The sequence below is a fragment of the Hippichthys cyanospilos genome, chromosome 4 (assembly GCF_059441005.1).
Source record: "Hippichthys cyanospilos isolate Australia breed blue-spotted pipefish chromosome 4, RoL_Hcya_1.0, whole genome shotgun sequence".
NCBI classification, from domain to species: Eukaryota; Metazoa; Chordata; class Actinopteri; order Syngnathiformes; family Syngnathidae; genus Hippichthys; species Hippichthys cyanospilos.
In genome coordinates this window covers 27383662-27520051 of record NC_142372.1, presented here as the reverse complement: position 1 = coordinate 27520051, position 136390 = coordinate 27383662, and the positions used below count along the sequence as shown (strand labels likewise).

The following is a 136390-nucleotide window of genomic DNA, read 5'->3' as shown; positions in this document are numbered from 1 at the left end:
TCATAAGCTGGTGTCTCAGTGTTTCTCGTTCAAACTACAAGCTCCACTTAGTGTGTGTGTGTGTGTGTGAGTAAGTGTGTATGTACGTACACCTAGTACTTCTCATTGAAAGCTGTGTGTGCGTGTATGAGCGAGCGCACCGCGAACTCGACTCTTGTCGAGTATGTATGAGCTGATCCAAGGGCAGCTCGCGTTCTAAAATTGTGTGATTACGCCAGCCATGACGATATGGGAGACATGGAAACTTTGTGCAAATGTGTGTGTATGTGTGTGTGGGAGGGGGGGGTGCGGGCGCAAAGAAAGAAGGAAACCTTGTTTCAAGGACGAAGGCTGCATGTTTTCTACGCGACAAAGTGCACAGGGTTGGCAGCCGGCTAGCAAAGGACTACACTTCCTACAATGCATCAGACACCAACAACATCAACAAATCCACAGCACACACACAATACAATACACACACACCGCCAGCACTATCTCGGAGTGGGGGTTCTTTCGTTTTTCCTCACATAAACACACACATTAAATGCACGTATGCAAATTCCCTGTGCTCTTTAAACACATACACACATATCTCACAAACACACAATAAAACAATGCACATGAAAATACTTAGATGGTACACACACACACACACACACATACACTGTCAAAAACCTCACTAACATTCTCAAACCTTTTGTACAAGAGTGTGTCATTGGTGCGCTTTTGTGGACTCATTCTTCTCGCAAGCTCGTGACAAGCTCAGATTTGATTTGGCATTGTAACGTGGAAAAAAAAAATCATTTAAATGACTAAGCAAAGCGGGGGGCCCCGACATGCAGGACGATACAGCACTTACGCCACTTCCTGGTAGAAGCTCTCCAGCTCGTCGTGCTGCTCTGCCAGAGACGAGTCCAAGTCCAAGTAATTCCCCTGGGGGCACGCCTGCAACGTGCATTCCTCCAGCTGATACACACACACACACACACACACACACACACACACACACACACACACACACACACACACACACACACACACGGCCATTAAAGACTGTAAAGATTGCAGCGTGATCACCATAGCAACCAGCAACTGCATCCCAAATACAAAATTTGCCCAAAAAACACACGCGTGTGACTAGGACATGAAAATGGTGATGGGGATGATGTTCAAAAAGCTTTATCTGAGGAGCAGTTTTGCTGAACATTGTTGTCTTTTGAGTAGCAACTTTTTGTTCAAAGCAAAAAAAAAACTTTTTTTTAATAACTTCAAGAGGAAGTTCTTACCAAGAAAGAACATGTTGTATGCGGTCTGCCAGCCTGAACACACATTTCTGATAAATACAGTTGCGTCTTTGCATAAGGGAAAGAAGGCAACAAAAGTCATGGGATGGGGGTGGCCATTTAGCCTCTTTCTGTCCACTCAAATTCCTTTTTTCCTGGGACGTTTCATAGTAAAGTAGTAGTAGTAGACGATTCATAGAAGTCTTTTTGATTGTTGGGGGGGGTACCAATACTGGCACAAGTACATAACCTCGCCTTGAAATAAGGACCTGTACCAAAACTTGCCCATGCCTACGTTCTTGTGCATCGGTCCTTCCAAAGCGAGGCAGCCATCTTACAAGGCACCCATTGTTGGCACGTGTACCGCAGTGGCGGCCCACACACTAAATTTGGCCTTCTTCATCGCAGAACAGGCTTCAATAGATGGATATAGATCGGGCACCGGGCCGGGTCATGTTCTGGTAGCGCCTCACATTGACTGACTTGAGAGGGCTGAGTGTGCATCCCCAGCAAATCCACTTTTGGTTGTCTTCTTTCCCATCCAATGTCAAATTTCTGTTGCGTCCCCTCCCACATACATCTGCGCACACAAACAAACACACACACACACACGTACAGGTTTTGCCGTGCTTCAGTGGGTGTAGGCCTGGTTGTGAACAGGAAGCACCACTTTTCTGGTCGGCCCACATTTTTGGAGGAGCTGGGGCAGCCTTTCAGAATAAAAGGGCCATCTTGAAGAAGAAGCTCTTTCCGCGCCCATAGCCGAGGGAAAACCTCGCTCTTATCAACAGGTGTGCATGCTCTTTGCAAGCTCCAGCCCTTCCTGCCTGGAAGCTCGAAAGCTGGCAATCGCATCGACTTAAGGTCAGGAAGGAAGGTTTCTGTGTCCTTGGAGTTTGAGCCTTAACTAAGGCGAAAATTCCACAAGGACGGGAGCATAAACCCATGCACGGTGGAAGGGGAGGAGGCGGGATGGCCAATCGGAAGCCGGCAAGGGTCCCTCAGGCCGCCCTGATGCACGATAACCTTAACGTTAACGTCCGGGCCACCACTACTAATATGACCACAGCTGCGTGAGACTTCAAAAGAAAGGGCTTCACTATTTCATTCTTCCGTCGGCAATCCAGATAGCTAAAGCAGCTTCCATACGGACAATCGTTTTATTACGAGCTGTAACAACTGGCTTTGCTGACTTGCCAAATGTGATGGCAGCTAATGTTCGTCTCGTCCTTAATGTAGCGAACAGTGGATTTGTTCACTCCCAAATGGATACAGATTAGTCGTACATGATCAAAGATTATTACAATGGAGAGTTTACATTTGAAATTATAAAAAATTTAGAGAAGAGGTTTCCAACGGTCTGGTGAACGTCGTCTTTGCTCCTCTTGTCTCTGCCTGCTGCCTGTGTGTTGACAAAAACAGCGCCAGGGTGCGCTTTATGAGGTATACATACATCCACGTGCTTGTGGAGTTTTAATCTACTCCCGCCCTACAAGCACATTTGTGTCAATCATGAAGCGACCCACAGCAAAAAGCGCACACACACGTGTCCCGGCAGAGAGAGTAAGGAGCAGACCTTCGCCAGACCGTTGGAAATGTCTTACCTGGACTGGATTTCTTTTATAATAAAATTGTATTTCAAGTATAAACTCTCCATTGTAATCATCTTTAATCATGTACAGATTAGACTTTAATTCAACGTCCGGGCCGCTGCTAATATGACCGCAGCTGCGCAAGACTTCGAAGGAAAAAGTGGAACAGTTCTGTTGTAAATTCCTTGCTGCCGTTGGTTTGATGTGCATGAGGGTGGATCGCAGCCGTGCATAAGCAGGGAGAGGTCCTTTGTGTGCTCTGGTTGGAGCAGGCATGTCAAAGGACAGCTACGACGTTTAGCGGGGGGCTTGTTTACATTGTATTGGCGGGGACGACGGCGCGAGCATTAATAGAAATACGGTTTGGTTTTTTGTTTTGGAGTTGCCACGTTCAGTTGTGAAGTTGTAAGGAAAATAAAAGCCACGTTGTTGAGCCATATGAGTCCAACTGTTCTTTGATCTGAGCTGCTTTGTGGATGAGGTGCTCCAGCGCAGCCTACGCAGTCACTCTCTTAGATTTGAGCTGCTTTGTGGATGAGGTGCTCCAGCGCAGCCTACGCAGCCTCTCTCTCTCTCTCACTCGCTCTCTCGCCCCAACAAGTTCACTACTGAATGCACAAGGTTGAATAATTTAAGATTTAAGTAAACATGAATACTGCAGTAATATTTGTTTTAAATAATATGTACAGTATAGCATGAAGACTTTTCACGTTTATTTTTTAATTTTTTAAATTGTTTCTATTTTGTTAAATTTTGCGCTACTTCGCAGATTTTAGGATATCGAGGCCGGTTCCGGAACGTATCTACCGCGAGAAACGAGGGTTCACTGTACTAGATTAGATCAGCATTGTCTTGTTTTTGTTTCGTCAAAGTCTTGCTGGATGAACCTGCTTACATTTTGCCAATCAATCCTCTCATGATATCGATTAGCCACATTGCTTCGCACACGCAAAGATATTTGGAGAGAGGGTGTGAGGACGAGTAGATAAAAAAATAGATTCAAAAAAAGTTGCGTTTGCTTCCCTTGGTTTACTTGATATTTCATTCTCACGAATACAAAAACACGACTAAACAAGCGAGCAGACTCCGGGGAGAAAAAGCGCAAGTTGAACGAGTGACAGGGCGCGTTGATTTCGTCGGCTGGAGCGCCTAGATTCGTTCCGTGACCCAAAAGCGAATTTCATAAGGGAGCGGAACCGGTCTGCGTCGAACTCTTGGGCGGAATCGGGCTGACGTGACGTTGCCACCTGCCTCGCTCACCTTGAGGGGCGCGTTCAGCAGCTTGTGTACCACTAGTAGGACTTGACTAAGCGGCGCGTTCTCGTCCACGTCCAGCGAGGGAGGCCGCCGAGGTTCCGGAAAGTTGGTACAGATAAATGGGTCCTGGTCCAGCAGGAACTGGACCCGGCAGGTGATAGCAGACATGCTCGACGAGTACGCCAGCGATTGCGGCAAAGTGCGAAAATGACGCCGGCCGACACAGACGCTTTTTTAACCAGCTCACAAGCGCATTATGTTAGAGCAACGAGTTCCGCATTGGCTTTTCAAAATAAAAAAAATAGCAACGTAAACCAAACCAAACCAAACGTATTTGTTGGGCTCGCAGTGACAGCTAGAGGGTTTCGAAGAACGTACTCATAAATGTATTTGCACCGTTCCAACACGTCACTTTCTGTCAAGAGAGCGGGGAAAATAAATCCACGCTAACACCTGTTGGACAGAGCTTTTGTTCTGAAGGCAAAAACATTGACCAGTCACGGAGTTCGCGCTTCACAAACTCTCCCCTCCCCCCCCCCCCCTTCCCCCAACCAATTCAAAAGACAACTGAGGTGAGACGCTCACATAGGCGCTCCAATATGGCGCCATCAAGGTGATGCCGGAAATACAGACATAATATTCGAGATTTTACATGTAATAGTAATTCCTAATCTCGTTTTCATTTGCAAATATGTTTGTCGAATTTAGTCCGTACAAAAAGATCCTGAAACCAACAAATAACTGGATAGCTATTTCTGACTTATCACGAACGGGTTTCGAGTGAACGAAAAGTATTGTGCTCACGGACGTGTGCGCAAACTTGGACTTCTAATGTACCAAAAGAAAGCCACCGGCGGCCGTCTGACAATGCCTCTGACTAAGCTTGCCTGACTCGAATACGCGTTTATTTCACCCTATATTGTTTCTCTGGCGTGTTCTGTACAAAGCAAAGCTGTTTTTACCCTTCATTTCACGGATCATAAACAGGACCATGCCCTGAAGTGTTCTCAGCGGAAAGAAACAAATTCAAAAAGTTGGAAGTAACGTTGGCAACGCAAGACGGATTCCGCGAGGGTCGATTCCCGGTTCCAGTTAGTGACCTGTTGCCTACGCTAGTGACTGTGCGTCGAATCGTTTCTGCTCTCTTTTATTTATTCATGTTACGTCGTTTTGTTAGGTTGCTTATTTGTTTAACTTATTATAAACGCGCGTGTAATGTTCAACTCAAAGTTTAACAAAAACTAAAGATGTCAAGTCCAAAAGCTAAAGTTTAACGAGAGCGCACTCTAGCGCCCCGTTGAGTACACTGCCGCTTCGGCGCGCGAGGGAAGTACACGCCCCCATCCTACATCCTGCAGTAGGCTAGTAAGCCTCGTTTTTTGTGAACAAAAACATTTGATCGCTTAGGCTATCAGCAACAGAGAGCTGTCCCTCATCAGTGGTCAGTGACAAAAGTGAAACAAGAGAAAGAATCACTCGTCAAGTTAGGTGGCCGATCCATTGGATGGATTTACTGATGGCGAGATGGATATTTGATTGATCTGCCGTTTTGGAAAGTTACTTTACTAACCCGCTAACTTTGTATGGAATTATATTGGTGCCACAATCGCAAGTGAGCAATGAAAGATTTTCAGCAAGCAAAAATAGATTTTGAGCACAGAAAAAAAATTGAACGAGCAAAAATAGATTTGAAGCACAGAAAAAAGTATTGAGTGCGCAATGATAAGAGTTTGAGCGTGCAACGATGGAGTTGCTTGCTCAAAATCTCTGATTGCTCGCTCGCGATAGCCCTCCCTCCCTCGCTCAAAACCTAGCTCTCACTCAACATCTCGCTCTCGCTCGCTTGAATTGTGTCCCCTCTGTGCGCTCTCTTCGGCACATGTTACGAATATGCCACAAAACGTCAGTCACAGCTAGTAAAAGTACATTGACTGCTTGGTCTCCAATTAGATTGCTCGTTGTGTTCACCGGGAAAGAGCAAACGAGCAGAGGTGGGCTACTTACAGTTTTTTGTTGGTCCAGCATTCGTCATTCATCAGAGGTCCGCTCCCTTTTCTGTCCATCATTTTTCAAGTCAGAAAGAAAATCTTCAGTCTGTCAGTTTCGTCTGTGTATTTGTGCCCACTCTTGTCATCACCAAAATTGACTTTTTATTCTGTCCCATCATAGTATTCATCAGTCCGTCCGTCAGTGTAAATTGCCCACCCAATTGCTTCAACCATTACTAGAAAGCTTTTTTTTGGGGGGGGGCAGATGAGCATTGAGCTGTTGTCTATTTCAATATGTACTCTTTCAATTAATCAGTACTGATTTAGTATTTCCAAAAATCACTGGTTTGCATAATGAACTGCAATCGTGTAATTAAAGATTGACATGCTTTTCTTGCCATGCAACTTGCATTACATGAGAAACAGCCAAAAATGAGATGGCTATTACCATTCAAGTTCACTGGGTGTCATTATCAAGCGTGTCATGCAATCAAGCAAATGCATGTTGCAGTTCTCTTTGTATGTTTCCGCTGTACAGTTTTTTGGAAACTGTTTCATTAACTTTTGCCTAAATTTGTCAAAATTTCATCTGTAACATACACTACAACTTTACAAAAACATTGCTGAGATTGAATTAACTAAACAAATGTCTTTGACTGGAAAATGTGCAATTCTTGAAACTCCGCCTGAAGGCAAAAATGCTGAAGGGAGAGGAATTGGAATTTTTGAATGGCTTGAATCTTAAGTATTTTGAATATTACACAGTTGGAACAGTTTTAATAGGCCAAATAATGTAGAAGATACAAGGGAAAAACTGAAAAAAAGTGGAATTGTGGAAAAATTTTGAATAGCAGGAAGAGGAAAACGGATACACCCACGGAATGCCAGGAATCGGGGGAATCGATTTAAGTTGGAATGGAGTAAATCGGATGAGTAATGGTGAAGAAGTAAGGTTAAAATGTTTTGGTGAGGACAGGGGGATTGAATGAAGAATTATGGGTAATAATATTACAATAGTTATGAATTCGTGGAACGTGTGAATATTAGTAATGTTGAAAATGTAAAAGGAATGAATTGAATGATGTATATGTGAAATGGGGAAGCTTCAAATGTGAAATGTTTAATGTGCGATAGGGAATTAATTATTCAATCGTTGAAAAATTTGGAATTATGGGAAAATAATAATATTTATGAATTATTGGAACAATGGAAATGGTCCCAAGGCGAAATGAATGAGTGTGAATGTTGTGAATGTGTAATGGGAAAGCTCAAAATGTGAAATGTTGATTCTCCCATTGGATATGAATATTGGAATATTGAAATGAAAATATTGAATTATTGGAAATATTAAAATGTATGAATTATTGGAATAATAGGAATGATCCATGAGGTGAAATGAAAGAGTTAAATACAGTATTATGAATGTGAAATGGGAAAGCTAAAAATATAAAATGTTAAATCTACCATTGGAAAAGAATGGGGAATCCTCCCATTGCAAAGGAATTGTGAAATATTAAAGCGTGAAAATTATAGAATTATGGGAAAATATTGGAATGTATGAATTACTGTAATGATGTGAATGAGCTAAATAGTGAAAATATGAAATGTGAAAGCTGTAAATCTGAAATGTAAAATCACGCAATGTTAAGTCAATGGGATTTTTGGCGTGGAAAACAGGGAATTGTGGGAAATCTGTAAATATTTGTAATGAGAAAGATGGAAGCAATTGTCACACGATTAATTGGAATAATATGAAACTGGAACGTGTGAAGTTCCCAGTTAGACTGGGAATGAGTTGAAACGCATCAAAAAATGGGCGGGATAAAAAAAGAGGAATAACATGAATGTTGCGAAATCCTTCACAAAATGAGGGAATTTAAAAAGCTTTTATCCTGGCCATCAGCGAAAACTGCAACTGTAATCGCAGGCCATTGACTGACACACCATGCTCGACACATGCGCCATACCTCAGAAAGCAGTTGCCTCTAATCAATGCGCCTGGCGTGGTTTGTTCACGTGACATTTGTCGATGAATGCACTTTAGTGACAAGAAGTGCTTTGACTCAACGGATGTCCACAGGGATTGGCGTCCATATTATGTAGCGTTCATTTTAAATGTTTTTCTTTGAGCGTAAGTGTGTTGTGTTTTCTAGAAAACATAAATTATAGGAATGGTACTGCTTAGCGGAGCGTCCCTTTCAATGAGACGCCAGCACGTAGGCAAATGACCATGACTTGACTGTGCCGCGGATCTCGTCAACAATGTCTTGACCCTGTGTGTGTCAATTAGTAAAGCGTTTGTCTTTTTCTTTATAACTTTGGGTTTATTTTGCCTGTTGTGGATGTATTATTTGGATGGGTTTGCCCTCCGTGAAAATACTTTTCGTTGGCGTTGACACTTGAAGGTGTTAAATAAAGTTATATATATATAAAAAAAAAAAAGTTCTTGCTTGCAGTCCATAGACGTTGCTACGTTCTTTTGCAAAGCACAAAAGCGCCAGAATGACGTGCGGGTATACTTTCAATGTGGTTTGCTGTATGCTACTCACTTCGAACGTTTCATTGGTTTAGTTCATCGCATTTTTTATCATCATATAATCCAACTAGTTAGTGTGATTATTGAATGATTTTAGTTGTTCAATCGAAAGCATCATCTGACATGTCTGTACAAGACAGCTTAATTGTGTGAAGGTGAAACCTTCACACTTATGTTTTTCTCCACCTTTATTATTATTGTGTGAAGGCGAAACCTTCATAATTATGTTTTTCTCCACCTTTATTGTGTGAAGGTGAAACCTTCACACTTATGTTTTTCTCCACCTTTATTGTGTGAAGGTGAAACCTTCACACTTATGTTTTTCTCCACCTTTATTGTGTGAAGGTGAAACCTTCACACTTATGTTTTTCTCCACCTTTATTGTGTGAAGGTGAAACCTTCACACTTATGTTTTTCTCCACCTTTATTGTGTGAAGGTGAAACCTTCACACTTATGTTTTTCTCCACCTTTATTATTATTTTTTTTATTCCGACCGTTTTTTAAGCTCGTTTCAACTCCTTCCCAGTTCATCCAATTCATGCCGTTCAAACTTCATATCATTCCACATATTCATGTTTAGTGCAGGTCTATTTTTCAAGTTTCAACTTTTCATCGTTTTCCTACAATTTAAGTTTTTGTACCGTAAAAATGGCCTAATGTTAAGTGAATGGGGTGGTCTTCGTACTTTATTTTTAAACTTTAACGGTTTCCGCATTTCCTATGTCCCAGTGGCTCATGGGATTTGTGTACTGCATTCGCACTTCATGTTCGTGGGTTCAATCCCAGGCTGCGTCATTTTTTAGTTGTGTGAGTCTTTTTTAGTTAGTGCGGGTCTATTTTTCAAGTTTCAACTTTTCATCGTTTTCCTACAATTTAAGTTTTTGTACCGTAAAAAACGGCCTAATGTTAAGTGATTGGAGCGTTCTTCCTACTTCCTTTTAAAGCGTTCACGGTTTCGTCATTTCCCGTGGCTCAGACGTTCTGTTGACGTATATCTACTACATGTTCGTGCGTTCGATCCCCGCTGTGTCTTTTCACACATTCAGTGTTTTTTTTCAGTTAATTCAGTATTTTCTTTTGGTTTCAACTCCTTCCCAGTTCATCCAATTCATGCCGTTCGAACTTCATATCATTCCATATACTCACGTGAAGTGCTTTTTTATTTTTCAAGGTTCAACTATTCATCGTTTTCCTACAATTTACGTTTTTTATACTATTCATATATAAAGCATTTAGCCTTTTCAAACTGTTCTTACTTTCATTTCATCTTACTTTTCATTCGACAGTTGAACTTTTCTCAGTTTTTTAACTTTGTATTATTCGTAGTTCTTCACAGATTCACGTTCAAACATACTTCATTCTCTTTATTTAAAGCTTTCACAGTGTGGGTTAACATCGCCCCCCCCCCCCCCCCCCCCCCCCCAATGGCCCAGTGGTAGAGTTGTCATCTTCAACATATCCGTGTCCCGGTTCGGGCAAATCGCGTTTCACGTTTACAGTTCAACTTTCAGCTACAATTCAAGTTTTTGTACCGTAAAAATTGTCTAATGTTAAGTGAATGGCGTTGTTAAGAAGTTTCTGATTATACTTAACGATTTCGTGTTTGAATCGTTCTGTTATTACTATTTACGTCTGGACATGTTTCTCCTGTGGTCATGTGATCTTCCTAGCAACCGCCTAGCAACTAATCACAAGTTGTGTTTCATTCCTCCACTACCAATCAGGACTCTGTTTACACTATCATAGGTTGTTTTGCTCTTTCACAGGTCAGTCGGCAGGTATCGTTGTAACGGACAGTCATTTTTTCTGCTTTCAATCATTCTGTGGATTATCTAATTCCTTTCATTATTATTCCGTGCGTCCATGAGAATGTAAGTACAGTTTGAATATGTTGTCCGTTCGTGGTTTTGGATACATGTTTACGTTTGAACTGCTTCACTTTGTCCATTAATGTCTAAGTTGTTATTGCACCTAAGTTTGGTATAATTGCTAAAGGCAGATATACCGTACTTTTCATACTTCACTTTTAGTATTCACGTTAAAGTTTCATCCACAAAATGTGCATGTTTGTCGCATGTTTGCCGTGTGTGCCAATGTAATCCTTACTCCGTAAGGGAGTGACGTCACCGCCCACTCAAATCTATTCGGCTCCATTAACCCTTTCCTACCTAACGCACATTTTGGAACGATTGGGTTGAATTCATTCTTCCTATCATTGTACGGTATGTTTGCCTGTGTTGTTTATGTTATTCTAAGCTAATATAGAGTCATGTGAGTTGTATGTTATGGTATGTTATGTATGTTAGTTATCAATGTTTAGTGAATGTTCTCTGCTCTCCTTTGCAGAGACCACACACCCACAATCAAACATAGAACACACACAGAACACACAAACACAGAAACACACACACACCAACCCAGATAAATAAATAGAACATTATATACAAATAAAGAGTGGCATGAGAGTGTGCATCGTCTTTATGTTCTGGCCGGACAACCTGATAAGATTGAGGATCCTCTGAATCAGTCAAGTACAGTCCTTTCAAGGAGGTCACAAGTTTGGACGCTACTCCGACACCTCCATTACAGGTGTGATTCAAAAACATGCAGGATACAAGCCCTCGAGGACTGGAGTTTGACACCTATAGTTTAGTTACACAAAGTAATCCATTTCCCTTGTTGCCATCGGGCGGCCATCTTAGACCACTGAAGACTCCAACTCCAATCTGCCCTCATGGGCGGCCATCTTGGATATTTTATTAGACGTCTCATTACCTCTCACTACTGCTTCCACCTAGTACGGCATCTGGCTTGGTTAACTCAGCTTGATTCATACGTTTTAGTTTTTTTCAGTTTTTCAACTCTGTATTATTCACATTTCTTCACTGTTTCACATCAATCCACAATCCACCTCATTCAATCCACCTCATTCAAATGATAAGCTCATTAGCAGGAGTTTAAAACTCCAGTCCTCGAGGGCTGATATCCTGCATGTTTTTGAATCACATCATTCACTTAACATTAGGCCTAATGTCACAGATTCACATTATTCCAGTTCAACTTTTCTCAGTTTGTTAACTATGTAGGATTCATAATTTTTCACAGATTCAAATCATTCTACAGTTCAACTTTTTTTTCAGTTTTTCATTCATCTTCAAATTCCACAGTTCAACTTTTTTTCAGTTTTTCAACTTTGTATTCATATTTCTTCACAGAATCACACCATTCAATCGTTCCACATCATTCCACTTTTCAACTCCCAAACCTTCAACGGTTTCACCTTCACACGCAATTTCTTCAGAAATTGCACTTTTTCTAGTTGCAATTAAATATACAAACAAGGGCGTGGTGGATCACCGGAACGGACTGACGGACGTAAAGACTTGTGCTTTTGTCATTTATAACTCGCCATTGTTTTTGGCTATTCTCATCATTCGTCAGTCTGTCGGCAAAACAGCCGTTGGTGACTCAGTCACTGACGGAGTACTCACCTCTGCAAACAGGATTACGTCACATTGACGGGCTGTGGAAGATGGAATTCTTCAGTAACAATGTATGGGCATTTTTTTAAATATTATTTATGCCGGCTTCGTATGCAAAAAAGGAGAGACCCTTCTTCGCACTGATGTTTACTGTGGTTGCACTTTTTTTCAACATTTCACTTGGTAGGACACTTTGGGCTGCTGCAGACAAAGCTGGAAAACTGTTTCTTTATACGTCTTAGGTAAATTGCGTGCTGTCGCGTCCGACTTGATGACAGCGAGAGCATGAACAACCTTACTCCGGAAGCACTTTTTGCAACCTTAAAAAAACTAAAATAAGCCAACGGGTCAAAAATTGTCCAAAAATAAATATTACTCTGGAGGACTTATAATAGTTCGCTGATTCAAACTGAAATGAAAAATGAGAATCCAACCGAACAAAGTTGATTTAACTATCATTACAACTTTGCCATCTTTAGGCAAACAAGCAGCACTTACATTGAGGACTAACACATTCTTATTGTTACTGTATTGTCTGATTTGAGAGAACTACCTTGTTAGTTTTTGTACTTTCATGATATAAATCCACCTTCTTTCACTGTTGAGCCCAGGAGGGAGGGATTTCGCGAGCGAGCAGAGATTTTGAGCGAGGAACTTTTTTTCTGTGCTCAAAATTCATCATTGCTCGCTCAAACTCTTATCATTGCGCGCTCAATACTTTTTGTGTGCTCGAGATCTATTTTTGCTGACTCAAATTTTTTTCTGTGTTCTAAATCTACTTTTGCTTGCTCAAAATCTTTCATTGCTCCTTCGCGATTGTGGCACAAATAAAATTCCATAACTTTGTGCCTTTCTTTTCTCACTTGCAATTACAAAACCGATGATTATCATTCATTTTTCCCCAATTTTTTCTTGAGCCAGTAGAGGGCACTACATACTTAAAAGACTTTTTTCTTTGTAATTTTGCACACTCAAAGTATAATTGTGACGTGATTTACCACGGGACCAGAAGCTCCCACGAGACACGCTGAGAACGTGGCCTTTGACCTTGGCGCCCAGCCAGTACTTTAGCCAAGAGGACTGCGCTCGCCCCCTGCGGAGAGTACATCCAGACACCCCGCTCGACCGGGACACAGGTCACGCAAGCACAGGCTATCAGTGAGCTGACATTTACCTCCATTCTTCTGGCAAGCAGTGTGACAGACAAGATGAATGACGAGTGTTTCACAAAAGGCCATGAAACACACACTCAGTACAATACACATGCTCACACTCAAGATGAATGAAACAGATACAATAGTTAAACAAATTCAGCCTTCACACACACACACACACACACACACATATATATACAATAGATTAAACACATCATCATAGAATAAACACACACACCGAATGACCTTGTGCCCATGTGAACTCGAACAAGCGGGTGCACATGTATGTTTGTCCTGTGTGAAGTGATTGTGTTATCAGGATGCCGAAATTTGGTGATAGAGCACAGCAGAAGCACAAAGAAGAGCCACACCCTCTGGCCCAGTGAGTTTATCAGGTGCATTAAGGACTGCGCTGCTTTAATAGTTACACTCGAATGCACGGTGGGTGTTTTGTTTGCTCGCATCAATTATTGGCAGACTTTTATTGTGAAGGACCACGGCCGTCCGCAAAAAGAAGCACATGCTCTTGAGACAGGACCCTAACTCTGACGCAAACGAGAAATATAAGTTACAATTCTATAGTCATCAAGTCAAGGGCAAAAAATGGATGCTAAACCTCTGGGTGCTAAAGTCAAGAGCATAGGTGTGGAACTCCAATCACAGAAGGCCGGTATTGTGCACGTTTTTCGATTTTCTCTCCTACACAACACCTGATTCAAAGGATTAGCTTATTAGCAAGATTTGCAGGAGTTTGAAAATGATGCTAATCATTTCAATCAGGTGTGCTTGAGAAGGAGGGTTCAAAAACATGCACGACAGCGACCCTCCAGGACTGGAGTTCCACACCTGTAGTCAAGCATGCAAAATCTGGGCGCTGGAGTCAAGAACCCTGAGTCCAAAGCTAAAAGTCCATAGTCTAAAGTTAAGAGGCCCATGTGCTCAAGATTGGGATTCCGCAGTCAAAACTAGGAAAACCAGAGTCAAAAAATTGGGAGTGGAGAATCCTTGCACAATGACCTCGAGTCAAGAATCAAAATTTAGAGCCTGCAGGAGAATTGAAAGTCCCAAGAGCCCCGAGTGAATAGTAAAGCCTTCATTTAGTCCAGATTGAAGAATATAAAGAAGAGTCTAGAACAAGGGTGGGCAACCCAAAATGTTGAAAGAGCCATATTGGACCGAAAAAACAAAAAACAAATATGTCTGGAGCCGCAAAAAAATTAAAAGCCTTATAATGAAGGCAACACATGCTGTATGTATCTATATAAGCTATATTAGCCTACTATCAAGATGATTAAGTTAACTACGAATACATAATTAGACTTCATGATTAAATGTTTATTTTTCCTGCAATGCATCCTGTCAAAAATGACGCACCACATGACTACTCTGTTGTGCGAGACCGCCTCAAGTTGAACTTCATGACAATATTAATGAATTATGTTTCATTGCTTTGATGAAATTAAATTAAGCAGATTTTGGACGTTTTTATTTATGGGCATACGAAAAAACAACAAAATGGAACGTGCATAACGTGCCCCTTATCTGGGCAATAGAGTGCAATAAAATGCAGCCTGCATTTATAAAAACAAAACATCAGCCACATACCTGCCTAAAAAAGCAGTCTGTTCAATATCGATCACATCACAGGCAATTGAGTATGCTGACGCTGAATTAATGTCCTTGATTTGTTGATCGGTGATGTTGCCTGCCATTTTAATCATTCTTTCCTTCGCTGTCTTGGCGGAGAGAGGCAAGTCTTTTTTTGTATTATCCTGGTTTTGTTTATGAAGTCTGTAAATAGGTGTTCTGATGTTGATGAATGACTCCATGTAGTCACCATCTGTGTAAGGTTTACCACATTTTATTATCTCCCAGGTTGCAATGAAACTTGCAGCAGTCGTGGAGTTTGGAGATGCAATCCACTTCTTAAATATATTTTTGCGCTCCTCTAATTTCTGCAGAAGTAATGCAATCGCACTTGTCCTCTCATTGCCAACTGCTTACTCGGCTGCAAATGTAGGACGCCTTCCCTGAAAATGTCTTTCCACATTGCTCTTTTCATTATGTGACAACTTCTCGCTACAGAGCAAACATTCGGGTAGTACTACCGCATTGACAATGAATGCAAATGATTCGGTCAAGAAATGTTGAATCCTCTGTTTTCCTCACCTATTTTACTCTTTTTCCCTTTGGGATGCATGGCCCATCACTGCCGCTGGTTTGTTTACAACGGCCACTTGCCTAGGATCCCGCCCTGCTGATAGAAACGCGTGTCGAGAGGCTATGACGCAATTCTTTGTTGACAGAAATGTTGAAATGTAATATTTATTCTACATATTTTACAGCTTTGGAAAACGTTAAGAATGTTTGTGTCATGTTTGTTCCCCTATAGAAACCATATTAAAACAAAAAAAAAGTTCTCTCCCAATCTTTTTACATTTTCAAACATTTTTGAAAAAGCTCCAGGGAGCCACTAGGACGGCGCTAAAGAGCCGCATCCGGCTCGAGAGCCGCGGGTTGCCGACCCCTGGTCTAGAATCAAAATGCTAGTCCAAAATCAAGAGCCTTCAGTCCAGAATTATAAATCTAATTCTTAAAGGGACAGTTTTTCATTACAGACAGCAGGGGGTGCTGCATTGACCATTGTCCGTAGCTATAACAGGCATTGCAGCCACCGGAATAGTGCCACCCACAAGAATAGTGCAGCCACCGTAATATGATTCTATGATAACTGGACCTTTGATTATATTTAAAATATACTGTTGGTTTTTACACAGAATAACACATTTATTTGCAGGTTTCTGAAATTTGTAATCATTTATTCTTTACGTGAAAAACGGTCTAAATCCAACATATTGTCCCTTTAAGAGTCTGCAGCTCAATAGGGCCCAACGTCAAGAGTGACAATTCCACAATCTAAGCTACCAAAGCGAGACTCAAGAGTCTAGAATTTAGGATCAAGTTTTCAGGGTAAAAACAATTGGCTTTGGACTCCACAATTTAGAGTCTAGGAATCAGATTACACAGCAGAGAATCTAACATAAATATGTCTCATTTGCACAAATGGGTTTAATGAATTATTCAAATGCCCACTCACAAATATTTTTTTACCATTCCACTCAAACACAAAAAGATCAATGAAGGGAAAAAATCCCCAACAGCGTAAATAAATAAGATTTGATGATGTTGATCCAATTTCATGTTTTTGTTTCGTGAATGACTGACGAGGACCGCTACTGCAAGGGGTGCAGCGTCAAAGTCAACCGCAAGCCATCAAAAGCTACCACAGAAAAAAAAAGACACCGCGTGACATTTAGTGGTAGCCAAGCCAGAGGGAAAAGAACATGCTGATGAACATATAAGGGGAGTCCTTGCAAGCGCTAGGAACACGCTAATTAACATTTAGCATTAGTCATGCTCGGAAAGGAAACATGCAAATAAACTCAAATTCAGAAAACAGAAATGCGAATGAACTGATGACATTAAGCATGCTAATTAACATAAACTGTTAACACGGGCGATGAACACTCGCACAGTCCGAAGTCTAGGATCTTGGTCCCGGTGCAAAGTCCAGAAAATGAACACTCTCGAGGGTCTCGAGTTAACCCTAGGTTTCAGAAAATCAGTAGTGCAGAGTCCAGAATCAACAGTTGAAAACATAGAACATTGATTCTGGAAATCAACCACGAGCCAAGACTCCGGAATCATAATGCGAAATTCCTTAACGTACACAGAACTATGCAAGGTCCGCCCAGAGTCCCGACATAGCAGTCTCATCTGCAGTCTGAGGTCAACAACCTCCAGTCAGAGGTGAAATGCCCACATCAAGTTCCCAGTCGATATTGTGGAGTCGACAGTGCCACGTCTGCACTTCCAGCATCGGGAGTGGCGAGTGAACGCCGCCATAGTTTGACGTACCAAAACAAGGGAGACAAACTCAGAGCCTAGACTCTAAAGTCCAGAATCAAGAGTTAAGATTCAAGAATCCAGCTTCAAGACTCTGGAGTTCACTGCCCCTTCAATTGAGAGTCAAATCAAGCGCGTCGGCAAAGGTCGGAAGGTCAACACTGGAGGATTGAGTGTCTGCAAAGAAAATTCCACAGTCTCAAGTCTAGATTCAAGGAGCCAGGAATCAGGAACTGGAGTCAAGAACCGGAATCGGGTGTTCCTGCCCCTCCGCGACGAAGAAACGAGAGCAACACGTCAGCAAAGCTCTGGCCAATGGGATCTGAGAGCAAAGGAAGCGCCGGTGCTCAGCTCGGATTGGGGAGCGGCGGCGGCAAAGGTGTTCACTGGTTGTTAGAGGCGGGGCCAGCGTCTGGGTTCCCGCTCGGGGGCTGCACGTTGTCGGCCAGGTTGTGGGCGTGTTCCAGGAAGAGGTCCTTGAGCACGCTGAGCTCCTTGCTGAGCAGCTTGATTTTGGCCTCCAGCCGCTCGTTCTCCTCCTTGAGCTGGTTGACGCGCTGCTGCGTGTCCATGGCCTTCTGCTTGCTGCGCTGCCGGCTCTTCTTCACTGCCAGGTTGTTGCGCTCACGCCGCTGACGGTACTCGTCGCTGTCTTTGTCCGCCGGTGCCTTCTTCATCTTGCCGGGGGCCTTGCCACCGGGCGAGGACGGCCGGGCGGGCACCAGCTGGGGGACCTGCTGTAGCGGGGCGCCGGCGTGGCTCTGGCTCTGGATAACGCTCACGCCGTTGTGCTCCGATGACGTGACTTTAGGCTGTGGCGGCCGGCTCATCTGGCTCAGCGCTCGGCAGCTGGCTCCACGCGGGCACCTGAGGGAAGGAGCACAATGCCCAAAAGTCTTTAACCTTGCGTCTGTGTTCCAGCGCTTCCTAACAACATTGCCCGACCAGCATAATGGCAGAACCGTCAAAACGACTGGAACGGCTGGCAATGTTTACCTCCTTTTAGAGCTCGCTGGAGTAACACTAAAAGGAATGGGAAAAATGTCATGTTTTAAGCATTTAATTGATAAATAAATTCCACCAAATTTGCCAGTCAAAAATATTTCGCCCACGTTGGCAGCTCCATGCTGTCCTAACATTCCTAAAACACAAAAAGTATTTGGCTGGTGATGTCAAGTGGAAAAAAATGGCTTGGTCTTGTTTAGCTCAATGCCAAAGTAAAGGTTCGTTGCAACGAGCGTCAGTAACGCTAAAAAAAAAAGTTTGTGATAGAAAAATGCATAAAACGAGCATGTGCGCTGCGATTGGCAGACGCGTTGCTATGTCGTCTGGCAATGGGCGCGCATGCGCGATCGCCCAGCTAGGAACAAACAGCGGCCGCCTTCTTGCCCGGTGTTGCATCATCGGGGAACTCCACGTTGACTCGGAAGCGGACTCGGAGTGATGCACTAACGACATATTAAGAGGGCAAACGGGAGTGCAAGCTCGGTTAAATTGCTCGCATTCCCAGAATACTTGACTTAGTGTGCGTTACTTTAGCCCGAGGCGGAGCGGCCGCCGCTTGACGTCTCGACGCCACCCGACGCGATGGCGAACGAACTCGCGGAGGAAAGTCAAAGTAACGAATGAGATGGCGCTTTTCGTTTGGTTGTCAATGTTGACGCTGACGAAGCGTGGGGTGGGGGCTTAACACGTTAGCGCGTTGTGCTAGCGACTAAGGACGCCACCTTTTTCTGCGTCGAAAAGCTACGTTACCTTGACGGGGCGACACCGGCGTGAAGAATCGCTGACACGAGACGAGCCTGGCACACAAAAGTTTGCGCTCGAATTGTCCCTAATGTCGCCGCGCGCTGCTGCTGTTTTTGTTTCCAACATGGACACGAGCCGATTGCGAAATCTCTTTGGCCATGTAGGGAAATGTCTGTTGAGGGCCAATGACGGGCGACTGTGGCCCGCCCTGCCGCCGGCTCGACCAATCGCGACAGAGAATGCCCGACATGATGGACGCCCAGATGTGAATGACGTGATTTTGAGCCAACGGACTGCTTAACTTTATGCAATGAGCCGACACGTTTATAAGCTCGAATCTCTGAGCTCCGCCACTAGTAATTTGGCAGCCGTCCAAAACGCGTGAAAAACATACATCCAGCAGGTTTCAAAATATCCAACATTATGTCGCTAAAATATACACCTCAAATAATATTACTCGTATGTAATAGTGTTACTTCAGCACCAGGTTAAAAAAACACGTGATAACAATTGAATTGAAAGACAATAGTCGCATGTCAAAACGTGATCGCTCAGTGTTGATCGTATTTTAAGTATATCATAAGTTGTGTCTTCAATGAAAAAAACGTAGGACATTAAGTTTTTTAGCCTTCCACATCACCATGGTGATGAAATGAAATGAAAACAAAAGCTTTATAAATAAAATTAAATTCAAAATCAAACGGTTACGATTTAAAAGAATGACTTGCTCGGCTTTGTTTTGCCCAATGCGAAAGTCAAACTTATTTACGGCTGTGCGAAAGTTAGGCAAAATGAAAGTTGTTAAAAAGCGAAAGTCACCGCTGTCACGGTTTGCTTTTGTTTACATTGGACTTTTCTCATGTTTCGTAGTCTCTTCTGTCAGTGAACTCGCTCGGTTGAAAATGTGCACCCAAAATGTGCGTGGGGCCCAATCAGCTCCCGCCAAGCCTTAAGGGTATCCAGGTCTTCCTCATTGTCTACCAACTTAACTTGTATGGACTGCCCTGCTTTTGTTCATTTTCCTCATCCCGGTCTAGTCTTGCTTGCTGCCTAATTCTGTTTGCTGTCATTAAATCAAATTATTTCTGCTAGTTATCGAAAATCAAGGCAATTCGACTGAAAAGTTGATAGAGGACGTCCAAAAGTCTATTGACTTTGTCTCAGCAGAGGTGAGAGGAATGAAGACAAAATTAGACAAGACAGTCATGAGAGTTAAAAAGAATGAAGAAAAGTTACAGAAGTTGGAATACTAAGTGGAGATTTCAAGATACAAGACAAGATGGATTTCGCCTCAGGTAGAGGGAGAGGTGGTGAGATCGAAGGTGATCAACATTTGTGAGAACGTGGCTCCAGGTGCCACAGAAAAGTTTCCAGATGTGATCGACTCTTGTTCATAGGCTGGGTCCCAAAAAAGCCGTCAAGCCGAGACAAGGGTCCCGTGCCATAATCATTCAATTCACGATGCGGCATTTCCGTGATTTGATTTGGAAGGAATCTAAGAACCACGAATATCTTCGACAAAATAATTTTCGCTTCCAAGAGGATCTTTCTCAGGAGGATCAGGAGAGTCGGGAGCGGTTGTGGCTGCTGGTCTAGCGAGCCCGTCAGGAGAAGAAAATCGCTTATTTTGTCGGGGGGAGAGCCTTCGTCAACGGCAAGGAGATTGCGCTCCCTCACGCGGAGGAGGAGAAGCAAGGGCTGCCTGCTGCATTCTCACAGTAGGGGCAGTTGAGGCAGCGTGGCATTACTGAAGAGGAGGAAGAGATGGTGTGAGACGGAATGACTGATCTGATGCACAGGTTTGAGATTTACGTCGAGGATTCTGTTCTGTGTGCGCTTATAACCAGTGTTCTTTCACATGTGACATTTTTTCATTTTAATAATTCCGTTTAATAAAGTTATTGACAAGAATAACCGCGTGTGGACAAGGGTGAGTGCTCAAGTTCGTTTATTTAACAAAAAGCGCACGTCAAGCGTGGAACGAAAAACAGCATAAAGGCAAAGTACAAATAAAATTAAAAAGCGCAAAACAAAGCGAGACAAACGTGTCTGTAGGAAAGAGTCCAAAAAGGCGGGCGCGAGGCAATCGGGGGAGCGGGGACCACAGGAGAGCAACTGCAAAGTACTGTACAACTAAAAGATCAATCAATCAAATCAATCAAATTTTATTTATATAGCCCTAAATCACCGAAGTCTCAAAGGGCTTCACAGAATGAAAAGAGGTCATACAGAGACATCTTTTCAATGTAAGGTACACAACAGCATCCCCTGTCAAAGCTCCCAGAAGGGGAAGGAAAAACTCAAAAACCCCAATTTGGGGAAAATCAGAAACCTCCAGAAGGGACCACAGGTGGGAGGAGCCCCCTTCCAGGCCCACAGGTTGAAGTGGATGCTGCATGTACCGAACACAGAAACAATATAAATTACAGAAAACATATTGTGCTATATAGTGCAGTGATGTCTTGACAGCAGGCAAAGCCATTGGGCAGGAACCATCCCGCATTCCAGCCAGGTGGACCGCAGACGGCTAGACTCCTAACCCGTGATGGTCGACCAGCGCAGGACCCAATGGAGGCGGTCAAGTCAACCCTCACCATCTAGCTAGCCCCCTCTCCCGGCCGGAAGAGGGGGGCAGGAAAAAAGAAGAAGGCTGCAGACAGGCTAATTTAACTAAATGCTTTTGAGTATAGATGTGTTTTTAGTCGGGATTTAAAGATTTCTACCGAGGTGGCTGCGCGAACTTCCATAGGTAGGGCATTCCATAGTACTGGCGCGCGAATGGAAAATGCCCTTGATCCCGCAGACTTCTTTTTAGCCCGTGGGGTCGATAGCAAACCGGCATTTTGTGATCGAAGTTGTCGGGACGGAACATAAGGTGATACTAAGTCGACGAGATAGGAAGGAGCTAAACCGTGTAAAATTTTATAAGTAATTAACAACACCTTAAAATCACATCTCACGTGTATTGGAAGCCAATGCAGGTCAGCTAGAATCGGAGTAATCGGAGTAAAAGACAAGAGAACGACGTAAGACAGGAGAAACAAAGCACAAACCAAAACTGTTCACTAAGATGGGGAACGCTGGGGTTTCACTGTGCTATTGAGGAGCTTGGCAAAGGAATAACCCGCAGTGCTCTTCTGTGGTTGCTGGCCTTAAAAAGCCCTTGATGGAAAATAAGCCGCAGGTGCGCGGCCATCAGCCCCGCCCCCTCGTTGCCGCTGGAGAGCTCTGTCTAGGTCTAGGACCAAAAGATGCAAACAGGTGAGCTGGGACATGACAGTTATTTTCAGTGAATGCTTGAGGTTTAAGAGACATTACAAAACGGAAGGCACTTTTTCTTCATGCTAAAAGTTTTGATGCAGACTTCTGTCTAATCCAGGAATCGCACTCTTTATCTGAAGACCATACCTTTTGGAAGTCGCAGTGGGGGATGTCACATGGAAATCAGCATTCAGCAGGAAAAAGCTTATGTTCTCAATCTTGTATGTTTGTTGGCCAAATTCCATATACATGTCAGCAAGTTTGCCAAGCAGAAACCAAGTTTTGTTGTCTTCAAATCATATTTAAAAGCCTACCTGGACACGTTAAAGCATTGCACACACTCGAAAGCTGTGAAAACAAGGACTTCTTGTAAAATTTTTAATTCATTTGTTGAGTGAATGTGCCTTATTTTTGTTTATTTATTTTTCTTTGCGTACCTCGAGTATGCTGTGTTATTCCTGTTGCTTGTTTGATGTTGCTCGATTTCGACATTTGCAACTGAGTTATTAGAATGAGTGGCACTTTTAAATAAATAATTAAAAAAAGAGAGAGACACTGACCGCCATGTTTGGTGTCGTAAGGGAAAAATGGCGTAAAGAGGGGACAAAAAAACGTGGTCCACGTCATGAGGTGAAAAAACGTAAAGCACGGACGTCAAAGACCAGGGGAACACTGTATTTACTAAAGCTGTTCTTTAATTATTGTGAAAAATCGTTAACATGATTGGTGTCTTAACATAAACTGGTAGTGGCAAATTGCGTGCGGAAAAAAAGAACAAGTCATCTGTAAACAACTAAATGTCCAACAAGCTTGTGCGAGGGTTAAAAGCATTCAAATTGAACATCGATTACTCGCTGAGTTGGGCTCCGTCTCACACTCGTTCACTAATTTCTACAAAAAGTGCGCTAGAGGGGGTACAGCCCACGCGGTTACGAACATGCGCACTTTGACGTACACAACCGGACAGTTTTTGCCAAAACGTTACACAGCAGTGACAGCACGTGACACACATCTGATTACCTACAAAATTGAAGGAGTTTTTTTTGTGCAAAATCCAGAACAGTTTCCAAGTTCCTAAACACATACACATAGAAACGTCAAATACACGCGCGTAGATGGCTCACGCTCACACGCGAGTCCAAAACGCGGTATAAGCATTCAAAATGAAAAGACGCGCTAAAACGCACAGTTGAAGTGAGGAAGAAAGTCCACGAACAAGAGAATAAATAAACACGTAGCAAACACACTCAGATACGCAGTTGAGGTGAGTAACAAGCTTGTCTCTCGCGTCGCGCTCCCGCCCCCCGGTGCTCGCCCTCCCCTATAAAAGCCACTTTTTGCCGCTTTCCAAGCTTGACTCGGCCGACACGCGCCTGGCGGAGGGACGGACGGGCGCGAACGGGACGGAGCGCCGAAGCCCGCTCTCGGCGCGCCCCCATGGAGCTGCACAACTTGCTGTACGAGGCGGCGGCCCCGGGGGGGGGGGCATGCCCCTCGCACGAGCCGGGCGACATCGGGGACGCCGAGACCTCGGTGGACCTAAGCGCCTACATCGAGCCGTCCGCCTTCAACGACGACTTCCTGGCAGAGCTCTTCCAGCACCCGTCCCGCCTGCGCGCGGCCGCCACCAACGAGCACGCGCACGGAGCTTCTCCGCACCTGTACGCCAATGTCCTGGACGCCAAGGCGCTCAAGGTTCGTCCGCCGAGGGCCCACACCGAGTCCGCTTTTTGTTGTCCGTCCGAGTCATCTGCCTTGAGGCTGGCGGCTCGACTGAAGCGAGCGAGCGACCTTTCCGTTGACTTTGAGGAAAGCGTCGCTTGCACTAGACTGGACGTTTTCTGGAGACGTGTGTTCAATTTTGCACGCCGAGTATTCCTCTCCCATTCTCCTCAAAAGCCTAAATAAGGCGTCTACATTTTTGCCTTTTCTTTTCTTGTACTCTCAGCAAAGGGGTTCGGGTTAGGCTTGGGTCAAAGGGCACGGCCTGCTGCTAGCCCACAGTCTGCTGCTCCGCCACTACTGCTTCTGCGTCATCAGGAGCCGAGTGCCCAAAGGTGTCCAAGACGCTCTGCCAAACAGCGCGCGTCACGGTTGCCCGTGCGCCGTTGGCTGGTTGAATGCTAAAACCATCAGAAAATAGTATTGTGCATGCAAAACTGCTGCTTTTTAAAATTTTGCCTATATTGCACTGAGATGCTGCAGTTTTAGACCAGTGTATATTGCATACCATTCATTTTCATCTTTCTATTACTATGCACCCCCCCCATGCACATGCACAAGTCAAATATTGAGAATAAAAATACAAAAATAAAACAGTTTTTAGTCTTTAGCCTACAGACACGTTGGAAGACCTCTGACCATAATTTTTAGAGGAAATAAAACAGTTTTGTCTTGTTGGACAACATGCAGTATACTGTACGTAGGCACTAATGCTGCCCCCTGTGGTCTTGGCCTAGGTGGACATGGAGGAGCTGTACGAGCGCGTGCGCCTGCGGCCGCTGGCCATCAAGCAGGAGCCGCATGACGAGGAACTTCTGCGTGGCCCTGCCTTCTACCAGCAGCACGCCCAGCACTACCCGCCACCGACCCCGCCGCCTCACCTGCAATACCAGGTGGCTCACTGCGCTCAGACCTCGGTGCACCTGCAGCCGGGACAGCCCACCCCTCCGCCCACGCCAGCACCTAGCCCGCATCACCAAGCCCTGCATCTGCCCCCTGACCTCCATCATCATCATCAGCAGCAGCAGACGGCGCAGAGGCCGGTGGCGACGGGCAAGGCCAAAAAGCATGTGGACAAGAGCAGCCCCGAGTACCGGCTGAGGCGCGAGCGCAACAACGTGGCGGTGCGCAAAAGTCGCGACAAGGCCAAGATGCGCAACATGGAGACACAGCAAAAGGTTTTGGAGCTCAGCTCAGACAACGAGAGACTAAGGCGCCGCGTGGACCACCTCAGCCGGGAACTGGACACCCTGCGGGGGGTCTTCCGCCAGCAGCAGCAGCAGCCGCTACACGCCCCTGACGCCCACTACAGAGCACACAGCTGAGGAACCTTGAAGCAAAGAGCCAAAAAGGACAGACCCACCCACGTAAATCTATATATACAGGACGAATAACTCACTCGCTGAGCTGCCATTGGCCAGCGGCCATCTTGGGTTGCCACCCACTAGTGCCCATGTCTCACTACATTTTTTCCCAAAGAAGATCATTTCAAAATTTCTCTATGGTTCATGTCCAAGAAGGTGTTTCTTTATGCAGTCAGAAGCTCATCAGCTTCGCTCGGCATGGCGGATGTGCCGCATCAACTTGCTTCTAGTCAGACTCTCATACTGTAAGTCCACGTTGGGATTCTGGCCCTAGAAGCGTGGGCCAAACGAAGGCGCCCTGTCCCTCAGGGCGGCAATGCAAAATGGCTGCCCTGGCCTGCCGGGCGACACTTGGCAATGCCCTGCACAGACCGGGCGCTCAACCAGACAAGCCTGGCGGCCAACGCCCGTGTCACGTGACCTGCTGTGTTTCTATGCAAGACTTCTCTTCTCTCGCGTCAGCTGGCATGCGCATGCTCAAATTCAAAAGTCACGCAAAGGGACAGGTCACAAGTCATGATTGTCACGCAAACGTACATAATTTCTCATGTTCTCAGAAAAATGATGTAAATCTACACTATATGATAAGAAATGCAACAATCTTGTGGGGCAATAAAAGATGTTGTTTCATCCAATACTTTGGCGGAGCTTCGCCGGCACTCATTCTTTGTCTAACCTGAAGTCACGTCAGCATGACATCCCCATGATGTCGTCGCAGAGAGGGTGGGCGGGGCTCGGGTTGACACGTTGCCCCAAGAAGCAAGTGGGCTCCATTTTCAATGCGCGGGTAAGCCGGCTCACGAGAAGGTCCGGTCCAAGAAGTTGTGTCTTGCCGGCGCCTCCAACCGTTTGTGCCAGCCCCCTTTTTTTTTTTTTTTTTTTTGCTTTGTGTCAAGAGGCAACATTTGTGTTGGCCTAAGCGCGAGCTCAACTGGGCTCCCGACCCCAGTGGCGGGGCCCCACCTATTAAAGTGTGTGTGTGTGAGGCCTGGAATGGCCATGTGTGTGTGTGTTCGCTCATGTGTGTACGTTTGTGTGTGTGTGAGAGCCCCTTCTCTGAACAAATGCATCCCCCCCCCCTCCTCCCACAAACACACACACACACACACACACACACACACACACCGACGGGTCAAAGGTGAAAGCCTGAAGAGTTTTAGGGGTTTATTGGTGTTTTCAAGTTGCAGGTTTTTCTTCGTTCTTGTAGTGTTGTCATGCGTGAATTGTCCCACCTGTTGCCCGTGTGTCCCAGCCCCATATGACTGCCAATCAGCATTGTCCACCTCTCGTTCTGTCCAGCTGTTTCGTATTTGTCTAATTATTATCCTTTCTATTTTAGTCCCAACAAGTTACCGTTAGTTGTTGGATCATTGTCTTATACCTCACGCACCCATGGCTCGTCTTGTCCCCATGCCAGTCTGCCCGCTAGTGTTTTTTCTGTTTTGCCAGCCCGCTTGTGTTTTTGCCATTCTGTTTTTGTTCCTGCCTACTCTTCGAAAAATAAATATGGAATATTACAGGCATTCTCAGTCTCGGAGCCTCACTGCATTTGGGTCCACCATTCCCGCTATCACACCGACTATCCTTCCTGCCACGCCGCATCATGACAGTTTAAGTTTGCACTTAAACTGCACTATAATGATCTCACAGCCGACCACCGTGAGTGTGCGTGTGTGTGTGTGTAGATTGTTGGGGGGGTTATCAGTATCAATGGGGATCAGAGTCCAGATCTGCTGACCTGCTGAATGGGCGGTTACGAAGATGGCTGGGTGCTAGCATGTTGTGAGCTAGTTGTTACTAGGCAGGCATTCATGACTTCATAAAAGGATGTTTGTGTATTTCATGGTCACACCATGGTCCACTTCGACCCAACGGCATGGGAATGTGATATTGTTTGGTATCATCTGATAACTGGTATAAACTGGTATCATCTTCAACTCGGCTCATTCTCACCCGGTTGCCGGTATCCTTTGGAACGGTCTCAATCGTTGTTCTCAAAGTTTGGGACAATTTCTTGAGAAAAACAAAAGGACATCTTTCAAAGGGCAAAGCACAGAAAGTCATGTGTCCACAAAAAGAGACATTCATATCATCCAAAGAAAACATGAAGGAAGCAAAGACGAGCACGCTCCACTTCTTGGCTTTTCTATCGGAAGGAGACCCAGCTTGGGTCTTGCCGACGTTTGTTCGGCGGGCAAAGGCAGTGTCTCCGTGCTGCCTGGGGCTTCCCAAACAAATTCACACTATTTGTTGGACAGAGAAAATATGCCCAATGTCCTCCATGAACAAAAGGCCAGGCTCACAGGAACAAGTTAGCTAATAACTACCAAAGGAAATGCCTTGCCAGAGTAAGAGTAGCAACCACACACACGCGCACACACACGCAAGCACACACACACACACACACACACAAAAGAAAAAGCAGGCAACTAAATTCTAGCATCTGACACGAAAATGACGCAGGCCTTGACAAAACAGGGACGGCTGTTGACAAGTCCGGACAAATGTGACAAACCACCAATCAACACACAAATCTTATCAAGAAACAAAACAAAAAAACAAAAACCAGATCAACTTGATAAAGTCCATTTAGGTCTGGAGAAAGGATTGAAGAGGTGGCAAAAGACCAAATCTGGCGCCCTCAGATCCTTAGGGCGGCCTGGAACCACATTCCAACCATGATGCTCTCGAGGATGTGCATGCTGCAAAAACAACAAAACAAGGAGAAGAGAGAGAGTCTCCACCTCCACGTCGCCAAGCAGGCACACCAAAACCTGCCACAAACTCGACACGGTTGCCCATTTGTCTGCCGCCATTACTGCCGACCGGCCTGTCGGCTGCTCTTGTCTTGTCTTGTCTGGCCTTGTCTTGTCTTCCGTTGTGTCGAGCGTGTGTGAAGACAAGACCAGCAAACATCAGGAAGGATTCCATTTTGCACTTTTGTGACCTGCGTTCACGAAACTTTGCTGTGCACATGAATGTGCGTGTTTTCACACTTGGCCTGCAAGGAACCCCCCCACCCCCACCCTCCACCTCCCGCCGAGGAGACCGCAGCCAACTGGGGCACAAGTAGACAATGATGGTGTCTGTCCAGGCTTCTCGACACGCGTTCAATTTATAGTGCCAAGTCTCCAGTCGGGAACCTCTTGTCTTCTCTTCACTTGGCTTCTGCGCTGTTTGGCTCTCTTCGTTCTGCGTTCTGTTCTGTTTTGTTTAGTTTTATTGTCCTCGCGATTAGATTAGGACACGGCCCCCTGCGTTGGGTCGCCAAGTGACCTGCCCGCGCTTGTTGCCACGCTCAAACCAAGTTCGGAAGCGAGCGCGAGGCCTCATGGGGTCCTTCTCTCCGACTGCTATCTTCTTGTATCTTTTCAAGTTATCATCAAGCGGTGTCTGGTATCGTCTGATATTTTCAATTTCCGCCGCTATCAACTCCTGTCGTCTGAGATCAGGCGCTATGTTAAGCGGCCGTCATTAGTGCGCTCCGCTGGATCAACTTGTTGTCGCATGAGTCAATGATCATAAAGTAGTGCTTGGGATCCTTTGTTATCATGTGATAGCAATTGCTAGCATCTGATATAAATTGCTGTCATTCTGCCACTCCGCTGTGCCATCATCCGCTGACCTTGGTGATCATCATATCCAAATCTATATACATATCTGTGCACTGGTATATGAACGTGCTTGCAATGTGGCAACCACTTTTGTGGTGGCACCTGAAGTGGGCAGGCTTGCTAGACAAAACCTTTGTGCATGATATGCGTGTTCCTGAGACTGATTTGTCACACACAAACACACTAATGTGCACGCATCAATGCACACACACACACGCACACCAACGGCTCACTGATGATGTTGCTCGTCCCTTATTTTCAATGGCAAACACAAACTTTGTGTAGACACAGAATGTGCGGTTGTGTATTTTTCTTACTGTTTCAGCCATGTCTTTGTCTTGTGAGTGTGTGTTGAAGAGTAGCAGACTTGTATTTTTAGGGCTGCAGGAGACACACAAAATACACACACCACCACACACACACACACAATCTTACCCCCTGGTGTGTGTGTGTGTGTGTGTGTGTGCGTGTGTGTGTGTGTGTATGTGTGTGTGTATGTACTTAGAGCACATTAGTGTTTGTGGTGAACTGTCTTGTGGACACACTGCCTCTTGTCAGCTTGTTTCTATGAGCGCGTGTCCAAATGGTCTCCAACCTAATCCAGTCGAGGAGCGGCGCCACTTCCTGTCCAGACAGGATGTCAGTGGCCGAAGCAGGATAAAGTCCGAGCGGGCGCTAAGCAGATTTATCAGGGTAGACTTTCACCCCGACCTGCTTGCCTGTTACTCATTCACTGGCCATGTTCACGCGGTGCACACAACCTCTCCTCATGGTGGGCTGAGTAGCACCATGCACCTGCGCACCCCCACGTGCTCTCACCCATACGAATTTGGAGACGGGTACTACCCCATCCCGCCGGGCAGCTACAAAGAGGAGCACTTGTCGGACCTCTGTGGCGGTGGTTCTGGTGGTTCCGGTGGCCTCGTACATGCTTGTTGGGTCCACTTACAAGTTTGTTTCCGATGAGGGACAAGCCCTTTGTCAGCTCATGACCTTTCTGGGCAGCCAAAATGTTGAGGGACCTCAGTTTTGTGACCTTAGTACAATATCTCTGTTCTTTGAAGATGATGCGGCTTCATCAAGCTGCATACTTGCACTCTTATTGGAGCTGTTTGCAGTGGAGTGTTTGCCCAAGGGATGAGAATTGGGTACCTCGATTTTCAGTCGGAAAAGGCTTGAGCGAGGGCCCTCTCCAAGCGGGCCGTGAAATCTGAACCAAGATGAACCCATCCGTTAGAACGAGCTCATGAATGCGGCAGCTAAAAGGAGTTCCCTCCACAGAGTGTCTGCCTTGTCCATTAGAGATAGGGCGAGAGACCCTTGAGGGACTCAAAGTCGAAAAACTGCTCCCCTGCTCTGGGAGGGAGATACTCGGAGTTGAACAACTGGTTCCCTGCCCTGGGAGGAAGGAGCCAGATTGGGTGGCTCGGTATGTGATTAGAAGGCCATCTTGGTGAAGTGTGGCATACACAATCACCCCACTGGGGGCACGCCGATAACAATTCCTGGAGAGGTGGATGAAACAGTGAAGAAACTCTGAGCTCCCCTACAAAGCTGCCGCTGCCACCATGAACCTGTCATGTTCTGTTGCAATGTGTTGTTTTTGGTGTTGTTGTGGGTTATTGGGGTTTTCGAAGTTCTATTTTGGGGGGTTTTTGCTCATGTTTCGAAGTTCTTGTTTCGAAGTTCATGTTTTTGTTTTCCTTGTCAGTGTCTTGCTACCTGTCTCTCTTGACCATGTGTTGACCAACCACCTCCCTCTTTCAATTGTTTCCTGCCCATCTGTTTCGTGTTGTCTCATCAGTTTTCCGTGTACAGTGGTACCTCGGTACTCGACCATAATCCGTTCTGAGGTGGTGGTCGAGCACCGATTTGTTCGAACACCGAAACCAATTTTCCCATAAGAAATAATGGAAAGTATGTGTGCACAAGTAAATGTGCACAAGCAGTACATGATAAAGATAAATAAAGCATTATAAACCATTTTGTATAATTTACTTACGTTTTGGAGAGTGGTTGATGGCATACAGGAATGGATGTGGAGAGGACGGGAGGGAGTTACTCCTTCCATGATGACGCTAGCTAACTGCGACGCGAGGTCGGACACTCGTACACCACGTTCATATTTTGCTATAATTTCCTTCTTCGGTTCAATAGTGGTCCTCATTGTTTTCCTCTTTGCCTTCCCCTTATCACTGTCTTTCTTTGGACCCAATATTAAGGGCTAGAGCAACACGAAAAAGTTTAAATCCGGGAAGAAATACTCGAACAAACGTCTTACTCCGCTGGCGGTCTGAGTTGAACTGGCGCTTACCCGCTGGCCGAGAAGGGCCGAGGAGCGCATTCGGGTCGGCTCGGCTAGTCGAGAACCGAAAATCTGTTCGAGGTCCGATGCATTATCTACTTGAATTTTTTGGTCGAGCACCGATTTGGTCGAGTATAGAGGCGGTCGAGTACCGAGGTACCACTGTATTAGTTTCCAGTCACCATTCAGTTCTTGTCGAGAATTGTCATACTGTCTATGTGTCTCTGCATCTATATTTCCATGTTTTACTACCTGGTTCTTGTTGTCCTTATGTTCCAATGAACTCCCTAGTTTTTTTTTTTTTTTGTTTTTGTTACGGTTCTCTACTCAGTTTGTTTTTTTTATTTAGTCGATCTTTTCAAGTACACCCTGCCTGTCGACCTCCCTGCTTTTGGGGCCGCACTCTTTCCTACCATGTCGCATTGTAACAGAACCCAAACGCAATATATGAGCAAAACAGTGGATGCGTCAAAAAAACTGGCTTTTTTTCTTGATTAAACACGCCATGAAATACAGAAAAAAAATTTGGTTGAGCAATTGATTTCATTTGAATGAGCAAAATGGAATTGTCGTATGCTTGCTTGGATGTTTTGTTTTGCAGGCAGGCAGGACTTGACCCAAGCGGAGGAGTCAGCATGTTGCATGTGCACGTACGTTGCGCAGGAAGGCGCCTGGCCGTTTCGCCGACACGCACAATTCCAGCCAATACGGCGCTGAAGCCGCTGCTCCCATTGTCTCGTTGTTGTGTCGTCCCGGGATGCTTTGTGGTTTTGGCGGCAGATGCTTGGCAGAGGGGGAGCGTCACTGTTGCTTCACATGCCGCAAAAAGCAGTTGGATTAGCTTGGTGTGCTTATCGTTTTTTAGTGTGTTTTTGTCATGAGGGACACTTATCAACTTTTGGATTGATTTGAATGTATTTACTTTGGCTTCTCTGTGTCCTGTCTTGCCCCTTTGTCTTTTGTAGCGAATTCACATGTACAAAGTGCTTGTCAATCAGCTGCCATCTTGTCCAGATGCTTTTTGGCTGGCATTTGCTAATTGTAATTGGTTGATTCTGTTCTGTTGTTGGGCTTTGTTGTGACTTCAATGCAGGCACACACAATGTGTGTGGGTGTCCTCTGTGGACGTTCTTTTATGTCTTTTGACTAGTTCTTATGTCATGTTATTATGACATATTCACTTGACTGGTAGGGAGCGGGGTTTTGTCTGCAGGTTATTGACATCACTTCCTCCTCGACAGAAAGGCGTTTAACGTGTAACAAAGGCTTTTAACGTATAACAGCCGCTCTCGCCCGCACGCACACACGCAAACACACACATACACATTCATGTTGTAGGTGGTATGAAACCCCTTTAAAATTTGTACACACATTCACAGAATTAAAATGACAACTTTCACAGCAGAATGCAGAATGAACAAGACATTATGGAGGAACAAGCAGTGTGACCAGACCTCAAAGTGACTAACCCCAGGGGTCGGATAGGACAACCTCGGCACTTAGATGCACACAAGCACAGGTAGATACAACACACACACAGAGGACACACATACACATACATACGTATGTGTAGAACATACATACGTAGAATGTATATTCACAACCCTATACACACACGGGCACACACATAGTAGGTGCAGTGTGTGTGTGCCTGCTTGTGCGCGTGCATGTCTGCGAGGCAGATGTGCAGCGAGATAAGATGATGTGAGCAGAGACAAGAGGTGTGATTGACAGCGGCAGAGGAAAAGGCCCCTCCCCCACAGGAAGTCTACGTACCCTGCAACAGCTCGCTTCCTCTTTTTGGACTTCTCTATCCTCTTGCTGTCCAAACGTTTGAGCATGCACACGCACAAGGAAAGTGCACAAATTGCCTGGCTGATGGGCAAGCGCCGGCGCCTTCCTCCCTGGAAGGATCGCATGCTTTTCCTCCTATCTCGCCTTCGAAACGCCATCTGATGGCGTGTGTGGCTGCTACACATGCGCGTCTTTCATCATATGCAAGTCATGACACTATTGTTTTCTTGCCATCCAAAAGTTACGTGCAGTGGCGTTGGCAGAAGCCTGTGCAAGCTAACGGAGGCTAGGTCAGGCTAACCCCATCTAGATGACTCGTCCTGGCTATGTGACAACTGAGGCGGACGGCCCAGGACAGCATTGGTCACCAAAGGTCAAAGGCGGCACTTCCTGCGAGGCCTGCCGGGAGCTCAGGCCGCCTGGAGATCGGGCGGCCTGGAGCTCTGCTCGTTTGGGGTGCTTCTCCTTTCAAGAGGTCACATTCAGAGTTGGGACGTGTCGCACAGGAAATATAACCCAGCCGTCGCCGGTCCGTCAGCTTTTTTCACTTTTTCACTTCCCTTTTTCCCTTTTTTGCTCAGCCCCTGACTGACTCACCGGTCCACCGAGCCGCCGCTTTTCGAGACCGCTTCTTTCTGCAACCGCTTTGTCTGCTCGTACTGGCCACCACTGGACTTTTTACTCCAAGAGGGCCAAACCAATCTGCCAGGTTTTGTCTAAGCAAAAACAATGTGTGAGCCGCGACAATTGAGGCTCAAGCAAAACACAGTACGACAACCTGGCCTCCACATTAGCCCCGTTAGCTTAATGCTAATGAAAGTGTGAAACTGACACAGCAACAGCATATGTGTTTGCTCACCACTCTGCGTGTGTGCGTGTGTGTGTGTGTGTGCTCATGCACATTGGCTTTGGACCAACAACAACAAACACAAAGATAGCTCTTCTTTCATTCTTTACTGGTTGTGCTCTTCCTGTAGGAGGCGCTAGGCATGTTACAAACATAAGGGACGCAAATGCCACACAAAACATGTGCCCATGTGCTGACTTTGGTGGGGAGCAAAAGGAGCTTTCATCTGGGCTGCAACATAATTTGGAGAACAAGTGAAAAAGTCAGTAGGAGTACACCCGCGATTCAGAGTTTTACCAGCGACGTAAAACCAAAAAGACATTGATGATTAGGAAATGTGTTGCTAATGTTGTAGTGCTTTTCTGAACATGCAAATGTAAATCAGGGGTGCCAAAATCATTTTTATCATGGGCCAAATTGTAGTTACAGTTTATGTCAAATGACAGTTATGACTCTGAAGTCCAGTCGGCACACAATTGATGGTCACACATTGGCCTAGTTTTGTCATGTTCTGTTGATTTTTAGTTCTGTTCTTTTCTGTGTGCATAGACCCTGTTTCAGCTCCTCTCCTGTCACCCCGCATTAGTCTGTCTTGTTTTCCATGTTAGCTGCGCACCTGTATTTTTGGAGTTTTTCTCATTCTGTTTTTCCGCTTTTGTTCCTGCCTGCCCTTTAATTAATAAATATGGACTATCACACGCACTTCCTGCCTCAAAGACTTTCTTCACCCGGGTCCACTATCTCTGCCTTCACACCGGCGTTTCTCTCTGCCACCCCGTCCGTTGACAGTATGATTCAACCAAACCAGAACCCTGTGGGAAGCTCAAGCGACGACCATGTACCTCCATGCTTGACCTCCCGAATCGCCTACGGGTCGGCGTCCAATTACTGGGTCACTTGCAAGTCGGCGTTTGACCTCCCAGCCAGTTGCCAGTCTGCGTCAGTCCTTCCAGTCAGTTGCCAGTCGACCTCCAACTCACTTGCCAGTCGGCGCCAGTGCTCTGAGCCACTTGCCAGCCTGATTCCCGCTCCAGCCGACGCCCGGCGACGGGCTCCCAAGCCCACAGCAGATGACCGAACATTCGACAGTTGTCTCTCCGCCACAGCCGCTAGTCACATCCAGCTAATGCCTTCACCTGCCATTCCCTCACGACCGACGCCTCTTGCCAGTCTCCAGCAGCATCTGGGTTACAAGCCACCTTGGAGTTGCCCCATGTCCGCCGCCTGGGTCGGCCCCCTGACTCGCCCCGCCGGGCTCATCTCGTCTGGTGCTCGGGTCACCCTCCTGACTCGCCCCGCCAGGCTCATCTCCTCTGGCGACTGGTTCAACCTCCTGACTCTCACCCTCAGGTGAATCAAGTTTGCCGCCAGTGGTACCTTTGGACTATTCTTGGTTGTTTTTTAATGACAGCTAGGCCAACCCCACCCGCCATTTTGATTGCCGCACTGAAGGAACGCCACTTTGTTGGGCGCATTTGCTGCACAATCTGCTGCCTCTCAGAGAAAGGTCCGCTTTGTCGGTGCCTCTAAGGTGTGATATTTGGCAGGGTGCATTGACGAAGCGGCAATGAAGGGGCGGGACATCCCTCCGGCCAACTCCGGCTTTGTTGGATGAGATAACCGAGCGGTGGCACCTGCGCCGGCCGAATCCTCTTAGCTAATGGCTGCAGTTTGCTAACTTCCTGTTGGACCAATTGCCTCCTGTAACTCTTGGCTAACATTTGACAGAAGAAGTCCTCCGGTGGCGCTTTCCTCATCACTCCATGAAGCAACGACGGCCAGCCGGCACAACGTTACCATCTACAGGGAGCTGCAATTTTCATGTGCAAACTGCGCAAAAGGTAATTTTTATACAACCTACAAAATTCATTTTAAATTCCCCAAAATAGCCCCAAATTTTCATGACTTTTGCCCCTCCCTTTAGCACACTGAAAAAAATTCAGTATGGTGTTGTAAGGTGAATTTTTTTTTCTCCTTTGGTGCCTTTTCCATGTGCTAACACAAAGTATTTAGATAAGGTAAAACTTACAGTAGATACCAATTTGATTGCACTATGTTTTGATGCTGTGGTCACTTTCCAAGCACTGAAAAACATCTGCATGGGCTGTGTTACTTTTGAGTGGTGCACATATGCGCGCACACAAGCACGCCTGCCCACCAAAAAAGCAGCTTGACACATACAAGACGTGATCGCGAGTGGGGTGTCAGCTGAGGGACAGCGTGGTCGCCAATCACAAGGTCCGACTGGCAAAGGAAGTCTCGCAAACCGCTTCCTGTTTTTCATGGATTTCTTTTTGTGCCGTCACAGCCATACTTTTCAAGCACTGCCCCGGCCGGCGCTGGACCGCATTTGCCAGCGCTCTTCTTGATGTACTCTGGCTCGAATGGCAATGGTCACCTTGACCCATCATGCAAAGTGTCTGACCACCTCGTTTCATGAAAAATTCTGCATCAGTCTGACCCGTTATATAACAGGAGGGGTAGAGGGTCTGAGTGTCCCACCATAGGAATTTGAATGTTGCAAGCCTATGTTTCTTAAAATAGTTTTCCAGTTTCTGACACTTTTGGGCCAACAGGCCAAATGAACTCGTGCGGCATTCCCATGAAAGCGTAATACCATCTCTGGTTTAGGCAGACATCTTAAAAAGGCCGCCGAGCCCCGCCCAATGATGTCATGGAGGTGGCCAGCTTTCCCACCCTCCCTACATTCCTGAGGTGTCCTCGTGCGTCCTGACTGGTAATCCCAGCGGCCATTTTAATCCTGGCGGTGGTTTTAAAGCACGCTAACGTGAGGCTAATGAGCGGAGAGATTAGCTGACAACAAAGGCCCATTTGAGAGCGTGACCTTTACGTTTGTTTGCAGCTTCTGCATGTGACTCATCTGAGGCCCTAACACCTCCACTAGCTAACAACTATGCTAGCCGTTGATGCGCAAGGGTTCAGCCAGGTGTCGCGCCAGGTTCGTGCGGGGGTCAACCGGTCATCGTGGGACTTATTTGAGAGGATCATATGGACGGCTTTAGCGGCATGCTCTGGAGCGTGCAGCTTTGACAATGTCATGCTAATAAACATGTTGCATTGCAGCGAGTCATACAAAACAGGAAACATGGCAACTCTTACAATTTGAAAAATTGTTTTCTAAATTTGAACTGCCACTGATGCAGAATATTTTTGGTCCAGCGCAGGACTGGGAACGGAAAACAAATGATGGGGGATAGCCTGGATAGCATGAATTTTGCGCTTGGCAAGTTTCACGTAGGTGAGAAATGTGGAAGTGGTTTAGCATCAAAAAAGTGGGGTGAAAAATAAGAATGATCCATTTGGGGGGAGGGGGTGGGGGGGCATTCATACAAGTAACATGCAAAAGTACAGAGCATTTTTTGATTTTGCTGATTTTTGCTTGCTCAATCATACGCTGCCCTCACCCCACCCGGATCCCTCAGAGCACATCTTGAGGTTCGACCGGCACCCAACGACCCCCACCTTCACATGACCCCCCCCCCCCCCCCCCCCATACACACACACACACACACACACACACACGTACTTACTTGCGTACTTACTTTAATTACTTTACTTACTTTACCATGTACTTACTAGCTTGTGTTTACTCTGGAAGGCTGCAGGAGGCTGCAAGACTTTGACCGGGAACAGTTAGATCCCCGGGGGTTGCAACCGCCCAGGTCACGGGACGCCCACCCCCCGTGTCACGTGACTTTGACATCAAGGGTGTAAAATACGTTTGAAAGTGTCTTTTACCTATTTTCATGCGTCAGTGTCATCAAGTGAACGCGTTCAGTCTGCGTGTGTATGTGTGTAAGCGCGTGTCATTCGCCAACAGTTTTGATAATGTCGACTCATTTTACATTTGCCCAGATGATTTCCATCTCGAGATGGACATTCAATGTCACATTTTGCCCAATTTAAATTTTGACCTATGCAATCAGTGAAATTAATATAAGGGGTAGCAAAGGTTACATAAGTGACAGCAAATAACATCCAACACACAAAGGGAAAAATGAAATGAAAGATACACAAAAGGCATAAAAGAACACACGAGGTGAAGCCACAAAAAGACAGAAGCAGATGCACGAGGGGCGCAAGAACGCACACACACACACACACACACACACACGCAAACGCACACACGGACGCACATACACACGACGAGTAAGTACAACGGAATCCTGTACCATATGATCATGACACTTTTTTGTTCGGCACTCATTTTAACCGTTGTATTGAGTAGTTGACTTTTGAAAGTGAAGTGCCATGGCTACGTTCCAAGTGGCAACAAAACGTGTCTGTTTTTGGGTGACCACTTTTGTCGACTTGATTAAGCATTTTTGGGAGTGGGTTATAAATGCTGTTTGCTTTTTAAACGCAGCTTGGTGTGCAATAATGATAAATTGGCGCCTCTGGTTGAAGAGTGAGCAGATAGCGCCGCTTAGTGTTTTGTCAGCGAGTCTCACGCTGAGCTAGCGGAAACCATTCATTTGGAGCGTGTGTTACGCAGGCTTCCTCTAGCGGCCCAAAACTTGAGCACACACCTGTGAACGAAATCATATATTAGGTTGTTATCATTATGTACTTATTTCTTGTCTCGAATAGTGTGCATTGCTATCCATGTCTGCAGTCCTAGTTCATCTCGCCCCAGTCCTTAGATAAAGCTGTTGACGCAGAAAAGTGTGAGCTTGGGACCTTGGCCCAGCTGTTGGTGGCGCCCAACTGGCTCTTTTTGTCATGTCTTGAAATGCGCAATGCTTTGCTGAATGAATAAAAACCAGGCAGGGGCGCTTGAGCGGTTGAATAAGTGCACGAGTTTGTTCGCCCAAGCTTTTTCCCACTACCATGGTATAGAAAAGTCAATCTTGGCTGGTCTGAGTTACTCTTTTTGCTGCTTAGCAGCTAGGCTTGTCCTAGTCTTCTTTTAGAGATTTCTCTGACAACGCCCCGTTTGGAACGATTTTTAAGAGCCGTAAAATTGACTCATCAACCACAGCTGCACTTTCTGAACTACTGCCTTTCACAACAGCTGCCTTTCCGTCTTTCATTGGTTCAGTCGATAAGCTCACAAACGATTTTAATACTTTTTTTTTTAATTCTCTAAACTCTATAGTGCCATTAAGACTTAAAACTTGTCCGAAGTGGCACACTCCGTGGTCTACGGACGAAACGTGTACGTTTAAATTGTTAAGTTGACAACTTGAGCAAAAATGAAGAACAATTAAACTCGAGGTCTTCCGTTAGGTCTGGTGCGATAGCTTGCTGAAATATAAAGAGGCTCTTAGGTTAGCAAAAACAAATTACTTTTCTAAAATGATTGGTCTTAAAAACAACCCAAAATATTTATTTGCGGTAGCAAAGCTAACGCAACAGCAGCAGATTAATCATAGTTCCCTCCATTCAGCATGTGATTTCATGCGAATCTTTACTCAGCGAATTCTGCTAATAAGGGACAAAATAAAAAAGGCAGCGCCACTTACCCCCTTGGCTGCTGATGCTAGTTCGGACAATCAGGTTCATGAAAGTCTGGTAACTCTGTCCCAGTTTGATTTAGTATCCCTGGAGTGTCTTACACAGCTGGTTAATGCAGCCAACGTCATGCATGCTAGACTTGCTTCCCGGCAAACTCGTTAAAAACGTATTCACAATCCTATAATATTCATCTGTCTTGAATATTATCCATCTGTCGCCCTTCTCTGGCATTGAACCTGAAGCTTTTGAGACGGCCGTCATTCAACCATTACTTAAGAAACCTCACCTAGATCCTGAAAATCTCTCTAACCATAGACCAGTGTCACATTTTCCGTTTATCGCCCAATTTCTTGAGAAAGATTTAGAACAAAAGCTTAACGATTTCATGTTAGATAACAATTAATTTGAACTCCTTCAGTCAGGTTTTAAGGCCAACTACTCAACTGAGATAGTGAAGGAAATTCATATTTTTCAAATGCAATATATCAATAAAATAGTGTGTACATGGAACTGTGTTATTCTAATAAAGATTGAGACAACATAATGTCAGTATAAAGCAGATATGGTCCTGGCCCAGGGGAAATTAAGACAAGTCGGCACCTCCAAAAGGAACAGATGGAATCCCCCGACCAACATTCCACTATGGGCAAAAGGCTAGGTGTGGCCTTCAAGAGAAGATATCAGTCAGGGTTTTATGGTGCTAAGACTTCCTCCCGCTTCAAAGAATGGCCGGCAGAACAAAGACTTTTGAAGACACCATCCCCACGCAAACAGACCCCCACGCACGCACACACGCACACACCGACAGGCACGCACGCACGTGCACGCACACACACACACACACACACACTTGCATTCCACAGTGGGACTAGATGCCCCAAAAGGGTATAAGAACTGAATGTTGAAGGTGAAACGTTGCCATTTTCTGCTCCGACCCATGGCAGGACTGGCCCGAGGCCTCGTGTACTTTCCCACTCTGTCTGGATTAAATCAATTGTTTCACTATGTTGTGGTATGGGCGATCTTTCAACAAAAACAAACACGCTAGGAACTAGTTTAAGGCAAGAAGCTTTTTCTAGATTCCTTCAGTAGCTCTTGTAAAAGTGACGTATGATCTTCTCTTAGCCACGGATTCCAACATCTCATCAATATTACTATTGCTTGACCTGAGTGCTGCATTTGATATTATTGATCATCATATTCTTATAAAACGTCTTAAATCATGTGTTGGTATCTTGGGAACAGCACTTTCTTGGTTCAGATCCTACATTCTGGGAAGGACGCATCGTGTCTCTTATGAAAATTAATCTGAATCTTTCTCTGTCGCATGTGGTGTCCCGCAGGGGTCAGTACTTGGTCCCTTACTGTTCAACACCTACATGATTCCTCTTGGCGATATTATACGTAAACATGCTATTAGTTTTCATTGCTATGCCGATGATACCCAACTATACATGCCTTTAGAAATAACAGATCCGTGCAAGTGCAATAAACTGGACGCCTGCCTTGCCAAGATTAAACAATGGATGTCATCCAATTTTCTGCTTCTTAACCCTCATAAAACATAGATGTTAATCTTTGGCCCTCCTCATCATCAGCACTTGATTAAGAATGTCACGTTGAACACCTTAATAACTGTACTATTTCCCAAAGTAGTTTTGCAAAAAACCTCAGCGTGATATTTGACTCAACTCTCTCTTTTCGGACACATATTAATAACACGACTAGAACGGCGTTTTTTCACCTTCTTAAAAGCCTAAAATTCGCCCTATTCTTTCTCCTAGTGAAGCTGAAACATTATTTCATGCATTTGTTACGTCACGCCTAGACTATTGTAACGTTCTGTTTTCTGGGCTTCCCATGTCCTGCATCAAAAGCCTGCAGTCTGTACAAGATGCAGCAGTGAGACTATTGACAAGGACGAGAAAGTTCAATCATATTACTCCGATTCTAACTGACTTGCATTGGCTTCCAATACACATAAGATGTGATTTTAAGGTTTTGTTAATTACTTATAAAATTTTACACGGTATAGCTCCTTCCTATCTCGTCGACTTATAATCACCATATGTTCCGTCCCGACAACTTTGGTCACAAAATAACGGATTATTATCGACCGTACGGGCTAAGAAGAAGTCCACAGGATCAAGGGCCTTTTCCATTGGCACGCCAGTACTATGGAATGCCTTTCCTATGAAAGTTCGCGCAGCCACCTCAGTAGAAATCTTTAAATCCCGACTAAAAACACATTTATACTCGAAAGTATTTAGTTAATGGGCCTGGCCTGTCTGCGGCTTTCTTCTTTTTTACTTATTTCCTGCCCCTGTCCATGTGTGGTTGGGGTTTTTGGTCTTTTTGGGGTTTTGTTCATATTGCTTAGTTCTAGTGTCAAGCTTTGTTTCACTTTGCATCGGCTTCTGCTGTCAGTGGCTCATTAGTTTGATTTTGTCCACCTGCCTGTTTACCTGCCCTCCTTGTCATCCAATCAGTTTCCCCTACCTTTCGTCTCTCCCCAGCTGTGTTGTGTGTTCTCGTTTAGTATGTTGTCTGTTTAAGTTCCCAGTTTGCATTCAGTTCTTGTAGGTCATTGTTTATTTTACTGCGCTGCCTAGTCTTTGTTGCTCCATTACCTCCCTGCTGCCTCGCCCAAGCTCTCTTTTTGTTACTCTGCTCCTGGTCCTCATTTTCTCCGGTTTGCCCCCACCTGCCTGTAAGTTTGTTTCTGTTCTGAGTGTTTCTGTTGTACTTGATATTTTTGCGCATTCCCCATCCTGTTCAGTTTTTTGATTCAATGATCTTTTGAGACTCAAACATATCAGCCCCAGCAATTATTGGTTCCACCTTTCCCACACTCCTCATCAACATGCCACGAGATCATGACAGTCCCCTTCTCCCGGCTCGGAGGGGGGGCTAGCTAGATGGTGATGGTTGACTTGACCGCCCCCATTTGTATGGCGTTATATTTGTGCCCCAATTAGGCACGCGCGGAAAAAAAAATTGAGCGGAGAAAATCAAACTGGTGGGCTTATATTATTAAAGTACAAAAACTAACAAGGTATTTCTGTCAAATGATACAATACAGTAATAATAATAATATTAAAAGTAATTCTCCAGCCCAAGTCCGTGTTGACGCACTCTCGTTTGCCCTTTTCGGGTGAACACAGGGCAAACGAGAGTGCGTCAACGGATAGCGTACAAGCAATCTCATTGGATACTAAGTTGTGTCAATCAAAGTGCTTTTACAAGCTCTGATTGGCTGGTTTTGTGGCACAAACCTAACGCGTGAGCAGAACTGAGCGAGCGCAGAGGACGACTCGAGCGAGCGAGAGCTCAATGTTGAGCAAACTCGATGTTGAGCGAGGGAGAGAGGAGTATCGCGAGCGAGAGCGAGATGTTGAGCGAGAGAGGGCTATCCCGAGCGAGCAAAGAGGAATTTTGAGCGAGCAATTTCTTTTTCTGTGTTCAAACTCCATCGGCGCGCGCTCAAACTCTTATCATTACGCGCTCAATAGTTTTTTTCTTGCTCTCAAAATCTGTTTTCGCTCGCTCAGTTTGATTTTCTCCGCTCAATTTTTTTTTCCGCGCGTGCGTAATTGTGGCACAAATATAACGCCATACATTTGGCCCTGCGCCGATCAACCATCGCGGGTGAAGCGATCAACCGTCTGCGATCCACTTGGTTGGTCTGTGGGAAGGTTCCTGCCCAATGGCTTTGCCTGCTTTCAAGTCATCATTGCACTATATAGCACAAAATGTTTTCTGGAATCTATATTGTGTACCTGTATTTGTCTGTAATGTGTATCTATTTATCTGTATTTGGTACATGCAGCATCCACTTCAACCTGTGAGCCTGGAAGGGGGCACCTCCCACCTGTGGTCCCTTCTGAAGGTTTCTTATTTTCCCCAAATTGGGGTTTTTGAGTTTTTCCTTCCCCTTCTGGGAGCTTTGACAGGGGATACTGTTGTGTACCTTACACCGAAAAGATGTCTCTATGTGACTTCTTTTTTTGAAAGAAGTCTTCACATGACCTCTTTTCGTCTGTGAAGCCCTTTGAGATTTCGGGGATTCAGGGATATACAAATAAAGTTTGATTTGATTGATTGATTGATTGATTTACCTGCATTTAGAATTCCACAGCGTTTTGGCTTCCACTATTTGTTTTGAAACTTTATCTGAGATAACTTTTGTGATAAAACGCTCCAAAGTGCAAAGTACACAAACAAAAAGCTGAGCAAAAAAAAAGTAATCAAGCAAACAAATAAAAAAAGTAATAAACACCTTCAAAGAAAGGTGCCAGAAAAAAGAAGCACAAAAAAAAAGCACGAAAGCAAAAAGACTCAATTAAAAAAAAAAAAAACATGCAACAACAAAAAAGTGATTCAAAATTATTGCTGGTAGCAGAATGGCAAGCGTGTCAGGTTGCTTCCCAGGAATCGGTCATAGCTAAATCAACGTAAACTAAGGTATGTAACTTTTGTTGATGGGACAGTGCTCCATTCTCAAGTGGTGCAGTTGGTCAAGCTTTTGCCTTTGCTCACAGTGTCCTGGAATTGAGTCCCGCTGGCAGCAGTTACTTTTTTATGAAATATTTTCCCTCAATTTACTTTTTCATTAATCAGTGGTTGAGAAGCAGCCACTTTGTTTCATGTGTTTATTGATGAACAGAACAGTTCTGGGGGTCGCCAACCCACGGCTCTAGAGCCGCATGGTGGCTCTTTCGCGCCGTCCTAGGAACTTTTTCAAAAATGTTTGAAAATGGAAAAAGATGGGAGAGAAATATATTTCTTGTTTTAGTGTGGTTTCTGTGGGAGGACAAATGTAACACAAACATTCTGAATGTTTTGCAATGCTGTAAAAATGTGTAGAATACATGTTACATTTCAACATTTCTGTCAAAGAAGATTTACATCATAGCCTGCGACACAAGTTTCCATCAGCAGGGTGCCAGGCAGGTGGTTGTTGTAAACAAAACGGTGGCAATGTGATGGGCCATGGATCTCAAAGGGAAAAAGAGAAAAATAACTGAGGAAAACAAGAGGATTCAGCGTTTTTGGCCCGAAACATTTGCATTCAGTGCCACTGTGGAAGGACTGCCTGAATGTTTGCGATTGAAATACTTCTGAAGAAATTTGAGGAGCGCAAAAACAAATTTAAGAGGTAGATTGCATCTCCAAACTCCACTATTGCAAAGATTTGTTGCAACACAGGAGATAATAAAAAGTGGCAAACTAACTGTTCACAGATGGTGACTAAATAGGAGTCATTCACAACATATTAAAAAAATAAAGACATGCCTCTGTCCGCTAAGACAGTGAAGGCAATTGATATTAGAATGGCAGGCAACATCACCGATCAGCAAACCAAGAACATTAATTCAGCACCAGCATAGTCAGTTGCCTGTGGTGTGATCGTCATTGAACAGACTGCGCTTTTATGCGGGTATGTGAACGTGAATGTTTTATTATTATAAATGCAGGCTGTGTTTTATTGGACTCTGTTGCCCAATGTGAAGTTCTGGCTGGAGCAGGAGGCGGCAGTTGAAGTTAACTGATTAATCTCTGTATCGTCTGGTTACTAATGTTCCCTCGTGTGCTTTTGCAGCCTGTGTTGTGAGTATTTCTGTTGCTACTTTGATAGTGTGTATTTGTGCTTGGATCAGGTTTTTGTTGTTACTTTCAGTTCCTATGCCTTCCTCCTGCTGGCTGTGCTCCCCTCTTCAGCATTCTGGTTTGAAGATTATCCGCCTCATAGTTTTTCTATGTCTTTTTTATTTGGACTATGACAGGTGTCTTCATTCCGTCACTTTGAGTTGATACGTTGCCATTTTTTTGTTTAATAATTCTTATACTGTATTGGACTTTTTCTCGTTTGTGTCTGTTGGGGTCCAACTGTCGAGATTTTGGTGTTACAACGTAACAGTAAGGGGGCACGTTATGCTCGTTTTTTTTGGTCATTAATAGTCATTAATCGTTAATATTGTAATGAATTATGAAGTTAAACTTGAGGCGGCATCACGCAACAGAAGTCACGTGGTGCGTCACAGCAGGGGTCTCCAAAACCCTCCAAAACTCGGTCTTCAGGGGCCGCTGCTCTGCATGTTTTGCAGGGTTCTTCCCCGACACACCTGATTCAAATGATCAGAATCATCATCAGGCCTTTTGCTGAGCTTGCTGTCAAAAGAGCCAAAAGGATGTGAGATAGCCGGCGCCAGGTGACGCCCGAACCTGCATTGCTTTTTAGGTCCCTCCCCAGCCGCCGTAGCGTAGCCGCTTGTTGCAGTCAGGTGGTAGCAAACATGGCGGCCTTCGGCGAAGAAGACGACAAGGCTGTCGCGCCGACGGATTTTGTCACATACGGGACGCCCCTGGAGCCACTGGAAGAAGGTTACTTGTTTTTCTAACGGTCCCGCATGTATTCGAAGCCAAACGACCGCTTATGTGTGTTTGTTTGGAGACCCTTGTGACCCTGTGCGTTTCTGCCCCAGTTTTGTGTGTTACTTTCTATGTGTACTTCTGTCGCAATTAATTCTGTTAGTTTTCATGTTATTTTGTGTGGCTGTGTGAGTGTTCCTCACTGTAGTTTTTAACATTGACGTCTTGACGTTTGCGTGATTGTCCAGCTCTGACCCTAGCGTGTTTTTCAGACGAGGCCCCGCGTAAGCCCGTCCCCCTCCACGAGCAGACTGTTCGGGATGAAAAGGGACGGTACCAGCGATTCCACGGCGCGTTCACGGGTGGCTTCTCGGCGGGATATTACAACACGGTGGGATCCAAGGAAGGTGAGCCACGTTGGACGACCCCCACTTTCTGTTTGGACCTTTCAGCGTTGACCCCCGTCTGTCTTGTTCCCGCTGTGGCAGGATGGACCCCGGCAACCTTTGTGTCGTCACGGCAACAGAAGGCGGAGAAACACCAGGCCACGCCTCAAGATTTCATGGATGAAGAGGTACGGTCCTCGTTGGATTTAAGACAGTGGTGTCAAACAAATTTTTATTTTGGGCCGCATTGTAGTAATAGTTTCTGTCAGAGGGCAGGAATGACTTAATTCAAATACATTTTAAGTGTGTTGATCTCACATTGACCACGATTTGATATCAGAAGCCAGCAAAAACTGTTCAAAAGAGATTTGGAGAATAAGAAAATGTTTGTTTTTCTTCCCCCAATTTTTTAAAAGTTAGACAGCTTGCAATTTTGGTGTTTTAGTCAGAAACCTGAAGTCAAATCAGCATTTCAAGGGCCACAAAAAGTGAGACGGCGGGCCGGATCTGGCCCCCAGGCCTTGACTTTGACACCTCTGATTTACAAGAACCGTACCAACTGTTTCACCTTGGCTACTTGTTGAACTTTATAACGGACAGACAAACTAAATAAAAAATAAATCATCTGTTGACAGGGTGGCAGTGTTGAAGCGTTATCTTTATCCTCTGTTGTAATATGGCCAAATTCGAAAAGGGATCATATTGGCCGATGATGAAGGCTTGGCCACTGATTTGATGCTGCTCTATTCTCTTGTTGTATTTTTTTATTGTTTATTTGCTGACCGCTGGCCACGCTCTCGTGGCAGAGATGCGCTCTTGCATGACATTATGTTTTCAAGATTCGCCAAATAATAATTACATAATAATAACGCTTCAAAGTCAAACATTTTGCTCATTTTCACTAAACTGAATCCAAGAATGTAAAATTAGGCTGTAAAGGCCACCGAATGGCCGTACCTGCAGCTGGCCCGTTTGCCCGTTAACACTCCATATCTTGTTTTTGTTGTCTTTTTGGTGTGTTGATGTTGTCAGGATCTGGGCGAGCATGGCATTGCCCCGGCCCGCATCACCACCACGCAGCCCTTTGCAGCGGCGGCGGCGGTGTGGGACAAGGCCAAGGTCGTGAGTGCACAGGCAGCCATCATACCGGGAGACAACCTGCTGGATGAACTCATTGCCCCCGCCAGGTGGTTTTTCCGGAAACTGACCAAGAAAACAACTGCGCCGCACGCTCACCCGGCTTTGCTGCAGGTCCTGCGTGGGCGTTGAGCTCCTAACCCGGATGGGCTGGAAGCCGGGTCAGGGCGTGGGGCCTCGTGTCAAGAGGAAGGCTCGGCGTCAACTAGCACGTACGTATGCGCGCATACCTTTGGCGCCGCTTTTGACAAGGAGGCATGTCGTCCTTTTCAGCCGACAGTGGCGCCAGAGTCTTTGGCTGCGCTCCGCCCCCCGCTGGTTCGGAAGGTTCCGAGGTGGGTGGAGTCTGCTGCCTTGTCATTGGCCGCGTCGTGACCACGGTGGTGATGACAAACAAGCACTACGCAGATGAACCGTTAACAATGACAATGACCACGATGACTTCAGGGAGGGATATTACTGACCTGTCCGCTTTTTTTTGTTGTTGTTGCTTTTTTTGTCTTTTGAGTAGCCCACCGGTTGAATGTGGGCCAGTATTTGGATTCCTCCTCTTTAATACTCAAGTGCACCCCTGCTACGTTGACCTTGACATTGTCAAAGGCCAACGTAGGGAAGATTGACATGACCTAATATTATGACGAGAGATAACATTGATGATCATCATTTCAAGGGTGACCGTGACGGATATGAGGAGGAGCTTGATGACAATGATAGTGATGGCGACAACTTTAACCATGATGGTTGTGAGGAGGAGGAGGGTGGCAGTGTTGATGGTGACGACGAATACGGCGTGCCTTTCAGGAGGATGACAATGACGAGTTTGCGCCAGAAAACGTGACATTCGCCCCCAAAGACGTGGTGGCAGTGGACTTCAACCCGAGGGTGGGGCTTCAGGGCCTGGGCTACAGTGGTCTGGACCCGGCACTGGCGCTGCATGGCTGGGTCGCTGACAGCCATCTGGACCTGTTCTTGCCACACTCGGATGCCACCAGCAGGCTCTTTGGGGAGAAGCCCCGGGCCTCGCGGAGAGGAGGGGGTGTGGCTGGCCAGGTGAGTCCACTGCGGCTTCTGGCGGGCGACGCATTGGCCTCGCAGCTAGATGAGACATCCTTCTAAATCTTGTCTTTGCTTTTAGAGCCAATGTGGTTTTCATTTTGTTAAAAATTTTGGAATTTCCTCCTTTTGGGCGTTTGAGGAGTGCGTGTTCCTCCCAGAAATGTCCTTTATTTAGCTATTATTGGTCTGCAAGATATAATGTTGTGAGACTGACTTTTTTGAGGAGGGGTATACTGGTCCTAAAAAAAAATATTGTGATTGTAACTTATTGTGATTGTGTAATTATTTTCCACTTTCATGTACAGTGGGCCCCCAGTTTATTAACCCCCTGTTATACGTATTTTTCATCTTACGAAGTGGACCGCGGCATTTTTTTGTCCCCCTCTCACACACAAACCTTTCGTCTTAGGAACCACCCAACATGCCGGTCAGTCTGTCCGCACTATTTTTTTTTGCTTTGCTGCATCAACAAACCAACTTGCATGTCACGGAAATGCAGATATGCTATTGGTCGATTAAGGTCACAGTAACGGTCTCAGTCACGGAGATGCTGATATGCTAATAGTCAATTAAGGTCACGGTCTCAGTCACGGAGATGCCGATAGTTTAATGGCACAAGCTGGTCGGTGTGTTGTGAAGACTTTGCAAACTTTATCTGTTATACATGGCTTCTAAAATTGCAAGTGGCGGTAAAGGAAGAAGTAAGAGGATGATGACAATAGAAACGAAGCAGGAGATAATAAAAAAATGCGAAAGAGGCGCACGCATATTTAACCTTGCTAGTGAGTATGGCCGTAACCGCTCGGCAATATGTACAATTCTCAATAACAAGGAAGCTATGAAGCAAGTAAGTCTTCTAAGGGCAAGACTTTCCTTGTCAGGGGACGGACCTCGGTCAACAACAAAATGGAGAGGCTTCTTCTATTATGGATTAAAGAGAAGGAAATCGCCGGTGATATGTTCTCGTTTAAGAAAAGTTCTCATTTAAGAAAAAAATAAATCAATTCTGCGGGTTTGTCTCTGCTCTCCTCCGCCTCCACCCACGACCAGCTCAAGTCACGTCGTCCCAAAGGTAAATGTGATTTTTGCTTTGTATATTTATGTAATTTAATTTAACTATACAGTAGATTATGTTACTAATTTTTAATATGTGTATAAAGTTGTGATGTTTTTGCACGCATTCACTAGTTAACATAGGTTTGGATTGCCCGTCATACGGCCAATTCGAGTTACGAGCCTAGCCGCTGAACGGATTAAGTTCGTAACACGGGGGCCCACTGTATTCTAGATCCTTTGCACATCAACTGAAATATTTCAAGACTTTTATTGTTATAATCGTGAGGAATTGGGCATACAGCTCATAAAAACCCCAGATCCCTGTCTCAAAAAATTTGCATTTCATGAAAAGGTACTCTAAACCAGTGGTCCCCAACCCCTGGTCTGCGGACTGGTACCGGTCCGTGGATCAACTGGTACCGGGCCGCGAGGGCTGCACCCGAAATATTGTTTTGGAGCTGATTTAGTTTAATGGTACGCGCACACCGAACGCGAACAAGGCGAAAAAGTGGAGCGTTTTGCGACGCGATAGACGCGAATGGAGAGACGCAAATGGCCGCGTGCGGTCACGAGAAGGGAAATTTAGCCTTTCGCGTGAAGTTTTTTTTTTTATTATTATTATTATTTTTTACTTTTTCCGCGATTCGCGTCGCCACAGCCAATCAACTTCGGGAACATTCAACTGCTCACGCAGTGGGCTGGAATGAATCATGGCGCCAGCTTTGCGGTCACCGGGAGCGATCCAACACGGCCAGCTGAGCTTTCAATACAAACAGAGCCAAGCAAGAGCACTCACATACATGCCTTGTAGAAAGGCGGAAGCGAGAACTTGGTACAACTGGTATGTGCAGCGTTTGCTTCACTTAACAGCTGTTGAACCGTAGTTACTGTGCTAAGCTAACAATAGCGCAGCATTGTCAGCACAATATTTAGCACGGTCTCGGCCACTTGATTGCGACATTGAAAATTTTATTTTTTGGCAGGCGAGTATTGCCGCAAAGAATAAAGGTGCTGTCGGTGAAAATATTGGCTCTGTCACATCCCAGAAAAGTGAAATTCTTAGCAATGCTCTTCTTTCCGGTTCTACCATAAAGTGCACAGCAACCTCGCTCCACTCCCCTCCCCTCTCCTCGCGCGGAAAAAAAGTGGACAAAAAGTACAACAGCGACAGAAAGCCCCCACCATTCGGCGCATTATCAAATTAACTCCAAACATCTGCAAAGGATTCCTGAGGCTTTTAACAACTCCCAGCCTTGTTCATTACTCAAAACTGCAATCATGCAGACATGAGCAAAAGTCAATCTTGGCTGGTCTGAGTTACTCTTTTTGCTGCTTAGCTGCTAGGCTTGTCCTAGTCTTCTTTTAGAGATTTCTCCGACACAGGGTCAATGCAGCTAGCTATCAGGAAATTTTGGAGCACTTCATGCTTCCATTTGCTGAAAAGCTTTATGGAGATGAATATTTCATTATTTAGCATGACCTGGCACCTGCTCACATTGCCAAAACCACTGGTAAATGGTTTACTGATCAGGGTATTACAGTACTGAGTTGGCCTGCCAACTTCTTTGACCTGAATCCCATAGAAAATCCGTGGGATATTGTGAAGAGGAAGTTGAGAGACACTAGAACGAACCCTGTGGATGAGCTTAAGGCTGCTGTCAAAGCATTTTGGGCCTCTATTACATCTCAGCAGTTTCACAAGCTGATTGCCTCAATGCCACGCCGCATTGAAGCAGTCATTTCTAGCAGTCATTTCTACAAATGGATTCCCGACCAAGAGTGCATAACTGAACATAATTATTTGTATACTTTTTTTATTGGTTGGATGAAATATGCAAATTGTTTTAGAGGGATTTTTATTTTTTCTTTACATTTTTGCCAAAATCATCAATATTCAAACAAAAAACACTTGAACCCATTCAGTTGTCTGTAATGAATCAAATATATACGTATGAAAGTCTAATGTTTATCAGTACATTACAGAAAATAACGAACATGATCACAATATGCTAATTTTTTAAGAAGGACCAGTATAAATCGAAGTTTGACATCTGTTGGCAAACAAGGCTTAGCAGAAAAATCTTATTTGGAAATGTAAATATTTTTTATTTTATTATTTTTTTTAGCAAAGTTCTTTATCAGAAACATCAAACATTTCTTTCAGAAATGTGGAAATACACCTGTTCCCAAATAGATAGGGCTAATGCTGCGTTAATACCGAAAGTGACAAAGCTCGCCGTTTACTTTCTACGCGAGGGGTTTTGTCGCAGGGTCAAGAGTCACTTTTTTTTGCACAAGGGAAGGTGAGTGAGCTTGCTGTGCACTTTACAGTGGATCTGGAAAGTAAGCATTGCTAAGAAATTTCACTTTTCTGTGAAGTAGCAGGGCCAATATTTTCTCCTACAGCACCTTTATTCTTTTTTATGTTGCGTGTCCCTCGCTTTGTGGGAACACTCCTCTGCCAAAATCGCAATCAAGTGCCGATACCGTGCTAAATACAGTGTTACCCCCCCATGTTACAACATGAATCTGTTCTGTGGTTGGGGGCCCTAAGGCGAATTCGTCGTTTGAAGTGCAATCCAAAACTATGTTAAATAGCTAATGCGTTTAGAACCCCAGGTAAAAACATCAAAATTGTACATACATATAAAAAAATTGTACCAAAATAGTATAGTAAGTGCTACATATGTATAATATACATGTATACAATCAGAAAACATCATAAATAAAAAAATATAGAAAGGATTTATTTACATTTGAGGACCACTTGTTATGCCCATATTCCATAATAAGGGTTATCTCCAGCATCGTTTCCATATAAATCATCATCTTACTTCTCTCTTTAACATCACTAGCAATCTTGGGACCCATGGCTAACCCTTTCAACTTTGAATTAAGCAGTAAAATGCACTATAAATACGGTTTTGTAACCACTCACGATCGAACAAAGCTTTACCGTTCCGCCATTTTAAACAAGTGAACCCGACCAATAGCAGACCACCATCTCCGTGAGGAGACCCCGACCAATAGAAGAGCAGCATTGTAGTCACGCGTTGCATGGAAGCAGACCGCAATAGTAAATAAGTGCAATGACCTAAAAACGCCAGCAGATGAAAGTAAAACAGCACAAATACAGCCAAGCCTCTAGGGTCATGACCGCTATTTTGGTCTCATAACCAGAAAAATGTCATAAAGAGGGAATTAAAAAACTCAGTATTCCATGTCGCAACATGAAAATGACGTAAATCTGGGACGCTGTAACACGGGGGTCCCCTATACTCTGCTGTCAATATTGCACTGGTATTATCTTGGCACAGTAACTACGGTTCAACAACTGTTTAAAAATGAAGCAAACGCTACACATACTCGTCTTCCCAAGTTCTCCCTTCTGCCATTCTACAAGCCAGGTGAGTGCTCTGGCTTTGTTTTCGTATTGAAAGCTCAGATGGCCGTGTTGGGTAGCAAACCGGCATGATTGATTCATACCCCGTGTGAGACGTTGAGCATTCCTGAACCTGATTAGCTGTTGTGATGCGCAACAAAAGTTAAACATTTTTTAACTTCACACGACAGGTGAAATTACGCACAGTGCGGCATCTCGCGTCGCGCCATAGCTGTCCATTGCGTCACCCGACGCGCCATCGCACGAACTCCATTTGACTACCTTACAAATCTTCTGCTTTCACGTCTCAATCTCGTTCAGTGGGAACACAGCATTAGTGTGAAGTAGAATTGAACTTGAGCAGTGATTCATTGGCGTGCCACTAAGGGGAGCACCACCGCTGTTCCGTGAAATTCAAAAAGCGAGTGAAGGAGTGATTGTGTCATCCTGTGGCCTTTAGGCGTTCGGCGTTGGCACGCTGGAGGACGACGACGACGATGTGGACGTCTACCAGCGGGATACCATGTCCAAGTACGACAAGGTGCTGGAGGATGAGCCCGGCGACGGACTCTACGGCTGGACCGCGCCGCGCAACAACGGCGACGGCAACAAGAAGACTCGTAAGAAGAAAGGATGCTGTCTTTGTTGTACTTGGCTGTCTTTGTTGTTCTTGGCCGTCATCCGAGCAATCATGCTAATGTGTCTGTCGGCAGGAGGGCGCCAGGAAGTGTCCTACGTGGGCAAAATCCTGGAAGGCTTCACCTTGGCGCACAAGCCCCAAGAAAAAAAAACAGTCAGTTGGCACACACAAAAAAAGCGCAGCTGGAAATCAGCTTCAAATGTTGTTAGCAAGTCAAATGCAAACAAAAATGCAGATTCAAGCTAGCCAAGACACTTTTATTCAGTGGAAAAAAAAATCAAGTGGTTACTACTTTAAGGATTGTGCTGCAATCAAGTGTCCCCTGGGACTCCCTGCAGATCTTTGTTGCACCTCTGCTGCCGGCCGACTTCCGGCCCGTGCACCACTTCCGTCCCCCGGTGGCTGTCTCCCACATGTCAGGCATCAGCGCCGCCCTTGCCCGGGCTCTGAGCTCTTCCAAAGGCCATGCGTCGCCCCGAGAAGCCCCCGCCGGGCGCCACAGCATGGTGTCTGACCAGAGAGGTGTGCTTCTGGGGGAGGCCGCCCTGCCAGGTGAGCGCATGGCTCCGTCTTGGTTAGCGACTAGCCTGGACCATCTTTGCTGTCTGTGTGGCGCCTCTGTACCTCATTCAATAAAGCCTTTCAGCAAAGGTAATATTAAATCGTTTTTATCATTTGATAAATTGGATTCAAATGAAAATAGATTAAAGCCAAATCATATGTACACGTAACCACAAGCACTGCACACACAACTCCACTGATTTGTACAGCACTCAGAATAAGATCCAAAACGCCAGCGCCACACCCACTCTCAGATGCCAAAGGAGCAAAGTGAGCGAGGGCCACATGTTTCATTGCAAACGGGGCAGGGTCCATTGATCTGACATGCATGGCTGTGACTGGTCTGCTCCCGCCCCTCCCCATCCAGGCCCTACCTCCGTCATGGAGCTGCTGCGGCCCGAGGACCGGCTGCGCTTGCTACACCTACGCAGGGCCGCCCCAGACTCATTGCCGCCCACCCCCTTGGACACCCTGTTGCGGCGGCGGTTGGAGGAGGAGGCAGCGGTGGCGTGGCGAGGCCACCATGATGACTTCCGGGCCTTTAAACCCTTCGAGAAGAACACCGGCAAACAAGCCCGATATGACGCCTACTTGGAGCGACTGCGGCAGGGAGATAAAGGTGAGTGAGCGCCCACCAGCCTGCTGCACCCCATTCCAAGGCACAGCGAATATGTTTCTTGGGTCAAAACATATGAACAATGAAAGTCTGAACTGGACTAGACTTGATGTAATCTGTTCCCTGTCCCCTCACACAAGCATGTCAAGTTACACACCATGGTACAATTTCCGCATGCGTATTCTGTAGTTGCATAATCAGCTTCTTAGTGATTATTGTCCCATCAAGCTTTGTGTGGTCAAGCTCCTCCCCCCTCACACACACATACACACACTTATGAATGAAGTTGCGTGTGTGTCAGATGCCCTGGACGCCAGTTTGGACCCCTCCATGACGGAGTGGGAGTGCAGCAGGGAGAAGGAGGAGTTTGTGAGAGCGTCCATCTTGTACCGTCCCACCTCCTCCGTGCTGGCCAGCCGCTTCACGCGTGCTAAGCAGGAAGATAACAATGATGACAGCGTGGAAGTGGTCGAGCACCAGGAGGTAACCTCAGTTATTTACACAGTCTTTTTTTGGTCTAGGATTTTTTTTTTTTTTCTTAAAAGGTGTTTCATTTTAGTTTATGTATTTTTAGTTAATTTTTGTGTTTCTGAGATAATAGTATGGTGTTTATGTATACATATATAAGTATACATATATATTTATCCAGTATATTTGAATGGATGCCAGCTAAAGGCCTTTAACCTTCCTTCTTGCACCCAGACACACAGCAATCCTCAAATCAGTCCATTCCAGATCAAGGCCAAAAGCAAGGAAATTTTTTATTAGATAAGCCTTCAGTTATTTTAAGAAGCATTTTTCGTTGGTTTGATTTGTTTTGTGTGTGCCTGAAGGCCAACTTGCAGGACAAGGAAGCGGCGGTGAAGATGAAGATGTTTGGCAAACTGACCAGGGAAACGTTAGAGTGGCATCCTGACAAGATCCTTTGCAAGAGGTTCAACGTGCCTCATCCATACCCTGGGTACACACACGCGCGCGCATCCCCAAGCTTGGCTGGTCACACGATGATGATGGCATGGTCACGTGACCCGGCGGCAGGTCTTCCACAGTGGGTCTTCCCACAGTCAAGCGGGACAAGTTTTCTGTCTTCAACTTCCTGAGTGTGGAGCTGGGCGGCGAGCAAGCAAGTGGGCTAACGCTCAGCGCAGCATACCTCTTTGAGCCAGCCGGCGGCAGCGCTCACCGTCCTTCCGTTTCCGTGCAATGTTTGCTCAGCTCCTCCCAAGGCGGCTCAGGCCACCAAAAAGTCCAGGTGGGACCAGCCAGCCGAACGCGGCGGTGATGACAAAACGGCAGACAGCATCCAGGAATGTCCTTCGGGGGCATCGGCGCACACTTTGAAGGTGAAGTCTAAAGATGCTTTGGGCCTCTGAAGAGCACTTATTTTTGGCTCGACCTTTAGAGTGCACTGGAGGAGTCGTGTGACCTCTTGCAGACCAGGAATCAGCAAGCGGAGGAGGAGGAGAATGAAGAGGAAAATGAGGAGGAGGAAGAAATGGAGGAGGAGGCACGTCCGCCCATGGACGTGTTCAAGGCCATCTTCGCCGGCTCCTCAGATGAGGACGAGGACGAGTCCTCGTCGTCTTCTTCGGGCGAGGGCACCCAGGACGACAAGGACGAGCGTGAGACCGGGGGGCAAGGGGCGAGCGCACCGTCCACCAAGCTCTTTGATGTATCGTCCTCCACCGTCGCCCAGCTAACAGGTGAGGTCTTCCGTGCGTGCATCACGCCACGCTTTGACGTGGCAATGGCGTGCTCTCATCTTGCTCTTCTCAGTTGCAACCGTCCTCTCCCACATGCCCCCGGCACCGGAAGCGCCTGAGTTTGGTCCCAAACTCCCCCCTCCCTGGTTTGTTCCCGGTGAGTCCCGCCGCCCCACTCGGCATGCTTGGTCCCCTGACGGATGCTGTCATTTTCCCTCGTACAGCCGCCAGGCGCGCTGCCTCGCCGCCCCGAAACATTAGGCGCAAGGACAAGAAGTTACACAAACGCAGCAAAGACAAGAAGGTGTACACACACGCTTTTCAGATGTTCCCACTTGAGCTTCATGTCGTCAATGTCGGGCTTGTTTTTAATGTTGGGCAGAAGAAGAAAGCCAAGAAGAAGAAAGATAAAGGCAAGCAGCTAGAAGACAAGAAGCATAAGAAGAAGAAAAAGAAGACCAAATTTGAGCAAGAGGACAAATCGCAGAAAAGTGATGATGGACATAATGTGTCCAATGAGGAATTGGTGAGAAGGTCAGAGGTCATATCAGCGCAAAAACGCTTTCACTTTTTCACGTGAATCTGGTTTTGGATGTTTTGAGTGTGTGAATAACATACGTTACTGTGTGTGTGTGTGTGTGTGTGTGTGTGTGTGTGTGTGTGTGTGTGTGTGTGTGTGTGTGTGTGTGTGTGTGTGTGTGTGTGTGCGCGCGCGCGTGTCAGGTTGAAGAGCGTGTCGTCATCGCGCCTCGCTCTGCAGTGACTCCTCACCAATCAAAATCTCATCCATGTTGACTGTGACATGATTGGCATTTGTAATCTTGTAAAAGTGACTTTTTCCCCCACCACTTCAACTAAAGCAATTTTCGTTTTCAACTTGTGCAACGTGGCAGCAAGTCCCGGCTCAAGGTGACTGAAAACAGCCACATCAAGACAATGACCTTTAAGCAACTTGAGCACAAACTGTGCCGCAACACATGCAGACAGACAGCCACGTGTGCTTCCTGCTCTGCACAGAAGCACAAAATAGATCCCATGAGAGTTCCAGGCAGGACAAGCATCTGAGGGGATGCTACATGGAGTAGGGCTGGGCCATTTTGATTTGACCTAGGACCTAAAAAAAAACAATGAACAATGTGCCGTGTTTACTGTGATGATGCGCAGTGCGAGATTTCAAGGAATCCATCTGATTGCGCCATACTTGCATGACGTTGGGGATGGACTGATTATCACTCTGATATTTGATATTTTGATGATTATCCGCAAAGAAATGACACGATCAGCAACTTCAGGATATATGAAGTTGAAGTTGTTTTTTTTTCTCTGAAATAAACCAAACCTATGTAGTTGACTGTGAAAACTTCAGTTTTTTTTAAAAGTTTGCCAATACTTTACAAAACAGTATGGACCTTTTTACTTATTTTTTTCTCACTTTTTGTCTTGTGGAGTGCCATCGATGGTGGTTGTGTGAGACGAGCGTTTCAAGAAGATGCAGGAGATACTCTGGGTTGAAATAAAACGTTGGACGTCCTCTGCTCTTTTGTTAATTCAAGTTAATTGAATTAAACTCTTGAAGGTGTTCCACTTCAGCACCCCTTGATGCTTTAATCGCTTTTTTGCATGAACGTTTTCTTGTCATTTCCCTTTTAGTCCTACATGGTGTACAATTTAAAGCTTGTTAAATAAATGGTACTTATTGGTTGATAGAAGATGCACCCGTGCAGCTTGAGGTCATTCGCGCGAATGTGTCCTCAGCTCAAATCACTTTGATGGCCTAAGTTTATGAGTGGGATACCGCGGCGGTGTTGAATTTGCACGCATGACACAAGTAACCACAAGGGTGTGAAAAACTTTTAATTCTATCAAAGAGTGAGCGAAAAAAAATGGATGAATACAAAATTCACAATTGAGGTGCCGAAAGTCGCCTTTGATATAAACAGTGTGTCGATTGCTTGCAAAAGGAGCAGAGCCAGAAGGCCACTCCACCCACCAAAGTGGCTTCCTCTCTGCGCCTTTGGAGCGCTGGGCACCCTAACCCTAACTCCAGTGGTCGGGTGAGCGGCTCAAGTTTCTCTGTCCTTATATGTAGGGCACTGCAGCTCAGCCGTGCCTGCTTTTACTAGTAGAACTTGAAGAATCACAACTTGGAAAACCAGAACTCCTCACGTCTCAGAGGAGCATAACTTAACCAACCAAAAAAAAAAACCAAGTCAAAAAGCAGAGATTAAAGACGCCAAAAAAAAGCACACCTAAGACTCGAAGAAGGCCAGAAGCCACAAACTTCAAGGGCCGCAACTTAACGCTACTACCGTCAAGTGTCTCTGAGAACAATTAAAGGATAAGACTTCTGTTAGGCCCTCTAGAAAAATGACCACTTCCAAAATGAATAGATGAGGACCCACAACTAAGGGAACCCAGCTTTACTAGTAGACGGCCCGGAGAAGCATGCCTTCTAGAAGAACAATTTGTGGAAGCAGAACAGCCAGTTAAAGGGACACTGTATATGATTTGACAGTTTTTCATTACGGACAGCAAAAGGTGCTGCATTTACTAGTGTCCGTAGCTATAACAAACATGGTAGCCTCTGGAGAAGTGCCACCCCGACCATCAAGACCATGTTGAAGTGTCCTTGAGTAAGACACTGAAACTCCCAGTTGTTCCTGATGCTGTGTCATCAGTAGGTAAATGACTAGTTCGTGTAGAGAGCTTTGAGTATCTAAGGTAGAAAAGCGTTATATACTGTAAGTCATGGGTGTCAAACTCAAGGCCCGGGGGCCAGATCCGGCCCGCTACATCAATTTATGTGGCCCGCGAAATCCTGAGCAAACTTCAAATTTCTGGTTAAAATACTAAATTTGCAAGTTGTCCACAACATTTAAAAATTTGGGGGTAAAAATAACAAGCATTTTTTGTTCCCAATATTTCTTTTGAACAGTTTTTACCGGGCTCTTATTTCGAAACTAGTTAGAAGTGTGACAAACACACCTTAAATTGATTTGATTTAACAATTATACCGGCCCTCTGACAAAATTTTTAACTGCAATGCGGCCCCTGATAAATATGAGTTAGACACCCCTGCTGTAAGTAAAAGTCCATTTACCATCCCCCCCCCCCCCCCCCCCCCCCCCCCCCCCATGTCGTTATACTGGTCATTACAAACACATTTATTTACAAACACATTTATTTGCAAGATTTTGAAATTTATAACTATCTTTCATGAAAAACGGTCTAAATCTTACACAGTGTCCCTTTAAGACTCACGACTGGAGATTTGGGGACTAAAAGCTGTGGAAGCAGTCCCTGCAGAATGGGAGTAGAGCTTGAAGAACCAAGCGGCTCCATCAGACTCTTGATAACCGAGCACACATTTTACCACCCTCCCTCCCCTTTTGCGCACAGTGCAGTGGACGTTGTGGAGTAAGTACGTGAAGGAGCTGATGCTAGTGGCAGGCGTTGTGCCGCTAGCACCGAGGCCGGTGGCCTTACCGAGTGACATGTTGTCCAGTGTGAAAGTTAGTTTGCATCCCAGTAGAGAAACCATTTAGCGGCGCGCTGGCTTGGGAACGCAACAGGACGAGATGCCCAAAGAGCTTTTGCGCGCTTCTCCCGTGTTTTTCAAACATTTTTTGCTGCTACTGACTGGCCCGGCCCGGGCGGCAAAATGACTTTGTCCACAGTCGCCGCTGCCTCATCCTCGTCGTTGTTGTTGTTGTCGTGACAGCGCTGGGCGGCGACCTCCTTCCCAAGGACGGCGGGGGCAGCGGCCTCCTTCCGGAGCGCCCGCGGCACTAGCTTCTTCTTGACGAAAAGACTCTGGAGGAATCGGTCGCGGAGGGTAGCCGGAAAGTAGCCGCCGACCAGGTACATGAGGCCCACGCCGGGCCCTGCGAAGTAGCGAGCCCGCGGGCGCGGGTCCCGCAGTGCCCGCTCCATGGCCTCCACCACGGGGCTGAGGTCCGGGTTGGCGTGGCGGGCAAACTGCTGGAACAACTCCTTGGTCTCACCTACGTAGTCCTCGCCAAAGTCGTCCAGGAGCGCCGGCGAGAGGGACTCCAGAAGCTCCCGGTGCCGGGCCTCCCAGTACGCCGCATTGCTGCACTGACCTAGAGCGGTGACGCAGCGTTAGCGTGCGGTCCGGGCAGTGCTCACTGCCGCCGGCCTCACCCGTCTTGTAGGAGGATGGCAGTATGGTGGAGACGTGGACCCCCCACGGTGCCAGCTCATGTCTCAGTGTGTCTATGAAAAGGTTGAGTGCTGCTTTCGAGGCTCCGTACGCGGCCAGGCACGGGAAGGGCTGGTCGCCTGCCCATAAAAAAAGATCACCTTCGCTCAAATACATGCCAACCAAGAATTGGACACTTAAGTAAAGTTGGCAAGATATTGGCAGATTCGGACTTTCGCGATCAATACCTCTCAGACAAAACGTCGTCGAAACACCAAAGTTGCCATTATGCCTCCTTCGTAACACGGACTACCAGCTACAATGTCAAAAAAAACATTTGTAAAATATTTAAACCGTTTCTTTCGGTGAAAAGACGCAATTGATCTCTGAGCAGCAGAGGCTGGGCGAGTGCGCAAGGGACCGTCTGCAAATTACTAGACGAGGAGGGAAAAAAAACAATAACGCCACAATTTGTAAATATGAATTCAACGAACACATCAAAGACATTAACCTAATCATATTGGGACAGTGTTTTTGGATTAAAAAAAAAGCGTTTGTTTAATTTTGGACAAGTTTTGTTCTTAAAAATCATTAATAAACTGAATATTCATCTATAGGTCCAATATTGTTTAATATAAGGAGTCCAAAATCACTGGGCACATTCATGACATTTTCATGATCACACTACAACACTCGTTTTTTCAGTAAATTATTTTGATCAATTTTGGGGATTTATTTTAAATGCTTGTTAATCATACCCTCAAAATGAATCACTGGCTCCCCTTTTTGAGTTGGGGTAAACACTCCTAAATAGCTACAACCATTAATGAAGTACTCCCAATTATGATATAACTGCTGGTTTTCTAATAAATTCCTTTGCCTCATTTTAAAGATTTTTTAAATGCATATTGACCATAAATTACCAATATATTGATCAATAGCTCTGCTGTTGGTTGAGTTAGAGACTCCAAAGTCACCACACACAACAGTGACACATAAGCTACATTCTTTGGTTTTCAAATAAATCCCTCTGGCAAATTTTAAAGATTTTTTTATGATTATTAATCAATATTTACACATATATTGATCAATAGCTCGGCTGTTTGTTGGGTTAAAGACTCCAAAATCACCACACACATCAGTGACCTCCTTCCCTTCATGGTACTTTCTCTGGTTTTCAAATAAATCCCTTTGCCTAATTTTAAGGAATATTTTATCATTATTGATCAATATTTAGCCATATATTGATCAATAGCTCTGCTGTTGGTTGGGTTAGAGATTCCAAAATCACCACACACATCAGTGACATCCCTCCCCTTATGCTACATCCTCTGGTTTTCAAATAAATCCCTCTGCCTAATTTTTGGGATTTTTTTTAGGATTATTGATCAATATTTACCAATATATTGATCAATAGCTCTGCTGTTGGTTGTGATAGGGACTCCAAAATCACCACACACATCAGTGGCATCCCCCCCCCTTAGGCTACATTCCCTGGTTTTCAAATAAGTCCCTCTGCCTAATTTTAAAGAACTTTTTTACGATTATTGATCAATATTTACACATATTGATCAATAGCTCTGCTCTTGGTTGAATTAGAGATTCCAAAATCACCACACACATCAGTGAAATCCCTCCCCTTATGCCACATCCTCTGGTTTTCAAATAAATCCCTCTGCCTAATTTTAAGGATTTTTTTATGATTATTGATCAATATTTACACATATATTGATCAATAGCTCTGCTGTTGGTTGAGTTAGGGACTCCAAAATCACCACACACATCAGTGGCATCCATCTACTTATGCTACATTCTCTTTTTTTCAAATAAATCTCTTTGCCTAATTTTAAGGATTTTATTTATGATTATTGATCAATATTTACCCATATATTGATCAATAGGTCTGCTGTTGGTTGGGTTAGGGACTCCAAAATCACCACACACATCAGTGGCATCTCTCCCCTTAGGCTACATTTCCTGGTTTTGAAATAAGTCCCTCTGCCTAATGTTAAGGATTTTTTTGTGTTTATTGATCAATATTTATCAATATATTGATCAATAACTCTGCTGTTGGTTGGGTTAGGGACTCCTAAATCACCACACACATCAGTGACACCCCTCCTCTTATGCTACATCCTCAGGTTTTCAAATAAATTCCTCTGCCTAATTTTAAAGATTTTGTATGCGTATTGATCAATAATTACCCATATATTGATCAATAGCTCGGCTGTTTGTTGGGTTAGAGACTCCAAAATTACGGCACACATCAGTGACATTCCTTCCTTCATGCTACATTCTCTGGTTTTCTAATGAACTCCTTTGATTAATTTTTGATTTAATTATTGATCAATGTTTACCAATATTGACCAATAGCTCTGCTGTTGGTTGGGTTAGAGGTATTAATTTGAAAACCAGAGAATGGAACATAAGGGGAGGGATGTCATTGATGTGTGTGGCAGTTTTGGAGACCTCAACCCAACCAACAGCAGAGCTATTGATCAATATATGGGTAAATATTGATCAATAATGATAAAAAAAAGTCCTTAAAATTAGGCAAAGGGATTTATTTGAAAACCAGGGAATGTAGCATGAAGGGAAGGACGTCACTGATGTGTGTGGTGATTTTGGAGTCTTTAACCTAACAAACAGCAGAGCTATTGATCAATATATGTGTAAATATTGATCAATAATCAAGAAAAAAACCTTAAAATTAGGCAGAGGGATTTATTTGAAAACCAAAGAATGTACCATAAGGGGAGGGGTTTCACTGATGCGTGTGGTGATTTTGGAGTCCCTAATCCAACCAAACTCAGAGCTATTGATCAATATATGGCTAAATATTGATCAATAATGATAACAAATTCCTTAAAATTAGGCAAAGAGATTTATTTGAAAACCAGAGAAAGTAGCCTAAGGGGAGGGATGGCACTGATGTTTGTGGTGATTTTGGAGTCCCTAACCCAACCAAACTCAGATCTATTGATCAATATATGTGTAAATATTGATCAATAAACACAAAAAATCCTTAAAATTAGGCAAAGAGATTTATTTGAAAACCAGAAAATGTAGCATAAGGGGGTGGATGCTACTGATGTGTGTGGTGATTTTGGAGTCCCTAACTCAACCAACAGCAGAGCTATTGATCAATATATGGGTAATTTTTGATCAATAATCATAAAAAATCCTTAAAATTTGGAAAAAGGATTTATTTGAAAACCAGAGGATGTAGCATAAGGGAAGGGGTGTCACTGATGTGTTTGGTGATTTTGGAATCTCTAACCCAACCAACAGCTGAGCTATTGATCAATATATAACAAGTTCCCGTCTGGTTCGAGATCACAGGCGGAAACTACGACAGCCGCTTCGACGTGGGTAAGGCCAGCGGAACTCTAATTGTGGCCAGGCCGCTGGACGCCGAGCAGACCTGCCGGCCTGCTTGCTTTCGGCGTGAGCGAATCGGCGTGAGCGATTCTGCGCTGGTCAACAAGATCTTCACCGGCATCAATCTGGTGGTGCTGGGCTTCGTCATCATCTCGGGCTTCGTAAAAGGCGACACGACCAATTGGAACCTCACGCTGGACAACTACACCAGTTTCCTGAATCAAAGCAACGGCAGCAATGTTGAAAAAGATTTTGGGACCGGCGGATTTGGTCCGTTTGGCCTCGCCGGCATCCTGTCTGGTGCCGCCACCTGCTTCTACGCCTTTGTTGGCTAATTATTCAGTACTACCACATACATAAGATGGCGGCGCGTGTATACGCAGCGGCCACTCGCTCTCCCGACAATGCGTTGTCTTGTGTACATGTAAAACGCAGAGGATAGTGAGAAACGCTATTTCAATTCCTTTGTATATTAAGCACATGTGAAGAAATTGACAATAAACTTGACTTTGACTTTGACTTTGACTAAATATTGATCAATAATCATAAATAAAATCCTTAAAATTAGGCAGAGGGATTTATTTGAAAACCAGAGGATGTAGCATAAGGGGAAGGGTGTCACTGATGTGTGTGGTGATTTAGGAGTCCCTAACCCAACCAACAGCAGAGCTATTGATCAATATATGGGTAATTATTGATCAATAATCATAAAAAAATACTTAAAATTAGGCAGAGGGAATTATTTGAAAACCAGAGAATGTGGCATAAGGGGAGGGATGCTGATGTGTGTGGTGATTTTGGAGTCCCTAACTGTCACGTCTTTTGCCTTTTTAGTTTGTGTTGATTTGCAGACTCTCTCCTTCCCCCGCATTGGGCGGGGCCATCGGACACTCACACCTGTTGTGCATCTCGTCAGAGGGCTTTATAAGCTGGCTGGCAATCACAAGCCTTTGCCGGGTTATTCCTTCGCCAAGCTTGCTTGCTGTTCCGTGATTCCCAGCGCTCTTGTCCTCACGTCCTCCCTTCCCGAGTCCTTTTGGTTTGTACTTTGTGCGTGTTATGTTTTTCAGTTTGTGAACCATTTCTGTTGCTACTTTGTTTGCAGCCGTTTCCCGTGAACTCACGTCCTCCGTGCTGCCCTTTGTTCCCGTGGACTTTTGATCCAGACGTTCTCGTCTCGCTTTGTGTTGGTACTTTGTGACTTTGATTTGCTACTTTGCCTTCGGACAGTTCTTGTGTTTTTCTCACGCCTTGTGCGCTCTTTTTGTTAATAAACTCTGTATCACCACCTCTCGTGCCTGGTTGGGGTCCATCCCCATTTGGGATCCGCGTTATTCGTGACACTAACCCAATCAACAGCAGAGCTATTGATCAATATATGGGTAAATATTGATCAATAACCATAAAAAAATCCTTAAAATTAGGCAGAGGGATTTATTTGAAAACCAGAGGATGCAGCATAAGGAGAGGGATATCATTGATGTGTGTGGTGATTTTTGGGTCCCTAACCCAAACAAACTCAGAGCTATTGATCAATATATTGGTAAATATTGATCAGTAATCATAAACAAATCCTTTAAATTTGGCAGAGGGATTTATTTGAAAACCAAAGAATGTAGCATAAGGGGAGGGGTGTCACTGTTGTCTGTGGTGATTTTGGAGTCTCTAACTCAACCAACAGCAGAGCTAGTGATCAATAAATTGGTAAATTATGGTCAATATGCGTTTAAAAAAATCCTCAAAATTAGGCAAAGGAATTTATTAGAAAACCAGCAGTTGTAGCATAATTGGGAGTACTTCATTGATGGTTGTAGTGATTTAGGAGTGTTTACCCCAACTCAAAAAGGGGAGCCAGTGATTCATTTTGAGGGTATAAATGATTAACAAGCATTTAAAATAAATCCCCCAAATTGATCAAAATAATTTACTGAAAAAACGAGTGTTGTAGTGTGATCATGAAAATGTCATGAATGTGCCCAGTGATTTTGGACTCCTTATATTAAACAATACTGGAGCTATAGATGAATATTCATTTTATTAAAGATTTTTAAGTACAAAAATTGTCCAAAATTAAACAAACGCTTTTTTATCCAAAAGCACTGTCCCAATATGATTGTTAATGTCTTTGATGTGTTCGTTGAATTCATAATCACAAATTGTGGCGTTATTTTTTTCCCCTCCTCATCTAATAATTTGCAGACGGTCGCACTCGCCCAGCATCTGCTGCTCATAGAAGTCTAATTATCAATTGCGTCTTTTCACCGAAAGAAACGATTTAAATATTTTACAAATGTCTTTTTTGACATTGTAGCTGGTAGTCCGTGTTATGAAGGAGGCATAAAGGCGACTTTGGTGTTTCGACGACGTTTTGTCTGAGAGGTATTGATCGCGAAAGTCCGAATCTGCCAATATCTTGCCAACTTTACCTAAATGAATTAGACTCATATTTGATGACTACAGCAATCTCTTGCTAAGTGCGCTGGTTGAGTGCGCTCACACTCGCTCTAACATAATAATCACTCTTGTTCAGCCGCACTCTGAAGGCACTCTGAAGTATAGTCCGCCTTCCTTTAAGAAAGGGGTGGCCAAACTTTTTGCAGTGGGCTAGATTTGGTGTGTTAAAAATGTAGAGGGGGCAACTGTAACAGCAATTAATTTAAATACATTTCAGCGAGCTGTTCTGTGTTTAACATTTGCTTTTTTATTTATTTCAGCTATCTTAAGCATGTGTTTTGATTTGAAACGTGCGTATCAAAAATGAATTGACATTAAATATTGAAATTGAATATTCACTAAACTTCACTTTTTTAACACTTCAATTAACTTTTTTGCAACAGTTGAACAGAAGTAATTGTACTCTTGGGTGCAAATTACATTTGAAACAAAAAAATATCTCACCATGGCAGTTTAATATTTATAGAATTTTTAAACACAACAGGGAAATGAATTGTCATAAACAAGTGCAGGGCTCATTTAAAATATGAAATTAGTAACTATACATGTTGATTGGATTTTTAAATGGTTATTATTCTGGAGTGAAAACTTAAAAATATTTGAAAAAAAATAGTTTTCAGACCGTAAATGAAAAATGACTTGTCCGCATGAGTGTAATGGGCGAAACTGAGATCTGGAGTGCAGGACAAAGGCCAGGTGTGGCAGTGGTATGGATGCGCAAGATGTCTTGTAAGTGAGAATCCGATAGCAGTGTCCTCACACGGCTCTAATTTAAGTTCATAATGAATGTCTTCTCACACAAATACGTTGAACTGAACAAGCTTAGCATTTTCTTACCAAATGCTCAAATCTCTCGGAAACTTGTCCTTATCCAGCTGTCAGTAATAGTTGGCGATACAAAGCTGCTGGTGCTGACCGCAGCTCACTGTGTCACACAGCAGCTCAACTTTCCTCCTTTTGTTGATTGTTGCCATTTTAGAAAATTAGGGGCTCATACAGTCAACTACTCATATACTAATTTGCTGTACCTAATTAAGCCTATTAAAGGAACATAAGAGTTTGAGCTTAAAGTAGTTCATTAGATGTTGCTACATTCTGTGTATGAGAGTGTGAGACTGTAAAGTGAACAAAACATATGGGGTGCAAGGGAGTGTAAGAATGGAATGTTTCAGAGCAAACGGTGCTAGTTGCGGGGACGAGATGACCCAGAGGCACCTGGTGGGAAACAACTGTGAGGAAAACTACAACCAGGAGGAGTAAGCAAGCGATTCTGCAGGGGAAGAAAGACCAATGAGAGCAAGCTAAAGTTAACTGCAGTATACACATAGCCAATAAAATAATGCCAGGATGCCTTTGTTGATGTGCCATTTGCATATTGTGTGGTATAACTCATTGCTGGGCAACTCGGATGAGAGTACGTCTGCTGGTGGCAACAGCGGCGTACAGGGCTGTATTGACAGGGACCCGAGACCCAGGTGCTTGTATTAGATCTGCGTGTTAGGAACAAATCCACTCGTGTGTGAAAATGCCGGCTTCCTGATACCTTTCTATTGCAGAACGAGCGCGCAAATTGTTGGATGAGTGGCAGTTGGGTAAGGTCACAAATTGGAGTCAGATTACTAACTTGAGTTTATGTTGATTTAGAAATAAAATTCCAACACTATAGATGACAGCATTTTAGTACACACAGGAAACAGAGCGCTGCTGCCTAGTTCTCCATGCGGGCCAGATGTTATTGATTTTATGATGGAGGCTGCGGGCCGGATGGAACATCTACATGATTCTTCTTGGCGATATTATACGTAAACATGCTATTAGTTTTCATTGCTATGCTGATGATGCCCAACTCTATATGCCCTTAGAAATAACAGATCCGTGTAAGTGCAGTAAACTGGAGGCCTGTCTTGAGATTAAACAATGGATGTCTTCCAATTTTCTGCTTCTCAACCCTAGTAAAACAGAGATGTTAATTATTGGCCCTGCTCATCATCAGCACTTGATTAAGAATACCACGTTGAACCTGGAAAACTGTACTATTCCCCAAAGTAGTTCTGCAAAAAATCTCGGCGTGATATTTGACTCAACTCTTCTTTCAAACACATATTAATAACATGACAAGAACAGCGTTTTTTCACCTTCGCAATGTAGCTAAAATTCGCCCTATTCTTTCTCTTAGCGATGCAGAAACATTAATTCATGCATTTGTTATGTCGCGCCTAGACTATTCTAACGTTTTGTTTTCTGGACTTCCCATGTCCTACATTAAAAGCCTGTAGTCGGTACAGAATGCAGCAGCGAGACTATTGACAAGCACGAGAAAGTTCGATCATATTACTCCGATTCTCGCTGACCTGCATTGGCTTCCAATACACGTGAGATGTGATTTTAAGGTGCTGTTAATTACTTATAAAATTTTACACGGTTTAGCTCCTTCCTATCTTGTCGACTTAGTATCACCATATGTTCTGTCCCAACAACTTCGATCACAAAATGCCGGTTTGCTATCGACCCCACGGGCTAAAAAGAAGTCCGCGGGATCATGGGCATTTTCCATTTGCGCGCCAGTACTATGGAATGCCCTACCTATGGAAGTTCGCGCAGCCACCTCAGTAGAAATCTTTAAATCCCAACTAAAAACACATTTATATTCAAAAGCATTTAGTTAATCGAGCCTGTCTGCTGCTTTCTTCTTTTTTCCTTTTTCCTGCCCCCCTCTTCCGGCTCGGAGAGAGGGCTAGCGAGATGGTGAGGGTTGACTTGACCGCCTCCATTTGGTCCTGCGCTGATCGACCACCGCGGGTTAGGAGCTCGGCCGTCTGCGGTCCACTTGGTTGGAATGTGGGATGGTTCCTGCCCAATGGCTTTGCCTGCTGTCAAGACATCACTGCACTATATAGCACAATATGTTTTCTTTAATCTATATTGTTTATGTGTATGTCTGTATTTGGTACATGCAGCATCCACTTCAACCTGTGGGCCTGGAAGGGGGCTCATCCCACCTGTGGTCCCTTCTGGAGGTTTCTGATTTTCCCCTAATTGGGGTTTTTGAGTTATTCCTTCCCCTTCTGGGAGCTTTGACAGGGGATGCTGTTGTGTCCCTTACACTGAAAAGATGTCTCTGTACGACTTCTTTTTTCGAAAGAGGTCTCCACATGACCTCTTTTCATCTGTGAATCCCTTTGAGACCGGTGATTTAGGGCTATACAAATAAAATTTGATTGATTGATTGATGGAAATTGACCACGGGCCGCATTTGGCCCCCGGGCCGGACTTTGGACAAGTCTGCTTTAGGGGGCAGTGTACCATCATGTACATTGTCTCTCAGTACAGGAACAAAGAACAAAAAGCCATTTGTCTCTGTGCCACGTTGGACAAAGAGGAATGGTTTATGTTTTACTGGTGTGAAGCTGTTGACCTGGTTAAGGGCACTTGGACGTGGTTTTGACGATCGGGGGATCGAACCCAACAGCCTCTCAGCTGGGTGACGACCATTCTATCACCGAGCCATGCTGGCCCCATTAAAAAAAAAAGTAAATGAACATCCCAAAATACACTTTACAGGGCTGCCTCATCTTGGTCATTAAAAGTTATGTTGACAAAGAGGAGTATATTTGTTTGCAGTCCCATTAGCTCTGATAAATTATCAACCCGCAGAATGGTTGGTTGGAAATCTATTTGAAACACTATTTGAAAAGCCGATAACACAGGACCACTATGTCTTTGCCTTTATTGTCAACGTCACTGCCGGAACTCTTTCTTTCAAGTTGCTTTGAAAACATAGACAAGTGTATGCTTGTATATGCTGGCTGACTCGATCTACCAGTGCTAAAAGACTTGTTGGAGTTTTCGTCTAACTTGCCCATGACTTCTTGTTCCCATTATGAGCTTTAGAAAAGTTGTTCAACAAAAAACATTTCAACAAAGTTCAGACTTTGTGTTCTGTTTTTATTTTGACAACCTTTGAGCAAAAATCAACGTTGGCTTCAAATATGTCGTCATGAAGACCGATAAATGGCCAAGGGTGGCCCTTGGCCATTTATCGGTCTTCATGACGACTCCGAAAAAACGCTAAGCTTGTCATTTGAAAAAAGAAGGGGCCTGATATTGCAAGTAGAAAAACGTCAAAAGTGCAACTCAAGGTGAAAAGCAATACAGTGACTACAGTGACCTTGCAACTTCGTGCTTCAATTTTCACACCCTCGGTCGTTTGCGGATTTCTTAGGGAAAAAACAAAAAGCTATGCTGTATTGCGATGACACACTGAGAGGGTTTCTTGCATGCCAGACAGATGAGGGAACTATGGCATGGGCCCTCCTCGGAAGTGGAACTACTGCAGTACACATACTTTATTTAAGTCTTAAATAATTAAACCTTGTACACTGTACAGTATGTGAATAGTTCCCCCTTTCCTTTGAAGTCTTGCGCCGCTGCGGTCATATTAGTAGTGGCCTGGACATTGAATTAAAGTCAGATCTGCACATGATCATGCACGACAACACTGGTGAGTTTACACTTGAAACACTAATACTAACTTGAAGTATAATTTTATTATAAAAGAAATCAAGGGAAGAGCTTTCCAACAGTCTGGTGAACATCGTCTTTGCTCCTCTACTTCTCCCTCCTGCCTGTTGACAACAACGTGTGCCGGGGTGCGCTTTATGAGTTACACAGCATGTCCCCGTGGAGTTGTAATCTACTCCCGCCCCAACTCCCGCTTTTACACCCACAGGGATGTGCCGTGTCAGTCATCAAACAGACCCACAGCAAAGGCACGCACTGTTGAGGCAGAAACAAATCATGTACAGATTAGACTTTATTTTCAATGTCTGGGCCGCTGCTAATATGACCACAGATGCACAAAACTTCAAAAGAAAGGGGTTACAGTGGACCCTCGCTATTTCGTGGTTCCACTATCACGAATTTAGGCTCAGTACAAGCCTTCGCGGGAGCAGCACACTTGGAAGCTATTGCAAAAGTTAAAAGCGTAATATATACAGTATTTCGGTATATATATATATATATATATATATATATATATATATATATATATATATATATATATATATATATATATATATATATATAATTTTATATATATATATATATATATATATATATATATATATATATATATATATATATATATATATATATATATATATATATATATTTTTTTTTTTTTTATTCCTTGAAAAGTGGGGGTTTCACGTTTCGCGGGGTGATTCCGGTCCCCAGTAATGGCAAAACATGAGGGATCACTGTATATCGAAAGCAAACATGGCATTTTGCTGAAATGGGTCCCAGCTGCTGTGGTGCACCCCCCCAAAAAAAATAAAATTGTACCGGCGGGACTGGAAACGGTGACCAGTCGGCCTTTGTGGCGTCGCAGCAGTGGCAGGAAGGTTTTGGTGACGTCCAGCGTCCCGAAGAAGTTGACCTCCATGCAGCCGCGGAAGTTGGACATCTCCGACAGCTCCACGTCGCCGAAGTTGACGCACACGCCCGCGTTGTTCACCAGGGCCCATAGACCTGGCGCCGGCGCGCGTCTGTCAGCGTGGGCACGGGGCAGAGGTAGCAATTAAGGTCTACCTTGGGGCCCTAGGCGCGCCCGCACCTGGGCCAGCGCCCGCCGCACCTGCCGCGGCTGTGTGATGTCCAGCTGCAACAGCGTGAGGCGAGGCGAGCACGTGCGCCGCAGCTCACTCGCGCCTTCCCCGTCCGCATCCAGAACCGTGGCGAAGACCCTGAAGCCCAATCGGTCTAGGTGGCGGGCCGTCGCCTTCCCAAAGCCCGAGTCACAACCTGGGGGCAGAATCACCTTCTCAAATAGACTATCCGCGCTTAGTCATTCTAATTGAACATCAGGCGCACCTGGTGCCGCTCTCATTGGCGGTCAACGACATTCTTTTCTAAATTGCGTTAATCATGATTAAAAAAAATTCTCTTCAGGTTAAAAAAATGTTCCAAATCAATTTACATTATCACTTACTGATTACTGTTACTTTTTTCAGCATCAAACGCTTCAGTTCTCAAATCAAGTTTTATCTGTATAGCCCTGAATCAGTACAGTCTCAAAGGGCTTTACAGGTTAACAAAACGAAATCATACAGAACATCACAAATACACAAGGGCATATCTAACAACGCTCCCAGAAAAGGAAGGAAGTTAAAAAAGCCCATCTGTGTAAAATAAGAAACCTTCAGAAGGGTGGGAGAATCCCGCATCTGATAGGCCCTTTTTTGTTGGTTTTAGTTCAGGCATTTTGATGCACTTAGTTATTATTTTTTTGTTTTGACTAACCTGCAACTTGTATAAACCCCAATAGTTAACATTTATTCATTTATTTAATGTACAAAAGGATACAATTTGAGTAATGCTTGTAAATTTTTCCAGATTATGATCTTATTTACAATCGCCACCTCAAGTTGGGGGGAGGGGGCAAAATGTTTTCTCTTTCCTGGGAGGGCTTTGCAAAAAAATAAAAAAATACATCAATATAATAAAATAAAACTTGCCGGCCACAATCCGTCATTGGGAGAAGAAAAGTTGTAGATTTTAGCCCATACCAAGATGGAGATTGTCCAACTTTAGCTCCAAGCCACACCCGCAAGCTGTGCACATGCATATATGGCGTACACAATCACTACTGCTACACACATTATCACTACACACCATTCTCACGCACAATGATCAGTCTAATGTCGTGCAATCGCACACACAGTCAGTGTTGGGCAAGTTACTTCAAAATTGTAACGCGTTATTTATTACCTATTACTGTCATTTCAAATGAATAAATTACTATTTTACTGTATCTGAAATGTAATGCATTACACTACTATTGCTTTACTTTTAAATTACTTTTAAATTACTGCCATTCTAAATGTAGTTCATTACGCTCATTACACACCCACTGACAGGTTGGTTTAACCCTAAAAACGATATAAATCATTTAATCTGTACTGTATTGTAAACCTTTAAAGACAAGATACTAAAACAATGCATCACCATGCTAAAACAGTTAATGCATTTCACAATTTCATGTTTAATATTCGATTTCAAGTTCAGTCGGCTAGGTTAGTGACAGAAGTTTCAAAAAAAGATTGTTTTGGTGCGGCAAACATAGCAGCTAGCCAACAGCATTGTTATTGTATTTACGATAGTTTAACATGATTATTGTATGTTTCATTTTGATACATATTGACCAGAACTTTTTATAGACTATTAATAATAACAAGTGTACAGTGAAAATTTGCGCCAGGGATTTTGCTGACAAGGTTTCGAATGCTGGTCAATCCAATGTGGGAAGAGGCAGCATATCTTCCATGTACGAGATAGGTCACTCCGAATCTCGAATGAGTGTATTTCCATCCTTTGTACGGATTTTTCTCCTCCGCTCTCGTGATTTTTTTTTTTTTTTTTTTTTTTTTGCGAATTTGGGGGAAAATAAAAAGACCACTTTCAGGCTAAATATGCATTGTAATGCATTGCGTTGCTTTTGTTTGTAATGAAAACAATATTAACATTTTTGTGCGTTACAGTAAAAAAGGAATGCATTACAGTACTCCCAACACTCCACATAGCCAAGCCTAAAACACGCAATGATCAAAATGTTATCAGTCGGCAAACACACGCACGCACAGACGCACGCACCCACACACACACACACACACACACACACACACACACACACACACACACACACACACACACACACACACAATCTTGAAGCACACGCACTTCGCTCGCACATGATCCAAGCTTCAATGAGCGAATGATGAGACAGACAAAGGCGGGCACACGCGACACATGTTTCTTTCTTTTCTTTTTTTCCCTTTTGTCGCTCGAGTGAGTGCTCCGAGTCGACCTGACACAAACGCTTCATAGCACGCTGCGCGCGCGCGTGTGTTGGGGAATAATTACAGGTGTGCATGCACTGCAGGTGAATGATTAAAGGCCTAGTGTGTGGAGCTTGATTGATATCCGCAGTAGTAAAAACGTCTCAGCGTGCATACAGTTAATTTGTACGCACGCGCGAGCGGTTCCTATGTTGCTGTACTCAAGGTCAAATGGGGACAAGCAAGCAGGATACGTACACAGGTTGGCGTCCGTCCGTATATACTCGCCAGCAACCCACAGCGTTGTGCGTACGCGAGGTGCTCGCAACAAATACCTCACACTCGCGCGCGATTGCGCACAAACCGTTTTCTTACATGCGCGGTACCGCTCAAAACACACGCTGCTATTCTGCTGATCACACATACAAAACGCGCACACTTGAAATGCACACGCGTCAATACGCTCATCCTCGTGCACATCATTAAGAGGCGCGTGTTATTGTGAAACAAACAAACGTATATACACGCACGCAGCGTGCTTTGCGCAAAGACGAACTCGAACACTGAGCCACCGAAGTAGCAAGACGCGCTCTTGTCCGAGTCCCAGCATGCGCGGGCGCGCTCACCTGTGATGACGACGGCTTTGCCGGCGGCGGCAAGCAAGCCGCTAGCCATACAGTCCTTTTCCTCCTCCCGGTCGCGGCCTCTGCTCTGGAGCGCCCGCGCCAGCACGGCGCTCAGAGCGCGCCAGGCCAGCGCCGCCGCCCGCACCACCAGCGCCCACCAGCGAGCCGGCGCCCGCTCGCCCGCCACGCCCGTTGCGCCCATTGCGCCCATTGCGCGCGCACTGTGTGCCTCGGCTGGTCCAAGTGTCCTCGTCTCGTATCGTCTACTCTCGTCGCCGTCAGCGCACTGTGAAATCGCGCCGCCCGCCCACACTCTTTATAGCGCTAGAGCTCGCCCGCCTGCGCGCGCGCGTTGTCCTGATCGCTCAAGACTCCGACACGCGCGATCACAGGTCAACATTCACACCAACATGTTATCATGTGCTGACGCACAATTACAAGGACCATTCATTTCACGCACAAATGATGCACGCGCAAAGCCCCCCCCCCCCCCCCCCCCACCCCCTCAGCCCTATTTTTTCCAGCCCTAATTTTTGCGGGTGTGCTTGCAGTGGAGCCCCCACATAAGCGTGCTAACGGTGCTGGCGTAACATCTTGATCCACTTTTTCTTCTACTGACAGTTTCTTCCCTGGGCACACACATAGTCACGAGTGGGATTAGGCTTGAAGGTGGATGGCCAGCAGATGCTCCTCTTAGCTCGGCGCCTACCCGCCCACCTGGAGCAACATCCTCGACCGTCCCCAAGTGTCCGCCATGTCCTTGCGATCTCCTCGCATATTTGGGCGGTTTGAGGAATTGGGCTAAAAAAGTCAAAGGACCGGCTGCATACTGCACGGACTGGCTGTCAGAAGCTTCTATCTCCGGCACCCCTCCTCACCTGACTGCTGACGTCACTTTTACGGAAAGCGTCATGAACATGCGTCGCGCGCAGTGACGAAAACAGTGCAGAGACTTTTTGTACCTGCCGCTTGCTTTGTGGCTCTTGGAAAATATTGCAGCAGGACCATGTGGGCTCAAGTCCATCAAAGGACGCTTGCAGAAGCCAAAGCCTTTTCAGTCTTCTTGGTGGCCCTGTTTGCTACGCGCTGCCGCACCTTCCCATGTGTCTGGGACCGCTCCATGACCTTCAAAGTATGTATGTCACCCTATGGAAGCGGGTTACTTTTGAGGAACCGGAAAACAGTAGGCATCAGTCGAGTAGAGGAGAGCAGAGCCTTGTCCATTTCTCAGTGGAAAGTGGGCGTGGCTACTCCATTCAACTGCGCCTCACCCAAAAGAATTGAGAAAGCACCTCAAGCGTTTTCCCACCTGTGTGTGTGTGTGTGTTTGTGATTCGCTCTTTCTCCTCACATTTAACTCATTCAATGCCAAAAATGTATTTCTACGTTTTTTTTCAAGTGTTCAGCCATTAAATCACAGCCACTTTAGCATTTAAGTATATAAATAATTGATTACCTTAGTATTTGATTCTCTTAAGTAGGGGTGTCCAAACTGCGGCCAGTGGCAAATTTGCAGCCTTCCAACATCTGCATTTATTGAGAATTGATCTTGACTTGGACAGCAATGCTTTTTAAAAATGTATTTTAGTGCTTCACCTTCAACATTCAGTTCTTATACCCTTTTGGGGCAGTGTGGAATGCAAGTGTGTGTGTGTGTGTGTGTGTGTGCGTGCACGTGCGTGCGTGCGTGTCGGTGTGTGCGTGTGTGCGTGCATGGGGGTCTGTTTGCGTGGGGATAGTGTCTTCAAAAGTCTTTGTTCTGCCGGCCATTCTTTGAAGCGGGAGGAAGTCTGAGCACCATAAACTCTGACTGATATCTTCTCTTGAAAGCCACACCTAGCCTTTTGCTCCTGGTGGAATGTTGTGTCGGGGGATGCCATCTGCTCCTTTTGGAGGTGCCGACTTGTCTTTATTTCTCCTGGGCCAGGACTATATCTGCTTTATACTGACATTACGTCGTCTCAATCTTTATTAGAATAACACAGTTCCATGTACACACTATTTTATTGATACATTGAATTTGAAAAATATGAATTTCCTTTCTGGGAGGTTTTTGGCTTTCGAAAATAAGCAAGTAACATTGGAGACTGACAGACAGAACAAGGCTATTAAGGCTCATCGACATTAAATGACAGAATCCACTTTGTATTATTTATTTAATACACATAGTAGATGAATAATTTATTTGAAATAAACTATTATCACTCAATTGTTGTTAAATTCAAATCAGTCATCTTTCAAAATACATTGGACGCCTGGTTTACGAAGTCCCTGCCTTACGTTTTTTTACCTTACAAAGTGGACAGCGACGTTTTTTGTCCCATCTTTCCGCCATTTGTTCTGCCATACGACAAAAAAAAAAAAAACAACGACTTCTCTTCTCAAACATGGTGGTCAGTGTGAGTGCGTGACCATGACCAATGCTGGTCTGCTATTGGTCGGTGTCACGACTCCCTGAGGTACTCGTCTATTATTGGTCAACGTCACAGAGTCACGAAGATGCTGGTCTGCTATTGGTCGGCGTCACGGTTCAAAATGGAAGCATTTTAAAGCTTTGTTCTCGTGTGAGTGTTTAAAATACCGTATTTATTGTGCATTTTAGTGCTTAATTCAAACTTTAATTGGTTTGCCATGGGTCCCAAGATTGCTAGTGATGTTAAAAAGAGAAGTAAGGAGATGTGATTAGTATGGAAACGAAGCTGGAGATAATCAAGAAAGGCTAGGCTACCCTCACAAGGGAATCTGGCCATAACAAGCTCGTCACCTCACTCAAAGGTAAATAAAGCCTTTCTATATCTTCTATGTATGATGTTATTTAATTGTATGCATATTTTATATAAGTAGTACAGTGGGCCCCCATGTTACGAACTTAACCCGTTCAGCGGCTAAGCTCGTAACTCGAATTCGCCGTATGACTGTCAATCCAACCCTATGTTAATTAGTGAATGCGTGCAACGCGTGCAAAAACCTTAGGTAAAAACGACTTTATACACATATTAAAAATTATTAACATAATCTACTGTACAGTTAAATTAAATAACATAAATATACAAAGGAAAAATTATATTTACCTTTGGGGCGACGTGACTTGAGCAGGTGGTGGGTGGAGGCAGAGTGGAGCAGAGACGAACCCGCAGATTTTTTTTTTTCCTTAATAGAGAACTTTTCTTAAACAAGAACATATCACCGGCGATTTCCTTCTCTTTAATCCATCATAGAAAAAGCCTCTTCATTTTGTTGTTGACCGAGGTCTGTCCTTTGGCCAGGGGGTCATGCCCTTAGAAGACTTGCCTGCTTTAATAGCTTCCTTGTTCTTGAGAATTGTATCGATTGTCGAGCGGTTACGGCCATACTCACTAGCAAGGTTAACTATGCGTGCGCCTCCTTCGTATTTTTTTATTATCTCCTGCTTCGTTTCTATTGTCATCATCCTCTTACTTCTTCCTTTACCGCCACTTGCACTTTTAGAAGCCATGTCTAACAGATAAAGTTTGCAAAGTCTTCACAACACACCGACCAGCTCGTGCCATCAAGCTAGGTGAGGGCGTTCGGCCAATTGCATATCGGCATTTCTGTGAAATGCGAGAAAAGTTGTTTTTGTTGATGCAGCAAAACGAAAACAAAATAGTGCGGACACAAAAGGTTTGTGCGTAAGAGTGGGACAAAAAACCGCTACGGTCCACGTTGTAAGATGAAAAATACGTAAAACAGGGGGTTCATAATACGCTGTACACTGTAATACGCACTGCATATGACAATAAAACTCTTGAATCTTGAGTCGGTGACACCTATTTTAGAGCTGTAATTTCAATACCGTGTTATTTTTGTACAAGGTTATCATAACATCATGCCGACTCACATGCATTCAAAATAAATAAATACTGTAATGTTACAATCGTGAGTGATAATTCTGCCGATATCCTCAGAGATTAATAAACTGGCACATTTCATGCTTTGCACATACAATTTAGCTGCTCACTTAAAAAAACTTTATTATCTCGTTTGTCCTAAATGTACCAAGAAATATTGAAAGTTTTTTATTTGGGTAACAGTTTTTTGCATAATTATTAATATTGTAGAGAATTAGTGTCACGTGTATAGCACAGTAGTTTGTTACTGTTATTTCGTTGGGAATGTATGTTGTTCTACCTTTTTTAGATTTTTGTTTAATCTTATTTTGTAATATAACAGCTATATAATTTATATCTAGCTTCAAAGAGTAGTGGTTGTCCACATGTTATTTTTTGGAAAAAAGGGCATGTTCCTTAAAAATCAAAACTTCGTAAATGTAAAAAAAAAAAATAAGAAGCTGTTTCCCGTTTTACTCTGTCTTGCAAAGCAGACTGAAGTTGTATGATGATTCTTTGCACATCTATAGAGTGAAACAGAAATCATTTTTGATTTAATCAAATCATTTTGAATCGGAGACCCCAGAATATGAATTGAATCGTGAGGCAGTCAAAGATTCCCACCCCTCTTGGAAAAGGGTTAGAGTTGTTTTGGAAATTGAAAAATTAATCATTGTCCATTTAATCTTTTATTTAGCAAAACTTAACCACTTGCTAATATTTTTTAGAACTTAGTCCGCCATATTTGTTTTGATGCCGCAGGTCACATTTTCTCGTTTTTTACCTGAGATCTCGTTGTCATGAGATTTTTTCTGCAAGATCTCATAATAGAAAAAAAGCCCTCTAAAAGTGCTATCTTTATGCCCAAAACAACATCAACTTGGCAATTTTGTTACTATCAGCAACAAACCAAGTAATACACAACCAGGTAACAATGAGCCAGAAAGTGTGAAGCGAAAATGAAATGCTTCGGAAGATCAAGAAGAGGAACAAATGTTGACATGTTGAAGCGAAGCAAACTTTTCTATCAAAATGGGCCATTATAGAGATGATGATGACGGAGGCCACATGTACCGTATTTTCCACACTATAAGGCGCACCGGATTATAAGGTGCACCCACATTTTAAAACTTTTTCCATATATAAGACGCACAGGATTCTAAGGAGCACGCTCAATTAATGACATATTTTAAAACTTTTTAAATCACAATATAGTAATACTCAAAGTAATAACAATAATAACTCAAATAATAACTTTAAACTCTCAATAGCATAATAACTCAATGTCATTATGACCAACCTTGTTCAACTGTAAACACACAAAAGAAACAGAAAAAGCTTACTTTATCAGTTCATTCCCCATCTACGAATCCCAATCTCAATATTGATCCATATATAAGGCGCACCTGATTATAAGGCACACAATCAGCTTTTAAAAAAAAAATCAGGCTATATAGTGCGGAAAATAAGGTAAGTTACTTTTATTATCTTAATAAATTTTACTGTGATATTTGTATCTGCTGTTGGTTTTTATGGATAGATCGGTAGATAAATAGAGTTTGAACATTAAATTTTGTCATTTTTATTGCATGATTTGTGACTCCCAACATTTCTGTTGGGAATCCCAACAAAACCCATAGTTTTTATGTATCTGGACCCATAGTTTTTTTGCATTGCGAGTCCTGGGGACCCAACACCTTTCAGACGCAAAATGAGCACTGGTATTTACAAAAATTGATGGTAGGCAGTGTGAGACCAAACGTGAAAATAAAGCCTAATTTTTCTGATCATCTTTAACATCTTGTCTTGATGTTAGATTTCTTTATCGAGGCAATGTGTAATTGTTGTATGTGTAATTGTTTCAAAAGTTCAAATTAAAAGAATAATAATAATAAACTGATTCTTCAAATATTTTAGAATTTACTTGCCTAAAATAAGAACCTAAGGTAGTCAGTCACTTAAGTCAGTGGTTCACAAAGTGGGGACCGCGGCCCCTCGGGGGGTCTGTGACATAATTTGGGTGTTTAGGAACTGGTTTCTTTAGTCTTTTTAACAGTTACAGATCGGTGCCTAGTTTGGCTTAGTCTTTGTTTTTTGGTGCCACATCTGGCCGGTGTTGATACTGCATTGATCTGTCTACCTAGAGAGAAGCCATTGTAGCATCAAGGATGGACAGAACATTGGATTATTCATGAAAAAATATACATTTTATTCCAGGTTAAATTGAGAAAGTATTCTCGACTCTTCAATAAAACAATAAATTCAACCAGTTTAATATATTTTTAAACATGTAATAATTTTGAAATTTGTCATAATGCATTTTTTTGTCTACAATTGCTTGCTACCGAAGCCATGAAGCCAGCAAATCTATAAAATTTTATTTATCATGTTGTTTTTGACTAAATAATTGAAGCTACCTTTGAAGGGCAAATGGACCCCGTTTGTTATGAGGAGGCATGTAAAATGCAATTTTTCTAAACTTCAGTATAGCCGAAAAGTAACAAATATACTTGTTGTCAAATTGAATCTATTGCTAAATAAAAATGGCACTTATGTTTGGCTTGAATATTTTTTTCTTTTTATTCCCGCAAACATTTGCAATGGGGGCCCTTGGATAATTTGCTTTATAATAGGGGTCCCTGACTCCAAAAGTTTGAGAAACCCTGCTTATATTATCTGAGTACTAAAGTAAGCAATTACTAGTTTTTACCAATTAGACTATTCTTTAGCTAAATACTAATATATATATATATATATATATATATATATATATATATATATATATATATATATATATATATATATATATATATATATGACATATCAATAAATAAGGGAGTGAATGTCTGGAAAAATCTACCAATGAGTTAATGACCACTAAGTCGCACAAGGTCTAGCAAGTTGACGGACGCAGGCCAAAATTGATGACATACAAAAACAGAGTTGCGTGCAAAAGGAGCAAAACCACCCCAAACTTAGGACCTTTTTTTTTCTTTTACTTTCCCCAACCTTGCACGTGGACGTCAGCTGTCTTTCAAAATTCGGTGTGAGAATGCTGATGTCCTTGCGGGATTTGTCACAATCTCGTAGGCTCAGTGAAACAGATGTTCTCTCCATCTGCTATTCAACGATTGAGATTTTGTGCTTGGCTTTACGAAACGGACCAGGAGGCCAACAGATCACCCAGCGATAAAGCGGCATTTTACGACGGCGTCCAAAGGCGACGCTTTTGGGATCGGAACGTTCCGGCTCTTGACAGATAGCAGCTTTTTTTTTTTTTATATGATGGCTTGCACAAGGTCGGCGCCAAGGCCATGGCCACAGCCACCTTGTGTCATCCAATGCATCACATAGCAGACTTTCAGGTCAAAAGTGGTGATGAGAATGACAGCGGGTGGTCTTTTGAAAGGGGTGCGCAAGCCACGGCCCTAGAGCCGCATGTGAACCTTTCCTCCCTCAGCTGGGGCTCCCGCTGTATTTGGAAAACATGACTGTCCTTGTATATTTGAAGACCGTGATTCTCTTGTAAACAAATGTTTCATTAGAAAATTAAGTTTGGATTGTTTTTTCCTGAATTATAAATGACAAGAGGCGGCTTGGCGGAAGAGTGGTTAGGACATCCATCTCACAGTTAAGGGACCCAAGCGTAATTCCAGCTGGCTCTGGCCTTCCTTTGTGGAGTTTGCATGTTCTCCCTGAGCCTGGTTCTATTTGGGCATTCCAGCTTCCTCCATCAATCCAAGAAAACATGCGTGGCAGGTGTGTCGGACACATCTAAAGAAAAGAAACCTGGAAAACATGTAGGACAGCGGCCTTCGAGGACCGACTTTAGACATGCTTGCTCAAGACTATTCTGCAACATTTTCTCTTTTGAAACATTTTTTCTTTTTTGCAGCGGCCCTCGATAACCAATTTTGGAAATGCCTGCTTAAGACTATTCTGCAACATTTTCTCTTTTGAAACATTTTTTTCTATTTTGCATCATTTGCTCAAGTTCAAAATGCTCATGAATCCAAAATATGTTTTGGACAGTGGTGGTCCATGCATTCCACACTATTTTTCAGAGCATTTAAACATCAATAAACCCGCATCAGCAATTAAAACGTATCATTTTATGTGCCAAAACTTGTCCACGAAGTTTTATGAAGTCCACGAAGAGTAAGCAAGCTTTAACAAGATTGTACGCTAAATTACAAATGGCAATTTGTATAATATGAGTGTCATGTCTACGCATGGTGAGTTGGGAGGAGGAAGTAAGAGGACCCAAAAAATGCAGGAAAACTGAGAAATACGTAGCTCAAATAAGGAAGTTTTAACAAGGAAATGAGACAGGACTGGCAAAATTGGACAAAGTGTCACCAGACAGGTGGCCCAAATCAAATTAAGGAGAACGCAGACAATAAAGGCAGATGCCAAAAACAACAAACAAAAACACTTCAACCCAAAATGGCTGTCCCGAAGTTATTTCAATACAAAATCCATTCATCATTTTATTTTCCTCAGGAAGACTTTGACTTGCTTGTAGAGTTTGTCTTTGCGTTTAATTTCCAATAATAAATCCTTTCGTTTTGACATGGACGCCAAATGGTGAAAATCATGTCAGTCCAATTTCGGACAGCTGACTGGGCAAGCGAGACCACTGATGGGGGACCGGCTTGGAACACCTTCAGGGATTCCTGGGAAGAGTTGGAGCGCATCTTCACAAATGGAAAATTCCCGGAACCGTAGCTGGCCTCCCCGGACGCGGCTACGGCGAAACAACACACAAGTATTGGGAACAAATTTTGGCGTCCGACCCTAGGGTCACCCGGGTCCCATCTGGCCCCGTTTGATCCAAAAACTTGACGGCAGAGTGCTGAGCGGGCTGTTGTTGTAGACAAGACAGGCTTTGGAAAAAGTCAAAGCGTATCCTGACAAGACGCGAGGCTCTCCTCCAAAAGGACCTGACAAGACCAGATCTTTAGGCTGAGGCCTGTCAGCTCTTGTTCCCCGCCATTAATCGGGAAGGAGGCCCCATTGTCTTTGCGCGGGCTCGGTCAAATGCAGTACCTCCGCGGGCGATGGAGACAACGACGAGCACAGGGCGAGCGTGCCAAATGCTCAAGCCGAGCGAACGGTGGACTGTAGCCCAATGAGCCTGGACCATAATCCTACCAGAGCCCGACGACAGACGAAGACACGGACGGCAGGGCCCATTGGCCAAAGAGGCCAGCGCCGGGGCCCTGCGTTCATGAAGTTGCCCGAAATTGGGCCATTGGGTGAAATGTTGCAGTGCTCATGAATGCAGCAGTGGTAATAAATGTCTTTGTTTGCCATTCAAAGTGCTTAACGTTACAATGTGCCATGAAAGAACAGGTTTCTTAATGTATAAATTAATTGTGAGCAGATTTGTGCATATGTGGTTCTTTTGGAGGGAGGGGTCGACTTTGCTGGCTTTGCGCACCTTTGTCAAGGTTTTGATTTGGCCAACATCTGCTGCCTTTGCCAAAGGAAAGAGAGAAAAAAATCTGCTTGCACGTGCGTGCTACTATTGGACCTTTGACACCAGGTGTCCTTGTTTGTTTATTCTGGGACGAGGAGAGGAGGGGCTCAAGGAAGTCTTGGCGCTCTCACTTGCCGCTGTCATATGACCAGGAAATCACACGCTGGCACCCGCTCTTCATTTTCACACATGCTGTAATGTAGGGATACGAGAAGGAGGGGCATCCCTCTAGCAATCGTTTGCCCTGAGATATGAGCAAAATTTGAGATAAGGGTGTGCCTTTTTTTCCCAAGATGGCGTCCACCGTGGAAGACGTCTGTTTCACTGTCCTGTCGCAGACGCTTCCTTAATTTATATTTGCCTAATTGTTCACATTGAACATAAGTCACCCACGCGCAACTGTATGCTACAGCAGAGAGGGACTTTTTAACATCGGTGAAGCCCATCACAGACTTTTATTTAGCCTTGCGGACTTTGGCTTTCTGTTACGCTTGGACGATGCAGTAGTCCCGGTTCTGGGTGAGCTGAGCAGCCGGTAGCCAAAGCGGCAACGGTACCTAGCCTGCTGCTAGCTAATGTCCACTCCCTCTCGTATAAGATCCACGAGCTGATAACCTGGACTAGCATTCATCGTGAGATCATAGAGTGTTGGGTTTTTATTTTCACTAAAACCTGACTGATGGAGTATACACCGGACACAGCGATCGAGTTGGAAACACATGCTGTTTACCGAGGAGATCAGACATTAGCATCCGGAAACGCAGAGGTGCTGGCATTTGTGTTCACGTGAGTAAACGATGGTGCTCGGACGCGTGAACAGTCGAAAAATACTGTACTCCAGACATTGAACTGTCTATGGTGAAGAGCCTGCCCTTCTGCCTGCCTTGTGAGTTTTGCATGGTTTTTATAACAGTTTACATACCCCCACAAGCTAATACTACTAGCGCGCTAGGCCGGCTGCATGAACCACCATGAGACCAAACAGCCAGACATTGTATTCAGCACAGCGGGGGACTTCAACCACTGCGACCTCAGAACTGTTTTTCCTAAGAACTATCAGCACGTAAGCTTTCCGACAAGGGACATAACATCCCGGGCCAAGTCTAGAGCAATGTGAAAAGTGCTTATAAGGCTGTCCCAAGACCTCATTTTGGAAGAGCTGACCACATCTCCATATTTCTGTATCCGACCTACAGACAACCTCTCAAGCAGGCACCCCTGGTAAGTAAAACTGTTAAAGTGTAGACTGATGAAACTGATTTAGTGCTTCAGGACTGCTTTGACTGTACAAACTGGGACGTATTTAAAACTGCAGCCAGCAAAGATTCTCCTCCATCACAGTCTGGTGCAGCAACTGTACAGCACAGGACAGGATGGCTCTCCAGCGTGTAATCAAGACCTCACATGACATCTGTGGAGTAGCCTTCCCCTCACCACGGGACATTTACCAGACCAGGGTTCTGCGGAGGACATACAACCTCGTCAGGGGCAATACTTACCCACAACACAACTTGTTTGAACTGCTGCCATCAGGCAGAAGCTACAGGAGCCTGAGGGCCAGGACTGCCTACAAGCCATCCGGATTCTGAACAAATCCCACACGCACTAATCTGCCTAAGCACCATCACTTTATCGCATGCACACGTGCGCCTTACAAACCCTGCACAGAGCAGGAAAGCTGCTAAATACATAATTTATTTGTACTACATGATATTTTGCATCATTTTCATATGTATATAGTTTCTTCCACTCCATCTACTCCATAACATGCTCAGAATTTAAGTCTATTGATTGATTTGTGGTTCATTATTACTGCCCTTATTGCTCTATTACTGTTATTTTGTTTTTGTTTAATTGCCTACTTAATTATTTTATTTTATTATTTGCTCAGTTATGGAATGTAGTCTTTTTGGTGAGTTTAACATAATAAGAATTTCATTGTGAAGTATTGCTGTGCATATGACAATAAAAAGCTTGAATCTTCATGGACATAAAAGACGGCAATGGCATGATGAAAGCCACCACCTGTCCCAACCCAGCTAGACTGTTCTGGGTAGGGACACCTACAAAATGATTATGAAATTAGACAAGTAACAAAAGTACCTCCTGGATTCATCAAAGTAAACATGGGTGGAGCCAAAACGTAGTAATGTCACACGTAAGCATTCAGAGAGTTCATTTAATTTGGCAGTGCAGAACGTCTGGATGAAAAACAAAAGATCAATACGAGGAGAAAAGAACAAGGTTACTTTGAAGAAAAAGTCTGAAGAGGGTACTGAATGTAAAATGGAGCAAAGTATTTTGAAGATGTTCCGGATCACAGGAAGCCGAAAGCAGCTTCACACGCGCTGCCATTTCCTGCAAAGCCAAAAGTTCAGAGGAAGCTGACGACGGGGCGTCCAATGGCTTGGTGTTGTTGGGCCGGAACCCCTCACTCCTCCACCCTCTCGGCAGACAGCGGCCTTTGCGCGGGTGTCACATGACGCTAACGAGGCAGCCGAGCTCAGACAAAGTTTGGCATCGACGGCTAACCGAGCGAGAGCGCTAACATCGTTGCACGATTGGCTAACAAGAGCCCCGCCCACCCCCGCTCGACTTCACATCCCGGTCGAGGTGCCAGCTGATGTCATCTGTCCGGCGGCGCCAACTTGAGCTCGTTAACGTCGCTCAGAAACGTCCGCCTCGCTGAGCCCCAAATGGGCTAAATGTACACGTTACACAATGGCAATGCGCACACAAAACTTACTTCCTGCGCGAGTTTGCAAGAAGACGGAGCACTGTGCACTCATTAGTCTCCCAAACCCTCCCTCCGCACCAGGGCTGCTTTGTACCAGGGCCGTTGCAGTCAGGTGACGCAGCAACCCAGGACAAAGCGTCCCGCGGGCCTCCGCACGCAAGCTTCTACTGGTCCACTTAGCGGCCGATTGAGGTCACTCGGCCGGGGATTTCCTGGGTGGCGCAAGGTGGTCGCCGAGCAATCGTTCAGAGAGGGGGGGGACCAGGGGCCCAGGCGGCCTTGAGACTTTTGAGGGCCGGGGCAAGGGAGCTACTGACCCATGTCTGTAGTGAGTGATGTGTGCAGTGTGCCGTTTGTGTTTGTTGTCTGACTTTTGCCTTGTCTTTCCACTGACTGTGCACACGCGCACACACACACACACACACACACACACACACACACACACACACACACGCACACGCACACACACACACACGTGCGGTATCTGCTAAGACAAGCCTGGAGTGATCCTCTAAGGAGCTTTGGCTTTGTGGGATTGGTGACAAGCGAAGCTGAGCAACAGCTTGACATTGAAAAGATTGAAGGTCGCTGTGCCAAAAAGCCAACATGACATCATGAGGGCATAGCCCCACGCGCTCCTGAGTACTCAACGCACGCTTTTCTTGCCCGCCGTCGAGCATTTTTGGCCGCCGGAGCGTCCACAACGAGCGTGTGATGCTCCATTCTGCAATTTCCGTGTGGGTGTGCAGTGTAGCGCAGGATGTTTCTTATGAAATGGCTAGTCGCTATATTAAGGTTCTACTCCATGTCTGTTGGAGAAAGAAAAGCCCTGCGTTGATGATTTGGATTCTTGGCTCCGACATTTTGTGATATATTTGTCATTGAGGTTCATTGTGGACCTGCAGGTCAGATATAGGCCAAAAGGTCATTTGTGTGGAAAGATAAACTTGCCCAATTTGGATTCCCAAAGATTTCCCTTTTCCTTTTGAAGTTTGGCGGATGATTGCCGATTAGAATTGTGACAGCTACGATGACCTTAAAGTCACATGACCGTTCCATTGGTTAACGCAATCATCAGCAGCAGGTGGATTACTAATCTTAAATGTCTTCAAATATGAAAAACATTGAAACTATAGCTACATCCACTGTAAATAAAGATTTGTGGTTGATTCAAATTAAGGGTGGGCCTTGTTTCTAGTTTGCACCAAAACTATTGAGACGTGTGCTGAGTTCAAAAGCTCATTGGTGCGTAGTTGATTTCAAGGTGTTTGGGTAGGTGTGTGCTTCCACATACCGTACATATTACATATCTGATGTTACTGGGTAATAAAGGGATTAGCAGCGCTTCTTTTTCGCCCTGGACGTATTGTGTGGCGGGAGCGACAGGCACACTTGTATTTGGGTGTATGGCTGACGGCAATAAAAAGTGCTATTTGTGGGCCTTTGTCCCGCCGTTTCTCTCCTGCACAAAATCCAGCACGCACTTTGGGAACACGCTGTTCTTGGGAAATTCTAGCCCGCCCGCACACATACACACGTAGCCCCCCACCCTACCTCATGTCCTGTCCGTGTGAGTGGTGCACTGCCAAAAACAAACCCAGCTTTTGTCTGTGAGCCGGGCGAGGATTATCAAGAACGCACACACACAACAGCAGAGTCAAGTGAGAGATTCCAAACACGGCAAAATCCTTCTCTCCCTACATTTGAAAGTCCTGGCAAGTAAGCAGCTAACGTCTACAGATTCTATGCCACCAGCTCCTTTGTCTCACACATCTATATCTTTGTCAGTGGCTCCATATGAAATGTCCCTTTGGGAGATGACGGCTTATGTGCATGTGGAAGAATCGGTGGCAGCCAGACCATCTATTTTGGCAAGTCCTACACTCGGGTTGACAAAACGCACATCTTTACAGCCGTGACTCCGTGAATAGAGGACAAACTTGATTGAAGTGCTGGCCATATGCATGGAAGTCAACTATGAGGAAGAAATCATGAGATGACAAAACAAAGCCCTACTAAGCCCACCTTTTATTTTTTGTCGTTGGGACATAATAGCATCCAAACATTAAAGAAGTTTTGTGAGCCAGGCAGTCTTGAACGGTTCTCAAAATTCACTATACTACGCACGTACCATATTTTTCAAAAACTGTAATTGTATATAGGTTATTCAGTATTTGTTTCTGCAACATATATATTGGTAGACATGGATATGTTCTGTTCCACAGTTACAGTGAATCACAGGCATGATGACCTAAGGACCTAATCACAGGCATGATGACCTAATGACCAAATTACAGGGACGATGACCAAACCACAGGCACAATGACCTCATCATAGGATCGAACACTGCGGGCTCTGTCGCCATGTTCCTCGGAACAAAGATAGCAGTGATTGCATGAACGGATAGTGTATGGCAGAAAGTGATTGTTATATTGCTGCCATAATGTCTCCCCTACCCTCACATGTGTCTTTGTAACCAGGGCCAACCCTGACAAATAAAAGATGGGTGGACAAAAAATGTACCCAGAACGGTAGAAGGTCTGCAAAGGTGCCCATCCTTTGTCCACTTTCCTCGAGAGTAAAAGTTTGTTGTCTTCCTTCTTGTTTGTTGGTCATGCAATTTTCAAGGTTGCCTGAACCTGACACCACTACCCATGCCTCCTTGGCCTTTGCTGGTAAATGCCACGGGTTTCCCAGGCTGCATTTAAGCCGCAGTTCGTTCACACTACAATTACCATTCTTTAAAATACGACTGGTTGCGTGGTCCTGAAAGGCGTCCGTAATCCGTCTTATCATGCGACTTGAAAGTAAGCTGCCAAGTAGTGTTCATTCAACCCGCACGTGACCCAACGACCTCTGAACGTCTCAATTCTGCTTGGTTCAAGTTCGAGGTTAGGCGGCAGCAGCTGGAACAAACCTAAACAGCAATAAAAGAGGGGGAGCCGGGTGGATTTTCTCTCTCTGTTCCCCTCTCTCTCCGAGCTGGCACTGCAAAAAAAGGCCATGGCCAAAAATCTCCTGAATTTCTTTCTGGAACATAAGAAATTGCCAATGTTCTGGCTCCTGCATTCTGGCCCAGCTTCTCCGTCGGGCCATTTGTTGCACTACATCTGTAAACGCTGCAGGTGTTGCCATCATGTCCTCATTGTGCGTGACGGGCACTTCATTTGGAAATGCGAACCGCCTCATGAACACAATGTGGGAATTGAGCATGAGCAGTGTGACCGTAGCTTTGGATTTATAGGCACGGAGGTCGAGAACCATGTTCGGTGCCTGAAGTCACTGTTCGCCCATGAAGAGACCGACGGCTGAGCGAGCGAGACTCTGCGGCTGTTTGGCACAGACCCTAGCCGCCCATCGGAAACCCCATTGAAGGTCAAAGGTTACCTTCGTTGCCCACTTGGTCCCCAAATGCTGCTGTCATATCTTGTAACTAGAAACTAGAAAATGTGCTTTCTTTTAAAATTTAACTTTTTTTTTTGGACAAACTTTCTTTTTCTTTCGCCATCCCATGGATCAGCGGTATAATGAACACAAGTTGATTCCTGTGCACTCGTAAATTTTATACTAGCACCCGTAAATTTTCAGTTTAGGGAATACATTTCTTAAAAAAAAAAAAAAAATCACTGCTGTGTGTAAAAATAGACAAAAAAGTCTGAACATGTCATAAGGGGTGGACGCGTGAAAACAATGGAAGCAACAAGATCAAAGTGGTAATAAGTGCGTGTGTGTGCGTGCGTGCGTATGGCTTTCCCGGCAGTGAGTGATTGTGGGTGTGTGCACGAGCGAGCACTTGCGTGCGTGTGCGCTTGAGCTTTTTGTGGCTTTAGAAGGAAAGGAAGTATAGAAATATTAATAATACAACATAATAATACAACAAGTGAGCACACAAACACCTTCACAAGACTCAATGCATGCTATCCCAACACACAACCCTATTTGATGTTATTTCCTGTTTTGTACTTCCGGTCATAGCAACACCCCTGGATAACCCCAATACACACACACACACACAAACACACACACGTGCATGGCTGAAAAGCCTGTTGGGGGCAGTGCAAGGGCTTTTGGTACCCTCCACTTTGCTGCTGCTGCAAATTGAAAGTGTCATAGTTTTTTTCGACAACTTTCTAGTCACCTCAAAATCCTCACGACTTCTCCCCCAAAAGTGCCCCTATGCACACACACACACACACACGCACGCACGCACCCGCACACACACACGCACACACACAGTTAAGTGTCTACAGATGTCTCTCCTCTGGCTGCTCTGACATTTCTTCACAGGTTGTTGGAGACCGCACAGTAACGGCGTGCGTGCATGCGTGTGTGTGTGTGTGTGTGTGTGTGTGTGTGTGTGTGTGTGTGTGTGCGTGCGCGTGTTCCTCCTGAGATTGTTTTCGGAGAAATTGTGTGTATGTGTCTCCCTTTGGTTTTGACAGAAAGCGTGTGTTTACGTTAATCCTTTCTTGATACTTTGCAAGCTGTCTCTTGCGCCCAGGCGCTAATGTGAGAGCCGGCTTTGCTTCCAAAGGCCATTGGGCAACGTGTCGAGGAAACCACACAAAGAGTCGATTGGCAGTGCGACTGAGACACCAGGAGGCGCCGGAGCGTGACAGACTCTGGGCACAAATGAGTACACGAGAGCGTATGACAGTGCACTTGAGTGCCGGCCCACGTCATGAGCGGAGAGAGCAAAAGCCAACAATATAGGAGATGATGGGAGTATGGGCAGCCACGTGACAGCGGGACCATACAAATCCTTGAGCACTAACGGAACTTGTTACACCCGCACACCTTGGGGGTTTTCCCACCGCAATGGGGAAGTCCCCTTGACATAATGCCGTTGCTAAGCCCTAACCCCAACCATGACGACGGATTGCCTAACTTTGAGCAAAATCCCTTTGTTGTTCCTTAAAAAGAGGTCGCAACGTGTGGGCTCCACCAAAATGCTCCTGCAAGAGGTCCCCACAAAGACGGTAAAACCTGGAATTTGAGCCCCACTCTGTAGCAAATACCAGAAGTGTCTTAAGTTGTGATGTTTAAGCCTTCAGTTATTTTGATTCATTTCTTTAGTATTGCACTGAAATCTCTTTGTGATAGTGCTGGTAGACATAACTCTTTTAGAGGAATCCAGGCACATTCCCTGCCACAGGAAGCAGCCCTGTGGGGCTGGGGTTGATGGAGCCCTAACGGTCAAGCACATTGTCAGAGGTGAACCAGGAAATGTCATTTGAGTGTGAAAGGAGAAGACGACTTCGATAGACTATTTAAGAGTAGAGCAAAAGGTCATTCGCTTTTCTCTAGGGAAGCAGCTTGCTCTGACGTGAGCAATATGATACGGGAATCAAATCTTTTTCCAATCAAGACTCCTAAGTTGGAGAAGTCTTCATTTCTATCGCCAACCTGCGTTGGCTGCCGCTCCAGAAACGCGGCTGGGCCAGAACCACTGCAAGCTCTTTTGTTAAAGAAATTCACCACAAACCAAGGTCACACGCACACATGTTTGTGTGTGTGTGTCTGTGTGTGTGTGTGTGTGCGTGTGTGTGTGTGTGTATGTGTGTGTGTAGGTGTGTGTGTGTAGAGGGGGAGGGGGTCCTGGGAGCATGTGCAGATGTCACATCCTGACAAGTAAAAATGTTCATTTCCATCTTGTCGTGTGTGCAAGTGTGTTTGTGTGTATGTGCATATGTACTGCGCCTGTGTGTGTGTGTGTGTGCGTGTGTGTGTGTGTGTGTGTGTGTGTGTACTTGTAGATTCTTGGTTTTGGCTATATGCTGGATTTGCCTCTCTAGCACACGCGGTTAGGAGTGATAATGATTTAAAAATCTCAACCCATTCTCAATCGCAGTAAATAACAATCTGGTTCTCTTGTAAATTCATTTTTTGGGTGCCACACCCAGAGTGAGGAACAATTTCCGGCTCTTACTGATGTCCTCACTACGATAGAACACCCCTGGGCACGTGTGTATGAGCTTAAGATTTTATCGCTCATGTCCCTCATGTGCTGTCGTGTAGGTGAAGTCGTTCGAAGCTTGTTTCTATTAGAAGGGGGGGGGGGGGGGGGGTCTGAGCGTGCCGGAGCTCGGACCCCCCCTCCTCCTCCCGACGAAACAAGCGGACATATTTGAAAGCTCTGCGGAACGCCGGTCAGCCGCTGGGGTCCACTGCAAACGTCATTTGAATTTATGAGTTCGGCCCCCTCCATAAAAGAGGCAGCCCGCTCTTGCCCCTCCCTCCGGTCTCGAATTTCTTGCACTGGAGCCCTCAAATTGTCACGCGCGCCCCTGTAATCCACGCTTCCATGATTTAGCTGATGAAATATTTGTTGTAATTTTTTTCAATGATTTCTATTAATTTATTTTGCCGCCGTCGTTTGGCTTATAACACTGGTGTCAAAGTCAAGGCCCGGGGGCCAGATCCGGCCCACCACCTCACTTTTTGTGGCCCTTGAAATGCTGATTTGACTTCAGGTTTCTAACTAAAATACCAAAATTGCAAGTTGTCTTTAACTTTTAAAAACTTGTGGGAAGAAAAACATTTTCTTACTCTCCAAATCTTTTTTGAACAGTTTTTGCCGGCTTCTGATATCAAATCTTGGTAAATGTGTGATCAACACACCTAAAATGTATTTGAATTCACAGTCATTCCGGCCCTCTGACAGAAACTATCACTATAATGCGGCCCAAACTAAAAATGTGTTTGACACCACTGGCTTATAATGTTTGCATCTTATCCTGGCTAGTACGGCGGAAAGGAGAAGGCCAGACGTTTAGTCAACACTTTGGCCAAGTCAACATTCCATCACAAATTACGTCCAGTCCCATTCTCGCAGTGGTAGGAAATTGATAAATATGGAACTGTTTGCGCGTGCAAACAGCAAGAGTTCGTCATGTAGGATATATCAATGTTTTTTGTACCCCTTGATCTTTTCATGGCAATATTATTGATTTGGCGTTTATTGGTTGAGGTGTACGTAATGTTTTTCTTCTATTTCAGACACCGCTATTCATTAAATGACTTTATAGTGCATTTTTGTACGAGTTGAAGTAAAAGCACGTCAAATTCAGAGAATTGCCAACTGGCTCATTCTTCGATTGGCCCGTGCTTGGGCGACGGCGCCCTCCCCGCTTGCTAGTGGTAATTGTTCATCGTACGACGACGACTCTCGGTGCGTTGCCACGGAAACGACCAGAGCCGGAAGCGAGCCGCTTCCGCCCTTTTCCGCTATAGCTGGAGCAGTTCCGCTTCAAGATGGTGGACGCACTAGCCTGACCTAGTCGGCGAGGCTCGCTCGTAGTTGGCGGACGCTCGCCTTTCTTCGTTCCGGCCGTCCTGTCTGGACGTCGGCGAGCTTTCCCATCCACCGACTGAAGAGGAGAGGCTAAAGCAAATCCGTATCGCTGGGCCGGCAGACGAGCCTCGGCTAGGCTGGGCTGGGCTGGGCTGGGACAATGCTGTCCCCTAACCGAGTCCCGCTAAGGCATCTTCAAAGGTGAGCCAAATGCCACTTGGCGACTGTGGCGATTTTCTTTGCGCTCTTAAACAAAAGTGTCTGTGTCGCCTTGCTTTGACCCCCCCCCCCCCCAAAAAAAAAAAAACAGTTTGAATGTACCTGTAAATATGTGGACATGGGAAAACTGCTACATTTTTCGTATATAAATGTTATAAGCATCGACTTGCGCATACCCTGTGGCATTATCTGAAAGAAAATTCTGAATAGACATCATAATATGGCCACTAATTGATTAATAAACAATATTAACTTTAAAGCGTTTATCCAAAAAGGAACATTTTATACACTTTTCCAATGTATTGCAAGCGCATTCACATTTTCTTTAGCAGTCTGAAAAGTTGGCAGCGCCATGCTTCCAAAACATACACCATCATGTTGAATGGTATTCATTTGTTGAACGTCACACCATCATGTTGAATGGTATTCATATGTTGAACGCCTTGCTGGGGACGAAGCGTTTTGGAGAAATGGAGTCTTACAGTTGAAAAATAAAAGTTACAGTTGCAAAAAATAGCGATCTACTTTCTTTAGGCAGGCCAAAATCCCAAGATATTTTAAGACTAATTGAGGTGCTCATGTTTTTTTTTGTGTTTGTGTGTGCGAAAACGGCACCAAGACGGCAGCGACTTTATGTCTGACTTGATGGTTCAGAGTGAGTTTGTTTAATGGCTAGGACGGGGTGAGGGAGCATGGGATGGACACGTGCACCAAGATCCTGAACCGCACGGCTCCGGCAGGAGGCGAGGAGGAGGATGGTGCCGGGCGGCGAGGCCCGTCGTGCTCGCGCATCAACGGCTGGAGCTGGCCTCCTCATCCCTTCCAGATGTTGGCCTGGCTCCTGTACGCTTACTTCGCTGCCGTGGGCCTGGGCGTTCTGGTGCCACTGCTGCCGGTGCACTGGATGCCGGCCGGCTACATTGTATCCTTGCTGTCAGCTCAGCTTTAAGCGCCCGCGTCCGCCAGTAACGCGTGAAGCTTCCCGATGCGCTCAGTGCACCGGCGTGACGCTGGCCTGCCACCTGTGCACCCACGTGATGGCAGTCAGCGTGGACCCGGCCGACCGCAACGTCCGAATCAGGGGCCTCCGGGGCCCACCTCCAGTTTTGGACCGCTCCAAACACGCCCACGCAATTGAGAACTGCCACTGCTACCTCTGCCAGGTGGATGTGTGAGTGCACCAACATTTTAAACAGCATCACATTATTTCTGCACTTCGATTGGTTTAATCTTATTATTGGTAAATACTTGTGGCTCTATTGACCGGTGGGTGACTGACTTTGGAGTCAACCAAGTTCTATGCACAACTGCACTAGAACTGCCTAGTGACTGAAAACACCATGCTTTTAGTGCACAACTATGGAACGTCAATCCACGAGGGCCGATATCCTTTGTGTTTTACAGGTTCTCTGTAGGAGCTTAAAAGTCATCCTAATCATTTGAATCAGGTGTGATTGGAGGGATACTTTAATAGTGGCCATCTAAGACTGGACTTTGACACCTATGTTCTAATGCTTCGCTGAGCTACAATTGACATTTAGAACATCTCAAGACAAATGAATGGGCTGAAAACAAGCAAAAGAAAACTGCAGATGTTAATGAACTTGTAAAGTGGCAGTCTTTCTCTGAAGCCTTCTTTTGCGCTTTGACGCCGAGCGTCTGTTTGATGATCTCCTTCCCAGAAACGAAAGCATAATGGAATTTGTCTCGCTCCCCGAAGCAGCGCGCAGGCCTACATGCCCAAAGTGATGACAAAATGTATCTGGCTCCAGTTCGGAATGTGATGTCCCGATTGTCAACAGAGATGCTATTCAGATTGACCATTTGATTCTTCAGCTTGACGTTCAGTCCAATTCCGATGGCTTTCGACTTTTGTCAGCGAGCTTGAGATTCAGACAGATTTCGGTTCTTTTGTTTGTCACTATTCCATTTTGATGATTTAGTACAGGGGTCCCCAACCTTTTTATTACCAAGAACCCGTCAACACTTGATATTTTTATTGGGGATAGGAGGGAAATCAACTAATTTTGGACATACTATAAATGACAACATTTTTACAAAGTACTGTTGACAGACACTGAGGCCAGACTTCACAGAGAGGTAGTACATGTGTGTCACCGTCACACTGTCTTTCCTCGCTTTAAAATGTATAGATTATATTTGTGCCACAATCGCGAGCGGGCAAAAAAAAAATGAGCGCTTAAAATAAAACTGAGCGAGCAAAAACAGATTTTGAGCACAGAAAAAAAACTATTGCGCAAGCAATGATAAGCATCTGAGCAGGCCCCGATGGATTTTGAGGATGGAAAAAAAAAAAAGTTGCTCGCTCAAAATTCCTTTTTGCTCGCTCGTTATAGCCTTCTCTCGCGATACTCCTCCCTCCCTCGCTCAACATCGTGTTCGCTCAACATCAAGCTCTCCCTCGCTCGAGTCGTCTTCTGCGTGCGCTCAATTCTGCTCACACGTTACGTTTGTGCCACAAAAATAGCCAATCAGAGCTTGTAAAAGCACATTGATTGACAGCTTGGTATCTAATGAGATTGCTTGTTGTGTTCACCTGGAACAAGCAAACGAGAGTGCGTCACATCAACTTGGGCGGGAGGAGGTGGGCTCATATCATTAAACTACACAAACTAACAAGGTAGTTCTGTCAAATGATATGTTACAGCAATAATAATAATCGTTCCAGGTGAACACAACAAGCAATTTCATTGGATACCAAGCTGTCAATCAATGTGCTTTTACAAGTCAAAGTCAAGTTTATTGTCAATTTCTTCACGTGCTTAACATACAAAGGAATCGAAATTGCGTTTCTCACTATCCTCTGCATTTTACATTTACAAAAACAAAGTGCAGGTGCGCAAGACGAGACAATTGTAAAAACTCGATTCTTATCTATAGTAATGTAATGTGCAGTATGTTAGAGCTACTTTGCCTAGTGTTGCTAAACTAATAACTAAAACTAAAAACTAAATACGAAAAACCAGGTATGGCAAGAGTACCCCAAGACAAGACATAAGAAGCAGCATATGACAAGACAATCCAACGGTACGAGACAAAGCAAGACAACTGACTGTGGTTGTCCCAGTTGTGTGCATTTGAGGTAGTTGTTATAGTTCTAAGTGTAATCGCTAGTGCAATAGAAGTACAGTGGTACCTCGGTACTCGACCATAATCCGTTCTGAGGTGGTGGTCGAGCACCGATTTGTTCGAACACCGAAACCAATTTTCCCATAAGAAATAATGGAAAGTATGTGTCAAAGTCAAATTTATTGTCAATTTCTTCACATGTGCTTAACATACAAAGGAATCGAAATAGCGTTTCTCACTATCCTCTGCGTTTTACATGTACACAAGACAGCTCGGCGTCCAGCGGCCTGGCCACAATTAGGGTTCCGCTGGCCTTACCCACGTCGAAGCGGCTGTCGTAGTTTCCGCCTGTGATCTCGAACCAGACGTCGAAGCGGCTGTCATAGTTTCCGCCTGTGATCTCGAACCAGACGTCGAAGCGGCTGTCATAGTTACCGCCTGTGATCTCGAACCAGACGGGAACGTCCGAGGACATAACGCTCAACGCCACACGAACCGAACTTTCGTCCTGGGCCGACGAGGGAGTTACTCCTTCCATGATGACGCTAGCTAACTGCGACGCGAGGTCGGACACTCGTACACCGCGTTCATATTTTGCTATAATTTCCTTCTTCGGTTCAATAGTGGTCCTCATTGTTTTCCTCTTTGCCTTCCCCTTATCACTGTCTTTCTTTGGACCCATTATTAAGGGCTAGAGCAACACGAAAAAGTTTAAATCCGGGAAGAAATACTCGAACAAACGTCTTACTCCGCTGGCGGTCTGAGTTGAACTGGCGCTTACCCGCTGGCCGAGAAGGGCCGAGGAGCGCGTTCGGGTCGGCTCGGCTCGGCTAGTCGAGAACCGAAAATCTGTTCGAGGTCCGATGCATTACCTACTTGAATTTTTTGGTCGAGCACCGATTTGGTCGAGTATAGAGGCGGTCGAGTACCGAAGTACCACTGTATAATTATAAATAAATATGGCAGCAGCAAGTCTGTGCAAATTTTGCAAGTGCATGAGCAAAGTTTGAGTTTAGGTGTGTGTGTGTGTGTGTATGGGGGGGGGGGGGTCCAATGACCTAAACTACTTCTTCTGGCTGGGGCTGAGTGTGGGAGAGCAGAGGGGAGAGAGAGAGAGTTCAGCAGTTTCACGGGTGGGAAGGGGGGAGAGTTCAGCAATCTCACGGCCTGGTGGATGAAGCTGTTCCTGAGTCGGGTGGTGCGGGAGCGGAGGCTCCTGTACCTCTTTCCGGAGGGCAGGAGGCTGAACAGACTGTGTACAGGGTGGCTTGTATCGGTGACAATCGTGATGGCTTTGCAGCTGAGGTGGGTGGTGTACAGGTCTTGCAGGGAGGGGAGTGGAGCACCAATAATCCTCTCAGCTGTCCTCACTATGCGTTGTAGCGCCTTCCTGTTGTAGTCAGTGCAGCTCCCGCCCCACACGGTGATGCAGCTGGTGAGGATGCTTTCGATGGTTCCTCTGTAGAATGTGGTCATGATGGGTAGCGCGGCACTTGCCCGCTTCAGTTTGCGCAGGAAGTAGAGATGCCACTGTGCTTTCATGGCCAGAGATGCAGTGTTGGTGGTCCAGGAGAGGTCATCGCTGATGTGCACCCCCAGGAACTTGGTGCTGCTCACCCTCTCCACTGCAGCACCATCGATGGTCAGTGGGGGGGGGTCAGTCAGTTGGGTATGGCCTCTCTGGAAGCTGACGACCATCTCTTTGGTCTTGCTGATGTTTAGCAGGAGGTTGTTGTCTTTGCACCATCTGGTCAGAAGCTCAACTTCTTTCCTGTAGTGGGTCTCGTTGCCGTTGGAGATGAGGCCCACCAGCGTTGTGTCATCAACAAATTTCACGAGGTGGTTGGAGCTGTGGGTTGCTGTGCAATCGTTTGTCAATAGGGTGAAGAGGAAGGGGCTGAGCACACAGCCTTGTGGGGCCCCCGTGCTCAGGGTGATCCTGCCTGAGATGTTGTTGCCAACACGCACCACCTGAGGCCTCTGGCTGAGGAAATCCAGCAGCCAGTTGCAGAGTGAGGTGCGGAGGCCCAGTTTGTCCAGTTTGCAGGTGAGTTTTTGTGGTATTATGGTGTTGAATGCTGAGCTGAGCTATGAACAGCACATATGACTCTTTCTTGTCCAGGTGGGTGAGTACCGGATGGAGGGCAGAGCAGATTGCGTCGTCTGTGGATCGCTTTGCCTTGTAGGCGAACTGATACGGGTCCAGGCTGGGGGGCAGGATGGATTTTATGTGTGACAGGACTAGTTGTTCAAAGCACTTCACGATGATGTGTGTCAGTGCCACCGGACGATAGTTGTTGAAGCAAGATAGGGAGGATTTCTTTGGCACAGGTGTGATGGTGGCAGCTTTGAAGCCTGATGGCACAATGGCTTGCCTCAGGGAGGTGTTAAAGATGTCTGTAAAAACATCTTTCAGCTCCTCTGCACAGTCTTTCAGCACCCTGCCAGGGATGTTGTCTGGACCTGCTGCTTTCCTGGTGTTGATGGCGGAGCGTGTCCTCCTCACGCTGACAGCAGACAGGCACAGAGGCTGGTCGTGCGAAGGTGGTGGTGTTTTCTTTGGGCGGGTGGTGTTCTGGTCCTCAAAGCGTGCAAAGAAACTGTTTAGGTTGTTTAGCAGAGTGATGTCGCTATCACAGGTGCAGGTTTGGAGTCTGTGATAGCCTGAATGCCCTGCCATAGGCTGGTGGCATTCTTTCTGTCCTTGAAGTGAGAAGTTATCTTGTTTGTTTATTCTGGTTTGACTCTCCTGATGCCACGGGACAGGTTGGCTCTCGCTGTTCTCAGAGCTGATTTCTCCCCAGCTTTGAAGGCCTTGTCTCTGGCCCTCAACAGCCTGTAGACATCTCCTGTTAGCCATGGATTCTGGTTGGCCCGTGTGGTGATCCTCTTGATGTGGGTCACGTCGTCCATGCATTTGGTGATGTAGGAGGTCACTGTGTCTGTGTACTCTTCAATATCTGTGATGCTGTAGGTGGCTGCTTCCTTAAAAATGTCCCAGTCTTTTGACTGTTGATAGCCAAGCTCTGATTGGCTATCTTTGTGCCAGAAACGTAACGTGTGAGCAGAACTGAGCGCACGTAGAGGACAACTCGAGCGAGCGAGAGCTCGATGCTGAGCGAGCGCGATGTTGAGGGAGGGAGGAGTATCGTGAGCGAGAGCGAGATGTTGAGCGAGAGAGGGATATCGCGAGCGAGCAAAAATTAATTTTGAGCGAGCAACTTCTTTTCAATAGTTTTTTTCCTGCGCTCAAAATCTGTTTTCGCTCGCTCAGTTTTATTTTCTGCACTCAAAAAAAGGTTTTTTTGCACGCTCGCAATTGTGGCACAAAAATGTAATAGCAGCGGCCAGAGGCAGCACCAAAAAACAAAGAGCAAGCCAAACAAAGCACAAAGCAACGAACCGTTAAAAGATAAACTAAAGCAGTTCCAAAACATTATTTTGGGTGCGGGCCATTCAGCCTGGTACCAGGTGATCCATGGACCGGTACCGGGACTGGTGGTTGGGGACCTCTGATTTAGAATGCCTTTCCATTTGGATCCTTTCGGTCAGAATTTGGATGAGCTTTGGATGCCCGGCTGTTGCGCCGAACGTAGCCCGGCCTGGTGCGTGCTGAGCGCTTTTCTGTCTGCGTCTTTTTCAGCGGACCCAAGTCCAAGCACTGCAGCGCATGTAATAAATGCGTAGCCAACTTTGATCATCACTGTCGCTGGCTCAACAACTGCGTAGGGAGCAGGAACTACAAGTCAGTTCGCCTCTTGCTCTTCCTTTACCTTTGCACTCTACCTGTCTGCCATTCTGTGAAACTGCATTGTGTGTGGATAATTGGGTCGTCACAATCGGATATTTTTAGAATCCGGGGTTCTCATTTACGGGAATGATCATATTTTATTTGGCTTCTAACTGTTTCGGAAGCTATTGTGTACGGTGGCCGACTGGGGCAAACGCCCAGCAAATGACACAACACTTTTCCCAAAATGTCGAGACGTAATTGTTTTTCATAAAGATTTGTCATTTTTCATCCTTGAAAAGTAGGTAGAAAAAAATGCAGTGAAAATGTGTAAGTTAGTAGAGAACCTCAACCTTTAACTCCTACCCCCCCCTTTTGTCTGCTTTCAATATGTATTTTATTATTATAGTGAAATAATTATTATTTTTAAATAGGCTTTTTGCATCTTCTATGTATACTTCTTAGGATTGTATGTTACATTTCTGGGATTACACTGTACTATGCCAACATGTTTTGTACATCTGCATGTTCATTTAATGTTTAAAAGTTGGAAGTTGTTAAAGTTATAAAAATATATATATATATACTAGTAGTTATATAAAAGACAGTAGTGAAAAGAAGCTCACGTGGGAAAGGATTGTGGGCCATATCATGTTCATTAGTACCTACATACATGAGCTTGTAGATTTTTAAGTCTCTCTTAAATATCAAGTAAAAACAAAATACACTATCCACTCCTTCTGATTTGGCCTTGCAGATTTAATCCTTGTCAGATTTATTATCCATTCTGTGGAGCTGCTGCCATGTTTTCAGCAGACTTTTGTTATCTGTGTGGCAAAAAAACCTTTGTGAAATTTAATCATCAGAAATGTGTGTACGTGCACTCTTTCAATTTCAACGTCAATAATGTGTGCTTATACATTCATATTTTCCTTACTAAAGAACATAATCTTGGTTTTTGATTGAATTAGTGACAATTTATATCTTGCAAACCAATTTTGTAGCTTGCATAATTTATTTGTGGTTTCTGTAACTAAGTTTTTCAAGATTTTCACCCGAGTGCATGATTGTAGGATCGTCTGCAAACAGGATCAAATTTACTTTTTCAGACACCACATATACAATATAATCCCAAATACTGTACAGCAGTGGTCCCCAACCACCAATCAACTGGTACCGGGCCGCGTGGGCTGCACCCGAAATGTTTTGGGGATGATTTAGTTTACAGTTCATACGTTTGTGCTTGATCTTTGTTTTTTTTTGGCGCCACTTCTGGCCGCTGTTGATATTACATACATATTGAGAAGGATGATGTGGTTTTTAGAGCAGCCAGCAGGTGGGGACCGCTGCTGTACAGTACATTGCCAAATATATATCTCTAATATATAAGTTAACTTAGCCATTATTATGTAATACTGTGAACGATGAAACTGAAATGCTACAACAGATTCAAAGTAAAGTGTACCTTTTCTCTCTCCAAGAGCTGGTCAATGAAAGCACTTCCACCGCCGATCTGGTCTCACAATGGCATCACCTAGTGGCCTGGTGCATTTCCGTTATGAGATTCACAACCTGCTGTTGTTTTTCACCGGGTGTGTGTTTCCGTTTTGGGAACAGTGTTGTGCCATTTGCAACACGTTTCCGTTTTGAGAAATGTGTTGTGCCATTTGCAGCGCAATTTCACCTGGTGTATGTGTTTCCGTTGTGGGAAAAATGTGCCATTTGCAGCCATTTGTTATCGTTATGCATAAGCAAAATTTGTTTGTGGCTGAGCTTTTTGCAAGTGATTGACTTCTTACTCAGCTCATCCTTTCCAACCTCCATCCATCCACTCATCCAATAAGGTCAATGGCTAATGTTTTTCTGATTCTGCACTGTTGGTTTGAGGATAAAGGGATGCAAATAAAAACTAAACTGTTCTTTCAATCTGATCTGAAAGATTAACCATGATTAAATACCGTTAATTCCCCAAATACAGTATGCACCTCTTAAATGGATGCACCCTTAACCGTTGGGGGAATATTTGACCCAATTCAGGCTTTTTTTATGTTTTTGATGTGTGATATCAAAGGAAAAGCGATGGATACAATATTGCATGAATTATCAAAACATGACAGCTTTCAAGATGCCACGCTGCCGTCCCATCGAAATGCTTGCAAACAGGAGGTTCAGATCTACACCCAGTAGGTATGAAATTTAGCCCATGTCGGCTCATTTACTGCCATTCAGACCAAGTTGGGTGATAATAAGGCCAGGCTAGTGAAAAATCCCCGGACACCAAGGGGTTAATTTTAGGTTCAAATTCTGGTATTTTATATGTTACTGTATATGTGTATATGTTACACATCAATAGTTTGAGGACAATGTCAACTATAGCAAAACAGAATGACTCATCTTCCTCAACTCTTCATATTTTCTTGTGTTTATTTCCTTTAGTTATATATTTGTTGCGCGTTAAGCATGTTTCAGATGTCCCACAGGTCAGTGGACGTGGAAAGCCCAAGAAGCAATTGTGGGTTTTTTTTCTTTTCTTCGTGACGCAGCTGCAGTTCATTTTGCCATAAATACCTGAAGTTGCTCGAAATCCATGTTTCACCAAGTTTATGAATGCCAAAAGACCGCAATTAATTAACTAGTCTAATACCTTTTTAATTTTCTCGATTCTTAATATCTACTGGAGACATTGTAACTTTGACATGGCACTGTCTGTTTTAGTAATGTTCTTGCGCGTGAACAAGGGCGGGCTCAATCGGCAGTTTAGCCTGCTCGCTGCTTTTACTGAAAATAAGGCCATTACAAGCTCACAAGCTCCTTTTAACTGCAACAGGCACTGGCTGCCAACTGACGTTCGTCCTCTTGCTCTTCATGTTAAGCTAATGTTCACATCTGTGCGTCAAAATTCGCCTTATGTGGCTGATGTAGGGCTGGGCGATAAATCGATTTTATCGATTAATCCGGATGTTTACTTTTGAGGATTTATTTTTATGAAAATCGATTTTATTTTGCGCCACCAGTTCTGCCGCCTGCTGAGCTCCCGTAGTTCAGAGAGCGCGGAGTGCCCCCCCCCCCAAGCAAAATAGCAACGAGCGGTGCAGATCTCACTCCGAAGAAAGGAACTGTATCTTCAGTTATTTAGAACTGGTTCGGCTTTGTGGCGTCAGACAAAGAACAAACATCACCTCGCTGCTAAGTTTATTTAAAGGCTGTTGCTACCAAAGGTAGCAGACTACCAATTTACTGCAGCACCTTATACAGAGGCATGCTACCGAGTGGGAGTGATGTGTCATTTTACGACATGAACAAGACCATGGCAGCCCAAGTAACGCTAACCCCACCAAAAGACAACCTACCGTCTTGGAGACATTTACAAACTGTATGCCATATGATAAAAAAAGGGGGGCCCGGTGGATATGGCGTTATATTTGTGCCACAATTACGCACGCGCGGAAAAAAAATTGAGCGGAGAAAATCAAACTGAGCGAGCGAAAACAGATTTTGAGAGCAAGAAAAAAACTATTGAGCGCGTAATGATAAGAGTTTGAGCGCGCGCCGATGGAGTTTGAACACAGAAAAAGAAATTGCTCGCTCAAAATTCCTTTTTGCTCGCTCGGGATAGCCCTCTCTCGCTCAACATCTCGCTCTCGCTCGCGATACTCCTCTCTCCCTCGCTCAACATCGCGTTTGCTCAACATTGAGCTCTCGCTCGCTCGAGTCGTCCATAGGTGGAAAGCTGTCACAGATGCAGTCGCAATAAATATTGCAAAAAAATATGGTGCCCATATACACCGTGGAAAAGACAGGGTCTATTGACCTGCTGAAAGTTTTGGACCTTAAGTACGTGGTAACTGGATACTGAATGGCAAGTTGTTAAACTTTTGTAAATGTTTTATCATAAGCGGTCACATGCACTTTATTTCATGTTATGTTTGTGTCACTGTCAGAAAAGTTTACTGAGAAGTTACATTTTCACAGTTGTTTCAATGGAAGGCTACTATTTACTGTAGATGTTTAATTTTATTTGATGCAGATATTTAGTTAAAATTATTCAGGGAATTAAAATAGTGACAATACCTTTTTGCATATCATACAAGCATTTCTTTATTTCGCAAAGCATGTTCAGGTAACTGAAGGTTTTATTTGCACTTTATTTTATCAACCTCAAACAAGGGTCTTATGATTTTATGTTGAATTTCTTTTAAGATAATTTGAGAGTGCATTGTGTCAGTTTGGAGCTAGATAAAGCTTACTGAAAAGTTACATTGTCACTTTACAATGGCAGGTAGAGATTGCCATCTCTTTTGTTGTGTGGCTTGTTTCTATCACTTTAACTCCAGAAAAGAAAATGTAAACAAAATAAAATTCAAACTTGTTTTGAACAATTTTTTTGTCATCTGCAAATTGATTTTAGGTATGGGGGAGAAAATCGTGAGTCTGGATTTTTTGTGACGTGCGTTTTAAGCCGTCTCCATACGTCAGGTTGTTCCTGTACAGCGTGGCATCAGCCGTTGTGGGGGTGTGCGTCCTGCTGGCGCTTTCAGCGTCCGTGCTGACGGATTTCTTCTCAGAGCCCAACAAGCATTTGCAGGGTGAGTCTCACACGCCGCCGGCCGGTCCTCACGCGCGCTAAGCGACACTCTTGGGGCTCAGCCCCCAACCAGACATGGCCAGGGGTCCCTTTGCTGCCGGCGCCCGCCGCCGTCCCGGCGCTGGCCGCCGTGACGGGTGCGCTGGCGCTGCTGGCCTGTGTGCTGCTCTGTCACCTGCTGCTCTTTCACTTCTACCTGAGTAAGTGTTGCCCCGTCCTGTGCGCATGTAATAACCGCAAAACCATTAAGATGCCTTTAATTGATTAATTTATTTTGTCTTTTTTTTATATAATTTTTTTAGTTTCTATTTTATACTTGATCTTTTTAATTGATTAGTATGGCCTTCCTGTATTGACAGAAAACTCATGGTGTTTCAAAATATATCGTAAAAAAGGCCATCTATGGCTTTGTGACCAATATGACCTTCTACCCATATGCAAAAAAAAAAACCTACTAGAGTATTGTGTGGGATTCCACTTGAGTGTTTTGTACTTAAATATGTGTATGTGAGTGTGGAACAGGTTGAGCACGTACGAGTACATTGTGCGCCAGCGCCACCGTCAGGACGGGAGACAAGGCGCCAGCCCAGCCCGCCTCAAGAGCAATGTCCATCCGCCCGGCGTCCACCTGGTGAGTCGCCACGCATCGTAGTCTCTCGCGTCTCACATCTCAAGTGTGCACCCCATGCCGCCCTCACCAGGTAGTGGCGCACTCTGCTATGCCGGGGTACACCCAGCCTCCACCCGACCCGTAAGACTTGCTCCGGCTTCGCAACTCCGTCAGCCCTGGTTTGCCGCTCAACCTGCCTGCATGTGCGCATGTGTGTGTTGAAAGGTCGGTGGCCAGGGGCGGTGCTCAAGACATGGCTAGTCCAGTTGTGGAGCTAGAAGGCCCTCCCACCAATTCCACACAGCACAACTTGTTAGAGCACACTTGCGCGCAGGTGAGCCTGCACACGCACTTGCACACACACACACACATAAAGTGCCATGTACCAACCTGAGTGCACTCATGCTAATATGATGTCATCATTTAGCCAGTGTGTTGATGGACTTGAAGCTTTGGCTTTGCACGTCCAATCGTTCTTCATTTTATTCACTGATGATGAAGCAAATATGTGGGCCCCTCTTTACAAAGGTGCGGGCTTCCTATTTTACACGGCAGTGTTAAGTGTTTCACGATTATTCTCATTCATTTGACTCCTTTGAAGATGTTACAGTAACTTGTGAAAAACTTTGCAAATGGAAAAGAAAACAAGTGTTCTAGAACTAACACACATAATGATTTGAGACTGTGTGTAAATGTGTGCGCGTGGTCGCAATCCCAGAAGATGAAGAGGAAGAAGATGCGTCGACTCGGGGCCATAGGCACCGACGCCGGCCATCGGGTAGAGGTTCCCCACCAGGTTGTCACCTGGCTGCCGGGTGCACCCTCCTTGGAGCCCCGCCTCCCGCCTGTCCGTGCTGCCGCCCCTCCCGCTGAGTACCACTCTGACTCGGCCGAGTCCCTGGAAGAACTTCCCGTGGCACTGGACAAGCTGGGTTCGCGGGCCCCACGCCGGAGCACCGTTTGGGCCTGCGGTGAGGCGGCTGCTGCGGCGGCTTGGGGCCAGGCCAGGACGCCCTCCTCCTCCTTGGCCGGATGGCGCCGGTGACCCGGCTTCCCACGCAAGGATGCCACCTTTTGTCAGTGGCTTTTAGTCATCCACCGGCCAGACTGCCGGGCGGGCCACCTTACCTCTTCATCGTTTGAAGTGACCGAAACGGACTCACTTGCACCTCCTGGGGTGGGGGGGGAATCCGCATTTTCCATCCCTTTGATCAGCAACACGTTTTGAAGCTGTCCAGGACGTCCCAAACAGACTTGTAGGCTAGATGTTAAAAAACAGAGGTGGGCATTTGATGTTTATTGTTTTTCTTTTTCGGATGGAGTGTTTTTCAAATCCAATGAAGTTGGGGCATTGTAAAATACTCAAACGAGAAAAAAGCGATTTGCAAAAAAATCTTTTAACTTTAATTCAGCTGGATACAGCACAAAGACAATAGATGTTTAAATTGAGAAACCTGATCGTTTTTTGGAAATGTTGAGTTTGATTCCTGCAGGGCGTTTCCTTGAGTTTGGGACAGGGGCATGTTGACCTCTGTGTTACATGGCCTTTGTTAAAAGCCTATGGGGAAACCCAGGAGAGCAATTTTTAAGCTTTGATGGTTTTTTTCCCCACCACATGATTATGATTATTTTGTCAAGTTTATACCAACATACTTACAAGTATATAAGGAAGTTCAGACATTTATCAGAAATTTGGAAGAAAGTGAAGTGTTCCAACAGCCACAGATGGTGATCATGACAAATGAGCAAATCTCCCATTTCGTCGGGCTCACTCCGCAATTTTCTAATTGTTTTCCCTGGGTGGTGACTTGGCATCATGGGAAAAATTATCAAAATAAGTCACTTTCAAACTTCCGTGGTTTCATGAAAACGTATTTTTTATTACCAGTTCACATGCAAAGTTTACATTCTGAAGTTCAACGCACATTGACTTTGAAAGAGAGTGGCCTCCATCTCCTGAATTTTGGATCATGTTTAAGTCTTTCACATCTTGCCCACAGTTTTACCGCATAGATATCCTGCTTGTCCATCAACTTCAAAACATTTTGCATAATAAACCCCTCTTCCACCCCTGTTTTGATGTATCAGAAATAAGTGATTTGTTTGGATTGGTTGCAATCACAAAATATTTTTCAACTCCTAAAACGTCTTACTAAGCTCAAATTGCACGTCTGTGTTGTTGCCCATTCATGTTTGTCCGGCCGGCTGGCGTGCCAGTGACAAAATTGCTAAAACGTCTTCACAAATCCAGATAACTATTACAAATATTTTTTTCATTGCAAAATGTTGCAACTTTTTCAACTGTAATATCCATCATTGAAGTCTTAAAGGGGCTGTAAAATAAAGTCCACTTTTTTGGAGCGTTTAACAGTGTTCCAATGTCGATTTCCCACCCTGAAAACCCCCAATGCGTTATTTGCCTTCATTGAAGCATTTCTAAAAAATTCAATGCCCCTTTGGTTTGCTTTTGGTTCTAGAGCTGAGGTGAGATTTTGCAGCCAGTTAACGGCAATCCTCCATTTATTAGCTACACCATTTTTTGTAGAAATGCAGTGCTGGGTGTAATGCATTACAAAAGTAATGTAATTACTGTAATGCATTGCCCTTTGCTATAACACGGTAGTATATTACACACTTGTACTCATCAAAAATGAGGGTAACGCAATACATTACTTTTTTGCCTGAAAGTGGTGTTTTATTTTCCCCCAAATTTGCCAAAAACACCACGAGAGCACAGGAGATAAGTCCGTACACAGGATGGACATACGCCCATTAGTTTCAATTTGTCAGAGCGACAGACAAGAAGAATATAGTTATTGTTAGGTGCATTTTGAGCGCGACACCTAAGGACCTGTCCACTTCGCCAAATGGGACCAGTAAATTGACAAACCATTTAAAGCGGTGGCATAGTAACGTGAAATTAGCGAAAAGAAAACATGCGGAGGATTGCACTCTTGCTCAGGGGATTACCACTTCAACTTGAAGTGTATTTTGGGATGTTCATTCACTTTTATTAAGTTCTTTAGTATTTAGTTAAAGCTTCATCGCAGTAGATTTGCCAGTGTAATTTTTAAGGCAACAGAAACAAAGGCATTCTTTTTGGGCCTGCCTTGGGGGCGGGGGATTGCTGCCCCCCGGACCATCTGACCTCTTGACCAATGAGTATTTGCTACAGACATGTAATTAGAGTAGTATTTACTGTACTTTAAGTAATTTTTGCCTGTTCAGTACTTTGTACTTTTAGAATTTCTTTTTTCATGACAACTTTTTACTTTTACTCTCTACATTCAAAACACAAATATCATACTTTTTACTTGCTACATTTAAAAAACTGCCTAGTTTTAATTTTTATTCATTTTTAATAATTCACAATAAAAGGACTTTCAGCATCTTTTCCCAAATGCAGGAACGTCCCACAACTGTCAGCGCCACATAACCTGGAGCGCCGAGAAAAAAGCTGTAAGTAGCTTTTGCTAGAAGCTAGCGTCACATAGGACACGGACAAATAAACCGAACAAGCACAGGCTCAAGAGGCTAAAGCCCGCAGCCATTCACTCTCACCCATGGCCTTACTTGAAGGTTTTATTCGCGTTCATGGGGGAAGCCAAAACGTCATGGGGTGATTGCCTTAAAGACTTCTCTGTTGAATCTCAGAAAAGCATGATAAGGTTAGTTAACTAAACGCCACCACCGTTACAACTTCGGTTAATCGTTAGCTAGCTTGAATATGTTCGCAACGTGGCTAACGTTGGCTAGCTACGCTTATAAAGATAATGCTCATGTCGTTAGCTGACATTGTTTTATTCTAAGCTTCTAAGCGTTTTTTTTCCTTAATCAGAATCTTACCTCTGTGTGCTCGCCAGGAGTTTTTGCAAGCAAAAGTTCGTCCGACATGTTTTCTGCCCTGCTCGCCAGGAGTTTTTGCAAGCAAAAGTTCGTCCGACATGTTTTCTGCACTGCTCGCCAGGAGTTTTTGCAAGTTAAAGTTCCTCCGACATGTTTTCTGCCCTGCACTTCCACGCTGTAAAGAAATTCCAGAAGGTGTGCGTTGTGGAAAATCTGGACACCGCGCAAAGTGGCTTGGTTGCAGAAAAGACGTCATTTTGACTTGTGGAGCGGCGTCGAACTCGCCGGGCGCGTTCAGCCTAAACCAAACTGCGGACTTTCTTGCAGAATTTGCTCGCTTGCTATTTCTTAAAATGAATTACGTCTCAACCTTGCGTTTGTCCCCTAGTGGTAGGATGACTGAAAGTGCTTGATTTGACTTGTACTGTACTGGTATGCGGCTTTTTAAATGTTAAGATCGCCGATTTTCATTTTAATTAATAGTGGCAGCCAATATCGTGATCGCGATTGAAATTCGAAGCTGTATAATAAAGGGATTAGAATAAAAAAAAAAAAAGAAAATATTTTTATCTTGTCTTTAAAGGTTGACATTACAATACAGTACATATTAAATGATTGACACTGTTTTTAATGTTAAGGTAGCCTTACAAATATATATTCCCAGTTATGGTGGTGAAAGTAATATAAAATTAATGCAACAGTAGTGCATTGCCTTTCAAAAACAATAATATTGTAATGTAACGAATTAATTTGAAATGACAGTCATTAGTAATAAATAATGCATTACAGTGTTGAAGTAACTTGCCCAACACTGTAAAAATGCTCAAGTGGCCAAAATGCGTGTTTGGGAGCACACAGCTGGACAGTCAACATCAGTTGTAAATAATTCACTTGCGGGCGGTACTTTTGTTCTGAATACTGGGTTCCCACAGAGAGTGATTTGAAGTGTTGATACACTGTATTGATGCCCTTTTAATAAAAGGCGTTGATGAGGCGCTATGGAGCGTGTTGATACTGTGTCGATATTGTGTCATCAAATACTGACACCTGCTGGAGGTTAAAAATCCCTGCAGGCAACCCACTTGGCAAACTGAACTGACCTCATGTATACCAAGGGCGTCTTAAGACCTAATACATTAGGAATTATGTCAGATACTTATTAAGTATAAAATATAATGAATGACCTTATGTCAAATTTAATATACTGTTATTAGGTAAATAATTATAGTTAAATGTCAATTCGCCCAATGTAATTCAATGCGACTTTTTGGAATAGAAAATGAGGATTTGTGGGATGAATATTTGGAATAAGAAAAATTTGTGAAGTCCTCACGTGAATATGTAGAATCCTCACGTGAATATGTAGAATAATATGAAATTGGAACAATAACATAAAAAAACAATTGTTAATCTGTGAAGTGATGAGTGCGCAATTGCTGTTATGGGTTGAACCATGGACACTCCGCACGTTGGCCCGGTACATTAACCTCCGTACCATCCAGCCTGTTGGTGAAACACAGATAAAATTCCAATTGACAAAGAATGGGGCTGTCTCCCATTGGGAATGACAGATAAAATTCTAATTGACAACGATGGGAGTGTTCTCCAGTGGGAATGAATGTTGAATTGGTTCGAAAAATGTGGAAAAAATATCTGCAATGTGTGAATTATGGGAATGTTGGGAATGATAACGCGCTACAAGGTGTGATTTGTCTCGTTTCAGCGGTTGCGTCATGTTGATTGACTCACTTCCTTATAAACACAGTTTGGCACGTTTTTTGCTGTGTTGACGCAGTTTAATGAGTTTATGTGTTGGCCACGTGATTGTTTTGAATCAATACGCACACTGACGCGGGTGTTGTTCCCTGAGCTCGGCACACCCATCGGCGCATAGGTTTTGCTGGACCCATCACTACTCTCTAAGTACTGACATTAAATGTAAAAGGCTTTTCAATTTAAGTAGTAGTAAGTAGTAGTAATTCAGTAAAATGCCTTTTTTTGGGCACGTGCCTCTTGAGGATGAGCGCTCAAGATGATGGACGGACACATGCACATTTGGCCTTGCTAGCCTGCCTGCAAAACTTATGAAGGGGGCGGTAAGAGGTACAGTTTAATAAGAAATTAATGCGCCAAATGTGCTGTTGGAGAAATTTAGGAATCCTTTACATATATTGTGTACTTAATCAATGTTTTTAATCAGATGTGTCAATCAAATAGGACCATGTCGATTTAGGTCCTTAATGTAGCAATCAGTAATACTCAGGGAAGTAGAGCACATGTACTAATCACCCATGTGTTAGATGTTATGTTGATTAGATGTTATGTTGATTGATGAAGTGATTTATTGATGTTTTGATTCAATGTGATTATACATTTGACACCCTGTCCTTATCATTAGGATAGCAACATGTTCCACTCATGACAAGAGTGCTCGAGGCCGTGTGCTGGTTGGTGGTTGTTGAAGTTTTTCTCAGACAGGGCCTGTCAAGCAACAATTGAACAACATCCTGGACCAGGGTCACCTGGAAGGCTCCCCAAGAAAGAAGAAGTCGGGTGGAGAAATGCGGTGGACCCGAGCACCCTTCTTACTGGAACGTGTTGCTGCATACTGCATTGAGCTACACACCTACACGCGCGCGCTTAGCTGTCACAAGATGTATTACAAGATTTTGGGTTCCGGTCACATACATCGCTCCCCCATGCATCTCTACCCTTTAGGGCCGGAACCTACATGTAACCTAGGGACCTCTAAATAATAAAACTAGGGGGAACGAGGAAGTACCTCAGAGCGCGGCAGCACTGCAGCCTTTGTGGTCCTGTCTCGTTCTCCTCATGCATGAGCATAACCGTTGCCTTCTCTCTTTCTTTTAGACAAACGCTCGGGTTGACAGTAATTGGCTTGGTGAACCTGACATGTGCTTATATGTATATCATGTTCTGTGGAAAGCATAAAATGTAATGAGGATTACATTACAAGCCCTTTAAATTGTATTCACTTGGACGGCTAGTATTCGTCACCTTCAACATCAACGGCAAGACGCTGCCCCATTTCATCAGCCACTAACAAGGGTGTCAAACTTATTTAAGCTTGCAAGCAGCATGGAGAAAAATCTATTCCCTAAATTGGCCAGGCCAATAAAATCATGCTATATATTTCTATAACTTTCAAACATCTTCAAATTATTACTTTTTTAATACTGTCCAAAAGAGAACAAGTACAAAATCACCAACCATCATCAAACATTAACATTACTAGTAATAATAAAGCTGTTGTGTTTGTGCTTTTAAATTGTGCCTGTTGTGTTTTTTCTTCTTTTAGTTGTGCTTTTTGTTTGAGTTCACAGTTCCCTCGTCATAAAGGATGCCTTTATGACTGATTTCACATTACACCACGAAGGCTATATAAAGGAGCTTGTTGCCGGGTTATTGCTTCGCCACGCTCCAAGTACGCTCTTATCGCTTGTTTTTTGTCGATACACTTTGGTTTTGTATTTTGTGATTTTGATTTGATACTTTACCTTTTGGAACGGTTTTTGTTTATTTCTTGTTTTTGCCACCGGGCCCGCCTCGTTTGGCGCTCCGGACGCGTCCACATGAATTCGATACGCACGAGCACGTGCGATTCAAAACATGAAAGGGATCCCGTTTCCAGTGCGCAGATCCGAAAGCATACAATGAACAAGGCTGTTTTCCTCCTCCCATTACAAACCATGTGTAAAATTACACTTCCCGCCCCGCCCCTATTGACAGCCGCGCCGGCCAATGGAAGACGGCGCTCTCTGGCCATAGAGGAAGCGGGCCTATGGCGTCAGATCGCAGGCGGAGCCGGCTATCGTGGGCGGGTCCTCTGCTTTCTCCATTTGAAAAGAAGAAAAAGGAAAAAAAAAACGGCGGCGTACTTGCGACTTCCTTCCGAGGACGGTCCTGGTCGTGGCGAGTGGTTCTGGTTCTGGTCCCGTCCCCGCTCCAAATCTCTGGTCGGTTTCGGCATGCGGGGCGGCCGTGTGGCGCGCCTGCTGGTGGCGCTGTTGTGCGCGGACGTGTCCGGTAAGTAAGTCGGCGCCGAGTAACTGAAAACCGGTGGCTTTGGGTCGGCACCGTCGGAGATTTCTCTACGGCCTGTTCTCGACTCGTTTCACTACCTACCTTCCTCGTCCGCACGCGAATGGTTTTCTCTTTTCTCAGTGTTAAAAGGTACAGGTTTAGATGTACTTAGACATTTTTTTATCGATAATATTATTTATAGTCAGGGCGTCGAGCGTGTGTGTGTGTGTGTGTGGGGGGGGGGGGGGGGGGCGTTCAAAGTTTCCTAGGAGGGGCTTGGCATAATATTAATGAAAAGCACTGGGTTAAGCCAGTGGCCAAAAAATAAAATCTCTCTTTTTTTGGTCATTGTAAACTATGAACAGCATTGTGATATTAATCAGTTTTAATCCAAGTAATAAAGCACACATTTATTTCACTAAGGTTTAATTTTTTTACATTTAACATTCATAGCTAGTGCATATTGCTTAAATCCCAAAGCCAGCAAAGCCATAAGGTAACTCTCCTCAGGCCAGTTTGGTTAGGGCCCTATTCTCCACAACCAACAGAAATCAGCAAATTACTGATGTTCCTTTCTGTGAGACAACTGTTCAGGGAAAACAAAAAAAAAAACTCAAAATCCGGATTCCACAAAATAAAGCAGCAACGCAAAGCAGTTTTGTTTGTGTACTCAGCGGCGGCGCTCGGCAGCGACACAGATCCTGAGGAACGGACGGAGGTGTTCCCCACGCTGCTGTCAGCACCCGATGATCCGGACCGCCTGCTGGTGTCGCTTCGGGCATTCGGGCGGAACCTCCGGCTCCGTGCCGCTAGAGACGGCCGGGCGCTGGCGGCCCATCTGCTGGTGGAAGAGCGGCCAGCCCGTGGCTTACCGCTTTACACCAGAATGGACCGGAACCGGCTCTGCCTCTATTCGGGCTCTGTCCTGGACCGACCCGGTTCTCTGGTGTCCCTCACAGCTTGCAGCGGCCTGGTACGCTCACAAAGGCATTGCCAGAACCCAACACCGCAGGCTTTTTGCACTCCAAATTTGACAAATGTAGATAATTAAACATACTGTATAGTATTCATTAAGGTATGAATGCAAAGGCCATATTGAATCAAAAAACTTTGTTGCTTTCTTAACAGTTCCGGCAATGAAGATATGTGTTACAACAGAGGTGTCAAGCATAGGACTCTCGGGCCTGTTCTGGTCCGCAAACAGGTTCAAGACGATTGTATAAAGTGTGGAAATGAGCAGTTTTTTTTCAACGTAATAAACAGCTTGAAATGTTTTACAATTAATAGTAATGTTAATGTTTGATGATTAATAGTGATGTTGTAATCGCACTAGTTTGGACAGGATCAAGAAAGAATAATAGATTTGAAGTTGTTGTTTTAAAGTCATAAATAAATGTGTACATGATTTTATGGGTCCGGCCCCCTTGGGAATAGATTTTCCGCTGTTAGAATATTTGTGTATTTCTTTGATGCTTCAACAGAGAAAAATCCATATATTTTCTTCCCGATTGTTTTTCCAGGTGGAATGATGATTGGGTGTTATCGTTGTCTCACATTGTAATGTGTCATTAACTCATTTACTCGCTAAAATGGATTTTTGACAGCCGGCAATAGTAGTGAATGAGAGTACTTAACGCCATGCAAGTAAAAATGGAATTTTAACATCAATAATCGTCATTGGCAGTCAATGACTTATTTATTGCCAGCCAAGTACAACAGGATATGTGACGTCTATAACCCTAACGTCTGTGGCTGTGAAGAAGTTAGTCCTGATTAATATCAGGCTCAATAATTTACACAGGAAAGAATGTTTCCAATGCACACTGACAATGCAATGCAAATGGAGGAAAATTGGAAGTGAAAGCATGACGCAGCATGCTTAATATGGGCTTTCCACTTTGAATGAATCAGTTTATTAGGGACAATGCAGTCTACATGCTTGCAGCTGTAATGTATGACAAGGTTATAGCCAATGCTATTTGTCAACTCTGTTCTTCCACAAGCAAAACGTCAAATACAAAAACAAAGACACGACACAATTCCAACATGAAAAACTTGAGTAAAATGTCCGCTTGGTAGAAGTGTTACGGTAAAATAGACAATGCCTGTCATTGGAAAAGAAATTCCACAAAAGCAAACATCCACATGCCATATACAGCCGTTGTGTGACAATGTGTGTCTGTAAAAGCGGCGCTTTGGTTGTGAAAGTAGCATGAGCATGTGGTCCTATTCCAGATGGGTCTGGTGCACGTGGACGGCGAAGTCCTGCTCATCCGCCCCCTGGACGAGCGGCAGCGGCAAAATAACGAGAGTTCGCTTGGGCGGCTGTCGGAAATCAGACACCAGCTGACGCGACTGAGCCGCAGGGTGGATCGGACTGTAGACGACACTGCGGGGGGCTGTGGAACTGCACCAGAACGCCAACAAGGTTAGCCGTGCGCTGCTCGCAATGGTCAAGGCCTCTTGCTGGATGTACCTGGACCGTTACGGGGGCTATGCTGGGAGTAGCGCAGGAGCAGAACACGCAAAAGCGCGCTGGCAGGAACAGGAGTGTGTCATGAACATGGACAGGAGCAGAAAGATGCCCAAGAGCAGGAACGAACAAAAAGGATGAGAATAGAAACAGGGGCAGTAACAAATAAGTTCATATGGGCAGAAAAAGGAGGAATAGGATTTTGTGGAGGAACGGGAAAAAGAACACACACAGGGAGAGGAGAAGTTACCCAGGAAGAAGAATTTGAAAAACGCCAACAGTGACAGAAACTTAAAACATTTACAACAACAGGAACTGGAAAATGCATTGTGCCCGTGACCATGAGCTTGGGCAGAGACAGAAAAAGAAAGCTTGAGGCAATCATGACTCGGACAGCGACTGCGACAGAAATACGGGAATGAGCCGTGCGGCATAGGCGACAAAAGGAATGTGTGCATGAAGAGAAGAGTGCACAGTCTCAACATCTTGCCTTGGAATGGTAGAATGAATGCACAAGAGAACAGGAAGATTCCCAGGGATGGGAATTTGAACGGGGACGGAGGTGGAAAACGTCCGCAACAACAGGAACTGGGCCAACACCGCGCATGCAAGGAGGAAGATGGGCAAAGATGGAAAAAAGGAACCTAAATAGAATTGTGACTTGAAGGGTAACCGGAAGAGGAACACAAGCGTGATTCTTCCTACGCGGCCTTTCAATGTTATAAGAGTAAAGCCCGCTGGCCCGGACCATGCACTCTTAATACTTTCCACGTGTTGACAAGCGGACGCGGCGCACTTGTCAATGTTGTCCTCTCCCAAGTCTTTGAAAGCGAGGCACCGTTCGCCCGGATGGATAAAGATCCTCTCGCTGCAGGCCACCTGGGGCAAGTGGACTCTCACTTGAAGCCGTACGTTTGTTCCCAGGCCAACGTGCCTTACAATTAGCGGCAGCCTCTCAAATGTCTTCCCGATCCTCCTATTGCAGTTTGCTCTCTGCTCGTGACTTATATCGGCTTGAAATCATCAACTTAACATTCATAACTCCACAATGAGCTCATTCGGCCCCATAGACGTATTTTGACGTACCTTTGGTGATATTTGTGTACCAACCGGCTTTCAATGTCAGCGCGGTGCGGCGATAGCAAGGCGTGTCTAATGCCTTTGACAGACCAGAAGGAGCAGAAGAGTTCCAAGAGGCGCGCGGCCATCTGCGCCGAGGACACCTACACGGCAGAAACACTGTTGGTGGCCGACTCCAGCATGGTCCAGTACCACGGGGCAGAGGCCGCCAAGAGGTTCTTGCTCACCGTGGTGAACATGGTAAGTTCACAAAAAATAGTCCTAGCAAATGCACGCAACATTTTGGAATATCAGCAAAAACGTACGGCCTGCTGCTAGGATGCTTGCTCTGATAATCTTATTTTGTCCTGTGTCAGGTATACAACATGTTCCAGCACCAGAGTTTGGGTGTGAGGATCAACATTCGGGTCACAAAGTTGGTTCTGCTTCACAGCCGACCCGTGAGTGTATATTTGAGCCCTCCGCAAACATCTAATCTTGCTTCTTTTCATGCTTCACAACGAATGGCTCGGCGTTTTTTAATGCTTTGTGACGACATTCCGGGTTCTTTTAACCCTTTTTTCGGGGAGTTGGATCAAAACATAGCTGCCAGTTTGAGTGCCTCATTGATTTATGCTTCATATTAAAGGAACCTGGAGAAACGTCTCGTGTCAAACTAGTTCCTAGCGTGTTGGTTTTTGCTGAAAGATTGCCCATACCACAACATAGTGAAACAATTGATTTAATCCAGACAGAGAGTGCTTTCCACTCTATACACGAGGCCTTGGGCCAGTCCTGCCACAGGTCGGAGCAGAAAATAATAACTTTTCATTTTCCACATCGCTTATACAGTTTTGGGGCATGTAGTCACACAGTGGAAAGCAGGTGTGCATGTGTGTGCATGGGGATGGTGTCTTTAAAAGTCTTTCATTTGCCGACCATTGTTTTGAAGAGGGGGAAATCAGTGCGCCATAAATCTTGAATGTTAATCTTTTTCAGTTCACACTGGGATGTTGGAGGAAGCCAGTTGTTGCTTTTGTAGGTGGCATCTGGTCTCAACGTCTTCGGGGCTAACTCATTCCTGTTTCTTATACTGACTTCCAGTCGTGTCAATCCTCATTAGAAAAGCACAATTTCATGAACACACTATTTTATTGATACATTGCAGTTAAAAAACGTACAATTCCTTTAATCTGAAGAGCTGTGGCTCTCTCTAGGCCATGTTACAACAATTCCTGCTTCTTTGACCACCGAAACTGGAGTCCCTATTTTCAAAGACTTCATGAGAACACACATTTCTTTTTTCGTTTCATAAGACCGGAACATAGTTTTACTTCTAAGGCTTTGTCTCTGCAACACTTGATCTCCAGCATTCCTGTTTGCACACGAAACATTGCTTCTTTGACCTGTCTGTTTGGGTCACAACTTGATTTTAACCCCCGAGGAGAGCCGAGCGTCGGCATGTAACGCTGCGCTGTCTCGCGCGTTCCATCAGGACAAGCTGAAGGTAGGCCACCACGGCGAGCGTTCCCTGGAGAGTTTCTGTCAGTGGCAGCACCAGGAGTTCGGAGGGCATCGCTACCTGGGAAGCAATCATCTTCCCGGAGGACGCCAGCAGGTGCCGCCCGTGGACGCCGCCGTGCTCGTCACCAGGTGGGTGGAAGCAAACGCCGGCGCCCGTCCCAACCTTTGGACTTGGGCTAAAGATTAATGTTAGGATTATGGTCAATTTTTTTGACTCGTTGTTTGCCATCTCTCAGGACGGACTTCTGCGTGCACAAGGAGGAACCATGTGACACAGTCGGTAAGCTTCCTCCGTTTCCTTCTCTGTCAGGCGAGCATCATTTTTCATCATTCATATTGTGTCCATTCATTTTGTGGACAACTGGATTTGGACAATTTTCAATCAAACGCGCCACCAGATCAATGAATTGGATAGTTGATGAGTTGTCCATTGATCCTTGCGTCTTAACATTGAAATAAAAGTAAAAGTATTCTTGTCTTTTTCTGTCTTTTCGTGTGTCTACATGCACTAGTGGGTTCTGTGCGCAAGCTCTTTTTCCCTCCTGTCTTTTTGAAGTGCATGGTTGTGGCCTGTGCAGGCATGGCCTACCTGGGCGGCGTTTGCAGCGCCAAACGCAAATGCGTGCTGGCCGAAGACAATGGCCTCAACTTGGCCTTCACCATCGCACACGAGCTGGGACACAAGTAAGTTAGCGTCCGTCGCGCTGCTGCCTCATCTCCTTGAACTTTTGTACATGCCGGGCAATTAAGAGCAACTAAGAAAGGTGGGGGGAACGATCCAATCTGCTTAAAGGACATCAATGAATCGAAGAGATAAAAAAAAAAAAAAAATAGTGTTTGATCTTTACGGCTTATGCTTATGATAGGATGGCGCGAGGACACAATGTAATCTTTCCAATAGGGTAAAACAACAACAACAAAAAAGTATTCTATTGGAGAGTGGCGTCAAGATGACATCCAAAGATCCCGTCCAGTAGGAGAGGCGGCTGGCAGAGTGATTCCAAAGTGCCAACGGGCGAGAAGGAGCTCCGACACCATGCCGTTTGCACATTTTGACAGTCCCATTGGCCGGATGCCAAGTGCTCTGCTTTATTCCTATTTCCTTACGCGGGAAAATGTTGGGCAGCAAGCTTTGAGAATCACCATGGTGATTTGGGGTTATGCAAATAAGTAATAAATAAGAAGCGTTCCTCGCGATTGGCCAACAACCGTCATGTTTGCCGGAAAAAGTAGATTGGAAGTGGTCAGATTCCAAGGGCACTAGCTAGGTTGCCAGTTCAAGTCACTGGCTTTGGGAGCGTGACTGCGCTAGCTATGCCGTCTTCACAGTGTTCCATTGATGACGCAGTTACAATCCGGAGTGAGTGCCTCCAACAGTAAATCGAAAAAGTTGAATACGCACGCGCCTCCACAGTACCATGAGACTCCACTAACATTCAAAGTACGCGAACAGTTTAAAAGCGGCGACAATATTAAAAATGGCATTTGTTGGAATTTTGTCACAGACAATTCTTGGACCCATTATGCGTTGCGTATATTTAGCCATAAAGCGGCATGATGTTCTATTGAAAGGTCCGAAGGGGCTGCCGATCTTTGAGCCCTCCAAACTATGGAAATAGAGAACATGGCCATGCCCTGACGCCTGTGCGCCTTTGTGTGGCTAGCATGGGCATGAGCCATGACGACGACCACACCACCTGTGGGGGCCGTGCCTACATCATGTCCGGCGAGTGGGTGAAGGGACGCAACCCCAGTGACCTGTCCTGGTCACCCTGCAGCCGCGACGACCTGCGCAACTTCCTCAGGTGAACGCCCTTCCTCATTTGCCTATTGATGCTTGCCCCACTCATGGCACCTTCTGGCCAAAAGAGTAATATGCAAATAAGTAGTAGTAAGAAGGCGGAGGAAAGCCGAGCGCAGGGTACATGCTGCACCGTGCGTCTCACCACTAGGTCCAAATCCAGTGCGTGTCTGCTGCACACGGACCCCAGGAGTCGCTACCAGCCGCACCTTCCTGCCAAGCTTCCCGGCATGCATTACAGCGTCGACGAGCAGTGTCAGATTCTTTTTGGGACCAACGCCAGCTTCTGCTCCGACATGGAGGTACGTACCTCTTTGCTCACATCCATGGCGTCATTCACGTGTTCGTCTGGTTTGTGGTGGCGTCCGTCTGCTCATCTGTACCATTCCCGCTAAAATAATTGTATTTAGGTTATTGTCAGAGAAATCTCTAAAAGAAGACTAGGACAAGCCTAGCTGCTAAGCAGCAAAAAGAGTAACTCAGACCAGACAAGATTGACTTTTCTAGGCATAGGGAAAAAGCTTGGGCAAATGAACTCGTGGGTTTTCCAACGCTAATTCAACGCCCAAGCGCCCCTGCCTGGTTTTTATTAATTCAGCAAAGCATTGAACCGTACAAGACATAACAAAAAGAGCCAGTCTGGAACCACCAACAGCTGGGCCAAGGTCCCAGCTCACACTTTCCTGCGTCAACAGCTTTATCTAAGGACTGGGGCGAGATGAACTCGGACTGCACACATGGATAGCAATGCACACTAGTCTAGACAAGAAATAAGCACATAATGATAACAACCGAATATATGATTTTCTTCACAGTTATCCCAAATTTGTCTTTGCAACATGTACACTGGTCGGCATGGATATCTTCTGTTAGTGTTGTTTGTGAATAAAGTGTGAGGAGACAACAGGTCTCCTGCAGAAGAAAGCAGGCACCGCAACCTAATTACAGGGTGGAACAAACAGTATGGGGTCTGTTGCCATGTCGTGTATGGACTTGCACCATATAGTCCCCTAACGTTTCAGGGCAGTAAGTGCTTTTGTAAGTAGGGCCAACCCTAATGAATAAAAGAGGGGTGTCCTTGAGCAATACACTGAACCCCCAGTTTCTCCTAATTAGTGTAAAGCGCTAATCCTAACCCTATAAGTGAAAGTCCATTTACCATTTAGAACAGTGGTCCCCAACCTTTTCAGCACAACGGACCGGTCAACGTCTAACAATGCTGCGCTATCGTTAGCTTAGCACACTAACTACAGTTCAACAGCTGTTAAGTGAAGCAAACGCTGCACATACCAGTTGTCCCAAGTTCTCGCTTCCGCCTTTGGTAAGTTCTCTTGCTTGACTCTGTTTTGTATTGAAAGCTCAGCTGGCCAAGTTGGTTCGCTTCCGGTGACCGAGCGGCCGCCATGATTCATTCCTGCCCCTTGCGTGAGCCGGTGAATGTTCCCGAAGTTGATTGGCTTTGGCGACCCGAAACGCGGAAAAAGTAGAAAAAAATTAACTTCACGCGAAAAGCGAAATTTCGCTTCTGTGACTGCGCGCGGCCATTCGCGGCCATTCCCGACATGCATTCGCGCCCAGTCACGCGAACTCCATTGGCTACAAAACAAAACGCTCTGCTTTTTTGCCTCGTTCACGTTCGGTGTGCGCGTACCATTAAACTAAATCATCTCCAAAACATTATTTCGGGTGCAGCCTACGCGGCCCGGTACCAGTTGATCCACGGACCAGTACCGGTCCGCGGACTGGGGGTTAGGGACCACTGATTTAGAAGATCTGTGATGGTGCACATCTACGTCTGCTCTCCTTGCGAGTAAAAAGAGTTTAAGTCCCTTGTCTTCCTTCTTTGTGCGTGTTTTTTTTTTTTAATGTTCTACTTTGAATGTTCTAGGTTGACTGAACCCGGACACCTCTTTTGTGTCCTTCACATATGCGCTCGAGACCTCTCTCAGCTTCTGGACACTCACATACTGCCGAGAAAGGCCAAAGGCGTGGCTGGGTGGGCTCTTCTGCTTGTCCAAATCTCGCAGCCGTTCGGCGCTCTTGTTAAAAATGCTCCTTGTCCGCCATCAGTGAAGTTGTCCCGTTTGAAATTTACGCCGCGTCAAACCCTCGGTAGCCATCCCCGCCAGAAAAGAGAAGAAATAAATTGTGGATGAAACGAAGACACGATTGTCACAGAGATATGAAAAGATTTCACAAATGGACATGGAAACAGAATAAGTGAGCACATGAATAGACGCAATGGACAAGTTGAATATGTGAACGAAGGTGACAAATGCACCCAGCAAAGGTCATAGTTGAGTAGATGAGCACAAGGCACACATGGCAATGTCTCCATGGCTATGTGAGCGGACATATGAAAGGCTGTGATGTAGCCATGAAGAGATGAGATGAACGCATGAATGGACATGATAGACTTGCTTTTGCAGCCGCCAAGATGAGAATGCCCGCCGCTGCATGTGTATGTGGCAGCACCTGATGTGCACCGGCCTGTGGTGCCTGGTGGAAGGCGACGGCTCCTGCAAGACCAAGCTGGACCCGCCTCTGGATGGAACTCAATGCGGAGTGGACAAGGTGACACTGGGCTTTTCCTTAACTTGTCTGCATATATTCATGCATCCATATGAACGTGTCTGTGTGAGCGTTTCTTTATGTTAGTGTGTCTTTTAGGTAGCGTGTGTGTTTGTGAGCAGGTGTCTATGGGTGTGTCGGTAACTGGCGTGCGCTCTGGTTTTTGCTATATGGTGGGGACCAAATTTACTATTTGTGGTGGAGCTTTTTTTGAGGACCGAGGCATAGTGCTTTTAATTGAATTTTGCTTGAAGTTCGGGTGGCGATTCTTAAAGTTTTGGGAATGTATTGAGGCCAAAAGGATGTCCCCATCAGAATAGAAATCTCCCTTGCGTGTGTGGCAGTGGTGCCGTGCCGGGGAGTGTGTGAGCAAGACACCCATCCCGCAGCACGTAGACGGCGACTGGAGCCCTTGGGGCGTGTGGAGCGCATGCAGTCGGACGTGCGCCACCGGAGTCCAGTTCAGGCAGAGGAAGTGTGACAACCCGCCGTATGTAGTGCTCCTCCCGCCTCCGGTTTTGCTGCAGAGTCAAACTCCAGAGCAGTCGTGAAGGTTTTGCGGTTTTCTCTCCCAAGTACACCTGATTGAAATGACAAGCTTATTAGCAAGCTCTGTGGGAGTTTGAAATTGAATCAGGTATGTTTGAGAGAGAAAACCGCAAAACATGCAGGACTGGAGTTCCGCACCTGTGGTGATAGGAGGAGCCTGTTGCTAGCGTTGTGTGGTGTGTGCGAGCAGGCCGGGTCCGGGCGGGCACCCCTGCCAAAAGGCCAGCGTCGAGCACAAAGCCTGCGAGGGCCCCCCGTGCCCAAAGGGGGCACCCGGCTTCAGAGACCTTCAATGTCTGTTCTACGAGCGCCACGACGTCCACAAGGAGGCCCGCGTGCTGACGGCCGTCGTGGACGACGGTGACGCCCGCGCCTCTCTCACTCTTGCTCTCTCACTCGCTCGTCCACAGTGTCTTGCTGTCTCATCCACTTAAGTGTATGAACGGCTGCACATCACATCACATTACAAGCAATATTACCGTATTTTCTGCACTATAAGGCGCGCCTAAAATCCTTGAGTTTTCTCCAAAGCTGACTGTGTGCCTCATACAGTGGGCGAGTTTTCACAGAAAAAAAAAAAATCATTGCCATGTCAAGTCTTAATGTTTTCGGTTAAAAATGTATTACCTGTATTTACAATTCACAATTTTATAACACCCCGTTTGAAATGTTGATGTGCTATGTATGCTCCAATTTTCAAACATTGGAACAAGGAGTACAAGGAGTAAAGACACAATTTTACTAAATAATTCAAGAAACAACAAATCAACAAAACAATATATTTGAAGGTTCTTGGTCGCAACTTGATTCAAAAATTAAAGTTGAATCATAATTCTGTTCTTTTATATTCTTGCTTGGTCTTGGCATTGAGCTAAACCAGGGGTGTCAAACTCATTTTTGTAGTTTCATCTTCTCTTTGGGTTGAAATGATAAGGAAACCAAATCAATTTTAAATCTTCTCGTCATATTATTACTTTACACAACAAATAAATGTATTAATAGTTTTGAAATCAGAAGAGTTTGTTGAATTGTTGTTGAGGTTTCTGTAACAAAACAATAAAAAAAAACTGCAAACTTGATTTAATGTACATGACAAGTTAAAAATTTGGAACAAGGTTTAGCAAGGGTCACAGAAATTGACATGATTTGCTTTCGAGGGCCACATGAAAAGATGTGGCCGGCTGGATTTGGCCCTTGGGCCGAAGAAGACCCCCCCCCCACACACACACACACACAATTTTTCATCTGGTACTTTCCACCAATCATCTCTATTCTGCATTTCTTGTTTTAATCTTAGTTTATTATCAACATAGGTTAAATTCTCTGAATAAAGTTTGTATGATATCTGTTTTGTTTTGGGTTTTTTTTGCCATTGGTGCAGCTCCATCTAGGATACATGTGGCAAGTCCAGCCACTACCGTAGCTTCTATTTTATGGACCTTACAATGCGCTGCACTCTATATGTGAAAACACTTTTCAAAGAGGCCATTCATTGAAGGTGCACTTTCTAATCCCATGCACCTTGTAAGTGCAGAAAATATGGTATTAATGAAATGAGACCCTTAATTATTTCTCGTTTGAGGTGATTTGAATAAAAAGGCAATTAACAGCTAAACACAAATATTGAGTCAATATGAACAATATAAACATTTCGAATGTGTAAATACACTCATTTTGTGACTTTTGTTTTCTATTCAAAGCTACTGCTATGAAAGAAATCATTACAAACCCCTGTGCAGTATATGGATGAATTTTGGGTCATTTTGTGTTTAGCCAAAGGATGGCGCACCCCCAAGCGGTGGCACCATGTTGTCACCCTCAGGGTGAAATTTCAGCTTTCAGTACGAAAGGGTGTGCATCTGTGTGCTTAATGTATGTGTTTGCACTCAGAGAAGCCGTGCGTGTTGTTGTGCAGTCCGGTGGGCGCTGACGTCCCGGCGCTGATGGCCGACAGGGTGATGGACGGGACGCCGTGCGGGCCCTACGACGCCGACCTGTGCGTCAATGGCCGCTGCCAGGTATCCTGCGCCATGCCAAATATGGCTCCACTCCTGCAAATATTCTTTTCAAATGCGCCAGGACCACCATTTGCCCACTTGCCCAGGGTGGCATGCTAAGCTAACTGTGCCAAAGCACCGTAGATGAAAAGCAGTAGACGTGACTTTTTTGTCTGTCGCTTGTGCAACTGGAAGCACTCTGCGCACGCTGGCCGCCGCATCCCCGCTCCAAATATGCATTTCATTATCTTGACACGCATTCTGGAGCATTTCCACCTCAATTGCACAATTTGGATTGTTCATCAGTAGAAACGGAAGCCACTTGTTCGGCATGCAAAAAAGTCAGTGTTGTGTCCAAAGCTCCCTCATTTCATGTTGCTAATAAGTTTAGTAAGTGAATGGAAGGAGCCACGCTTTTCAGCTCAGCGCCTTTCAAATTGCCACCAAAAATGTGTCAGCTTACTGTGCTGCAAGAAGCTTTTCCCATTTGTACTAAGATATTGCTATTATTGCTATTCATCAAAATCTTTTTGTCGAATCTTGTCACACTGAGTAACGTGTGTGTGAGTGTTATCGCACAGGGTCTTACAAAAATTTTAACTGATAACTGAAATGCCGAGGTGCACATGAAGACTTGATATGGCGGTTATTTTTTCATCAAAACTCGCCCACTGTATGAGGCGCAGCGGATTATAAATCACACTTGTCAGATTTTGATGGAAGGACTTTAGGCGAGCCGTAAAGGGCAGAAAATATGGTCGTTCCTGCCCAGAAAATCGGCTGCGACGGCGTTATCGGCTCTGCGTCCAAAGAAGACATCTGTGGCGTCTGCAACGGCGACGGCCGATCATGCACCGTCGTTAGGGGAGACTTCAACCAGACCGGGGGAATGGGTACCTCTCCCACTGCGTCTCGTGTCAAAATCCGCTTTGTCTTTTGCTGGGTTTGAGGCTTTTTTTTTTTTTTTTTTGCCTGGCAGGCTACGTGGAGGCGCTGCACATCCCCGCCGGAGCGCGCAGGATCAAAGTGATGGAGGAGAAACCTTCTCACAGCTTTCTGGGTAAGAGAGTATCTTCCATCAAAAAAAGTCTATATTCTTGGATTGTTTTTTTCTGCTCACGCTCACATTATGCTCAGCCCTCAAAGACGGTGACGGAAAATCAATCAACAGTGACTGGAAGATTGAACTCCCTGGAGAGTTCCAGATAGCAGGCACCACCGTCAGATACGTCAGGAGAGGACTGTGGGAAAAAATGTCGGCCAGGGGGCCCACCCATGCCCCGCTGCGCCTCATGGTAAGCTTGCGCTCCATATTTGCAACAGCCCCACCCTATGAGGGGAAAAAAAAATTATATTTACATAATTTGTCAGGTTCAGGGAACCTAGAACATTTAGTCAACACCACACAAGGAGGGAGACAAGGGGCTTTTACTTGCGCAGAGAGCGGACAGATCTGCACCTTCTCAGATCTCCTACCTGAATACACGTCCTGTACACCCCTCTTTTATTCAAGATTCAAGAGTTTTATTGTCATGCATAGTAATACCACACAATGAAATTCTTCTTTTGTTCACTTCCCCGAGCATACTACATTCCATAATCATGCAAATAATAGTAGGCAATAAAACAAAAACACAAAAAAACGGTAATAGAGCAATAAGGGCAGTAATAGTGAAGCACTAATAAATAAACAGACTTACATTCCAAACATATTACGGAGAAGTGACCAAAAAGACTGATACCTACTGTATGAGGAAGTTGCAAAATGCAAAAAGGTGCAAAATATCATGTAGTATAAAACGTTATGTATTTAGCAGCTTTCCTGCACTGTCCAGGGTTGTAAGGTGCATTTGCCCCTGCGTTAAAATGACTGGTGATTGGCAGATTAGAGCGTGAGGGATTTGTTCAGGATTCGGATGGCCTGTGGGTAGAAGTCATTTGGCTTGGCCTTAGTTACAAAGCAGTTGCTGCCCCTAAGGGTTGGAGATATATGGCAGCAATGTGAACAATCAGCTTGTGAGTCCAGGGCATTCAGGCGCGATATGGCAGCAATGTAAACAATCAGTTTATGAGTCTGGGGGATTCAGGCACAATTCCTTACACTAGGGTTAGGGTAGGGTTAGGGTTAGCCCTAACCCTATTGTGGAGGAGGTGGCCGCACGCACGGCCCATGTGGCCTGGCCGTTAGAAAGGCGCCCGACTGAAAAGAGTTTTTTTAGGCCAGAGGAGGAGTGCGGTGTTGTGCGCACGCTCCAACGCCACGGAGGTCGCCATCGACCATTCCTTGTGTCCGGCCGGCAACCGGCCGCCGCCACGGGTCATGGCGTGCAATCCATGTAGTCGCTGCTACCTTCTTTCCCAGGAACATAATGACCGATCCCATGCCGTTCCAACCTGTGGTCGGGTCGTGGTGCCTGCTTTCTTCGTACAGATGCAGGAGACGTGTCGTTTCCTCACGCTTTATTCACAAACAACTCCAACAGAACATATCCACGTCAACCAATATACGTGTTGCAAAAAGCAACAATGGGATAACCTATATATGTATTCTAACACATATTTTTACAAGGAAAATATTTCACATCTTGCCCACAAAAATGAAAGGTAGTATTTTACAAAATATCAGTTGTCACGTTATTTGAATTTGGGATTGATCACATTTGGCCGTGATCTAAACCAAACAGATGTTTTTTTTGCATCTGTGTTGCTAGCATCTTGCCCACAAAAATCAAAGGTAGTATTTTACAAAATATCAGTTGTCATGTTATTTGAATTTGGGATTGATCACTTTTGGCCAAGATCTAAACCAAACAGATGTTTGTTTTGCATCTGTGTTGCTAGGTGTTGCTGTTCCATGACCAAAGCTACGTCATTCACTACGAGTACACCTTGGCCCTGGACGCTTCCCTGCAGGAAGCGGACGCCATCCGAGCACCACTTTACATCTGGACGCATGGCGGCTGGACGGGGTGCAGCGCGCAATGTGGAGGAGGTGGCCGCACACACGGCCCATGTGGCCTGGCCGTTAGAAAGGCGCCCGACTGAAAAGAGTTTTTTTAGGCCAGAGGAGGAGCGCGGTGTTGTGCGCACGCTCCAACGCCACGGAGGTCGCCATCGACCATTCCTTGTGTCCGGCCGGCGACCGGCCGCCGCCACGGGTCATGGCGTGCAATCCTCAGCCCTGCCTCTTCCGGTAGCCCCCTCCCTCCCTGTGTTCTCCTCACACACTTCAAACAAACAGCAATGGAAAAACATCCTTTCCAAATCCCGTCAAGTGTTTTTACAGTCTTGTCATTTTTCATAGGAAACGATGTCAAAAGCAAGTCGCAGAGGAGTTGCAAACAAATTTCATGCCTTCAGTCAATTATCAAACACGGGCCACTGTAAATCGCTCACATTGCATCATCTTGTTTCTCCTGTAATATAAAATAATGATGCATCAGTTACACTCCCAAGACGCTCAACAGCAGATGCAGTATTCATGCGCTCAAACGTTGCGCCCACCGTCAAACATTCACTCTTGGCCATACGCCAGCACGGGCAAGGCGGGCCAATCGTCTGGCCCGAGGGCTTGGACTGAGCGGAATTTGAACGGCTGAGCCACAGCCATCCCAAGAGATGGGTTTAAACGTGCGGGCTGTTTTTCTCTGTGACTCATCCACTCGTAGTCCCTTGACGTTTTGATGTACCGCAGGTGGGCGGTGGGCCAGTGGGGCCCATGCTCGGCTGGCTGCGGTGCTGGCACGCAGCGGCGCTGGGTGTCCTGCGCGCGGTCGCGCCCCAACGGGGAGGAGGAGGAAGATGTTAGCGGCGGCCACTGCCTGGGGCCCCGCCCGCCCCCCCTGCAGTCCTGCGAGGGCCACCTCTGCCTCAGTGTGTGGGAAGCGTCCGAGTGGTCGCAGGTATGATCTTTGGGCCAAGGGGCGCCGGCTTTGGCTGGCATGTCAGGCGCTCTGCTTGAACTTCCAGTGCTCGGAGGGCTGTGGCGCAGGAGTGCACACCCGCAACGTGACCTGTGGCTCCGGCTCCGGCTGCGACGAGCTGACGCGGCCGGTCCGCCGGGAACCCTGCCAGGACCACTCGCGCTGCTACGAGTGGAAGACGGCCCAGTGGTCCAAGGTAGGTCCCACCCACGTGCTTGACCCGATAAGCTGGGTCTTGATTACATCGAGTCTTTTCTTGGCAGTGCTCGTCGGCATGCGGGCGGGGCCTGCAGTCGCGAGCGGTGCACTGCATGCACAAGGTGACAGGGCGCCATGCCCACCTGTGCCCGCCGGCTTCACGCCCGCCCACCTATCGGCCCTGCCACGCCGAGGAAGACTGCCGGCACCGGGCAGACGGGGCCGACGCCAACACCATCACCTCGCCCCGGCTAGGTGCCGCCTCTTCCCGTTCCGACTGGTTTTGTTTTTTCTTGTTGGGCTCCCCTCCCTGTTGGGTGATTCCTGTGTGCCTTCTTCTTCAATGTCTTTTCTTCAGATCTCAGTTGCTCCTTTTTTTTTTTGCCACTACTCATTTCTACTGCTTCACGTATCTTCTTTTGGCTCTTTTCCTCCTTGTAACTCTTGCCAGCGGACTTTTTTTTCCCAAGCCAACACAATTCCCGCTTGTGGTGCTCTTTGTGCTTGCAGCCGCCCTGACCTACAAGTGTTACGGCGACCATTGGCCCGTGTACTGTCGCGTGATCCGCCAGAAGAACCTCTGCCTGGACATGCGCTGGTATCAACGCTGCTGCCAGACGTGCCGAGACTTTTATGCCGGCAGGACCTCGTCGTGAGTGACGGGCGGGCGGGAGCCAACCACTTGAGGATGCCCACCTCACCGGTGTCTAAATTTGTGTTTACTGTACAACCCCCTACCCTACACAAAAAACATTCGGAAGCGCTTGGTCCGAGCCCCCTTTTTCATCTGGTTCTGTTTGTGCTTCAAACTTTGTGGGCACATCTGCTTGTGCCTCTTTTGTTTGCTTCTACTGGTGCTGCTCGTGGTGCTGGCTTGGAGCCGTTGAGGTTTCTGCTCGTGGCGCATTCTTGTTTGTTTCGAGCAAAGCTGTCGCAGTCACTCAGATTTTGCTTTGTGAGGTTTTTTGTTTTTTTTTCATCTTTGTCTTGTCCAGGACGTGTTCTGTTTCTACTTACTTTTTCTGCCAGTACTTGTAGCGGTTGTAGCTAGTTTTGCTGCCACGGCACTTGTAGGCCGTGGTTCCCGCGACTTTGTCCCTTGGACTGAGTTGCATGTTGTAATGTCCCTTGGACTGAGCTGCATGTTGTAACGCTTTGACCGTGTTGCTGTGACATCATCGCTTGGCTCCTCCCCATCCGCAAGTATCACAGGTGCTATATTGTTTTGGGGTTTTTTGTTTTAAGATTAGTCATCATGAGTTGTAGTCTTATTAGTACCGTTATTATTGTCATTTATTTAACACATTGACGACGATTGTGTTGTATTGTTGATATTTGGTGTACGACGCAATAAAAGAAGCGTCTCAGGCTGACGCACTCCAGATGCTGGGCTTGTGCTTGTTCTCCTACCGGTCCGATGTCTTATTTTCACAATGCGAGCTTCCTCTTGCGCCCTTCTTTTCTCATCTTTTTTGTCATTGTTCATATAATTGTGTATATGTGATCCTATATTTGTTTCTGCAACAAGTATATTGATAGACATGGATATTGTTGGACTTGCCATGTCTCCTGCAGCTGTAATAAACACAGGCACGATGACCTCACGACCAGATCACAGGCATGGCGACCTATTTACAGGATGAAACGGTATGGGGTCTGTCATTTTCCTGGAAAAGAAGCAGTGATTGTTGAACTGATAGTGTATGGACTTGCACCTGCATCCTCCACTATCAAACATTCTTACCTTGCTGCCACTATAGTCCCTTTCACACTGCAAGAACTTTTTCGCTGGACCATGGTAGCGCGAGACCAAACAATCTTCTGGGTAGGAAAGGTTCCGCTACTCTGAACCTTCTGAGCTCCCTAGTTGCGACTAATGTCTGACTCTGTACCCCAGTAGATTGAGGAGAGTGTGCTGTGCTAACTAACCTGGATTGGTCGGTCAGCAGAGGCCATTACGCTTTTTTTTCCATTGTGGCCAGTTCAATATTTAGAAATAATGGAAGGAGAGAAAATTGTTTCAGCATGAGTCAGGAAAATCAGCTCAGCACGGTTCAAGATAACTGATCAAAGTTGAGAGCACACAAAGAATAGCTCTTTCTAAAAGGAGTTTTGCTCATTTTATTTCTTCATTGCTCTGGGACAGACTCTACTGCGTATTGATGGAGAAGAGGACATCCAACTCCAATTTGCTTCACTTACAAGAAAAGGTGATTCGCTGATGGAATGCCCACCATGAGCCAGCGCATTTGTGACGCGGAGCTTCAAACATACAAAATTAAAACACATGGCACAGAACACCGACAGGAGATTTAAGATCAGGTGAACTGGATCAGAAATCCACTACATTTGGTGTTCAGTTCTTTCTATAATTTTTGGTCGTAAACATCATGCCGAGAAATGTTGAAACGCCAGCTGAAGGCGAGTGTCGGCAAACACATCCGTCAGCGACGTGCCCTCTTAATGTTTGAAAGGGGCTACTGTCGCCCCTAACCTTTCAGGGCAGCAATTGCTTTTGTACTGTAAGTAGGGCCAACCCTCACCAATAACACTTTTATTGGGTGGACAGAAAATGTTACCAGAACAGTTGAAGATCTGTAAAGATGTACATCTTTGTCTTTTCTCCTCGCAAGTAAAGGTTTCTTGTCTTCTTTCTGGTTTGTTATTTATGAAATGTTGTAGGTGGCCTGAAACTGATACTTGTACTTTGCTTATGGCGGGACTCCCTCGCCACCACCACAGAGCCTGACTTTCCACACATCTCCCCCATCTTGTGCAATGAATTCTTGTGTTTGGACTGCCACTCGCTGTATCTTCCTGCGCTCTTGGAACTTTGCGTCTAACCCAGGGGTCGGCAACCCAAAATGTTGAAAGAGCCATATTGGACCAAAAAAACAAAAAACAAATATGTCTGGAGCCGCAAAAAAATTAAAGCCTTATAATGAAGGCAACACATGCTGTATGTATCTTCAATAGCTATAAGATGATTAAGTTAACTACGAATACATAATTAGGCTTCATGATTAAATGTTTATTTTTCCTGCTGTGCATCCTGTCAAAAATGACGAACCACATGACTACTCTGTTGTGCGAGACCGCCTCCAGTTTAACTTCATGACAATATTAATGAATTATGTTTCATTGCTTTGATTGAATAAAGCAGATTTTTGAAGTTTTTATTTATGAGGATTCGAAAAAACAACAAAACGGAACGTGCATAACGTGCCCCTTATCTGGGCAATGGAGTGCAATAAAATGCAGCCTGCATTTATAAAAATAAAACATCAGCCACATCCCTGCATAAACGCGCAGACTGTTCAATATCAATCACATCACAGGCAATTGAGTATGCTGGCGCTGAATTAATGTCCTTGATTTTTCTTTGATCGGTGATGTTGCCTGCCATTTTAATCGTTCTTTCCTTTTTTTGTACTATATCGGTTTTGTTTATGAAGTCTGTAAATAGGTGTTCTGATGTTGATGAATGACTCCATGTAGTCACCATCTGTGAAAGGTTTACCACGTCGGGTTGCCGACCCCTGGTCTAACCCCTTCAACCCTAGAACCCTAGAAAGAAAAAAAAACATTGTCGGAACCTAGTGTACTTTTCCTTGTGTGTGTGTGCGTGCGTGCGTGTGCGTGCGTGTGCGTGCGTGCGTGCGTGCGTGCGTGCGTGCGTGCGTGCGTGTGTGTGTGTGCGTGCGTGTGTGTGTGTGTGTGTGTGTGTGTGTGTGTGTGTGTGTGTATGATTAGTGAATGTGTGGCAAAATATTTCGTGTCAAAACATTCTGCAATATATTTTGTACAGTGGACAACAAGTGAAGTGATATCTGTCTGCGGTTAATCTTGAGCAGGCTGCTCAGGGAAGGTCAAGTTTCAGACCGCAACCTTCTTACAACAAACGTTTGACTGCAAGCAGCATCCAATCTCACGCCAAAGCATTTCTTCTTTGCAAGCAGTAGCAAACGTATCATCACTATTTTTACGGTTACTCTGACAGTCTACTTCCTCTTACTGAAGTGTATTTTAGAATGTTAATTTACTTTTACTATTTTTTTCAGTATTTTCTTAAAGTCTCATTGCAGTAGATTTTGTCAGTTTAACTTTTAAGTCAGATAACAGAGACAAAGGCATTCCGTTTGGGTCTGCCTTGGGGGCTGGGGGTTGCTGCACCCCTGACCTCTTGACCGATGAGTGTTTGTCACAGACATGAAACTTGAGTAGTAAAGGAGGAAATGAACTGCTTTAAAAGGCACAACAATAGAGCCAGGTGGCCACTCACCATCTTGGAGCCAGCTTAACATCAGTAGTATGAAACTATAGAAAAGTTTTTTTCAACCAAGGTGACTGAGTCCAAGAGGTCTTCATTTTCATCACCAGCCAGCATTGCCTGGCAGCAGATTCTGGAAACACAGCCAGGCCAGAACCAATACAAGCTTTAAAGAAATTCACCACACCATAGTTTTTTATTTTTGTTCAGGTCAATTTAGAGCTCGGTGATCGCTTTATCCGCTTTTCTTTGTGGTGTGCAACACCAAAAAATAAGAGTAACAGTTGGACCCAAACAGAAACAGGATTCAAAGTAACAAAGGAACATTACATTAATAACAAAAGGAGCACGTAACACGTGAGTGGAACAGCGATACAGAGAAACAGAATCAAACGCACTATGGGGTCTAAACGGAAAACAGAAGGTGACCAACAAAAATGTACAATGTGAAATAATTAATAAGCCACTAAGGGCAGGAACAGCGGAACGGACAGAGCGACGACGTCTAGCTGCGTGCACACCAAACACGAAAATTCGCGCCGATACGCTCATTCGTGGGGCTTTCTGTCGCTGTACTTTTTGTCGTGCGAGGAGAGGAGAGGGGAGTGGAGCGAACTTGCTGTGCACTTTACAGTAGACCCGGAAAGACGAGCATTGCTGAGAGCTTTCACTTTTAGCAGAGCCAATAATTTCTCATACAGTGTAGTGGGCATTAGGATTTTGACGCACACCCAGTAGGCAAGTTAAAAGAGATTTTGAAGCTTTGAACCTTGAGTTTGATTTCTTTGATGATGTGAACAATGTTGGACGGTTTTTGTGTTGACAAGTGAAGGGTAAAGATGTGGACGACAACAGCATCGTGTGTTTCTTCATCTGGCCACATTGGTGACCCCAACGTTGCAATGTTCCAGCAAGAGGTTGAAGAGGTGTCTTCCTCGGCCACATCGCCCCAACACTCGCAAGTGGCAGCCACGAAACGTCGGTAAAGTTGCCTGAGTTCTGGCCAAGCGTTCAGGCCGCATGGTTTCAGCATGTTGAGGCGAGGAATCACCGCGGATGTCTCGAGGTACTCCATGGTTGTGGCGTCCCTCGAACAGCTGACTACACGTCGCATAATGCAACTGTTACGTGATCCTCCACAAGATGGAAAGTACGTTGCGCTTAAGCAGATTCTGCTTCAGCGGTTCAGTTTGTCAGTGTCAGAGAGGGCAGAAAGGCTCCTTTCTCTGCCCGGATTAGGTGATGGCACAGCAGTGGACCTCATGGACAAAATGTTATCACTGCTGGGCTCGGATGAGGGTGGATTCCTCTTCCCACACATTTTCCTCCAGCAGCTCGTGTGTTTCTTCATCTTGCCACAACAGCAACTTTATTCATTTTGTCCCTCGCTTTCCGGCGATACTCGTCTGTCAAAAGAAACAAAAAAAGTTTCAACGTCACAATCAAGTGGCCGATACCGAACTAAATACTGAGCTGTCAATGCTGCTCTATCGTTAGCTTAGCACAGTAACTACTACAGATATTAAAAAAGTATTAAAAATTTCTCCCTTCTGCCACTCTACAAGGCAGGTGAGTGCTCCTGCTTGCTTCCGTTTTGTATTGAAAGCTCAGCTCGCCATGTTGGATAGCTCCCGGTGACCACGAAGCGGCTGCCGAATCGGCCACATGATTCATTCCTGCCCCCTGCGTGAGCCGTTGAATGTTCCCAAAGTTGATTGGCTGTCGCGACGCGAAACGTGAAAAAAGTTAAAAAAATTTTAACTTCACGCAAAAGGCGAAGTTTCGCTTCTCGTAACTGCGCGCGGCCATTCGCGTCGCTCTATTCGCGTCTATCGCGTCGCCCGACGCGCATTCGCGCGAA

At 45.0% G+C, this 136390-nt stretch overlaps 7 protein-coding genes and 7 long non-coding RNA genes across 23 annotated transcripts in view; 8 read left to right on the top strand and 6 right to left on the bottom strand.

The window, feature by feature from the left end:
• LOC148425253 (FH1/FH2 domain-containing protein 1-like) overlaps window positions 1-4344 on the bottom strand; it is a 4406-nt gene extending 62 nt beyond the window's left edge. Inside the window, exons 1-2 of the mRNA XM_088413522.1 lie at window positions 4115-4344; window positions 1-945 (exon numbers count right to left, since the gene is read on the bottom strand). The exon at window positions 1-945 is cut by the window's left edge and continues 62 nt beyond it. Of these exons, the coding sequence (XP_088269648.1) occupies window positions 835-945; window positions 4115-4279 (276 nt within the window). The 5' untranslated portion in view covers window positions 4280-4344 and the 3' untranslated portion in view covers window positions 1-834. The remainder of the gene's footprint in view (window positions 946-4114) is intronic.
• Window positions 4345-16070: 11726 nt separating this feature from the next.
• Window positions 16071-19101, bottom strand: cebpg (CCAAT enhancer binding protein gamma). Its single transcript, XM_088412573.1, has 2 exons — window positions 18934-19101; window positions 16071-18045 (listed from the first exon to the last, which is right to left on the bottom strand). Exon 2 carries the CDS (start codon window positions 18006-18008, stop codon window positions 17562-17564), a length of 447 nt encoding a protein of 148 aa, XP_088268699.1. The 5' UTR covers window positions 18009-18045; window positions 18934-19101; the 3' UTR covers window positions 16071-17561.
• A 1971-nt stretch (window positions 19102-21072) lies between these two features.
• Window positions 21073-25757, bottom strand: LOC148425251 (uncharacterized). The gene is made up of 3 exons (XR_015865318.1): window positions 22626-25757; window positions 22336-22536; window positions 21073-22165 (listed from the first exon to the last, which is right to left on the bottom strand). It is a non-coding gene; the product is annotated as an uncharacterized LOC148425251 (long non-coding RNA).
• Window positions 23541-25911, top strand: cebpa (CCAAT enhancer binding protein alpha). Its single transcript, XM_088412572.1, has 2 exons — window positions 23541-23883; window positions 24648-25911. Exons 1-2 carry the CDS (start codon window positions 23626-23628, stop codon window positions 25233-25235), a joined length of 846 nt encoding a protein of 281 aa, XP_088268698.1. The 5' UTR covers window positions 23541-23625; the 3' UTR covers window positions 25236-25911.
• Window positions 25912-32503: 6592 nt separating this feature from the next.
• On the top strand, window positions 32504-57813 carry gpatch1 (G patch domain containing 1). Of its 5 annotated transcripts, none has more exons than XM_088413095.1 (22): window positions 32504-32712; window positions 35563-35675; window positions 45554-45696; window positions 45957-46091; window positions 46173-46258; window positions 47103-47257; window positions 47322-47419; window positions 47481-47542; window positions 48009-48257; window positions 53162-53321; window positions 53415-53494; window positions 53680-53893; window positions 54270-54521; window positions 54820-55001; window positions 55352-55479; window positions 55557-55645; window positions 55734-55861; window positions 55954-56221; window positions 56295-56378; window positions 56446-56525; window positions 56604-56747; window positions 56945-57813. In XM_088413095.1, the coding sequence occupies exons 2-22, from the start codon at window positions 35656-35658 to the stop codon at window positions 57014-57016; spliced, it is 2829 nt and encodes a 942-aa protein (XP_088269221.1). In that variant the 5' UTR covers window positions 32504-32712; window positions 35563-35655; the 3' UTR covers window positions 57017-57813. The 5 variants fall into 5 exon arrangements, with proteins under 5 accessions (XP_088269221.1, XP_088269219.1, XP_088269218.1 ...); XM_088413093.1 differs by having other exon boundaries at window positions 32505-32712; window positions 35566-35675; window positions 55921-56221; XM_088413092.1 differs by having other exon boundaries at window positions 32505-32712; window positions 55921-56221.
• LOC148425249 (uncharacterized) lies at window positions 43998-46192 on the bottom strand. 2 transcript variants are annotated; one of them, XR_015865367.1, is made up of 3 exons: window positions 45888-46192; window positions 45538-45686; window positions 43998-45437 (listed from the first exon to the last, which is right to left on the bottom strand). It is a non-coding gene; the product is annotated as an uncharacterized LOC148425249 (long non-coding RNA). The 2 variants fall into 2 exon arrangements; XR_015865368.1 differs by having other exon boundaries at window positions 46022-46192.
• A 1571-nt stretch (window positions 57814-59384) lies between the features above and the next one.
• On the bottom strand, window positions 59385-75086 carry hsd11b2 (hydroxysteroid (11-beta) dehydrogenase 2). The gene is made up of 5 exons (XM_088412516.1): window positions 74680-75086; window positions 71808-72020; window positions 71562-71747; window positions 60386-60523; window positions 59385-60324 (listed from the first exon to the last, which is right to left on the bottom strand). The coding sequence occupies exons 1-5, from the start codon at window positions 74888-74890 to the stop codon at window positions 59837-59839; spliced, it is 1236 nt and encodes a 411-aa protein (XP_088268642.1). The 5' UTR covers window positions 74891-75086; the 3' UTR covers window positions 59385-59836.
• On the top strand, window positions 59502-64283 carry LOC148425247 (uncharacterized). Its single transcript, XR_015865309.1, has 2 exons — window positions 59502-60467; window positions 63726-64283. It is a non-coding gene; the product is annotated as an uncharacterized LOC148425247 (long non-coding RNA).
• On the top strand, window positions 67387-70146 carry LOC148425246 (uncharacterized). Its single transcript, XR_015865310.1, has 2 exons — window positions 67387-67474; window positions 68947-70146. It is a non-coding gene; the product is annotated as an uncharacterized LOC148425246 (long non-coding RNA).
• Window positions 75087-87931: 12845 nt separating the features above from the next.
• LOC148425244 (uncharacterized) lies at window positions 87932-89104 on the top strand. Its single transcript, XR_015865269.1, has 3 exons — window positions 87932-88465; window positions 88535-88617; window positions 88972-89104. It is a non-coding gene; the product is annotated as an uncharacterized LOC148425244 (long non-coding RNA).
• Window positions 89105-93964: 4860 nt separating this feature from the next.
• zdhhc1 (zDHHC palmitoyltransferase 1) lies at window positions 93965-108642 on the top strand. Of its 2 annotated transcripts, XM_088412488.1 has the most exons (10): window positions 93966-94241; window positions 94936-95181; window positions 95255-95430; window positions 100993-101094; window positions 105556-105665; window positions 105727-105864; window positions 106177-106295; window positions 106366-106415; window positions 106500-106608; window positions 106993-108642. In XM_088412488.1, the coding sequence occupies exons 2-10, from the start codon at window positions 94957-94959 to the stop codon at window positions 107317-107319; spliced, it is 1356 nt and encodes a 451-aa protein (XP_088268614.1). In that variant the 5' UTR covers window positions 93966-94241; window positions 94936-94956; the 3' UTR covers window positions 107320-108642. The 2 variants fall into 2 exon arrangements, with proteins under 2 accessions (XP_088268615.1, XP_088268614.1); XM_088412489.1 differs by lacking the exon at window positions 100993-101094 and having other exon boundaries at window positions 93965-94241.
• On the bottom strand, window positions 106710-110456 carry LOC148425242 (uncharacterized). The gene is made up of 2 exons (XR_015865305.1): window positions 110121-110456; window positions 106710-107535 (listed from the first exon to the last, which is right to left on the bottom strand). It is a non-coding gene; the product is annotated as an uncharacterized LOC148425242 (long non-coding RNA).
• Window positions 109780-112966, top strand: LOC148425241 (uncharacterized). Its single transcript, XR_015865306.1, has 2 exons — window positions 109780-109942; window positions 110138-112966. It is a non-coding gene; the product is annotated as an uncharacterized LOC148425241 (long non-coding RNA).
• Window positions 112967-113564: 598 nt separating this feature from the next.
• On the top strand, window positions 113565-131643 carry adamts17 (ADAM metallopeptidase with thrombospondin type 1 motif, 17). 4 transcript variants are annotated; one of them, XM_088413330.1, is made up of 23 exons: window positions 114095-114167; window positions 114839-115137; window positions 116400-116592; window positions 117806-117957; window positions 118074-118157; window positions 119192-119349; window positions 119457-119500; window positions 119799-119904; window positions 120885-121025; window positions 121173-121323; window positions 123494-123595; window positions 123937-124082; window positions 124332-124501; window positions 126032-126159; window positions 126911-127031; window positions 127118-127198; window positions 127276-127433; window positions 128980-129130; window positions 129199-129331; window positions 129833-130040; window positions 130108-130257; window positions 130325-130514; window positions 130770-131643. In XM_088413330.1, exons 1-23 carry the CDS (start codon window positions 114110-114112, stop codon window positions 130913-130915), a joined length of 3270 nt encoding a protein of 1089 aa, XP_088269456.1. In that variant the 5' UTR covers window positions 114095-114109; the 3' UTR covers window positions 130916-131643. The 4 variants fall into 4 exon arrangements, 3 of the variants coding, with proteins under 3 accessions (XP_088269457.1, XP_088269456.1, XP_088269458.1); XM_088413332.1 differs by lacking the exons at window positions 114095-114167; window positions 114839-115137; window positions 116400-116592 and adding an exon at window positions 117527-117545; XR_015865389.1 differs by lacking the exons at window positions 130108-130257; window positions 130325-130514; window positions 130770-131643 and having other exon boundaries at window positions 113565-114167; window positions 129199-129768; window positions 129833-129972.
• The last annotated feature ends 4747 nt before the right edge of the window (window positions 131644-136390 follow it).

What these genes read in the sequence shown, in the direction of transcription:
- cebpg (XM_088412573.1), bottom strand. Translation starts at nt 18,008, where the DNA reads ATGAGCCGGCCGCCACAGCCTAAAGTCACGTCATCGGAGCACAACGGC.
- cebpa (XM_088412572.1), top strand. Translation starts at nt 23,626, where the DNA reads ATGGAGCTGCACAACTTGCTGTACGAGGCGGCGGCCCCGGGGGGGGGG. An exon ending in TGGACGCCAAGGCGCTCAAG is followed by an intron (nt 23,884 to 24,647) that starts GTTCGTCCGCCG and finishes GTCTTGGCCTAG; the next exon opens with GTGGACATGGAGGAGCTGTA.
- gpatch1 (XM_088413093.1), top strand. Translation starts at nt 35,656, where the DNA reads ATGTGCAAACTGCGCAAAAG. An exon ending in CTGGTTCGGAAGGTTCCGAG is followed by an intron (nt 47,543 to 48,008) that starts GTGGGTGGAGTC and finishes CGTGCCTTTCAG; the next exon opens with GAGGATGACAATGACGAGTT. An exon ending in CACCGTCGCCCAGCTAACAG is followed by an intron (nt 56,222 to 56,294) that starts GTGAGGTCTTCC and finishes TGCTCTTCTCAG; the next exon opens with TTGCAACCGTCCTCTCCCAC.
- hsd11b2 (XM_088412516.1), bottom strand. Translation starts at nt 74,890, where the DNA reads ATGGGCGCAATGGGCGCAACGGGCGTGGCGGGCGAGCGGGCGCCGGCT. An exon ending in GGCGCGCCTAGGGCCCCAAG is followed by an intron (nt 71,748 to 71,807) that starts GTAGACCTTAAT and finishes CGCCGGCGCCAG; the next exon opens with GTCTATGGGCCCTGGTGAAC. An exon ending in CACCGTTTCCAGTCCCGCCG is followed by an intron (nt 60,524 to 71,561) that starts GTACAATTTTAT and finishes TTTTATGGGCAG; the next exon opens with GCGACCAGCCCTTCCCGTGC.
- zdhhc1 (XM_088412488.1), top strand. Translation starts at nt 94,957, where the DNA reads ATGGACACGTGCACCAAGATCCTGAACCGCACGGCTCCGGCAGGAGGC. An exon ending in GGATGCCGGCCGGCTACATT is followed by an intron (nt 95,182 to 95,254) that starts GTATCCTTGCTG and finishes CGATGCGCTCAG; the next exon opens with TGCACCGGCGTGACGCTGGC. An exon ending in TACCTCTGCCAGGTGGATGT is followed by an intron (nt 95,431 to 100,992) that starts GTGAGTGCACCA and finishes CGTCTTTTTCAG; the next exon opens with CGGACCCAAGTCCAAGCACT.
- adamts17 (XM_088413330.1), top strand. Translation starts at nt 114,110, where the DNA reads ATGCGGGGCGGCCGTGTGGCGCGCCTGCTGGTGGCGCTGTTGTGCGCG. An exon ending in GTTGTGCGCGGACGTGTCCG is followed by an intron (nt 114,168 to 114,838) that starts GTAAGTAAGTCG and finishes TTGTGTACTCAG; the next exon opens with CGGCGGCGCTCGGCAGCGAC. An exon ending in GACGGCCGTCGTGGACGACG is followed by an intron (nt 124,502 to 126,031) that starts GTGACGCCCGCG and finishes GTTTGCACTCAG; the next exon opens with AGAAGCCGTGCGTGTTGTTG.